This window comes from Zalophus californianus, chromosome 2 (assembly GCF_009762305.2).
Source record: "Zalophus californianus isolate mZalCal1 chromosome 2, mZalCal1.pri.v2, whole genome shotgun sequence".
NCBI classification, from domain to species: domain Eukaryota; kingdom Metazoa; phylum Chordata; class Mammalia; order Carnivora; family Otariidae; genus Zalophus; species Zalophus californianus.
In genome coordinates, this window is record NC_045596.1 from 55,905,420 (window position 1) to 56,049,598 (window position 144,179).

Genomic DNA, 144,179 nt, shown 5'->3' on the forward strand with positions numbered 1-144,179 from the left:
TGCACCTGATAATATTACACTATATGTTAACTGGAATTTAAATAAAAACTTGAAAAATTAAAAAAAAAATACTTTCAGCAAATCTTAGTAACAACTCTGTGAGGTTGGTTCGTTAGGCCTTTTTTTATATATAGGAAAATTGAGGCTTGGAGAGTTTAAGTGTTTTGCTCAAGGTCAAACAGCTAAGAAGTGTTGGATCTAGCATTTATAAAATTACATCTAGATTTAACATAAAATAAATGAAGATTGGGGTGCCTGGGGGGCTCAGTTGGTTAAGCAGCTGACTCTTGGTTTCAGCTCAGGTCATGATCTCAAGGTCCTGGAATCGAGCCCCGCATCAGGCTTCCTGCTCAGCCAGGGAGTCTGCTTATGGATTCTCTCTCTCTGCCTCTCCCTCTGCCCCTCGCCCTGCTCGTGCATGCACCCTCTCTCTCTCTCTCTCTCTGTCAAGTAAATAAATAAATCTTAAAAAAATAAAATAAATGAAGATTAACACACAACTAATTTAATTGCAGGTAACATCTTTGGCCTAGAAAAGCTGGCTCAAAGCATGTAAAGTTGGATCCCCCCCAAAAGAAATAAGCATATAAACTAAGGTTATTTCTAATACATGATCCATGGCAAGATGGCTCAGAGGATTATACTGGATACTCAATATTTTCATTCCACCAAAGGACCAAAAAAGACAGCTGAATGCAAAAGTACTTCAGAAAAAGAAATGGCATTAGGAAAATACTACTTAGAATTTCCATTTCCTGAAAATCTGACAAACTTAGATGATTATCTTCGGAATATCAATACCCAGGGCACTGAGAGGAACTCATCTGACCCCAGAACCTGTTCAGTAGAACAGAAAGAACTGTTTGTATTAAATTTCATTTAATACACTGAACCCACCAAACATCAGACCTTAGCTGAGATGACCTTAAACATGAGGAGAACACTTAAATTAACTTGAAGGGCACCTGGTTGACTTAGTCAGTTAAGCATCAGACTCTTGATTTCGGCTCAGGTCATGATCTCAGGGTCAAAAGATCGAGCCCCACATCAGGCTCCACACTGGGCATGGAGCCTGCTTAAAATTCCTCTCTCCCTCTGCCCCTCACCCCTTTAAAAAGACAAATAATAAAAATAAATTTAAAAATAAATAAAATAAAATACACTTGAAAAGAAGTATGTTGCAGCATCCACTTCTAAATTACAGAAATTCGCATCTAGCCTTGTTGGCATGGACACTTAAACAGGGAGGAAGCACAATCACAAGTCACAGTCTAGCTAATATTTCAAAGGGAGCACACCATGTAACCAGCCACTACTCACATAAAGAAACAGAACATGACAGGTACACCAGAACACTCTCACATGCCTCCTTCCAGTCATTGCTCTTGACAAAAAGCAACTGCCCTTCTGACATTCATCATTTCATTCTTTTTTTTTATTTTAAGTATAATAAACATACAGTGTTACATTAGGTTCAGGTATACATATAATGATTCAACAGTTCTGTACATTTCTCAGTGCTCATCAAGATAAGTATACTCTTAATCCCCTTTACCATTTCAATCTTGACCTCCAAATCCCCACTTCTGAACTGAAAGTATTTGTCCAGATACCATGGAAGCATCTCAAATACTACATATTGGAAAGGAATGTGTTATCTTTGCCTCCCATAGCCTTCTGTCTTATGGTCTCCGTCTCTACAATGATCTATCATCCACCCAGTTGCCCAAGCTACAAATCTCAATATTATCCTCAACTCCTCTTAATCCTCACTGTATTCTATTGATTCTCTCCCAATTATTTTGTTGTTTTTTGGTAAGTGATATTTTCTTTTATTGCCCTTCACAGAGACTTATGACCTCGATTCTAGACTGGGATTAATAGTTTGCAAATTAGTCTTCCTGCTTCTAATTACTCTCATTCTTCTTCCTCATTATTAAGGCAAGAATGACTGAAATATTCTAGGTAACATACCAAGGTATCATGGCTGGACAGAGTGAGGTATAGGGAAAGCAGAAAATGAGTTCTGAGAGGTAATGGGGGATAATATTCTGTAGGGCCTTTAAGAGTTTAGCTTTTTTTTAGTAAGATGAATAGTCACCGGAGGCTTTGAACAGAAGAGTAGCATAATCTGACTAAAATTTAAAAGAAACACTATAGCTATTTATAATGATAATAGAAAGTGGAAGCAGAAAACTAGTTAAAATACAAAAGCAGTAATCAAAGTGAGAATTGATTGAAACTTGGACCAGGGTGGCAGTGGTGTTCCTGGTGAAAAGTCATCAGGTTCTAGATATATTCTGAAGGCAGAGCCATCAATATTTGCCTAAGAATTGGATGCTGGGTATAAAATAGAATGAATAGTCAAGGAAGACTCTGACATGAACATTGGAATTAATGAATTGCTGTATTAGTTTGCACAGGCTGCCATAACAAAATACTAGAGAGTGGGTAGCTTAAACAATAGAAATTTATGTTCTCACAGTTCTAGAGGCTAGATACCTAAGATCAAGGAGCCAGCCAACTCAATTCCTGGTGAGAACTCTGTCTTATAGATGGCCTTCTCATTATGTCCTTATATGGCCTTACTTCTGACCATGCACATGGAGAAAAAAAGATGTTTTTTCCTTCTTATAAGGCCACCAGAAGTATCATATTAGGGCCTCCCCCTTATGTCCTCACTTAACCTTAGTTATCTCTTAAAGACCCTATCCACAAATATAGTCACACGGGGAATTAGGGTTTTGACATACAAATTTTAGGGGGACAAAAATTCATTCTCTAACAGTTGTCGACAAAAAAGATGAGGAAAACTATAGGAGTTTTTTTATTAGGTGGCATTTGGAGTATACCAGAAGTTTTGTTTGGACATGGCATCTAATTGGCTCTGTTAAATAAGAAGTTGGATATAATAGCCTAGAATTTAGGCTAGATGTCTGACCTGGAGATATTAATTTGATAATTATTATTTTGATGGTATTTAGAGACATTAGTCACAAGAGTGAGTATCCATAGAACAAGGAAGAGATTCAAAAAGTGATCCATGGAGTACTCCAAATGGTCAGGAGATAAGGAAGAACCAACAGAAAAAAGCAAGGAGAGACCAGTAAATTAAAAGAAAGCAAGGGCATGTGTTACCATGGAAACCAAGTGAAGAAATGTTTCATGAAGAAAAGCATAATCAACCTTTCAAATGCACTGATAAATCAAGTAAAATGAGGTCCTAAAACAAACAACTTGATTCAACAACATGAAGGCATATGAGAAATTTGAAAGAATGAACTATGAGAGCAATTTATTTAGGTAGAGTAGTGAAGGTAAAAACCTTTGAAGTAGACTGAAAGAATGGGACAAAAGAACTGAAGGCAAGCTTTTAGTGGTTTTGTTATATGAAGAGCAGAGAAATGGGGCAGTACTTGAAGGAGGAAATTAAGTCAAGGGGAAAAAAAAGGTCTGTTCTTATTTTTTGTTTTATGGTGGAAGAAAGCACATCATGTCTGTATGTTGATGATGAGCTAACAAAGAGGGGGGAAATAATAATACAGGAGGGAATGGGTTACTGGAATGAAATCTTTGAATGGGCAGGAGGGGTGAGAAATGGTCTAAAATGGAGGAGAATGCATCTATACCAAAGGACAGAAGAGAGAATGCATGAATTCGAATTATAGAGAACACAGAAATATGGTGGTTGAACTTGGAAATGTTCTCGTTTGATTTCATCTATTTTCTTCATGAAATAAGAAGCAAGGTCATGAACTGAGAGTGAGAATGAACAGGAGGTGTTGGAAATCTGAAGAGGAAGGAGAAGCTATAAGAAGAAGATTGAGAAGGTGAATGAATTCGAATTGATCATTCTGATTACCAATCAGCATTAACAAGCACTTAAACATTGTGATCAAGTATGCTTTTCTCTGGGCATAAGAATAAAGTGGATGGAGAGTTACATTTACTCTGAATTGATGTTTTCCAAACAAGTAAAATAAAGCAAGAACAGGACAAAGGAGTTAATGGTATGTGAAAGGGAAAGATTACAGTAATTGTTTATAAAATGTGAACTGGATAAGGAGAAACAGTGAGGACTCAGGGAGTGAGGATGGGTTAAAAGTTGTTATGATTCGGGATGCCTAGGTGGTTCAGACGGTTAAGCGTCTCCCTTCAGCTCAGGTCATGATCCTGGGGTCCTGGGATCGAGCCCCACATCGGGCTCCCTGCTGAACAGGGAGCCTGCTTCTCCCTCTCCCTCTGCCTGCTGCTCCCCTTGCTTGTACTCTCTCTCTCTCTCTCTGTCAAATAAAAAATAAAAAATATTTTTAAAAAATGTTGGTATGATTCATGGACTGAAGGAATTCAAGAGATTAAAGAATTGATAGAATCACAGTAGTGGAGAGAGGTAAGAAAGTAAGTGGTTTTTAACAGGGATTATTAGTAATGGTATGGTTTAGTTATAGCCATGAGAATGAGTGGTTAAGACAAAGTAACAATAAGCATATAGGAAAAAAGAGTCAAGGAATTGAGAGGACAAAACATTGAAAGGACCTTCTATGTAGACAATGAAATCACTAAGAATTGAGAAAGCAGTGATATAAAAAAAAGTTACAATGAGCCAAGAGATAGTTAATATTTTTTGTTAACTTGACTGGGCTAAGGGTGACCAGATTAAATATTATTTCTGATTGTGTCTATGAGGTTGTTTCTGAATGAGAGTAGCATTTAAATCAGTAACTCAGTAAGGTAGATCACCCTTCCCAATATGAGTATCCATCATCCTATCCTTTGAAGGCCTGAATAGAAGAAAAAGGTGGAAGAGAAGGAATTTTCCCCTTATGCTTCCTACTGCTGGCTAGAGTTGCCCCTGGACCAGGATATGTACCATTAACTACCCTTGTTTTCGGGCCTTCAGACTTGGACCGGAATTACACCTCCGGCTTTCCTGAATCACTAGCGTGAGATGGCATATCATGAGACTTCTCAGCCTACATAATCATTTGAACCAATTCCTCATAATAAATCTCTTCCTGTATATATACAACCTATTGGTTCTCTTTCTCTGGAGAACCATGATGAGTACAAAATCTTACAGGAAGAGGGAGAGTGAGTTCAGCGTCACTAAATGACTAATTGGGTATGTAGTGGGAGGTATATAATGATGCAAGAATCTAAGCTGGTGAAAGTTTGAAAAGAGACACAAAATGGTCTGAAGCACCAATAAGGAGCAAGGGAGATTCCTAATTCACTTCTGAGTTCAAAGGTACAAGGGATATGAAAAAGCAAAGAGGCAAGACTTAAAATAGTGATAGGTAAAACCATGTTTTCAGGTTGGGGAAGCTAGGTTGGATATCATAAAGGATAAAGGGCACAATAAGATTACTCTTCATGATCTCAAGGCAGATGTGTTGAGTTTGGGACTAGAAAGGGGCTGAAGACTTGGAGCCTTGAATTCATTCCTATATATTCAGACTTTAAGGCCCAAAAAGGGCCAGTCTTATGAGACTTTATCTTGAGCCCAATGAGTGTAGTGACATAAGAAAGGGAAGATTTCTTTACTTCAGAGTTCCTAGGCTTCCTCTAAATATCTGCTGATCTTACTCTTTTCCCAGGCCACAGATGCCAAAGAGAAGTATGGAAATCAGACATTCTCTCTTCTTAACCCCAATCACCCCTGAGAATTCTCATTTCTGTGTCATTGTTTATACTTTTCCTACACCAAATAAGTACCCCCAACCCAACTCCAGTCTCAAAACACCCAAACTTGCAAGCCAAGAACCTTTCAAAAATTCATTCCTTCTCTACTGAAACCCCAAAATTATAGTCCTTTGATTATGTAACTCATAAGCCAGATTTTGCCTATCTTGCTTCCCATTATGTCACTCAAGGCCTGGAGCTGAACCTTAAAGTTAACAAGCACACAATTAATACTTGAATGAATAAATAAATGGCACTAACTATTGTTATCATGTACATTCTAAATTATAAATTCTTTGAGAATCAGTGTTATATCTTCTACTTCTGTTTTTCCACCAGTGCCTTTCACAGACACTCAATAATACTTGTTGAATTGATATGTATCCTCATCCATTAAATATATAATGCTGATAAGCTTGGTGATTCAGTAAAATAAAACCAGCATTCTGTGAAAATTAATTAGAACTATGCCTGTAAGCTTCACTTTTGCCATGTAAGAATCATAACTACACATAGACACCAATAACCTATTTTCTAATCTGTAGCTCCTCCTTCAATATAATTATTGTAGTATATGGAAAAGTGCAGGTGTTAGCTTACTTATGCATTACAGAGGACAGCCTCCAGAAATAGTGAGTAGGTCATAAATGAACTATTCACCTCAATGAAGGGGAGCAATGGATTAGAACGTCTTAGACTAAAAAAAAAAAAAAAAAAAAAAAGAATTTCAAAGATGAAGTTTCTTAACAAAGGCTTGATTTTATTGTCCCAGGTTCAATTTTGGAAACCATGAGGCAGAAATCTTAGCCATCTCTGATATTATAAAGATGAATTAGTGCCAGCCAGGAATTCTGAGTCTGAATCTGGTGGCTTACTTGAAATGAAAAGACCTTCAAATATTATCTCTAATTGGAAGAACATTCCATCCTTAAGTATGTATTATTGCACTAGTTTTCCAACAATTACTTCAAGAGCCATGAAGAGCAATATTTAATGTCATGGGAATGGTATTTCTAAGCTACCAAAGTGATAACATTATAATTGTTCAACTCATGACACACTGCTTTTTATCTGAAGGTAATCATCACATACATAGAGGTTTTATATATCAATACTCTGCCTGATTAAAAGAAAAATCCAGGGACAGTTTGGGACATAACTTGGGGATTCAGTATTTGTTCCAATGCGTAATAAAAAAATGTCAGCTATAGAAAAGTATTAAGATGAGCCAGAGGATATGGAAAATTGAGGAAGCCTAAAGAAAAAAAAATTACAAAAAGCTTGACTTTGTCTTTCTACTTAGTAACACCCATATATCACAACCATTACTGAATTTTAGGGTTACATGATATGAAAGAAGTATGCAGGGTGAAAGAAAAATTGTAATTGGCAATAAGTAAATCTTGAGGTGTCTTCAAATGAGAAGAAATAGAAATAAGTTCAAATTGAGTCTCTGTTTTGTCTGATAAAAGTACTATTGTACCATGCCTTGCATAGCATAAACTAAAAGTCAAAAATGACTTAAGTTCAGATTTTTAGGGAGGTTTTAGAATATATACCAATAAATCACCTCAGCAAGTGACACAAAAAGGATGATGTATTTTGGTGGGTTCCATGTAAATGGACAATTAGTCTCAGAAACTGTAGTTAACAGCAATATCAGCCAGTGTTGAGTTGATCAAAGGAAGTAGAGGCCTGAGAAATGAGCATGGTTATCTATATAAATGATGTAGAAAGGAAAAAACAAAAGATTATTAGGAGCATGTTATTTTTTTAAATTTCTTCTTCTCCTATATTATAAACATATTTTTCAAACATTTAATCAAACACAATTCTGTCCTTACAAAAACCAAAGCCTTACAGGGTGAATCCCAATGTAAACTAAATAATGGAAATGCATGTTAAATGCTATTACAGTGAATCAAACTTTTGCTATGGAAGCAGAAGGAACAAGGTTAAAAAAAACAGGAAAAAAGGAGGAAATGGCACTAGAAACTAGAGAGTTAATTTTTAAAAGACTTCATAATTAAAATATGAGCCTTGCCCCATTCAATTTGAAGATAAGCGAATAGGTTCACTCTGTGCCTGAGAAACGCATGCACAAAAGCCAAAAGACACTTCCTCTCTTTTCTTTTGTTCTGGGATTAGCTCAGAAGCAATCCTTTATATGAGAAGCTTTTTCTCTCCCCCACTGAAATATAGAAGGAGGAAGAACAAGGAGCTTGCGTTTCTTTCTGAGATTTAGACTTTGTCAGCATGGATTTCATCTTCGCGCATTGCTGAACCAGGCTGATTTGGTCAAGAGTTAAAGCTAGAAGGCGGCCGAAAGGAAAGATTCCTTTGCAAGGTAAATGCTCGAATAAATCAGAAGGTTTGGAGCCATTCTTTCTTCAGATGCCTACACTTTCTTATAACCCTTTTGTATAAGGGATCTACTTGGATAAATTTTAACTCTGGCTGAATAAAGATTCAACAAATTAACTTTTGTCTAAATAGTCCTGAAAAAAAATGCAACAAATAGATATCAATGTGAGAATAAGAGTGAATTTATACGATGAAGTCCCCACTGAAGAACTCTGTCCAAAATGTACTTGCTAAATACTTACTCCTTGATTCTCTGCAAGTTATAAAAAATAGACAAAATTCTTCCTATTCTCAGTGATTGGTTAAATGGACCTTAGCAAACAGTATTCTATCCCACATACTATCATTTCTTTTTTTTTTTTAAGATTTTATTTATTTGAAAGAGAGAGTGAGAGCTAGCTAGAGAGAGAACACAAACAGGGGAGATAGGCAGAGGGAGAGGGACAAGCAGACTTCCTGCTGAACAGGGAGCCTGATGTGGGGCTCCCTCTCAGGACCCTGGGATCATGAACTGAGCCAAACGTAGATACTTAACCGACTAAGCCATTCAGGCGCCCCTGGCATATTTTCATTTCTAATAATGTACTAGAATTGCTTGGGCACTGTCTATCTTATTAGCAAGCCATTATTTTAGTTAATGTTTAGTTAATTAGCTAATAATATTAAAATATAATAGAGATTATTTCTGATGTTTTTTACATTGTCATTTAAATTGTCAGTGAGTTAATGTAACAGACAATCTTGCACTCAGTTCCAGGGAATAGCAAGACAAGATGAAGATTCTAGTCTTAACTATGACCATCTTGAATTTTGTGACTTGCTTCCCAGTAAGTTTCAATATTTTAGATAAAAGTATCCTTATGAAACTAAAAATTAGATGAAGGGAAAACATGGATTTAGATCATTAGCTTATGTTTAATGCAGAAAGAACATTTTGCTAAACAAAACATCATTGTAATAATGAAGTAAAGATAACAGAAGCTATAATGTATGACAGTATAGAATTTAAAGGGCTTCTCTATACTTCTTTTACTGTAAGAGATTCCATACTGAAAGTTTGCTGTGGGACACCTGGATTTATATTTGCAGAAGCTTTACTTAACCCTAATATATTAGCTGTTCCTTCTTACACTGATACTGTGTATTTCTGACTTGATTAACCTAACAACTACTGGATAAAAAAGAAAGCATAGACCTTCAGAATGTTGCTTTATTTGATCAACTTAGCACTGTGACTACTGATTTCAGGTTTTTAGTAAAATATAATCAGCAAGAGGAACCTCACAAAAATGTTGTACTTCTTTCTCTTTAGTGTAATGGGAATCAGGAAACACACAGACAAATCATTTGTCTGTCAACCCACCTTTGTCTGCATCAGAAAGCCACAGAGCAAGTCAACTCTCATCCATTCTGAGAACAAAAAATAATTCTGGACCTACAGATGATTCCAATAGTTACTCTGAGTCTGCTGATACAGTAACAAGGCACTCTGGATCTCTTCTAAAGAGAAACCACTCAGAGACTCTTCAAGCTAGCATACATAACTTTCCCCCATCTGGGAATGGTGTACCAAGTAACCCTTCAGCTAGCTTTGCTTATGTTGAGGTTATAGAAGGCAACTACACTCAGGCAGAGTCTCCAACAAGCAATGTTTCACCTTCATCTGCTGCTAAGCAGGATACTTCCGCTGTGAGCATCAAAATTTCCAGATTTGCACCCAATTCCGCAATAACATAAAGCAGGATGGCTGTTTCTGGGGAAAATAGCATCTCAGCACCCATATCCATAACCACCCACCGGTAGAAGTCTGATTCCATTGCTATTCCCCACTATCAGGGAAACTCCAAAGCAACTCAAAGTCTTGAATCCTTCTTCCCATCCACTGGAAGATCTAAACCATTCTTTGCCTCTAATCCGGCTGCATACATGCAAAACACTAAGAATGAGTTTAGTGCCTCTGCAGATGAGAGCAACATTGCCATATCAAATGCAAACAACCTCTTTGGAACTTAGACTACTACTCGTGAGGAAGAAGCAAGACCAGAGAGTATATCCTTTACTGGTACTACCACCCTTACAAAAGAAGGCAATACAGCCACGATTGATGCCACAGACATTCTAGATTACACAACTCTGGCTGATGTTCCTGACATGGAGGATGAAACTATAATTATAATTGACACTACCTACCTGGAAAGATATGGCAAAACCATGAGCAATGCTCCAGATAGTCCACAGAAAGACAATTCTACTGTAATTGATGCCACAGACAAGAAGAATCACCATAGAACTACAGTTAATTCTCGAACACCTAGGATTTCCTTTGCAAAAAATACCAATGACTTTGGATCTTTTCCTATTCTGAGTACTTACAACAAGGCTGATACCAAATCTAGCATGACTGCCACTGATGTTGATGAAGCCACTTCCAGTATCAATTCCACTACAAATTCTTTCCTTAATTACAGAATGTATAAGAAAAGCAATAATGTTATTATTAATTTTAATGATACCAAGGCAATGTTAGATGTGCTAAAAATACGAAGCATGCAGGGGACTTAATTATTTCCAAAACAAATGGCATCACTTCTACAAAGCATTATGCTAACCCCAACACCACAGTGCCAACACCTAACACTAACATTAACTTTAAGATAACTTGGCCTTCAAAGAAAGATACAATAGAAGGCAGACATCCTATACAGATGGAAAACACCATGACATCTAACAATAACAATATTGCTGAAGCAACTGGATTTAAACTTGATGATTCAGTAATTGAGTTCCATTCTAATATTCCCGCCAGCGTATATCTTAAACCTGATAGGAATTATTTTAAGTATGGGAGCAATGATGAAATTGAGGAGGTCATTCCTGTGGTCCAACAAATTGCAAATATGGACCAAGATGATGTAGTTATAGAGGAAGTCATCCTTCTTCACCCAGACACTTCCACAACAGAAATTAGAAGAAAAGTTTGCTCTCTTAACCCTGATGCAGATTATGCCCAAACAGCAGAAAACAAAATCATCCTCCTTTCTGAAATCCCTGATATGCTCAATCCCCTATCCAAAAACAAAATAAAGCCCTTTACAATAGATGGCAAAAACCTCATTAAAAACGGAGGTGACCATAGAACCCCCACCACGACTACTGCAAATGATGCCAAAGCCCAAATGGATGTTGAAAGAGCTAGTGTGTCTAAAACGGCCAATTTCCAGAGCAATATCACTCCTTTCATCACTCACCTTGGAACTGCTGGGACTGCCTATTTTAGTGAAGACAGTGTAGCTGACATGACCTCAGTTTCAAAGCTCAGGATGACTCCTTCAGATAAATGGATGGACTCTGTGGATGAAACCATTAGTCTCTCTAATAATAACCATGCCAGTAGTGGTACAGGTCCCAAACCTGAAATAGACTTTCCTATGAACAAAGGATACACTCTTCTGTCAGTAGCTCAGTCATCTACCCTAATACCCAAAGCCCAAAACAATCAAGCTCAAAACTCCCTGCTAATTAAAAGTGATTCCTTGACTGATGCTTGGATATCAGATCCTGTGGCTAAAAATCCTCATTTCATTAATTATGCCATTATACAAAAATGGAAAATTAATAAAGTATCAGTAAATCCTTCGAACATTCCATTGGAGTCTACTTTCTTTACTCCTGATTTCACCTCTCCCACTGCTGAATACAGTACAGGTAAGGGAACCACAAACATGACTGACAACTCTGAACTGATGATTAATAAGGCCACCATACCAGAAGGAAGGCCCACTATAGCCTTTAACTCCTTGCCTGCAAAAACAGCTGGTATTCTTACACAAAAACAAAGATTTGGAAGTTTGATAGATAAAGAAAGGACTAATGAGGAAGAATCAACTCCCTATATGGAAGTAAAATTTGCAGTGGGAGAAGATGGTATTTTTCAGATAAAAGAAGACCTTCTACCTGCACAACTAAGCAGTGGCTTTGAAAGTAATGGATTTGCATCTGTGGATAGCACAAAATCTGTTTCCAAATTAAGTAGTAGTACACCTACTGCTGAAGTAACAGTAAGGGACAGAGACCTTACCACTCCTGGGGAAGAAAATGATATTCTATATGATGCCACTAAACCCACAAATGGCAAAATACATTTTAAGACTATAGTCACTAAAGCAACAGTTAATGGTCTGGGCAAAAGTGTAGCTGTGAAACAGAATGTGGAAGCAGCAGATGGCACAGAATTCCTTCCACCAAGCAATTCTGACCCCCAAAGTAGAAAGGATCACCCTAAACTCTCTAATTCATACTACCATGTAATCACTGATAATCCACTTACTATCACCAAAGAGAAACCAAATGTTGCTCGGAACACCATGCAACATAAACTGTCATTCTTCACAATGGACAATGCAGACCTTACTGATTATAGAAATGACTATCAAACCCTTGCTGCCATCATGTCAAGCAATGATAAGAGACTGATCAATAAAGGCAAAATGGCTGGGATGGAAAAAATAAATATCCCTCCTGGCAGTCCTGCTATAGTTAATGATATTTCCAAAGAGGATAAAAATACTGATGCTGTAACAGACTTGGCTTCAACAGCTTTCACCTCGCCAATAAGGAAAGGCATTCTGATCATGAATGAAGTTAATACTCTTAATAAGAAACCTAACAAACTAGGAGATGACTTTACCATTTCCAGAGGAGATCCCATTGTGTCTACAGATGATGAAATGCTATTAGTAGCTGATTCCTCTGCTTTAATGCAGTCTGTTGACCCTTTCAATAATCCTCATGCAACAAACCCTATAAAAAAGATCTTTTTGGCAGATATTATAATACCAAAAACTTTTCATAGTAAGTCTATCCCAGCAGCTTTGACAGTAGCTGTCACTGCTGCTTCTCAAGAAGACACTGACACTGTGCTTTATGGAACACAATATGAATCTAAGCGCCCTTTCAAGGAAGATATAATAGTGAACTCTGAAGCATATCCCCAAAAAGACACAGGCATTATGGCAAAGGAAGACAGACTTAAAGAAGAAAATGTGAGGGATAATATTTATGTTACACCTATTGCAGGTGATAATGTTCCGACAGGCAACAACTTGAGAGTTAAACATTATTCTCTTCACTCTGATGTATATAATTCCACCAGATTCAAAGGAACAAGTAAAACCATAGCTGACCAACTTGAATTTGAGAATCCTGCATCATCCTATATGACTGAAGTCTCAAAACCTCTACTTAGAAAATTTACTCCAGAGTTCCAAGGAAAAGTGATAGTGAGAAACAGTAATAGTGATGCTGAACATGACCCATTCTTTGGTGGTGATATTCTTCATCCCATGATGAAAGAAAATGTCCCAAAAGGTTCTATCTTTTCCCCTGAAAGAAGATCTACCTTTATAACACCAAATTTTAGAATTCCAATGAAAGATAATACAAACCCTGCTCCAGAAGGCACTGTGTTATTAGGTAAAGGAACTTCCCACACAAATTATGCATCCTATACTGTTGAGCAAAGTGATTCAGGAACAGAAAAAGATCAAACTGCTACAGATAGCACAACAAATTCTCACATAGGCATTATACCTGTGACCTTCTCCATTCCTATCTCCTCTGAAGACACAAATGTGAAAAATTACTCCCATACATCTGAAACAGGTACTCCTCTATCACTAGGATATACAAATACATTAAGAGATGCTTCCAATATTCTTAGGCCTGAGACTACTCTGGCAAAGGAAAATAATCTAGATACTATGAACCTGATCATCAGTGAACCTGATAAAAGTGATTCTGAATGTTTCAAATAAGCATTCCTTTGAACTAGAGAAGGAAGAAACCAGTTCTGTTAAAAAACCTATTCCATTTATTTATGGACCAAATGGACTTGTATCTCATTCAACATCCCCTAAAGGTGGGGCCTCAAAGAGTCTTCTGATAGAATAACTCACCCTGAGTTTAAAACTAGAGAAAAAATCAAGCTATTATTCTCAATGAAGAAAATTCTGACTCTGATATTGTTGCCACTTCTTTCAAAGATTATACCAAAAACTTCAACACTCAACATCTGAAAACCATAGCACCCTCCCTAACGGATGCTACAGAGACTTTTTCCTCTTAATTTCTAGAAAGATCATCTGTGGGGGAGGAAACTCTAAGTGAAGATGAGGCCATCATCATTCTCCCTGAAATTTCTGATTTTGGAAATAAAAAAATCAAGTATTTCTTTGTACCATACACAGAAACAATTGCTACCATGGGAGAGAACACTTTTGGCACTGTGCCCACTGATCATGCTGAAATCACTACACCCATAAAAAGTCAAGGTTATCCCTATAGGAAAGGCATTTCATCCAATGTTGGTAACACAAGTGCCCCAGAGTTGGTAGATACCATCAAATCAGAAAAATCAAAAGTCAATGAAAATAAACTGGACTTAGCTGAAGTGATGCCTACACAGGATCACATGTACCTCTTGGCTCAGGATATTGCCTCCGAAGCTAAGAATATCTCCTATGTTGGTGAAGTTACTAAAGGTATAATCAAAAAAGCCTCAACAGCTTCTCTTAATCCTGTTAGTGCCACCAAAATGCCAACAAATGTTACCACCATTTCGCCTAATGCACCTGCCCTTGACTCTAAGGAGAGCAATAAAAATGGTGACTCTACCGTACCTAAGATAGATGATGTCCTATCCATAAAATTAAAACCTTTATTAATTCCTAATCAGAAAAAAACCAGAATTGCAGATGCTCTTAGTCAAAATGATGATTCTTTATCTAATAAATTGGTGACCTTAGAGCCACTAGGTGAGCACTCTATTATCATTGACCAAAACTGGGAAATCACCAAGGTGCAAAGTAACCCTCAGCCCCTCTCCGCGGTCTCCTCAGTTCCTCTGGAGGATCCTACTATTTTTTCATATATAAGTGTAGTGTAGTGTATATATATATATAGTGTAGCCACTATAAGTGTAGCCACTGACATACCTACCACTAGAAATGGGGGCATTTATGATAAAACTGGCACAATGGCCTTTGCACCAAACACAGTTCTTCAACCTGCAATCCACAAAAAAGAGCAGATAAGTAAAAGTTCTGACTATGCTGTAAATCACCATATAAATAAAGCAGTTATCAATCCATCTGCTAAAGAAATCACTACCTCGGGAACTGGGACGAATGCTTTCCTGGGTAAAGGTAAGGCTATTGTGGAGGATGAATCCTATATTTCTGAAGCCAAAATTCCAGTAATCTTAAGAGAGGTAAATTCAGTGAACATTAATCCTTTCATTCTTAAGCCTTATGTTGCTTCTGCTGAACAGAAAGCACCTGGAACTTTAAAAGAAACTTTTTACCCTGATTCCACAATGAGCATGACAAAGCTGAGAAACGCCAGGGCTGAGGGCTCATTTTCTCTTGGTAATAACTTAAAGAGGTCTATCACAAACTCTTATAATAAATCATATCCACCCGTGAAACCAACTCTTCCTCCTACTGATTTTGTTGGTGATTTTATTAACATCAATAATCCTGAATTTGATCCAGTGCTTGCTGTAGGAGAGGGCAACATAAAAATGACTGATGAGTCTATTATAGCTAGAGATATCATTGTTCTACCTGACAAAGATATCATTTCACCTGACAATATTATCTTTATTGATGACATGAGGAACATTATAAATGAAAAAAGGCATGTAGATTCTACAGGAAATGATAATGCTGCTCATGAAGTAATTCTTTTTACAAAGGACTTTTCAGCAGAGTCAGATGTGGTTTTTCTGGCAGAGGAAAACAATCTAAATGATATGAATCTAATGACCACTGGGCTTGATGACAATACTTTTAAATATGTATCAGAGAAAAAATACCTTTTATGTTGGAGAAAAAGGAAAGAGCCCCACAACAAAAACATCTCCCTCTGTTCAAGGGCTGCATAGACATGGATCTCATGCTCCTTTCCCCACTGCACATGTCACTGAGAGTCTCCTGAATGAAAATCCTGTAGAACCCAAAACTAAACAAAAATACCAAATGTTGATCTCCAGAAAAGGAAACCCTGATTCTGACAAAGATGGCACCTTTCTCAAAGATTATACTGCCAAGTTCAAAAGCAAGTCAACTAGAACCATGACTCACTTACCCACAGATGGAAACAGAAGTCTCCCCTGAGTTTCCAGATGATTTATCTCTAGAAAAGGACACCCTAAATGGACATGACAACATCATCACTCTTTCAGAAGGCAAATGGATTGAGTATATCAATGCTCCAGACCCAGAATCAATGGAACTGATGGGAGACAACAAGATGTTCCCAGATGAAATCACTGATCTCACCATGAGCACAACTCCCATAACAAAAGCCAGCTCTACAGGAAATACATCACATTCGCTGCTCCATACTACCAAAGGGAACCTGAGATGTCACCCAAAGCAGAATATAATCAAGATAAACATTTTAAGGCAGAGAGCTATCATTCACAGAATGCCATTTCTCCTTCAACTACATTCAATGTCAGACCTCATATTAATGAACTTCCCTTTGTTGATGAAAATTCTGGGAATTAAAAAAATAGGGCTTCAATGTCTTCTTCACCAATGAGGACAACTCACACTGTTATTGATACCACTGCTCTTTCCCTTGAGAACTGTTATGAAGGGGGAGATTCTCTGCAACCTGATAAAGATAGCGTTAGGTCTAAAGAATTCCCATCTCTACTAACATCTGAAAGGATCGTGCTTATGCCTAAAGTCTTAACCAAGGATTCTGTTCTAATGAGTGATTACTCCTTGACTCACCCCTCAAAGTTATTATCAATAGCATCAGAGACAGGAATGGTATACCTTGACTTCATTCATGGAAATGACATTTCAGATAATCAGGACATTAAAATTCAAACAGATTTTCAGCCCCACCTCTTGGACTCAAATATTCCTTCTAATGAGTCAGTAACTTTTACCAGGAATTCCACATAGGATGAGGCTGATTCAGTACCCACTGCAGAGAGAGAAACTATTAACATTTCTGAAGTTAACACAGATGCTCAACCTCTGGGTACAATGATGAAAGGGCTTTTGACCACAGAAATAAGCCCCTTCTCTTCTGAAATTAAAAAAATGGCTGAACTCTCTGCTGAAGAAGACAAAGCTACTAAATTTGATTTAAATCGCATTACAGATGCAACAGTTCTCATTCCAACTCTGGAAAAAACACTTCCCTCAATCCCTGAGCCCAGTGCTCTCTCCAAGACCAGTAACAAGGAGGAGAAATGCATTTCTGAAGCAGGAAATTTTGTTTCAGGAGATTCAAGGATGTTGGAAGATAATCTTTTCTTTGGTAAATTTAATATTTCTACTAGGCCTCAAGTTCCTCCCAATTTAAAAAGAATCCTTTCAGCTGATTCCATCATGTCTCTGGAAAAGACTTTAAAGCCTAAGTATAAAAACTCTGCTCCTCCTGAAGAAGATGCAGGCACAGCAGGTTTGCTTCATAGTGCTCCCACTGGATCCGACGTGCTACTACAGAAATCAATTCTTTCTCCTGATTTCACAACGTCTGTGAGTTCATCTAAATATTCTGAACTTGATCCAGTTGTCAAAATGAAAAAAGATACCACAACAAACACTTATAATAATATTCCATTTGAGGAAAGAAATACTCTATCACACAAAGCCATCACCTCACCAAGTACCAATACTTCAACAAAAGGCATGGTGAACACTATTTTTAATAAAATATTTGTGCACAGAGATTCTCTAGGGAAAGATATAATCACTGAATATGAAATAGTTCCTATTACAGAAAATATTTCAGACATTACTTTAGATGGTGAAAATATTTCAAATATTGAAGATGTGATAAGCATTGTACCTGACGACAGAGCTTTTAACTATGCCACAAATGAGTATGTCCTAGAACCACAGAAAGAAAAATACAATACTATTATTAACAAAACTACTCTCATTTATGACTCCAAAATAGTTGGGTCTCATCAATTCTACTCCAGTGCTGCTACCTCTGAACATTTATCTCGAGGAACCCCAGCTGAGATTAAAACTAAAGAAATACTGCAAAATTTGGTATCTAGAAAGGAGCATGCCAGTTCTGACCTTGATGCTATTGTTCTCAAAAGTTCTACTGCCAATTCAAATTCTCAGTCTCCCAGATCTGTGACTCATCCCTTAACTCACACAAGTGAGAGTATTCACAAGTTTCTAGGTAAAACAACCTTGGAAAGGGACACTTTACAAGGAGATGACACCATCAGTATTTCCCCTGAAGACAAAATGATAGAACACACCCTTGTTCCAGACCCAGAAATAACAGTAAACATGGCAGAGGGAAGGATTTTCCCAGATGAACCCATGCATCCCATTGTTATCACCTCTCCATTAAAAAATAAGAATCGATTCTTCAAAAAAGTCATTTCATCTGCCATATATAACACTGATACCCAAGGTAAAGCAGAAAATATATTATCCCAAGCAGACAATATTAAAGGTAAAACTAATAGGGCAGAGATGCAACAGTCATGGGATAGCATTATTCTTTTGGCTGAGTTCAATGTCATCCCTAAGGGCAAACTTTCTTTCATCAATGAAGATACTGAAATTTTAAACAAAAGGGCTTCAATCTCTTCTTTACCTAGGAATACAGTTAACCCTCTGGAGAAAACCACTACTCCCTCCACTGAGAGTAGTTATGAAAGAGGTGATTCTGTGCTTCCAGAAGACAATATTAGGTCCAGGGGATTCCTACCTCTACAAATCCCAGAAAAGGCCATGTTCATTCCCAATGTCTCAACTGAAAATCTTGAAATCTCTAACCCAGTGACAAATACCTCCTTGGCTAATTCTTCAATTGCATTGTCAAACACATTTAAGACAATGATTGAATACTCTAATTCTATTAATGATGGTGATAGTCCCATTAAAAATAAAACAGACCTCAAGCCTCACTCCTTGATCTCAACAAAACTTCCCATTGGTTCTACTACTTTTTCAGACAATCCCACAAATAATGAGTTTGAGTCACTGTCCTCAGCAAATAGAGAAACTACTGACAGCTCTAAAACTGAGACAGATAAATTATATTCAGAACCTCAGAGAACAATCATGAAAGCCTTCTCTCCTACAAAAGTCTCTCAACACAGGGTCCCTGAAGAAAGAAAAAGAGCTAATTTTCCTGATCAAGAAGATCCAGCTGCTAAATCTGATTTAAGTCACATTACAAATGCAACCATTCTCAGAAATGCAAACATTCTCAATCCAGCTATGAAGAAAATCCTTCCCTCAGTAACTGAGCTTAATACTCTGTCCAAGAGTGACAACAATGTGGAAGGGGAAGTACACATTTCTAAAGCAGGCAATTTTTTTCCAAAAGATGCAAGTACACTGAAATATAATTTCTTCACTGTTAAGTTTGATGCTGCTTCTACTAAACCTCAAGCACCCCCCAATTTAAAAGGAGACTTTTCAGTTGGTTCCACATTAACTCTTCCAGAAGTATCTAGGTCTAATGATCAACGCTCTTCTCCTGAAGTTGCTACTGGAGAAAGGACCATCACAAACACTCCCATTGGGACATATGGCCTGGCACCATGGAAATCAACTCTCCTTCCTTCTGATTTCACAACATTCATGAGTTCATCCAAGTATTCTGAACTTGATCCAGGTATCAAAATGAAAAAAGACACCAAAACAAAGACTAATAATAATATTCCACCTGGAGAAAGAAATACTCCATCTGACAAAATTATTACTTTACCTACTATCATTCTTTTTAAAAAAGGCATGAAAAACCCTATTAATACTATTAATAACAATAAATTTGGAGATGAGACTTTTATAGGAAAAGATATATCCACTAAGTAGACCCTTTTACAGAAGACATTTCAGAAGAGGTACATGACACCCTTTTGGCAGGGGAAAATAATCCAAATGATGAGGATATAGTAACTATTACACCTGTTGACAGGTCCCTTGACTATGTTGCAGATAACTATGTCTTTGAACTAGTGAGGAAAAGAAATGGTGCCCTTAGGAGAAAGACCACACTCAGTAATGACTCCAATGTATTTAAGTCTCATTCACTCCATGCCAGTGCTGCAGTCTCTGAACATGCATCCCAAAGATCTCCAACTGATATCAAAACTACCAAAAAACACCAGAGCTTTATTCCCAAAGACAAAAATCTTAATTCTTATGATGTTCACAAAAGTTCTTCTGACAATTTTAATACGAAGTTTCCCAGATCCATGATTTATTCTCTAACTGATTCAAGTTGGATTTTTTTACCTGAATTTCTAGATGAAACAATTGTGGAAAATAGTTTTCCAGTTGGTGATAACACCATCATCATTCTCCCTAAAGGCAAAAGAATGGAGTCTCCATTTGTTCCAGATCCAGAACTAATGATAAGAAAGGGAGAGAGCAAGATATTCACAAGTGATTCCATCAATCCTGCTGTGATCATCTATCCTAAAGAATATAAAGACCAATTCAGAAGGAAAGACGTTTCATTTGCTTTGTATAATCATGATGCCCCAAATGAAGCAAAAACCACCATATCAGCCAAATTCAATGCAAATAAACATAAACCAAACTTGGCAGACATGCCCCATTCACAGAACAACATTATTCCTTTGGCTGATTATCTTCCCATTATTGGTAAAAAAAATACTGAGAAAGCAAACAGAACTCCAATCTTTTCTTCATCTATGAATAAGGCAGCCAGCCCTGTGGCTGATTCCATTGTTCTTTCCGCTGAAGACAGTTATGAAGGAGGTGATTCTATGTTACCTGGAGAAGATGTGAAATCTAGGGGATTCTCATCTCTATAAACATCTGCCATGCTTAGTCCTAATTCCTTGCCTGAAAATCCTGAAACCTCTGGCCTAATAACAGATAAATCCTTATCTGAATCTGTAATAAATAGGTCAGAAATGTTAGAAAGAGCAACTGAATATGCTGATGCCATTAATGGTGGTGATGTTTCAGAGAGACAGGTCATAATAAGTCAAGCTGACATTCCTTCCTATCCACTGGCCCAGAATATTTCCCCAACTGGATCAACTACTTTTTCAGATAGTACCACAGATGGTGAAGTTGATTCATTTTTCTCTCTGAAGAGAGATACTCCTGAGAACTATAAAACTAAGACTGACAAAATATATTTCATATCTCAAAGACCAATGATGAAAGCCTCATCCCTTAGAGAAGACTCTCAAGATAGTGTCTATGAAAGAAGGAAAATAGCTTATCTTCTTGATCAAGAAGATCCAGCGGCTAAACTGGAATTACATAATTTTACAAATACAACAGTTTTCATCCCAGCTATGAGGAAAATCCTTCCATCAGGAACTGAACCCAATCCCCTCTCCAAGAGGGACAGCAATATGGAAGACTCTTTCACTGTTAAATTTAATGGTACTTCCTACAAGCCTCAAACACCTCCCAATTTAAAAGGAATCTTTTTAGCTAATTCCACATTAATTCTTCCAGAAGATGTTAGGCCTACCTCTCATGATAAAGTCACTAAGACAGGAGGGTCCATCACAAATCCTCCAGCGAGACTAGATAGCCTACAATGGAGGTCAACTTTTTCTCCTTCTGATTTCACAACATCCATGGGGACTTCCAAATATTCTGAACTTGTTCCAGTTACTAGTATGGGAAAAGATATGACCAAAGAGACTGATTATAACATTCCACATGAGAAAATAATTATTCCATCTGATAAAGCTATCATTTCACCTATTATTACCTCTGAAAAAGACATGGCAAGTAATTTACAAGGCAATATATCTGAGCAGAAAGATTTCATGGAGAGAGGGACATCAGCTGAATATGGAATCACTTATTTTACAGAAGACATTTCAGAAAGAGTGGATGACATTTCTTCTGCAGGCAAAATCACTCCAGCATATATGGACCATACAACTATGACATCTGATGACAGTGGTTCTGAATATGTCTCAGATATGCATGCCTTTGAATGAGAAGATAGAGCAAATAATTCCCTGATAAAAATGGGTATACTCATATATGGCCCCAAGACACATGTGTCTCATGCACCATATACCACAGTTGCTGCTTCAGACAGTTTATCTAAAACAATATCTCCAGGGCTGAAAGCTAAAGAAAATTACCAACCTATGATTCCTAGACAGGAAAATAGCACTGACACTGACGCCATTGCTCTCAAGAATTCATTCCAATGCCAATGTCAATACCAAAGCTCACAGACCTAAAACTCACTTCCTAATTGATGCAAGTATAAACTTTCCTTCTAGTTTTTCTGACAAAACACCTGCAGGAAAAAGCACCATAAATAGTGATGATGACGCCGTAATTCCCTCTGAAGGCTTTGACTTAGAAAATAAAATAACTGAGCATTCCCTTTCTCCAGACATGAAACCTGTAGTTGACAGCAAGACATTCACAACTGATACTACTAATCATGCTTTTAAAAATAGTGATAATTTTCTCAGGAGAAATACTTCACCTACCATTTATAAGACATTTACACTCAGGAAAGCAGACACTACCACATCCAGTATATCTGATTTTACTGAAGATCAAATGGGTATAGCGACAATATCTGATTCAAGGTTTAGTAATTTTCCCTTAGCTCAGCTTTCCAGTGATGACATCTCCAATGTGAAAGAAAACACAGAAGATGCAATCAACACAGCGCTTACATTAGTTTATCCTTTGAAAAATATGTCAGCCAACATTCCATATGCTCCTGCTATTTCTACTAAGAACAAAAATAACATTGGTCATTATAGTCTTCCATCATCAGAGAGTGTCAGGTCTCTAAGACTTGCATCTATGGGACTACCTGAAATTTTCATCCTAACTTCTAAAGATCCTACTAAAGAAACTGCAGCTGTCAAACTTATAAAAGGCACATATATTACCCAATAGTGTTAATATCGGCAGCATCAGAGCCTGTGTCTATAGACTCACCTTACTTCAATAAAGGCATTGCCTCAGAAGGACAAAACACTAGAAGTCAAAGAGTCCCAAAGACTTTCCCTTTGGTTTATACTGTTCTCCAAGCTGATTCCACAGGTTCTTCAGACAATATGGCTAATATCAAAGCGAACACAACTGCTACTACTGTCACCAGAAGCAAAATTTTTGATATTGATGCCTTTGGTGATCAAAATTCAGAACCCAAGAAAACAACCACCAAGTTTTCTACTCTTTCTTCTAATGAATATAGTAAACCAAATTTCTATTACACAAGGGAAATAACTAAAGCTTCTGCAGTGAAAGACACAGCTGAAGTGAATCACCTTACAGATGTAAATAGAACAACAGGAAATGATCCAGTTATTCAGGTGGAAAGAAACTCCCTAAAAGATGCTGACCTAAAGCCTTATCTTGTAAATAAAAATGTCATTGCTGATAATAAGTCAGGGAATAAGGATGATGACATTGTCCCTGTAGCAGCTTACTCAAGCTTTCACAAGCCAAAGGATTCCCTCTCAGATGGCTATGTTCCTCAGGAAACTTACTTCATTACTGGGAACTCAAATTTGCTCACAGAAGTGATCAACATTATTCCTACCAATGAAAAATCTTTATCTTACACAGAGATCATTTCCATGGTAGAGGAAAATCCTCAGTTGGAATTTAATTAGCTAATTTCAGAGCAACAAATACTGAATTTCAAACTTCAGAAAGCACAAATGATACCCAAGAAATCACTGTCGAGAAAAAAAAAAATATTATCTAGGTTTCAAGAAATTTGTATTGTACCATAAGCTAAAGGAAATACTTTCCTTAGGGCTGATATTCTTCAGTCACATACAGAAACAATTATTCTAAAGGACATCCCTGAGAAGCCTACAAACTACAAAGCAGACGTGAGTGTCTTAACTGACCCTGCTATAATATATGCCATTTTCCTTGGAAACAAAAAAATAGTGACACCACAGGCTAATGCATCCTTCAATTACAATTTCCTTACTCATGGACCCAACACTCCAATCACTGGAGGGGAAGAGGACAAACATGTGGATGTTGTCATAATTAAATCTCAAGATGTAATTGCTCCTCTCACCTCCCTCCCTGTATCTGAAGCTGGGAATTCTCTCAGGAATGAAGATACTGAACCTGAAACCTCCTCAGCAAACACATTCCAATAGTGAGTATAATCACTGCACCTAGGATTAACTCTATTTTCTCCAATAAATAAATAAATAAAATTTGAAGATATATAGTCTCTTTCTAAAGTAGGAATTCTAGTGTCCATAGAAGACACCACTTACCTCAATTGATTCTTTTAAAATCGCACATGACATTTCATCTGATAAACCTCAAGATATTCTCCATACAAAGACAGTCTTAAGGGTGGGCATCACTATGACATCAGCATTTTCGAAGTCTGTATCTGAGGACTCTTCCTAGTCAAGTATCCATGAAAATCATAAATTGCCAAATAACCTTCCTGAGGCCTTATTGAGAAGTCTCCTTTTGTTAACAGCTTCCCCTTTTTCACTTAAAAAAAAAAACAAACATTTTTTTCATCGTGGATCTTAAGAATTTGCTACTTAAACATAAACTTGATGCTTTCCTGAGAAAAGACAGTTTCCATTAGAGTAATAGACACTACAACAATAAAGGAAACAACTACTTAGATAAAATGAAACTCACCTATAGAATCTGATCCTCTGTCCTTAAGTCAGCTAATATCTTTGGTTGTAATGATCTACTGGTCAATTAAGAGTTTCCCGTGTTCCCTGGAGCAAATGACTCCAGTTCCATCCTCAAAATTGCTAGAATTCCAGCAGTCCCACCAGGATTTTCACCATATGCTTCCTGCTCTTTGATGGATGATACACACTCCCAATGTGAGGTGTCCTTTTTGAGGTCAATGGTTCAAAAAAAAAAAAAAAAGATAATGGTAATAATATCCTCTAAAGGAAAGAAAAGACTTACTATGCTATAATCAATGTGATCCCACCTCACAGCTATTATTACTAGAAACAGAGTTTGGTGTGAGCACAACAGTAATCCCTGAAATTAAAAACTATTTGAGAAATTAGTATCTATGAAGATGATATCATATCACCTGACATTTCTTTTTTTTATTTATTCATTTGAGAGAGACAGAGAGAGAGCATCAGCTGGGAGAGGGGCAGAGGGAGAAGCAGATTCCCCGCTGAGCAGGGAGTCCAACATGGGGCTCGATCCCAGGACCTTGGGATCATGACCTGAGCTGAAGGCAGACGTCTCACTGATTTGAGCCCCCCAGGTGCCTCTCACCTAACATTTCTAACCAGAAATTAAATGCTCATAAAAACGAATATTTTGCTCCTTATTCTAATTCTATTCAATATAACATATACCAAGTACTCCAAGCTGACTTCTAGCAATTATACAGCTAACACTTCCACCTTTTTTATCCCTTTTTGTACACAAAAAAGAATTCCCCCCAAAAGGACACCAAGTCTTCTGTTTATAGCATGCCTTATCCTGAATTAAGTCTCACAAACTCTAGATGATGAGGAAAAAATGTAGGGGTTAAAAAACCTCCCGTTGAGTTAGGCAACCAAGAGAATGGATTTACGTCGTGATTTCCTTTACTGCCACTGGAAATGATTTAGAAATAACCTGTGCTTGTCACTAACTTAAGACTTTCCTCCCTGTCCCTGATACTGACAGCATTTCCCATGTCAATAAACATTTTGGGACCCTCATAGTGACATCTCCTTGAAGCAAAAATATTTCTGGAGAAGCTGTGCATATCTTTAAAATGAAAAATGCCCATCTTAAACCTATCATAATTCTACAGAGAATGGTGATATATCTATACCAGGTCAATCAATTTAAAAAAGACACTGTAAACTTGGAGGTTGAGTCCATATCTAATGAAGAAAAGCATTTGCCCTTGGGATGGAAATCATTGCTCTGGCTGATGCTGCTGCCCTTTTTCAGGTTTAGTTGTGTCTGAGTATGAAAATTCTTTCTTCTAATGACACTGGGCAAATATTAACACCAGGCTACAATCTCCTTTCATCTAAGTAGCTAAACATTAAGAATGATAACAAAATGATGATGGCTGGTATAACTAATATAATTATAGAAAACACTCCCTCTGAAATTGAGGATATAATTCTTAAGGTTAATACAGTTATTCCATACTTCAATTTTGTTTCTGGGTGAATTCTGACATATAATGCCAACTCCCTGGCATTCGGTTGAACTAACACTCTCTACAGAAAAATATTCCTAAAGAAATTAAATCTACAAAACCTGACACTCTCATTGTTAAGCATGTTAATTCAAGAAAAAGTAAGAATTGCAATGAAGATGCTAACTACAAAAACCCTAAAAGGCCAGTAACTTGTTATCCTTACTGAAAAAGTAAGAATTCACTCTCTGAAGAAGAAAACTAACAGAAATCCTTGCTACCTAATTACCTTCTGTAGCTACCTTCATTGCCAAAGCTGCCATTGTTTTTTATACACTTAAATACCATAAGTCTCAAGAGAAGACACTTCACCTCAAAAAGACATTTTTAACTTACTTGAAAGACAGACAACTTGAAGCTAATGCTGATAATCTCATGACTCCCGGAGTTTTCCCCACTGACACTAAACCCACAAAGTACCTGGCTGACACTGCTATGTCTGTTTCAAGTGACCCTAGCTCCATAATGGAAGGTAGATCCCTTATAAAGAAAAACACGATAAATCCAGCTGTGAATGTTGATTTCATGATCAGAGAGGATCCTATTGTCTTTTCATCTAATATCAATACTTTTGAAACTAGATGCCCAATCAGAGCACAGAAACAACCTTCAAGGAGAGCCACTGCCATTGGCCCTATGGTTGATGCAACAATCACCATGATGACCAATGCTTCAATCACTATAATGAACATAACTCTCCTGCCTAGGGATACCACTGGGCCCAGGGAAAGACCGGTGAGTGTGCATGGTGCCATTTTGTCCCATGGCTGAAGATGGTTTGCCAAAAATTTATTCTCATCCTCCAACAGAAAGCAGTAAAACAACTGAAGCAACCATTTTCTTTGGGGCTGACAACACTATTCCTAAATCAGAAACAACCATCACTTCAGAAGGAGAGCACATTACTTCAATAAATGACTATACACTAGAAAGTGATTTTTCAACAACAGCCAACAAGCTTACATCTCCAAAGGAAAAAGTAAAATCAGAAGATGATGTTGAGTCCCATATTATTAAGTCATCAACCCATCTGGAGAAAGAAATTACTACTCTGACAGGCGCAACAAACACCATGGCTAATGACTCTATTACCGAAAATTTAATCCCAGTGAAAATTGGTAATATTTCATCACTAGGTGCTACTGTTTCTTTAATAGATTTTTCCACTAGCATGGCAAAAGAAGATATTCTCTTGGATACCACTGACCCAGGGAACAAAGATGTCTCAATAACTTCTGAAGTCTCTGGCACATTAAAGGAAGGCACCGCCAGCATTGCAGGCACTCCCACCCTTCCAGCTAAGAAGGATGAACCTGATGTTAACAATTACAGTTCCTCAGTTAAATCCAATGTCACTGCTGATGAGGCCGTCCAGATCACCAACTCGTCTGTACCTGAGGCTGAAATCTCTCCTGCTACTGAAAAAAACTTCACTATTCCAGACAAAACTGCCCTTACAGAAGAGAAAATAACTGAAACTGACTTAAGTCTTCCAGAGGATGACCCCAATGCTGTGCCTAAACTAACAGACTCAGATGAGGAAAAGTTCATCACTGTGTTTGAACTCACTACCACTGTCGAAAGAGACAAAGATAATGCAGAAGATATTCTGCTAACCGATGAAAAGTCTATGGATGAAGTCAATGTTTGGATGGAGAAAGATACCACAAATGAAGCAGAGAACGATGTTTTGCTCACTGCTGTTGAATCCAGATATGACTTTGTAGTCCCAACATCAGTAGCTAAGAATCTCACGGAAAATTCATCTGCTCTGACAAAAGAAGATCTATCTGAAAACAATACAATGGAATCTGTAATTAAGGACAGTGAGCCACTTTCAGAAACCACCCCCGATCCAGATACCCTAAACAATGAGGAAGATGCTTTTACAACTGAAATGAGTGTCTTTAAGCTACCGAAAGAAGAACCAGATGAGTTCCTGATTTCAAAGCAGCAAAACAGATGCCACAGAGAATTGAGCAACAGCCTAGACAGCTAGTTTTAACAACTAAGAAGTTTGTCCAGCAAGCAAAAAATCTTAATAAAGTAAAGAATGTGAACATTTAAGGCAAGTATTAGACTCAGAAAAATGTGGATGCTTAACAATAGAAGTCATGCAGTAGAATGTATTTATGGAAACTTAAAAATTCAGTATACAAGAGTTCCTCTAGTATCAGAAAGTTTAATTCAATTATTATCCAACTATTTACCTTAATATAAAATCTTTAATCCCAGCTTTCAGGGATCTGTAGAGAGAGAGAGCAATAAAGAAAGCTCATTTCCTGCTACATTTAATGATGTATGTCATTTTAGTTAACCCTTGATAGCAAATTTTAGTGTGAGTTGAAGAGATGAGAATTGAATTACCATATCTCAAAAAAATTGTAGTATTAAAAGTTCTGAAATGCTAATTCTAAACAGATTTTTTCATGCAACCAATGATTTTCTTCTATTAAAAAATATAGTTGCAATCCTCCTTTTAATTGCAATAGAATTAAGAGTATTCAGTAATTGTTTAGCATCCACATGTAAAAAATGTAAGAAATATTACAGAGTTCCTGGCTTATGTTGGATGCAAACTAGGCAGAGTGATATTTTATAAACATGTAAATCTGTCAAAAACAGTATTGTGTACAAACATATTAATCAATTTAACTTTCTTTCTGTAAAATTTCTTTCCTAAATTTTTGTCAATTTTTTTCAGGTCTTAAGCACTGATATCGCACTCTTCTTATGCTTTTGGTTAGCAATTCAAGGACATGAATCTTCATTCTTTCCTGACACAGACTTTTAAAATGGGTCTGTTTTCATTCTGCTGATTTTTCTTCAATAAATCTTTTCACAGCAACTGATTTACTGTGTGTAAATGTGTTTGATATTCTAGTACAGAATTCTTAAATTAGAAGAAATATAAGTACAGTTGACCCTTGAACAACATGGGGATAAGGAGAGCTGATCCCCTACCAGTCAAAAATCTACCTGTAACTTTGAGTCCCCCAAAACTAAGCCATTAATAACCTACTGTTGACTAGAATCCTTACCAATAATATAAATACTCATATTTAAACTCCAGCGCTAGGGGAATACTGCACATAGAATTCATGGCTTTTCACCATGATTCTTTAGTCTTTCAAAGTTAATTTTTTTAACTGTCTTTTTTTTTAATTTTTCCTTTTCCCTTTTTCAACCAACATCTTATCAATCCCTTTTTTAAAAAACATTTTTCTTTTTCATTTTTAGAGTCATATTCTATCCCTTCATAGTAGTTACCCTTATTTTTGCCATATATATATATATATACATATATATATATATATATATATATATATATATATATATATATAAGTTGTTCTCTCTTCAAAATTTTGAGATAGAGTTTCTTCTAACAGATCAAAATACACCCTAAATCTCTAGAGTATGGCTTTGTTCTAGTCTCCTGCCTGATCACATTCTCTCCCTTTTTTTTTAATCCTCTTCCTTCTTTTTTCAACTTCTGATCTTACCAATTCCTTTTATAAAATCTTTTATAATTTTCATCTTTACAGTGATATTTCATTCCTTCATCATATTAACCCTTATTTTTGTACATATATGTTTTTCTTTCTTTAAAATTTAGGGAAGCGCTTTCTTCTAACAGACCAAAATACACTCAAAATCTACTGTTTGGCACTGATCTATGCACCAGCCTGATCATATTTGATCACGCACCCCATGTTTATAGCAGCAATGTCCACAATAGTCAAACTGTTGGAAAGAGCCAAGATGTCCATCGACAGATGAATGGATAAAGAAGATGTGGTATATATATACAATGGAATATTATGCAGCCATCAAAAGGAATGAGATCTTGCCATTTGCAACAATGTGGATGCAACTGGAGGGTGTTATGCTGTGGGAAATAAGTCAATCAGAGAAAGACATGTATCATATGACCTCACTGATATGATGAATTCTTAATCTCAGGAAACAAACTGAGGATTGCTGGAGTGGGTGGGGGGTGGGAGGGTTGGGGTGGCTGGGTAATAGACATTGGGGAGGGTATGTGCTATGGTGAGTGCTGTGAATTGTGCAAGACTGTTGAATCACAGATCTGTACCTCTGAAATAAATAATACAACATATGTTAAGGAAAAAAAAATAAGACAGCAGAAGGGGAAGAATGAAGGGGAGGAAATCAGAGGGGGAGACAAACCATGAGAGACGATGGACTCTGAAAAACAAACAGGGTTCTAGAGGGGAAGGGGGATGGGGGATGGGTTAGCCTGGTGTTGGGTATTAAAGAGGGCACATTCTGCGTGGAGCACTGAGTGTTATACACAAACAATGAATCATGGAACACTACATCAAAAACTAATGATGCAATATATGGTGATTAACATAACAATAAAAAATTTTTAAAAAATACTTAGTTTTTAGCCTATTTTGCAACTAAGAATTTTCTTAAGAATTAGAGATCATGAAAGTAGCTAACAATTATTACAGACTTGGTTGTGTTCACATTTAGAATAACATTTGCTTTTCATGACAATCCTGTAAGGAAGAACAATATTATACCCATTTTACAGATAAAGAAACTAAGTCAGGAAATCTATGTAACATGCCCAGGCCTCATAGTTACTATATGTAGTAAAGAAGGCCTCCAACCATGAAGTCTTCCTGCAGAGCTCATGCTCTCCTAATCACTATGCTTCACTGGCTCTCACAGTTTTACAGAAGAGAATAAAAAAGGTGTTGCCAAAGGCATTCATGTGATTCTTTTACCTTTGTAAAAGAGCAACACTAAAAGTAATCTACAATCCTAGTGACATGGAATTGGTTACATTTCTGTATACCCATACAAAGCAACAGATGCATTTTTTAAAATGGTCTGTAAAAGAGCATTCATTCATTCATCTCCACACCCAATGTGGGACTTGAACTCACGACCCTAAAATCAAGAGTCACGTGCTCTACCAACTGAGCCAGCCAGGTGCCCCAAAGAGAACTTAATCACATAGGGGAAAAAGAGGAAAATCACACTAAACTCCTAAATGAAATTTACACAGTGATATGTATGACATACACATAAAAAGATAAATACATATAACAATACCTTAGAAGTCATTATTTCTAGGAAGGAAATGCAGGTGATTTTCATTCTCTATGTTTTCATTCATTTGTAAATGCGTAAGATCCAGAATATAAAGTGGACACCAAGGGGCTGAATGATTGTCAACACTATCAGCCAAAAAATTGGAGAGCCAACCTATATCTTTCTACACCTAATAAAAAATATTAGCTAGTATTTAATATTTTCCTTTGTGTCAGACACTAAGTATTTTATTCGGTTTTCAGTAATAAAATATTTATTGTCTACCTACTACGTTCCAAGCACCTCAGAAGCCTCTTAAAGATGCTGTAGTGAGAACCAAATGAAGCAGCCCCTGCCATCACAGAAATTAATCCACTGGAAAAGATAAATATTAAACAAATCTCAAATAAATCCACACAAAGCAATGCCAACTACAGATTGTGATGGGTCTTACAAACAAAAATAATAGGAGATTATAGCTGTAGGCATCACACAAATTTAAATCCAGGAAAGTTGTCTCTGAGAAAACTGAGATTTAAGCTAAAGATTGAAAACTGTTAAAAATTGAAGACACATATGCCCAAAGCCTGAGACTAGAAATGGCCCAAGTTTCTCAAGGAAATGAACAGACTGTGTGATGGGGCAAGTCATTGGTTGAAAAATAACTCAAGTTGAAACTGAAAAAGTAGGCAAGAAAAATCACGTGGTGCTTGTTGAAAGCTATTAAAAGGTTTTAATAATTTTGTCCTCAAAACAACCTTAGTACTGGGAGGAGGAGCAAGATGGCAGAGGAGTAGGAGACCTAAATTTCGCCTGGTCCCAGGAATTCAGCTAGACAGGGATCAAACCATTCTGAATACCTACGAACTCAACAGGAGATCCAAAAAAAGAATAGCAGCAACTCTCTGAACAGGAAAGCGACCACTTTCTGGAAGGTAGGATGTGTGGAGAAGTGAATCTGAGGCGATATTTGGGAAGATAGGTGGCCGGGAAGGGGGTCTCCATCAGCCTACCAGCAAGTGACAGAGCAGTGGAGCACAAAATCGGAAATTTTAGAAGTCAGTTCCGCTGAGGGACGTCGCTCCAGTGGCTAACCGGGAGGTGGAACCCTCACTGAGGCAGTGTGGTCTCAGGACCCTCGGGGTCACAGAAAGACCGGGGGTGCCTGAGTGCAGCAGAGCTCCCAGGTATCAGAGCGGGGAAGCCAGCTGCAGACACAGACCCGAGGAGCAGGCTGTCAGCTTGGGGTTGCCATAAATTGTGATCCACGGCACAGTCGAGCCACTGCTCTTCCAGATCCAGGGAGACGCCCCAGGAGGAGCGGCGCAGGAGTGCACCACAGGGATCTGCTGGGTTTGGAGACTCCACACGGGGTGGGGTGCAGAGATAGACATGCTCGGTCACAGGCCAGGTGAGCACAGAGAGCGGCCAGAGACCAGGGAGACAGGAGGGACTGACTGCTTCTCTCTGGGGGTTCCCTGAGGAGTGGGGTCCCAATTTCTCGGCTCCTCCAGGCAGAGATTGGGAGCCCACCATTTTCACTCTCATCCTCCAAAGCTGTACGGAAAGCTTGCAGGGAACAAAAGCTCCCGAGAACAAACTCGAGCAGATTACTTAGCCCAGACCGGGCAAGGGTGGGGCAATTCCACCTCCAGCAAAGACATTTGGGAACCACTGCAACAGGCCCCTCCCCCAGAAGACCAGCAAGAACAGCCAGCCAAGACCAAGTTTACCGATCAATGAGAATGGCAGAACACCAGCACTAGGGGAATATAGCACATAGAATTCATGGCTTTTTTTCCCCCTGATTCTTTAGTCTTTCAAAGGTAATTTTTTTTAATTTTCTTTTTCTATTTTTTTTTGAATTTTTCTTTTTCCCTTTTTCAACCAACTTTATCAACCCCTCTTTTAATAAAAAATCTTTTTTTATTTTTCATTTTTAGAGTCATATTCTATCCCTTCATTGTAGTTAACCTTATATTTGGTATAGATATAAGTTATTCTCTCTCTGAAATTTTGGGATACAGTTTCTTCTAACAGACCAAAATCTCTAGCGTATGGCTTTGTTTTAGTCTCCTGCCTGATCACATTCTCTCTTTTTTTTTAAGTTCTCTTCTCTCTTTCTTCAACCAACTTCTTATCTTATCAATTCCTTTTATGAAATCTTTTATAATTTTCATCTTTACAGTCATATTCTAACCCTTCATTGACTTCACCCTTATTTTTGTACAAATATAAGTTTTTCTTTCTTTAAAATTTTGGTACGCGGGTGCCTGGGTGGCTCAGTTGGTTAAGCAACTGCCTTCGGCTCAGGTCATGATCCTGGAGTCCCCGGATCGAGTCCCACATCGGGCTCTCTGCTCAGCAGGGAGTCTGCTTTGCCCTCTGACCCTCCCCCCTCTCATGTGCTCTCTCTCTCTCATTCTCTGTCTCTCAAATAAATAAATAAAATCTTTAAAAAAAAAATTTTGGTACGCAGTTTCTTCTAACAGACCAAAATACACCAAAAATCTAGTGTGTGGCAAAATCTATTCACCAGCCTGATCATATTTGATCATATTCTTTTTTTCTTTTTCTTTTTCTTTTTTTTCTTTCTTTTTTCTTTCTTTTTTCTTTCTTTCCCTTTCTTTTCCCCTGGTTTCAAGACTCTTCTGATTTGTGTGGTGTATATTTTTCTGGGGTCATTGTTACCCTGTTAGCATTTTGTTCTTTCATTCATCTGTTCTCCTCTGGCAAATGACAAGATGGAAAAATTCACCTAAAAAAAAAAAAAAGAGGCAGTACCAACTGCCAGGGACCTAATCAATACAGACATTAGTACGATGTTGGAACTAGAGTTCAGAATGACGATTTTAAAGATACCAGCTGGGCTTGAGAAAAGCATGGAAGTTATTAGAGAAACCCTTTCTGGAGAAATAAAAGAACTAAAATCTAACCAAGTCGAAATCAAAAAGGCTATTAATGAGGTGCAATCAAAAATGGAGGCTCTAACTGCTAGGATAAATAAGGCAAAAGAGAAAATTAGTGATATAGAAGACCAGATGATGGAGAATAAAGAGGCTGAGAGAAAGAGAGATAAAAAAATACTGGATCACGAGGGCAGAATACGAGAGATAAGTGATATCATAAGATGAAACAATATTAGAATAATAGGGATCCCAGAAGAAGAAGAAAAAGACATGGGCAGAAGGTATATTGAAGCAAATTATAGCAGAGAACTTCCCTAATTTGGGGAAGGGAATGGGCATCAAAATCCAGGAGGCACAGAGAACCCCTCTCAAAATCAATAAAAATAGGTCAACACCCCAACATCTAATAGTAAAACTTATGAGTCTCAGAGTCAAAGAGAAAATCCTGAAAGCAGCTCAGGACAAGAGGTCTGTAACCAACAATAGTAGAAACGTTAGATTGGCAACAGACCTATCCACAGAGACCTGGCAGGCCAGAAAGGACTGGCATGATCAATTTAGGGGACTAAATGAGAAAGTATGCAGCCAAGAATACTATATCCAGCTAGACTGTCACTGAAAATAGAAGGAGAGATAAAAAGCTTCCAGGACAAACAAAAACTAAAGGAATTTGCAAACACGAAACCAGCCCTACAAGAAATATTGAAAGGGGTCCTCTAAGCAAAGAGAGAGACTAAAAGTAACATAGACCAGAAAGGAACAGAGACAATATACAGTAACAGTCACCTTATAGGCAATACAATGGCAATTCATATTTTTCAATAGTTACCCTGAATGTAAATGGACTAAATACCCCAATCAAAAGACACAGGCTATCAGATTGGATAAAAAAACAAGACCCATCGATATGCTGTCTGCAAGAGACTCATTTTAGACCCAAAGACATCTCAAGATTGAAAGTGAGGGGGTGGAAAACAATTTACCATGCTAAAGGACACCAAAAGAAAGCTGGGGTGGCAATCCTTATATCAGAAAAATTAGATTTTAAACCAAAGACTATAATAAGAGATGCGGAAGGACACTATATCCTACTTAAAGGGTCTATCCAACAAGAAGATCTAACAATTGTAAATATCTATGCCCCTAACATGGGAGCAGCCAATTATATAAGCCAATTAATAACAAAAGCAAAGAAACACATCAACAACAATACAATAATAGTGGGGGACTTTAACAACCCCCTCATTGAAGTGGACAGATCATCTAAGCAAAAGATCAACAAGGAAATAAAGACTTTAAATGACACACTGGACCAAATGGACTTCACAGATATATTCAGAACATTCCATCCCAAAGCAACAGAATACACATTCTTCTCTAGTGCCCATGGAACATTCTCCAAAATAGATCACATCCTGGGTCACAACTCAGGTCTCAACCGGTACCAAAAGATTGGGATCATTCCCTGCATATTTTTGGACCACAATGCTTTGAAACTAGAACTCAATCACAAGAGGAAAGTCAGAAAGAACTCAAATACATGGAGGCTAAAGAGCATCCTACTAAAGACTGATTGGGTCAACCAGGAAATTAAAGAAGAATTTAAAAAATTCATGGAAACCAATGAAAATGAAAACACTACTGTTCAAAATCTTTGAGATGCAGCAAAGGCAGTCCTGAGAGGAAAGTATATAGCAATACAAGCCTTTCTCAAGAAACAAGAAAGGTCTCAAATGCACAACCTAACCCTACACCTAAAGGAGCTGGAGAAAGAACAGCAAATAAAGCCTAAACCCAGCAGGAGAAGAGAAATAATAAAGATCAGAGCAGAAATCAATGAAATAGAAACCAAAAGAACAGTAGAACAGATCAACGAAATTAGGAGTTGGTTCTTTGAAAGAATTAAGATTGATAAAACCCTGGCCAGACTTATCAAAAAGAAAAGAGAAATGACCCAAATAAACAAAATCATGAATGAAAGAGGAAAGATCACATCCAACACCAAAGAAATACAAACAATTCTAAGAACATATTAGGAGCAACTCTATGCCAGCAAATTAGATAACCTGGAAGAAATGGATGCATTCCTAGAGATGTATCAACTACCAAAACTGAACCAGGAAGAAATAGAAAACCTGAACAGACCTATAACCACTAAGAAAATTGAAGCAGTCATCAAAAATCTCCCAACAAACAAGAGCCCAGGGCCAGATGGCTTCCCAGGGGAATTTTACCAAACATTTAGAGAAGATTTAATACTTATTCTTCTGAAACTGTTCCAAAAAATAGAAATGCAAGGAAAACTTCCAAGCTCATTTTATGAGGCCCGCATTACCTTGATCCCAAAATCAGACAAAGACCCCATCAAAAAGGAGTATTACAGACCAATATCCTTGATTAACATGGATGCAAAATTCCTCACCAAAATACTAGCCAATAGGATCCAACAGTACAATAAAAGGATTATTCACCATTACCAAGTGGGATTTATTCCTGGGCTGCAGGGTTGGTTCAACATCCACAAATCAATGTGATACAATACATTAATAAAAGAAAGAACAAGAACCATGTGATCCTCTCAATAGATGCAGAAAAACATTTGACAAAATACAGCATCCTTTCTTTATTAAAACTCTTCAGAGTGTAAGGATAGAGGGTACATACCTCAATATCATAAGAGCCATCTATAAAAAACCCACAGCGAATATCATTCTCAGTGAAAGGGAAAAAATGAGAGCTTTCTGAGCTGAGGGAAAAACTGAGAGCTTTCCCCTAAGGTCAGGAACACAGCAGGGATGTCCACTATCAGTACTGCTATTCAGCATCATATTAGAAGTCCTAGCCACAGCAATCAGACAAGACAAAGAAATAAAAGGCATCCAAATTGGCAAAAAAGTCAAACTCTCACTCTTTGCAGATGATATGATACTTTATGTGAAAAACCCAAAAGACTCCACCCCAAAACTGCTAGAACTCATACAGGAATTCAGTAAAGTGGCAGGATAAAAAAAAAAATCAATGCACAGAAATCATTTGCATTTATATACACCAACAACAAGACAGAAGAAAGAGAAATTAAGGAGTCGATCCCATTTACAATTGCACCCAAAGCCATAAGATACCTAGGAATAAATCTAACCAAAGAGGCAAAGAATCTGTGCTCAGAAAACTATAAAATACTCATGAAAGAAATTGAGGAAGACAAAGAAATGGAAAAACGTTCCATACTCATGGATTGGAAGAACAAATATGTGAAGATGTCAATGCTACCTAGAGCAATCTACACATTCAATGCAATCCCCATCAAAATACCATCCACTTTTTTCAAAGAAATGGAACAAATAATCCTAAAATTTGTATGGAACCAGAAAAGACCCCGAATAGCCAGAGAAATGTTGAAAAAAAGCAAAGCTGGTGGCATCACAATTCTGGACTTCAAGCTCTATTACAAAGCTGTCATTATCAAGACAGTATGCTACTGGCACAAAAACAGACACATAGATCAATAGAACAGAATAGAGAGCCCAGAAATGGACCCTCAACTCTATGGCCAACTAATCTTCAACAAAGCAGGAAAGAATGTCCAATGGAAAAAAGACAGTCTCTTCAACAAGTGGTGTTGGGAAAATTGGACAGCCACATGCAGAAGAATGAAACTGGACCATTTCCTTACACCACACACAAAAATAGACTCAAAATGGATGAAAGACCTAAACGTGAGACAGGAGTCCATCAACATCCTAAAGGAGAACACTGGCAGCAACCTCTTGGACCTCAGCCGCAGCAACTTCTTCTTAGAAACATCACCAAAGGCAAGGAAGCAAGGGCAAAAATGAACTATTGGGACTTCATCAAGATATAAAGCTTTTGCACAGCAAAGGAAACAGTCCACAAAACCAAAGACAACCAAGAGAATGGGAGAAGATATTTGCAAATGACATATCAGATAAAGGGCTAGTATCCAAAATCTATAAAGAACTTCTTAAACTCAACACCCAACTGATCCAATCAAGAAATGGGCAGAAGACATGAACAGACATTTTTCCAAAGAAGACATCCAAATGGCCAACAGACACATGAAAAAGTGCTCAACATCGCTCAGCTTTAGGGAAATCCAAATCAAAACCTCAATGAGATACCACCTCACACCAGTCAGAATGGCTAAAATTGACAAGTCAGGAAAGGACAGATGTTGGCAAGGATGTGGAGAAAGGGGAACCCTCCTACACTGTTGGTGGGAATGCAAGCTGGTACAGCCGCTCTGGAAAACAGTATGGAGATTGAAAAGTTGAAAATAGAGCTACCCTATGACCCAGCAATTGCACTACTGGGTATGTACCCCAAAGATACAAATGTAGTGATCTGAACAGGCACGTGCACCCCAGTGTTTATAGCAGCAATGTCCACAATAGCCAAACTGTGGAAAGAGTCAAGATGTCCATCGACAGATGAATGGATAAAGAAGATGTGGGCATATATATACAACGGAATATTATGCAGCCATCAAAAGGAATGAAATCTTGCCATTTGCAACGACGTGGATGGAACCACTGGGTACCATGCTAAGGGAAATAAGTCAATCAGAGAAAGACATGTATCATATGACCTCACTCATATGAGGAATTCTCAATCTCAGGAAACAAACTGAGGGTTGCTCGAGTGGTGGGGTGTGGGACGGATGAAGTGACTGTGTGATAGACATTGGGGAGGGTATGTACTATGGTGAGTGCTGTGAATTGTGTAAGACTGATGAATCACAGACCTGTACCTCTGAAACAAATAATACATTATATTTATAAAAAAAAAAAGATAGTAGGAAGGGAAAAATGAAGGGGGGAATCAGAGGAAGAGATGAACCATGAGAGACTATGGACTCTGAGAAACAAACTGAGGGTTCTAGAGGGGAGGGGGTGGGGGGATGGGTTAGCCTGGTGATGGGTATTAAAGAGGGCACTTATTGAATGGAGTACTGGGTGTTATATGCAAACAATGAATCATGGAACACTACATCAAAAACTAATGATTGTAATGTATGGTGATTAACATAACATAATAAAATAAAATAAAAAAAAAAACCTTAGTACTGAGATAGGTGGCAGGCTGAATAGCATTATTATTTTATAAACTGTAACCATAGTTCTTTTCAGGGACTTTGTTTAGAAAATAGTGTGATAGTCCCCTTTGAGAGATAAGAGGCCCTGAGGCATAAACTGGACTACAACAATGAAAGCAATTAAAATATAATGTGCTTGGGGCTCCTGGGTGGCTCAGTCGGTTAAGCATCACCTTCTGCTCAGGTCATGATCCCGGGGTCCTGGGATTGAGCCCCACAATGGGCTCCCTGCTCAGCGGGGAGTCAGCTTCTCCCTCTCCCTCTGCCTTTCCCCCACTTGTGCTCTCTTGCTTGCTCTCTCTCTCTCAAGTAAGTAAATAAAATCTTAATTAAAACAGATAATGTGCTTTATTAACACAAGATAATGGGAAATTTACAGATAAGGCTGGACAAAGATAGGAGAAACACAACACCTGGGCAACTGGCTAGAGTCCAGAAAGAAGAGTGCCCAGCATGGTATGTCAACTATACTTCAATTAAAAAACAAAAAATAAAATAAAAACAGGGCCAGTGAGATTGTGGCCAGTGGACATCAGACTTTTCAAAGAATGGATGCCTAATAATCAATTTTAAATTGTGCAACTTCATAGTAAAGTATCTCCTTACCCTGAAATTTCACCAAACATATCAAAGAAACAAGGTCTTTAATATGTGATTCCTGAGTAAAGGAATGAGTGGACCTGAGGAGAAACAGCTAAGATATTGAATTAAGGAACGGATGTGAAACAGTCTATATTCCCAAATGTGCTAAATGGTGATGACCCTAGAAAGGAGTGTGGGGCATACAGTGGGTGGATATTTGGGATAGTCTCACTTTACTGATGACCAAAGTAAAAACTGAGAAAAGCCACTGGACCAAGATAACCAAGCCAGTATGTGGCAAAGCTTAGCTCTCCAGCTCTGTATGACTCTAAAGCCCAAGTTCAGCGTCACACAGCTTTGTGTGAATTGTTCAACAATGGATCATTCTCAACTTATAACCCTCCTCCTTTCTCTATTTCCACTGCCACTCCATTCTTTAAGCCTGCCTGCAACCCTGTAACTTGCAATCCACCTCTGGTCCTCTTTCCCACCAATTAATTAGGCCGCTAAGTCCTTATCTTTCTTCTCAAGCCCTTTACTTGCTCCTTACTGTCTTGTGATAAAGCCCAAACTCTTCAGCAAGGCACACAAGCCTCTCCATGTTTTTTCCTCTGCCCACATTTTTCCCCAACCCACCTTTACTTCTGCCCTCCTTTCACACACTACACTCTATCGATACAAAGTACTAAATGTACACTCCCCTGAGAGCTGGGATCCATGACTACTGAGCTAAAGAGTATCTAGTAGATAGGAGATCTCAGCAAATGTTTATAAATGAAGAAATGAGAGGAATTAATGTGAGTGACATCTGTTTTTTACCTAGCTTTTAACCTCTGCCTGCCATAAAATTTTCTTTGTAATACCTGCTGATTTTCTTTGTTTTACAACTCTTTCCCTTTCACGCATGTTTAAAGTGAGACAGACCCCACCCCCAACTCCAGCAATGAGCTAGTTACTCCGTGTCCCATACACCTTGCCACAATCATTCAAGGATAAGCACATAAACCAATCAGAGCAAAGAGGACATATTTGTGGAAAATAAGTTTCTGGAAGAAACATCAGTCTGGAAGCATGTAGTGCAAGGAGCTTCTGGAGCCATCTAGGGATCACAAGGAGACACACTGCTGAATATAAAGCCAACGCTGAAGAAATAAGAGCCAAGAAATATAAAGAACGAAGTTCTAGTCTCATCATATATCAAGCCTTCACAGAATAAGTTTGGTCTGCTTATTTACCTGAGACAATACATTTTCCATTCTAGTTAAATGAGTTGGGGTTGAGATTTCTGTTGGTTAAAACTGAAGCATCCTAATAACTAAGAACCCAAGCAATTTCAAGTCCCTGTGTCTTTCTTCATCATACTCTCTGTCCCTAGAATTCTCTGCAGTTTCACATGCATCTTTTAACCATCTTTCAAGACCCACCTCAAGTGTTAGCTTCTCTAACCACCCCTAGCTATGATAATTTGTTGTGTACCCCACTCACCATACATATTCCTCAATAATATCACTTATAATACTTTATTATATTTGATAAAAGATACTCCTGAGTCACAAGATAATCCTATCCATAGTTTCCTCTGACACAAGACATTTCTGTCCAAAGTTCCTCTCTGTCCTTATGTAACCCCTGTTCACAATGCACACTGTAACTCTTACCAACAGCTATCCCTACCCTGTGACATAAACCTCTTTTTCCATGTCTTAAGGAATTCTTGATCCAATATGAGAGAGAGAGAGAACCAGTTATAAAACAAAAGGACCCCTGACCACAAAGAAAGACCATTCTCCTAAAGAGATGCTGTCCTTAAGGATGCATTAAAGAACATTAGTAACTACAAGGTACCAAGAAGACTGGGGAATGGGCCAGTATGTATGTAATATGTGTGTGTTACCCAATTCTACCTGTTGCAGATTAGAAGCAAATAAATGATACATGAATTAAATTTTGAGTCTGCAGTCTATTTCCACAACAATATTGGTATGTTCTTTTGCATTTTTCACATACACTTCAAAGATAACAGAAATCTAAATTGAAATTGGCATTTCCCCTTCTCTCAAATTTCTCTTCTAATATTCTCTATCTCAAGCAAAAGACACCATCTGCACAGCTGTCCAAGCCAGAAACTGGGCCTCTTCTTTCACACCCCTCTCTCTCTTTCCCCACATGCAACAAAAACAGTTTTCACCTCTGGGCCCTCAGGAATCCACTTGCCTCCATTCTTACCACTCTTCTTTTTCCCAAGATTTATCAAGCAAAATAACATTCTATAGCACAAATTGATCATGCCACCTCTAGCTCTATACCCAAAATGCTCCAGTGACTTTCCACCAACTTTAGCACAAAGTCTAAAATCACTTTGCTATTTGTCAGGTTCTCCACAACCAGGACACTGCTTATCTATGCAGCCTTATGCTATGCTACTGTCAACTTTTGCTCTTAAATCTCAACCATGTAGATCCTCTGTTGGTTTTAGAGCATCAGACTATGTCTTGTCTCGGGATCACCGAAAATGCTATACTCTTCCTGAGACATTCTTAAAATCCCATAAATGTTATTTCCTCCAACATGTAGCTTCTATATTCTCCTCGTAATGCCTCATTGTACAAAATATCTTGCTTTATGTAACACACATAATTTTTCACGTTGCCTATTGTATTGATTTCTTCACAAACTAGATGCCTCAAAAAAAATTTATTCTCTCACAGTTCTGAAGAAGTCTGAAATGAATGTGTCAGCAAGGCCATTGCTCTCTGAAAGTTCAAGGGAAGGATCTTTTCTTGCTTCTTCTAGCTTCTGGTGGTTGCTAGTAATCCTTGACACTCTTGGCTTATAGACACATCACTACAATTTCTGCCTCCCTTATCACATGATATTCTCTTATGTGTCTTCATGTTCAAATTTCTCCCCACTTATAAAGACACCAGTCACCGGATTAGGACCCTTAATCCAATATGACCTCCTTTTAACTTGGTTAAAGACTCATATCTGAATAAGTCATGTTCTTGGGTTCTGGGAGTTAGGAGGTCAACATATTTGGGGGTGGGGAAAAGACACAATTCAACCTACAACACCTGCTTAAAGTTTGTCTTCCTTCCTACAGTGTATCTTTGATAAGTAAGAAGATCACATAATTTATCATCAAAACCAAAACACTTTTGAGACAGAAAGAAAGCAGCATTAATAATTACCCCACAACAACAGGTATAAACTAGAGTGTCTTGAGTAAACAGAGCTGATCACCCCATCCTAAGAGAAGAGATCATATCTCTCATCCAATGCTCACCTCTGAGCGCTTTGAACGCAGTAGATGCTCAATAAACATCCTTTAAATCACTCAAATAATGAAAGAGTGAAAGGTGATTTCACTTATTAGGCTATGAATGCTCCCAGAGGAAAGATGATATGAATTGGATGCTTAGAGATAAATGAGTTTACCTGGACAAGAAGGGATCACTGGTTTCAAGCTGAGGGAAGGAAGGGCAAGGGCAAAAATCCAGAAGCATAAAAATAGAGTTGACCCTTAAACAACACAGGTTTGAACTGCATAGGTCCACTTACATGTGTGGGGTTTTTTTGTAAATACAGTACAGTATTGTAAATGTATTTTCTCTTCCTTATGATTTCCTTAATATTTTCTTTGCTCTAGCTTACTTTAAGAATACACTATATAATACATACAACATAAAAAATATGTTAATCGACTGTTTATGTTATCAGTAAGACTTCAGCAGTAGGCTATTAGCAGTTAAGTTTTGAGGGAGTCAAAAGTTATACATGGATTTTTGACTATGCAGGGTGCTGGCACCCCTAACCCCCACATTGTTTAAGGGTCAACTGTACTTGGTGTGCCCAATAATACTGAAATAAGTTTACAGCAAAGAGAATCTGAGAGAGAATGGTAACAGATATACCAAGTTGTGATTGATATTATAGCCTCACAAAAGCAAAAATAATCAAAATGTGTCAGACTATGTGTATTAGAGTTCTTCAGAGAAACAGAACCAATGATGGATGGATGGATGGATGGATGGATAGAGATAGATAAAATTTTAAGAAACTGGCTCATGTAATTGTGGATACTGGCAAGTTCAAAACCCATAGCACAGATTGGTAGGTTAGAAATTCAGGTTAAGAACTGATGTTGTGATCTTGAGTCCAAAATCCACAAGGCAAGACTTCAGGCTGGAAACTCAGATAGGGATTCTCTATTTCAGTCTCGAGGCAGAATTCTTTCTTTTTTAGGAAACTTCAGTCTTTGCTCTTCAGCTGACTAAATGAATCTCATCCACATTATGAAAGGTAATCTGCTTTACTTTAAAGTCAACTGATCATAAATACTAATCACATTTATAAAATACCTTTACAGCAACATATAGACTAATATTTGACAAGGAACTAGGCATCATAACCAAGGCAAGTTAACATAAAATTAACCATCACATCATGTGTTACCAACTTAGAGTTAAAATTTCACATAACAGGGGCACCTGGGTAGCTCAGTCAGTTAAGCTTCCAACTCTTAGTTTCAGCTCAGGTCATGATCTCATGGTCCTGGGACTGAGCCCCACTTGGGACTCTGCTCCCTGCAGAGTCTGCTTTCAGTGTGGAGTCTGCTTCAGATTCTTTCTCCCTCTCCCTCTGCCCCTCCCCACTCATGCTTGCTCTCTCTCTCTCTCTCTCTCTCTCTCTCTCTCTCTCTCCCAAGTAAATAAAATATTTAAAAAATTTTTCACATAACAGCTCCTATTTCCTAAGCTAGTTTCACAGGAATTTGTGGCTTTTTTTAAATTTTATTTATTTGAGAAAGAGAGAGAGAATGAGAGACAGTGAGAGCACAAACAGGGGGAGCAACAGAGGGAGAGGGAGAAGCAACTCCTCCCGCTGAGCAGGGAATGCGGGGCTTAATCCCAGGACTCTGAGATCATGACCTGAGCCGAAGGCAAACACTTAACGAACTGAAGCCATGCAGGTGCCCCGAATTCATGGCTTTTAGGAGAGGAGGAGAGGAGCTAAAAAGAGTTTCAGGGTAAAATGCATTGCTGAAATTTTGGGGTGAATATGAGAATATGTATATGAAGTGTTCATGGAGCTGTACTTTCATGGAGCTCCAGTAAATATCTCTAGGAAGTAATGCTCTACATAACACAGTTTGGGAAATGCTATTGTATAAAATGGGAGGTACCAAAAGTTTTAAGCAAGGGGCTAATACATTAACTGTGTCTTAGAAAGATTATTTTGGTGTCAAAGTTAAAGTTGGACTGGGGATATAGAGGAAGCAAGAAGCAGAGAGACAAGAAACTAGAGCAGGAATCAGTAAGAATAATTATCAATATCAATTAGCAATATAAGTGTATTCCATTTGTACTATTAACCAGAATGATAATCAAATGAGCACAGCCTTAACTACATAGACTTTTCAACATGAAAATTTTATGTAAAAATCTGAAAGCTGTAGTAACAGTCCCAATTGGTAGTTGTCCCTAACCAAGTTGGCTACCTCTCTTTAATGAGAACAAGCATCTTAAGAGTTGAAATCCTTATATTTTCTCTCATTCTATAGAATTTTGGATTAGATATAATTTACAACAAAGAAAAGTAAAGGAAGTTCATAAATATTAACTTGGTCAAAATATTATTTATCACCTAAATTTATGCCAGGAAATCTACCACAAAAATGCCTAAGATAGTTCTCTGTCTACAGCCTATTCACTATAATAATTAATCAAAAATTTTCTTAACAAAAGTCACACATACTTAAAAATATCTTACTGCAGATAAAAGAAAAGGGTGTGAAGATAAATAAATCTGGATTAAAATACTGGTTCTTAAAACTATGAGCTAGCTATTTTCTCAAGTCTCAGTCTCTTCATGTACAAAATTATAATCTATGTAAAAGCACACAGATCTAGGTCTTCATCTTGATTTGGATTTTAGTTACCCTAAAAAGACAAAACAATATGTGAACAAACTGAAAAACCATAACCAAGGAGACACTGTGTACAGTGCCCTGAAATTCACCTTTAAGAGAAAAAGTCTAGAGGTTCTTGTTTGAACTTCATCACAGGGTGAATTAATGCCAAGAAGACATACCATTGTTAACTGCTACCTTGAAAGAAAAGTGTTACAAATCCATTACCCACCAGTAGACCTTCCATGTGTAAGTACATGATGTTTACCTATCCTTCTAGTGATGGAAGGACATTTTCGGGGAAGTAAAACTTACATCAAAGCAAACATCAAATTACTACAATGCTCACATTTTGTATTATTCAATAACTGGTAAGTTTCTTCTGAGCAAAAGAATTGCTGTGGTGCATAATATATCTCATTTGACAATTTAATTAAAGATTAGTCTTCATGTTAACATATTAAGTAGTGTCAAAATGGTCCACTAGCTACCTTTTTCTCTTTTTATGTCCAGAAAGACAAAAAAAAGAATGTAATGTTTGCAGCCGCCCTCCAACTACTAATATTTAAAGTTGAGCTCATTTTATAATCTCCAAAAATTAACTTTCAGGAATGAAGTATTTTATCTTAAAAAGCTAAAGATGAACACCAAAGAAGCTACTATCTTCAAATACTTTCTGCCAGCTCAGAATCCACAACACTATCAAACAGCAGTAAGGCAAATAAATATGAACAGCAGTCTTAATTATGAAAGCGTTCACAGACCTAGGGCTTCTAGTCAAGTTTCAATAATTACTGCTTTGATACTAAAAGGTCAAGTTATGTAAGAAAACATCCGAAAAAACGGAAAGAAATTGACTCAGAGTATTATCTTTAAATTATAAAGAACAAGTCTTCAGTTCTTCTGATGCACAGTTAATTAGCCATGATGTTTCTGAGAGAAATGAAAAGGGAAAATGTCAACTTCTGAAGATTATAACACTCCATTTTTTGCTTCAGGAAACAGTCTGGATTAGCCCAGAAGCAAATGCTAAAATAATAATAATAATAATAATAATAATAATAATAATAATAATTTTGCTTAGCAATAGGAACAAAATAGAAAGGATAATGGAGAGGGGAGAAAAATTCCTTTATAAGGCATGGGTCACCTGTACTCTTTCTCCAAGCTTCCAGACTTCAGAACCGGAGGTAAGGCTGACATTGCTGGACAAGCAGAAAGAGGATCCCTTGTTATGGTATCGTTTCTAAATTTTCAAAGACTTAAATCAATTTTCCTTAGACTTTGATTATATCTATTAATTTCTAACTAGTATAATCATCATTGGAGATCCAGTTTTTTCTTTTTATTTTTTAAGATTTTACTTATTTATTTGACAGAGAGAGACCCAGCGAGAGAGGGAACACAAGCAGGGGGAGTGGGAGAGGGAGAAGCAGGCTTCCCGCGGAGCAGGGAGCCCGATGCGGGGCTCGATCCCAGGACCTTGGGATCATGACCTGAGCCGAAGGCAGACGCTTAACAACTGAGCCACCCAGGCATCCTGGACGTCCAGTTTCTAATTAGTGTAATTATCATGAGATCTCAAACTGCTTTCCACACAATTCCAACAGACAATGCATTTGAAAGAATATACCATAAATAGAAAATAAATGGAAATGCTTTAATAAATTCATCAACCTATAAATTCTATCCACTTATATATCAGTAAAATGTTAGCAATTTCAGTAAATATAATAATAATAAAAATAGCTTGTCCTCTGGGATCCCAGTTTTAAAGTGGTCCCCTTTAAGACATGAATCCATATTGTAGTTTTGTACATATAAAAATGAAAGTGTTTTCAGTGGGAAGAACATATATTTAACTAAGTTATGCAAGAAATCATTGGGCCCGATTTGTTTTTAATTTTTATTACTTGAATGTTTTCATTCTACTTATCTCTTTTATTACAAAAGGAAGGGCATATTTTGCTTGAGATTGTGACTATTTGACATATGGAGAAACATTTATTAATCTGGTTTTCTATTCCTCTTCTTGGGAGTATTGGGATGTGACAGTTTTATCAAATAAATTAATCATTCCGTTTTAAAGGTGGAACCTGGGCCTCAGATAGGCTAAATAATGTGACCAGGGTTTGGCAACTGAAGCTCAACTCCAGTGACTATTAATCCAGTGATCTTTCCTTTCAAATCAAAAGAAGATGCCCTATTAAATAAAGTCATTGTTAAAAGACAATAATTCTCCATCAATCATGTTGTGGCTATCATGTTTTTAAAGATTAGAAAAACAGTCACATTTGAACCTGAGATTTTGTAAGTAGAAATAATTAGCCATTAATCCCTCTACTTAGCTACTTTCCTTCTTTGGGAGAGGAATTAGATAAATGGATAGTGACCAAAAAATGATTCGTTACTGAAGTATGATATATGAATGCAAAGTTATGAAGAAAGGATAATTTTACAATAGCCCTCAAAGAACTGCAGTTGGAGAGGTTTGGGTTTGGTTTGTTATTTTGCATTTCCTTTAAATAGGAGAATTTAGCAATAATGATCATACCAAAAGAAAATAAAAAGTTTAACAGAAATGTAAAATTTCTAAGTTACTCAAATAATAAAAATAATACTTATGACAATATTAATATAAATATCTTATATTTCTATCTATCACATTTTTAAGTTAACATCTAAAATCTTTTGTCTGAATTCTTAAGTGTGTAAGATCAAAATCAGAGCCAGAAGACTATTTTAATGGCAATTTCTTGATTTCTTTTCTGTGTTTAAATTATAGTCAACAAAACACCAACAAATTTTAATAACAGAAAATCCACATGTAAAATAAACCATCCTATCACACTTATTTTATCTTTCACTTACATTTTCCTGTCTTGTCTATTTGGATAATTTATATAAGTATAGTATTTAAACTTTTCACTTGTCTTATTTCGATAATTTACATTACAGTATGGTAGTTAAACTTTTCACTTATCATTATAACAAGCATTTTTTTATTTCTATCAAGTCTTCATGATTATCAGTATCTATATTTTTTTAACCTATAAATAACACTAAAATGATTTAAAGTTTTTTTCTACTGGTTAATTTACCAAAGATAATTCTCAAGACAGATTTTTTTTGGTTAAAGGTATAAACATTTTCATCTTTTGCATGTTGTCATACTGTTTTTCAAAAAAATATATATCTCAATTAGGAGAACCACTGGTTGTGTGTGAGGATATTAACCTCACCATCTTGACCATAATTTGGTCTTACCTTCTCTCAAATAACTCTTCAATAATTATAAAATAGCAGCTCAAAAAAGAAGTTCTACATGTTTTCTTGACAATGAGACAAGGACCAACTTCTGCCTACATTTTTGTCTACTACAGGTATTACCATTGGAGTTCATTATTTATAACCTTTGCACATATTAATTGGGCTATTTTTACAGGTTTGATCATTTTTTATTATATCATAGATACAATATATGCCATATATGTGCCTTAACATGCATAAATGTTTTTCCTTTGGTTAAAATTTAGCAAAAACAAAATATTTCTTTTATTCTCCCACCAACAACAAATGTCATCTTTTGCTGCCTACTTCTAAAAGACACTAAGACATTAAAAAGAAGGCTCTCGTTTTGATTGTTGTCATCTTGAATTTCACTGCTTGCTTCTCGGTAAATATCGAATATCTTCACCTATGTTTCTTATTTAGTTCTTAATCATGAAGTGTACATTCAGTTTATTGTTTTTATATCAACACAGCTTTTTACCACACAAACCTTGTTTAATTTTATTTTTGCCTAAGACCTTAACTTAGAAAAACAGTCACATTTGAACCTGAGATTTTGTAAGTAGAAATAATTAGCCATTCTTTATGATCTTTTGTTGACCTTAGGATATACTCAACATTTTAATTTTTTCCACATGTTTGTAATCTTTGGAATTCCCACATGTGTAAGTAGGATATTGTAGTGTTATGATTTTAAATTGTGTATTCTAATTCCACCCCTGCAATAACATTCCTGAATAGCATTTAGTCTTTGGTGAGCTCCTCAAAAAGAAAGATGTGTGAAGACGAAAACTGATTATAGGAAACACTATAAAATAGTGTTTTTAGTATAGAAAACACTATAAAATAGATTTTTAATCATATAAGGGATTTTATATGGATCAAAAAAATTAAGAAATTCTAGACATAATATAGAACTTTCCAATCAGGAGCATGTGCTTGCTATTCTCTCAACATTTTTAGATTTGTTTACCTAAAGCTCACACCTAAGTTACATTATCTAAACCATAGGTTATATTGTCTAACACCTATTGCTATAAACCTAATCCAGTATCAGTATAAACCAATCCAGTAACAACCAATGTGTTATGAACACTGCTAACACAAGTGCCTCTTCCCTGTTGTTTCATGCTAAAATGTGGCAAGGAGAAATTTCCATCCAGTGAAAAACCCTATGCCAGAGCTCTTTGGATTACCCATTTTTCTCTCCCCAGATCACAGGCTGGTTTTTCCTTGTATCAAGTTCATAACAATATTGGTTCCACAGTGGTCCCCAGGCTTGGCACCTGAGTAAATCATAGTTATTATGATAAAAGGAGCCAAGTCTTGCACTACCTATGAACTGCTTAGCAACACACCCATAAGAATGTAAACGGACAGGAGCACTTCTGCCTAAAGACCTCCAGAAAAACTGATCATCTTTATCCTATGAACTGTGTGCTTAAAATGTTACAAGGTCCCTCACATTTAATGATGACACCCAAAATTCTAAAACTGTATTCCATTCTACCACCTAACCCAACCACATATTACCCTCAAACAACTTACAATCAGTATTCTTAAAATGCCATATATGCTCTGGGCCTAATTTGTTATATATATTTTTATTCTCCATTTCCATTTTAGGCAGCTGGTGCATGTAAGCAAAAAAGCTCCAGGGTAAGTTTTATTTATATTTCTAGTTATCTTCTTATATCTTCATTCATAATCAAAAGTTAGTTATGATTGAAGAGATGATAAGGTACAGTTTCTTTTATTCCCAACCTAATAAAATGTTGAGTCCCTCAGTGGGAATAGTCCTGTGAACACCAAAACCTTGCTTCAACTGCCTACCTCTTTGATACATACGAATCTGCAATGGGAGTAGGGCAGCTTAGCATATAAAAAGCAAAGTTTACCTAGCCTTCAGTACCAAAAACTATCTATATTTGTTTGTTCAGTGTAAATGTCTTTTTCTTTATAAATATTAATAACTTTTTAATAAGGAACATTTCCTATGATCCTACAAAGGGCAAGAAAAAGTAGTTTCTTTTCTCAGAATCAATGGTTTTCAAGGAAAAAAAAAGAAAATTCAGAATCATCTGGACTTTTCAAAATCAAAAATCCCTGTTTCCACTCTCTGCCATTTTTAATTCTCACAATCCCCACTCCATGTCACAATGGAGGCAGGCTGCACAGCAGGGGGTGATAACTAAAAATGCTGTCACATCATCCTGTTATATCCCCCACTCTCTCTTTTGTCCATACCAAGTACTCTCAATGAATCCTTAAAAACAAAAACATTCTCCTGCTTCTAAAGCTGTATAGACAGTAGAATACACAATGTCTGGGTTTAGTGACCCAAACGGTGCTGATACTTAGAAAAAAAAAAAAAATTCTAAACCTACCTTGAAAGTTTATGGCAATTTTGACAACTTATTTCTTCTTCATCATAAAGTCAGGTGTATGACTATTAGAATTTATTCACTTTGAGAACTAATGTTTCATGAAGAGGCAGGAGTGTCATATTTAGAATCCCAAGAATTAGCTTCTGCCAGTGAAGACAAAATGAGAAGCAAGGGCCTAAATGAAAATCCTAAGGGAATGTCATGTTAAAAGTTCATATAACTAAACACAATTAAAATTGTCCATGGCTTTGCTGTAATGAGGCTTTCAGAGTAAGTATGCACTGACTAATCTAAGATACTTCTAGTCTTTAATGTCTACGATTAGATGCAAATGAGTCAACCATGTAGGTTCATGAAATGATCTATCAAGCTCATATTTTGGGTCTACAAAAACAGAACAATGCAAAGCTTCTATAGTTTCCTTTTATTCTCTCTTCAGAATAGTAAAATTCTGAAATTTTAGTAACATAGCATTATGCTTTTTTCCAAGATGTAAATTAGAACAGCATGTCCCAACAGGCTCTCCACGAAACACTAAAACACTAGTATGAATAAATGTTACACAGACACACACACACAAACACACACACACACACACACATGCATACACACACTTCCATGGTGAAGTAAGTTTGGGAAATACTGCATATCCCTTGGATTTGCTAAATATTCATAGCATATTATATTAATAACTCTAATAAATCCTGTAGTAAGGAAACATGTTTACTTTACCCAAATCTTTTCCAATTATTTGACCACCAAAATCTTTTACTATTTTGCCTACAATGGATCACATTTTGGGAAAATCTGTAATAAAATTATTAGGCTTTAAGAATAGCACAGATAACAACTTATATTTCGCCAAAGGTCATAATTCAAAACCCTCTACTTGGTAGGAACACCCATCAAATTACTTATGGAATGAAGTTAGAATATTTACACAAATTTAAGTGATAAAATAGATATATTTTTAAAGCCTGAGTTCAGGCTAGTTTATGCATCCCACCTCTATAAAACAACTGTGTTTTATATTTTCTTTTAAGTCCGGTGAAAGTTCTGAAGAGCATTTTAAACTATCTAAACAATTAAGTTCTAAGCTGTTGAGAGGATATTCTGCAAAATTTGGACAAGCTCCTGGAAGACCATACGCTCACTCTGGTCATCATGAACCCCCCAGAGGCCACCATCCCCGCCCCCACCCCCACTGTCCCCAGTTCCCACACGGACCATCACCCAGACCTACATCGCCACCTGAGAACATCGTCCCTCCTACTTCTCAAGCATCATCAGCCCCTTCTAGTGCTCCTCCAACCGTAATTTACACCACCGCCACTAATGCCGCCACCACCCCCGCCGCTGCTGCCACCACCCTCGCCGCTGCTGCCACCACCCCCGCCGATGCCGCCACCACCCCCGCCGATGCTGTCACCACCACCGCTTCCCCTGCCTCTGCCCAAAACACTGCTAGCGTGGCGTCCAGCACTACGGCTCCCAGTGCCCTCCAACCCGAAAACATCACCAGTGCGCCTGCGGCCGGCACTACCGCTACCCCAGTAGCCGACAGTACGGCTGTCAACCAGTAGCAAGAGCTTCAGTAAATTCCACAACTGTCCAAGATTACAAATATACCAAACACAAGAAGAGAAAGGCAGACCAAGGTAAACAATACTTTCCAAAATGTTTTCTAAGGAAATGAGTAACTATAAGACATGTTGAAATAAAAACAGGTGGTTTTACCCACATCAAAAAAAAAAAAAGAAAGAAAAAAAGAAAAAAGTTTCTAACTCACCATATGAATTAGAAACTCTTAATCCTTTTTTATTTTAAAACTAAATTTGGGGGTGCCTGGGTGGTTCAGTTGGTTAAGTGACCAACTCTTTTTTCTAAAGATTTTATTATTTGACAGAGAGACAGAGAGAGCCAGAGAGCACAAGCAGGGGTTGGGGGGAACAGCAGAGACAGTAGGAGAAGCAGGGAGCTGAGGGAGCTGAGGGACCTTAACAGGGAGCCCAACTCGGGGCTTGATCCCAGGACCCTGGGATCATGACCTGAGTGGAAGGCGGATGCTTAACCAACTGAGCCACCAGGCACCCCAGGACAACTCCTGATGCCCGCCCAGGTCATGATCTCAGGGTCCTGAGACCCATATGGGGCTCAGCGCTGGGCATGGAGCCTGCTTAAGATTCTCTTTCTCCCTCTCCCTCTGCCTCTGCCCCTCTCCACCTCCCTCCCTCTCTCTCTCCCCCTCCCTCTCCCTCTCTAAAAAACAAAAACAAAAGCAAAAAACTAAATTTGGTCTTCTTCAGCTGATAGGTTCTATCTATAAACCCAATGCTAGTAGATTCCTACAAAAAAAGAAATAGTTAAAAATTTCACTAATGTGTATGTATTTTGACCTTCTGTTCCCCATGCTAAAATGTGTTTTATTTTCCTGAAATAATCACTTAATAATTAGGGCCTCAGTAAATAAAAGTTAGTTTATACTTCAAAGTTTATTAAATCCCACAAAGTGTGCATTTGACATAGAGGAATGCTCCCCTCCTTCTTTCAAGACCTACAAAATCTATAAGGCAAAAAAGGATAAAACATCTGAGCAAACGCAACTAATGAATCATTGAACACTACATCAAAAACTAATGATGTACTATGTGTTGGCTAACTGAACATAATAAAAAAAAAATTTAGCAAATACAGAGAATAAAAATTGAGAATAAAAATATAAACTAAATCACAACCCATAGAATTCTCTTGCTATAATGACTGAAACATACACATCATGATATAACATGATCCCTAAAAAGTATTGAAGAAATTGGAGAGTATCACATATTGCTCCTATTTCTGAATACAGGTGCTCCTAATTACAAAGATAAATGAGAATTATCCCAATTATATAACATAAAAAGATACCAATTGCTGAAGACTTAGAATAGTTACAACGCTGTTATTGCACTGAATAGCCCTTGTACTGATTCCCACTTAGTACTCATAGCACTCCTGTAAAGCTAGTATCATTGTCTTCCTTTTAAAGATGAGGAAACTGGGGCGCCTGGGTGGCTCAGTTGATTAAGCGACTGCCTTCGGCTCAGGTCATGATCCTGGAGTCCCGGGATCGAGTCCCACATCGGGCTCCCTGCTCAGCAGGGAGTCTGCTTCTCCCTCTGATCCTCTTCCCTCTCGTGCTCTCTATCTCTCATTCTCTCTCTCAAATAAATAAATAAAATCTTTAAAAAAAAAAATGAGGAAACTGAAGCTATGAGAATTTATGAGACTTTCCAAAGACTACAAAGTATAAATGGCAGACTAGTCTTCAAACTCAGATGCATTTAACTCAGAAGTCCTAACGTCTCATGTTTTTCCCAGCATTCAGACATTTGAAACAACTGGATGGAGCTAGAGTGTATTATGCTAAGTGAAATAAGTCAGTCAGAGAAAGAAAAATACCGTATGATTTCACTCATATGTGGACAAAAGAACAAAGGGGGGGGGAAAGGAGGCAAACCAAGAAACAGACTCTTCAGTATAGAGAACTGATGGTCACCAGAGGGGGAGGTGGGTGGGAGGATGGGTTAAACCAGTGATGGGAATTAAGCAGTGCACTTGTGCTAAGCAGTGGGTGATGTGTGGAAGTGCGGAATCACTGGATTGTACACCTGAAACTAATATTACCCTGTGTGTTAACTAACTGGAATTTAAATAAAAAATTTTTCAAAAATTGAAGAAAGAGCTTATATATTTTTAATTAATGGCTCATGGTATTTTGTTTTGTTTTTACAGATCCTGAAAAACTGAATATTGATATATTGTGATCACCTCTCACCATTTCAATTTTAACAAAAATACATGAGAAGATACAAAAATAAAGGGATATGGGTTCTTATTACTTCTTCTTTAGTTTTACTATATTGTACAAACTTCCAAAGATAACTTGATTTATGCATCTGATCACATGTGTGTTGGTATCCTCTTCATTTCTTGGTAGAGTGACAGGAGTATTATTGGCACCTTCATTTTTTTCAGATTGTTCTATAACACACAAAGTATGTGTCCAGAGAAAAAAGGTAAATATTTCATGGGCAAAAAAAAAAAATATTTGAAGTCACTCCATACAATATCATGTTAAAATATTACAAAGTTTAGAAATGGCTTTTCTTTGTGACATAAAATATCAGTGCATTTAGTCATAACAAAATAACTACAAAAGTAATTTGTATAAACTATAATTTATATATATACATATGTATATATAAAGTTACAACTATGATAAAAGTTACAAGGTAGTACAAATGCAATCCTACCCTCAAAGAGATCATAGTCTTATAGGACATATTTTCAAGAAGCAGAGAAAGAATAAGTTAAATTTCTAAAAAAACTACAGAGAGATCTACAGATACTCGTTTTCTGAATATTTCAAACACTATTCCTTCATCTAAAGAGGTGTTTTCTCCAGAGATTGTTTAACTGACACTCTGTACCATTCCATGAATTACTTTACCCAATAATATATTATATCAGTTTCTAGTTGATAAGTTAATTCATCCAAGTGATTTAGTAAAATTTACCTAGATCTAGGTCAGGGAACAGAAGAATATAAATGTAAGCAACTCAATCACTTATTCCTCAAATGTTCAAGGGGCAAAGATAGATAGAAAGCAATTAACTCTAAACTGCATAAGGAATCTATAGAAATATTATATACAAAAGCACAAAAAATAATAAGCAAACAGGGGCAGAGATATTTACTCCCCTTTTAGGAAGAGCAAATACTTACGGAAAACTTATAATGGATAAGCTATTATAGAGACAGATAATCACAAAATCTTGGTATTGAAGGGTTGAAAATGACTTCAGTAGCTAAGGACACACAGCCCAGTCCTGAAGGAGTAGGAAGTAAAGGTTAAGATGGTATATAACTATGATGAAGGCCATAAAGAAATGATCCCCAAGACGTAAAAATAAATTTCACGGAGGAGGCTTTTTTTTAATGTTTCATGGAAGACATGAAAAGGGAAGGAATGATTTCAACAGGCAGGAAAAAGGAAGAAGCCCCCCTGCTGGATAAAAACACGGCAAATGCATGAAGGCAAGAGAGCAAATAGCATTCATATCCAAACCCCCAAAATTTACTAAGTGAACACAATATGCCAGCCTTGCGATTCTGGGAATTCAAAAATGGATAAAATACATACCACGTTGTCAGGTTGTTCCTAATCCCACCAGAGAGACATTGTCCACGGACTGTAGGACATATCTAGAAAAACAGATATCAGAATGGGAAGTTATCATATTATCAAGAAGCAAGATTAGGAGTTTGGATTAATTCTAAAGAAAAGCGAGAATTAGGAGTGCCTGGCAGCTCAGTAGGTTAGGTGGTTAACTCCTGGTTTCTTGGCTTGGGCTCATGGTCTCAGGGCCCTCTCTCCCTCTCTCTCTCTCTCTCTCTCTAATAAATAACTAAATATTTTTTAAAAATTAAAAAAAGAATTAATAAAGGTTTTGCCACAGAATACTACTATAGGAAATATATCTTATAAATAATAAACATTTGATTTCTTACATGTGCCAAACTCTGTTCTAAAAGCTTGACATACAACTAATAACATAACCCTATAAAATAATAATATTGATACTCCAGAGATAGGGAAACTGAGACATGGAGAGGTTAATCAACTACCAAAAGACACATAGTAGGTAAATGATGAGCAGGCATTCAAACCTAACTAGCCTAGGCCACGCTTATCACTTCTCCTGCCAAAAATGTCTAGGACATCTGAAATGAAGAAACAAATTAAGGATCTATTGTGATGAGCCAGTCAGCTTTGTGTTCTCCTTATCCTGGAGTCTTATAAGGAAGACTGTCATTCAACTAGGATTGCACAAACTCCACACTAATGGCATTCATAGTCTTTATCATCAGCAATAGTTGAGAGCACATACCTTTTTAATCACAAGTTCTCCTATGTGCTTATTATTTTTTATTATTATGTTATGTTTATCACCATACATCATTAGGTTTTGATGTAGTGTTCCATGATTCACTGTTTGTGTGTAACACCCAGTGCCCCATGCAGAGCATGCCCTCTTTAATACCCATCACCAGGCTAACCCATCCTCCCACCCCCTCCCCTCTAGAACCCTCAGTTTGTTTTTCAGAGTCCATTGTCTCTCATGGTTCATCTCCCTCTCCGATTTCCCCCCTTCATTCTTCTCTTCCTGCTATCTTCTCTTTTTTTTTTAACATATAATGTATTATTTGCTTCAGAGGTACAGATCTGAGATTCAACAGTCTTGCACAATTCACAGCGCTCACCATAGCACATACCTTCCCCAATGTCTATCACCCAGCCACCCCATCCCTCCCACCCCCCACCACTCCAACAACCCTCAGTTTGTTTCCTGAGATTAAGAATTCCTTATATCAGTGAGGTCATATGATACATCTCGTTCTCTGATTATTTCGCTCACCATAACACTCTCTAGTTCTATCCACGTCGCTGCAAATGACAAGATTTCATTCTTTCTGATGGCTGCATAATATTCCATTGTATATATATATACCACATCTTCTTTATCCATTCATCTGTCGATGGATATCTTGGCTCTTTCCACAGTTTGGCTATTGTGGACATTGCTGCTATAAACATTCGGGTGCATGTACCCCTTCAGATGCCTACATTTGTATCTTTGGGGTAAATATCCAGTAGTGCAATTGCTGGATCATAATGGTAGCTCTATTTTCAACTTTTTGAAGAACCTTCCTATTGTTTTCCAGAGTAGCTGCACCAGATTGCATTCCCACCAACAGTGTAGGAGGGTTCCCCTTTCTCCGCATCCCCGCCAACATGTCATTTCCTGACTTGTTAATTTAGCCATTCTGACTGGTGTGAAGCGATATCTCATTGAGGTTTGGATTTGGGTTTCCCTGATGATGACCGAGCACTTTTTCATGTGTCTGTTGGCCATTTGGATGTCTTCTTTGGAATAATGTCTGTTCATGTCTTCTGCCCATTTCTTGATTGGATTATTTGTTCTTTGGGTGTTGAGTTTAAGAAGTTCTTTATAGATTTTGGATACTAGCCCTTTATCTGATATGTCATTTGCAAATATCTTCTCCCATTGGGAGAAGATTGTCTTTTGGGAGAAGTCAGTTGTCTTTTGGTTTCATTGACTGTTTCTTTTGCTGTGCAAAAGCTTTTTATCTTGATGAGGTCCCAATAGTTCATTTTTGCCCTTGCTTCCCTAGCCTTTGGTCATCTTTCTAGGAGGAAGTTGCTGTGGCTGAGGTTGAAGAGGTTGCTGCCAGTGTTCTCCTTTAGGATATTGATGGACTCCTGTCTCACATTTAGGGTCTTTCATCCATTTTGAGTCTATTTTTGTGTGTGGTGTAAAGATGGAAATTCCTTCCATGTATTTGAGTTCTTTCCGACTTTCCTCTTGTGATTGAGTTGTAGTTTCAAAGCATTGTGGTCTGAAAATATGCAGGGAATGATCCCAATCTTTTGGTACCGGTTGAGACCTGATTTGTGACCTAAGATGTGATCTATTCTGGAGAATGTTCCATGGGCACTAGAGAAGAACGTGTATTCTGTTGCTTTGGGATGGAATATTCTGAATATATCTGTGAAGTTCAGCTGGTCTAGTGTGTCATTTAAAGCCTTTATTTCCTTGTTGATTTTTTGCATAGATGATCTGTCCATTTCAGTGAGGGGGTGTTAAAGTCCCCCACTATTATTGTATTGTTGTCGATGTGTTTCTTTGCTTTTGTTATTAATTGCCTTATATAATGGGCTGCTCCCATGTTAGGGACATAGATATTTACAATTGTTAGATCTTCTTGTTGGATAGACCCTTTAAATAAGATATAGTGTTCCTCCTCATCTCTTATTACAGTCTTTGGTTTAAAATCTAATTTGTCTGATATAAGGATTGTCACCCCAGCTTTCTTTTGGTGTCCATTAGCATGGTAAATGGTTCTCCACCCCTTCACTTTCAGTCTTGGGGGTGTCTTTGGGTCTAAAATGAGTCTCTTGCAGACAGCATATCGATGGGTCTTGTTTTTTTATCCAGTCTGATACCCTGTGTCTTTTGATTGGGGCATTTAGACCATTTACATTCAGTGTAACTATTGAAAGATATGAATTTAGTGCCACTGTATTGCCTGTAGGGTGACTGTTACCGTATATTGTCTCTGTTCCTTTCTGGTCTATGTTACTTTTAGGCTCTCTCCTTGCTTAGAGGACCCCTTTCAATATTTCTTATAGGGCTGGTTTTGTGTTTGCAAAGTCCTTTAGTTTTTGTTTGTCCTGGAAGCTTTTTATCTCTCCCTCTATTTTCAGTGACAGCCTAGCTGGATATAGTATCCTTGGCTGCATATTTTTCTCATTTAGTGCTCTGAAGATATCATGCCAGTCCTTTCTGGCCTGCCAGGTCTCTGTGGATAGGTCTGTTGCCAATCTAATGTTTCTACCATTGTAGGTTACAGATGTCTTCCCCAGAGCTGCTTTCAGGATTTTGTCTTTGTCTCTGAGACTTGTAAGTTTTACTATTAGATGTTGGGGTATTGACCTATTTTTATTGATTTTGAGAGGAGTTCTCTGTGCCTCCTGGATTTTGATGCCTGTTTCTTCCCCAAATTAGGGAAGTTCTCTGCTATAATTTGCTACAATATACCTTCTGCCCCTCTCTTTCTTCTTCTTCTGGGATCCCAATTATTCTAATGTTGTTTCATCTTATGGTATCACTTATCTCTCGAATTCTGCCCTCATGATCCAGTAGTTGTTTATCTCTCTTTATCTCAGCTTCTTTATTTTCCATCATTTGGTCTTCTATATCATTAATTCTCTCTTCTGCCTCATTTATCCTAGCAGTTAGAGCCTCCATTTTTGATTGCACCTCATTAATAGCCTTTTTGATTTCGACTTGGTTAGATTTTAGTTCTTTTATTTCTCCAGAAAGGGTTTCTCTAATAAACTTCCATGCTTTTTTCAAGCCCAGCTAGTATCTTTAAAATCATCATTCTGAACTCTAGTTCCAACATCGTACTAATGTCCATATTGATTAGCTCCCTGGCAGTCGGTACTGCCTCTTGTTCTTTTTGTTGAGGTGACTTTTTCCATCTTGTCATTTTGTGTAGAGGAAAATAGATGAATGAGAGAACAAAATGCTAACAGGATTAACAACGTCCCCAGAAAATATACTCTAAACAAACCAGAAAAGACCTGAAACCGGGGAAAAGAAACGGAAAGAAAGAAAAAAGAAAATGATAAAAACAAAACAAAACAAAAAAACAGAATATGATCAAATATGATCAGGCTGGTGCATAGATCAGTGCCACACACTAGATTTTGGGCGTATTTTGGTCTGTTAGAAGAAAGTGCCTCCCAAAATTTTAAAGAAAGAAAAACTTATATATGTAGAAAAATAAGAGTTAATACAATGAAGGGATGGAATATGACTGTAAAGATGAAAATTATAAAAGATTCTATAAAAGGAATTGATAAGATAAAAAGTTGGTTTGATAAAAGAAAGATGATTTTTAAAAAGGGGGGGCGAGAATGTGATCAGGCAGGAGACTAGAACAAAGCCATACACTAGAGACTTAAGGTATATTTTGATCTGTAAGAAGAAACTGTATTTCAAAATCTTAAAGAGAGAACAACTTATATATATATACCAAAAATAAGGGTAACTACTATGAGGGGATAGAATATGACCCTAAAAATGAAAAATAAAAAATATTTTTTTAAAAAAGGGATTGATAAGATGTTGGTTGAAGAAGGGAAATGAAAAATTCAAAAAAAAAGGACAGTTAAAAAAATTAACTTTGAAAAACTAATGAATCATGGTAAAAAAAAGCCATGAATTCTATGTGCAGTATTCCCCTAGCGCTGGAGTTCTGCCGTTTTCATTGATCGGTAAACTTGGTCTTGGCTGGCTGTTCTTGCTGATCTTCTGGGGGAGGGGCCTGTTGCCATGGTTCCCAAATGTCTTTGCCGGAGGCGGAATTGCCCCGCCCTTGCTGGGTCTGGGCTAAGTAATCTGCCCGGGTTTGCTCTCGGGAGCTTTTGTTCCCTGCAAGCTTTTGGTACAGCTTTGGAGGACAAGAGTGAAAATGGCAGCCTCCCAATCTCTGCCCAAGAGGAGCCGAGAACTCGGGGCCCCACTCCTCAGTGAAACCCCAGAGAAAAGCAGTCACTCCTGTCTCCCCGATCTCCGGCCACACTCCGTGCTCACCTGGCCTGTGACTGAGCGTTTCTATCTCTGGCACACGACCCTGTGTGGAGTCTCCAAACCCAGCAGATCCCTGTGGTGTGCTCCCGCGCCAGAAATGAGAAGATACACATAGTGGAGCTGCAAAAGCATCCAGCCAACAGTTGCCAACATGTGACATGAAGGAAATATTTGTTTTTGTTAGACATTAAGATTTGGTGGTTGATGTTACTGCAGTAAAGTCAACTTGCACAAAGACCATTACTCTCTCAATCTTCTAAAAACTATTCCCAATTAAATGAAGCCTGTGCCATCTAGCTGGTCCTCCTTTGCTTCTTCATTGCTGTATCAATCAAGCTCTCAGTCACTATTCTCACTCTGCAGAAATTAGGATTGACAATGTTTATCCCCAGTGCCACCATAGTTCTGGGAAATGTCACAGTCCACACTGACCATCCATTAAAATCCAGACAGTCCATTCTTTGATTGAATTAATTTTGCCATCTATGAACCTTGGAAAAGTTCAGGGGTTTATTTTTTTCCTTTGTAAAATGATAAAAATAAATTGTCTCCATTACAGGCAGATGTAGATTTTGAGGGGCTTATAGCTTATATAATTTTAAGAGCTGACTATACGAAAAATAATACAAAATTATAATTACAAAACACCTGCAGCTACTCCAAGATTATCTTATAGGAGGAAATGTGGATACACAATAGTATGAGCCATCCAAAGTCTGCCTGTTATGAGGGGAGGTGTGCCCAGAGACAATTGGGAATAGTAAGAGAAGGCAGTGTTAACCAGTGGTAATTTAAGTGTTTTACTCTTGCAAATTTGATAAAAACAATGACCTCTGAACACATTGTGTTAGCTCTTTGAGGGCTGGTTTCAGTAGCTTTCCCATTAATCTCCTTCAGGATGTCTTCAAGGTCTCACACATTTGTTCTAAATCTTGATGTGCATAATAAGCACCTGGGAGGTGGTGATAACTAAAAATACAGGATGCCCCCCAAAACATAAAGGGATCCAGTGGCTGAGGTTCTGCTATATTAGGTTTGGGGTGGGTCCTAGGAAACTGCAATGTTAGTAGATAACCATAGATAATTACAACACAGATGTTTCATAAAGTATACTGTGAGCAATATTACTCCAATAGAATCCCAACTAAAGGCTGGAAGTAGACAATTCCATTTTAACTGGAAGCTGTTATTGGGAGCAGCTAATACTTTGGGAAAAAGATAAGGAAAGGCGATTAATGATTAGACGTCAAGGCCAGAAGACCCCCCCACACACACTGTGTAAAGATACTTCAATCTCCTCCAGTTAGAAAGGAAGAAATATTTGAGGACCACACAGGACTCAATTATTAGACTAACAGAGGTCCAGAGAAGATTGAACTCTTAATCTAGGCAGTATCTAGTTTAGGGCCTTGATTAGGGAAGAATGGGTCCCAGAGATATAGATTGATTTTTCAGGCTCTTGGTATATCAGTTAGCTATTTCTGTGTAACAAACCACTTCGAAACTTGATGGCTTAACACAGCAACTTTAATATTCTTGTAAGTTTATAAGTTTAATATATATAAGTTTAGTGTTTCTTATAAGTCTACATGTTTGCTTGGAAGTTTCCCTGGTCTGGGTAGGGTTGGTTGCTCTTCTCTGGGCTTGCTTATATGTCTGTGTTCAGCTTGTGAGTTGGATGGGGCTGGCTGGTCTAGGATGGCTCTGACTAGGACAGCTCAGCTATATTCCACATGTCTCTCTTATCCCTCAAGTAGTCCGCATATGTTCTCATAGTGATGTGAGGAATTCAGAAGAAAAAACAGAAATGTGTAAGTTTTTTCAGATTTTTACTTTTTTCAAGTTTGACTGATACAGTATTGTCCTAATGCCCAAAATATGCTAATGGTGAAGCCTGGAGACAGTGCAAGAGGGTACAACCATTGGGCTTGTATAAAGGAGTTGTGAAAAATTGGAGCTATTAATTCAATAAACACTTTTTTTTCAAGATTTTATTTATTTGACACAGAGAGAGAGCGAACAAGCAGGCAGAGCAGCAGGCAGAGGGAGAAGCAGGTTCCTGGCTGAGCAAGGAGCCCAAAGTGGGACTCATCCCAGGACCCTGGGATCATGACCTGAGCCAAAGGCAGATGCTTAACTGACTGAGCCACCCAGGTGCCCCTCAATAAACACTCCTGATGTCCCCAACTTTCGTCCTCAATTTCTAATTTTAAAGAATCTAATATTGGGTGTAGTTTACAATAGAGTTTGTCAATCTAGACACTTTACATTTTGGGCCAGATAATTCTTTCTTGTAGAGGACTGTATTGTCCATCCCTGGGTTGTACCCTGTAGATGCCAGTAGTATTCTCCCAGCTGTAATGACTAAATATGTTCTAGACATTGCCAAATGTCCTCTCAGGGCCCAAATCACTCCCAGTAGCAAACCACTAGTCTAGAAGAAGAATAACTCCTGATTTCAGCAGGTTTAGTTCTTTAACAGGTCATTCTGGTTTTGCCTACCCTAGGCATTAGAGCTATATGGGGAGTGGATAGTGGGATGTCAAACTGGAGGAAGAAAGACCTTTTAAAAAGCTGTTATAGTTGTCCAGATGGCCTAAGGATGTGGCAGTGAGACTTCAGAGAAATGGACAGAATCAGAGATTTTTAAGGGATATAAACAACAAGTCTTTTTGATGGACTGGGCATGGGGGTGAAGGAGAGAACAGTGTCAAGGATAATGCCCATGAATCAGGTAAAATTATACGAAGAAGTCGGTAATTTAGCCAAAAGGGTTAAACTTGACTAAGACATATGCAGATAATTGGAAGTTTATTTCAGGACATTAGAGACATGTGAGCCAAGACAATGAAAAGGAGAATGGTTTGTATGTAGTTAACACTGAACTCGTGCTGCAAGATATAATAGAAGTATGGGCAAATAGCAAAAACAGGGCTTCTAGAGAACCCTGAAGTGATAACAGCAGATGGAACTTCTGCCCTGAAAGAAATGAGTATGAATTATCAGAAATATTTCAACTACAAGTGAGATGGGTTTGAGTCTATAGGTCTGTTATGTGGAGGATATTTGCAATAGACAAAATGGGAATTGAAGAGGAAAACTAGGGAACATAGTAGGATTACCAGGCAGATGTGAGGGCCACTTTGTGTTTGGAGGCCTCAAATTTTAGCGTTGTCTCTCTCTAAAGTTGTGTATTTTTCCTCAGCAGCATTAGGTAGATTTTGTATACATGCAAAGAAAGTAATTATTTTTCTTAATCAAAGATTGAGATTTTATCAGATTTGTGAGCTATTAAAGTTGAAGATCTTTGCAAGCTAGTGTTTGAATTGATGGACTATAAAAAAAATCTAAGTTGGATAGTTGAAGAGGGGATTCTAGGGAGATGGTAAATGGTCCAGGAACTGGAAAACTGTAAGAGTTTTATACATTTGCTATAGTAAGAATAACTGAGTGTGATATCTGGGAGAATGGGAAGTTTTGATCAAAGATATTTTGATCAAGTATGTCTTGATATATGACTTTATGGGTGGGATTGGGTGGGATATATCTGTGTGATGACAGGAAGGTCCTGATGACTTGTGTAACTGAAGGGAAATAAAGATCATTCAAGGGGCACCTGGGTGGCTGAGTCGGTTAAGCGTCTGCCTTCGGCTCAGGTCATGATCCCAGGATCCTGGGATCAAGCCCTGCCTCAGGCTCCCTGAACAGAGGGGAGCCTGTTTCTCGCTCTCCCTCTGCCTGCCTGTCTGCCTACTTGTGATCTCTCTCTCTCTCTCTGTCAAATAAATAAATAAAATCTTTTTTAAAAAAAATCATTCAAGAAGAGGAGATTAAAAAAAATGAGAAAAAATTAATTCTGGAACTGAGGTCTTTTGAATTCCATCTCAGAAAACAAGACACCATTTTCCCCAAAACTATGAAGTTGTTATTTAAGGTATTTGTACTAGACTTTAGGCTATGGCATGTATAATCTTCATCATGTTTTTTTTGTTTTTTGTTTGTTTTTTAATTTTTTATTGTTAGGTTAATCACCATACATTACATCATTAGTTCTTGATGTAGTGTTCCATGATTCATTGTTTGTGCATAAAACCCAGTGCTCCACGCAGAACGTGCCCTCCTTAATACCCATCACCAGGCTAACCCATCCCCCCACGCCCCCCAGAACCCTCACTTTGTTTTTCAGAGTCCGTCGTCTCTCATGGTTCCTCTCCCCCTCCGACTTACTCCCCTTCATTCTTTCCCTCCTGCTATCTTCTTCTTTTTCTTTTATCTTAACATATCTTGCATTATTTGTTTCAGAAGTACAGATCTGTGATTGAAAGGTCTTGCACAATTCAAACCTCTCACCATAGCACATACCCTACCAATGTCTATCACGCAGCCACCCCATCCCTCCCACCCCCCACCATTCAGCAACACTCAGTTTGTTTCCTGAGATTAAGAATTCCTCCTATCAGTCAGGTCATATGATATATGTCTTTCTCTGATTGACTTATTTCACTCAGCATAATACCCTCCAGTTCCATCCACGTCGTTGCAAATGGCACGATCTCATTCCTTTTGATGGCTGCATAATATTCCATTGTGTATATATACCACTTCTTCTTTATCCATCTTGGCTCCTTCCACAGTTTGGCTATTGTGGACATTGCTGCTATAAACATTGGGGTGCACGTAACCCTTTGGATCCCTACATTTGTATCTTTATGGTAAATACCCAGCACTGCAATCGCTGGATCGTACGGTAGCTCTATTTTCAACTGTTTGAGGAACCTCCATACTGTTTTCCAGAGTGGCTGCACCAGCTTGCATTCCCACCAACATGTAGGAGGGTTCCCCTTTCTCCACATCCCCGCCAATATCTGTCGTTTCCTGACTTGTTAATTTTAGCCATTCTGACTGGTGTGAGGTGGTATCTCACTGAGGTTTTGATTTGGATTTCCCTGATGCGGAGCGATGTTGAGCACCCTTTCATGTGTCTCTTGCCCATTTGGATGTCTTCTTTGGAAAAATGTCTGTCCATGTGTTCTGCCCATTTCTTGATTGGATTATTTGTTCTTTGGGTGTTGAGTTTGATAAGTTCTTTATAGATTTTGGATACTAGCCCTTTATCTGATATGTCATTTGCAAATATTTTCTCCCATTCTGTCGGTTGTTTTTTGGTTTTGTGGACTGTTTCTTTTGCTGTGCAAAGCTTTTTATCTTGATGAAATCCCAATAGTTCATTTTTGCCCTGGCTTCCCTTGCTTTTGGTGATGTTTCTAGGAAGAAGTTGCTGCGGCTGAGGTCAAAGAGGTTGCTACCTGTGTTCTCCTTTAGGATTTTGATGGACTCCTGTCTCACGTTTAGGCCTTTCAACCATTTGGAGTCTATTTTTGTGTGTGGTGTAAAGAAATGGTCCAGTTTCATTTTTCTGCATGTGGCTGTCCAATTTTCCCAACACCATTTCTTGAAGAGACTGTCCTTTTGCCATTGGACATTCTTTCCTGCTTTGTCAAAGATGAGTTGACCATAGAGTTGAGGGTCCATTTCTGGGCTCTCGATTCTGTTCCATTGATCGATGTGTCTGTTTTTGTGCCAGTACCATACTGTCTTGATGATGACAGCTTTGTAATAGAGCTGGAAGTCTGGAATTGTGATGCTGCCAGCTTTGCTTTTCTTTTTCAAGATTCCTCTGGCTATTCGGGGTCTCTTGTGGTTCCATACAAATTTTAGGATTATTTGTTCCATTTCTTTAAAGAAAGTGGATGGTATTTTGATGGGGATTGCATTGAATGTGTACATTGCTCTAGGTAGCATTGACATCTTCACAATGTTGGTTCTCCCAATCCATGAGCATGGAACGTTTTTCCATTCCTTTGTGTCTTCTTCAATTTCTTTCATGAGTCTTTTATAGTTTTCTGAGTACAGATCCTTTGCCTCTTTGGTTAAATTTTTTCCTAGGTATCTTATGGTTTTGGGTGCAATTGTAAATGGGATCGACTCCTTGATTTCTCTCTCTTCTGTCTTGTTGTTGGTGTATAGGAATGCCACTGATTTCTGTGCATTGATTTTATATCCTGCTACTTTACTGAATTCCTGTATGAGTTCTAGCAGTTTTGGGGAGGAGTCTTTTGGGTTTTCCACATACAGTATCATATCATCTGCAAAGAGTGAGAGTTTGACTTCCTCCTTGCCGATTTGGATGCCTTTGATTTCTTTTTGCTGCCTGATTGCTGTGGCTAGGACTTCTAATACTATGTTGAATAGCAGTGGTGATAGTGGACATCCCTGCCGTGTTCCTGACCTTAGGGGAAAAGCTCTCAGCTTTTCCCCATTGACAATGATATTGGTTGTAGGTTTTTCACAGATGACTTTTATGATATTGACGTAGGTACCCTCTATCCCTATACTCTGAAGAGTTTTGATCAAGAAAGGATGCTGTACTTTGTAAAATGCTTTTTCTGCATCTATTGAGAGGATCATATGATTCCTGTTCTTTCTTTTGTTAATGTATTGTATCACGTTGATTGATTTGCGGATGTTGAAGCAGCCTTGCAGCCCAGGGATAAATTCCACTTGGTCATGGTGAATAATCCTTTTAATGTACTGTTGGACCCTACTGGCTAGTATTTTGGTGAGAATTTTTGCATCCATGTTCATCAAGGATATTGGTCTGTAATTCTCCTTTTTGATGGGGTCTTTGTCTGGTTTTGGGATCAAGGTAATGCTGGCCTCATAAAATGAGTTTGGAAGTTTTCCTTCCATTTCTATTTTTTGGAACAGTTTTAGGAGAATAGGTATTAATTCTTCTTTAAATGTCTGATAGAATTCCCCTGGGAAGACATCTGGCCCTGGGCTTTTGTTTGTTGGGAGATTTTTGATGACTGCTTCAATTTCCTTAGTGGTTATAGGTCTGTTCAGGTTTTCTATTTCTCCCTGGTTCAATTTTGGTAGTTGATGTATCTCTAGGAATGCACCCATTTCTTCCAGCTTATCTGATTTGCTGGCATAGAGTTGCTCATAATATGTTCTTAGAATTGTTTGTATTTCTTTGGTGTTGGTTGTGATCTCTCCTCTTTCATTCATGATTTTGTTGATTTGGGTCATTTCTCTTTTCTTTTTGATCAGTCTGGCCAGGGGTTTATCAATCTTGTTAATTCTTTCAAAGAACCAGCTCCTAGTTTCGTTGATCTGTTCTACTGTTCTTTTGGTTTCTAGTTCATTGATTTCTGCTCCTATCTTGATTATTTCTCTTCTCCTGCTGGGTTTAGGCTTTATTTGCTGTTCTTTCTCCAGCTCCTTTAGGTGTGGGTTAGGTTGTGTATTTGAGACCTTTCTTGTTTCTTGAGAAAGGCTTGTATTGCTATATACTTTCCTCTCAGGACTGCCTTTGCTGTATCCCAAAGATTTTGAACACTTGTGTTTTCATTTTCATTGGTTTCCATGAATTTTTTAAATTCTTCTTTAATTTCTTGTTTGACCCATTCATTCTTTTAGTAGGATGCTCTTTAGCCTCCATGTATTTGAGTTCTTTCCGACTTTCCTCTTGTGATTGAGTTCTAGTTTCAAAGCATTGTGCTCTGAAAATATGCAGGGAATAATCCCAATCTTTTGGTACCGGTTGAGACCTGATTTGTGACCTAGGATGTGATCTATTCTGGAGAATGTTCCATGGGCACTAGAGAAGAATGTGTATTCCATTGCTTTGGGATGGAATGTTCTTAATATGTCTGTGAAGTCCATTTGGTCCAGTGTGTCATTTAAAGTCTTTATTTCCTTGTTGATCTTTTGCTTAGATGATCTGTCCATTTCAGTCAGGGGGTGTTAAAGTCCCCCACTATTATTGTATTGCTGTCAATGTGTTTCTTCACTTTTGTTATTAATTGCCTTATATAATTGGCTGCTCCCATGTTCGGGGCATAGATATTTACAATTGTTAGATCTTCTTGTTGGATACACCCTTTAAATAGGATATAGTGTCCTTCCTCATCTCTTATTACAGTCTTTGGTTTAAAATCTAATTTTTCTGATATAAGGATTGCCACCCCAGCTTTCTTTTGGTGTCCATTAGCATGTTAAATGGTTTTCCACCCCCTCACTTTCAATCTGGGGATGTCTTTGGGTCTAAAATGAGTCTTGCAGACAGCATAATGATGGGTCTTGCTTTTTAATCCAATCTGATAGCCTGTGTCTTTTGATTGGGGCATTGAGCCCATTTACATTCAGGGTAACTATTGAAAGGTATGAATTTAGTGCCATTATATTGCCTGTAAGGTGATTGTTGCTGTATATTGTCTCTGTTCCTTTCTGATCTGTGCTGCTTTTAGTCTCTCTCTTTGCTTAGAGGACCCCTTTCAATATTTCTTGGAGGGCTGGTTTCGTGTTTGCAAATTCCTTTAGTTTTTGTTTGTCCTGGAAGCTTTTCGTCTCTCCTTCAATTTTCAATGAGAGCCTAGCTGGATATAGTATTCTTGGCTGCATATTTTTCTCGTTTCGTTCTCTGAAGATATCATGCCAGTCCTTTCTGGCCTGCCAGGTCTCTGTGGATAGGTCTGTTGCCAATCTAATGTTTCTACCATTGTAGGTTACATATCTCTTCTCCCGAGCTGCTTTCAGGATTTTCTCTTTGTCTCTGAGACTCGTAAGTTTTACTATTAGATGTCGGGGTGTTGACCTATTTTTATTGATTTTGAGAGGTGTTCTCTGTGCCTCCTGGATTTTGATGCCTGTTTCCTTCCTCACATTAGGGAAGTTCTCTGCTATTATTTGCTCCAATATACCTTCTGCCCCTCTCTCTCTTTCTTCTTCTTCTGGGATCCCAATTATTCTAATGTTGTTTTGTCTTATCGTATCGCTTATCTCTCGAATTCTGCCCTCGTGATCCTGCAGTTGTTTATCTCTCTTTTTCTCAGCCTCTTTATTTTCCATCATTTGGTCTTCTATATTGTTGATTCTCTCTTCTGCCTCATTTATCCTAGCATTTATTGCCCCCATTTTTGATTGCATCTCATTAAAAATAGCCTTTTTGATTTCGACTTGGTTAGATTTTAGTTCTTTTATTTCTCCAGAAAGTGTTTCTCTAATAACTTCCAGGCTTTTTTCAAGCCCAGCTGGTATCTTTAAAGTCATGATTCTGAACTCTAGGTCCGACATCGTACTAATGTCCGTATTGAGTAGGTCCCTGGCTGACGGTACTATCTCTTGTTCTTTTTGCTGAGGTGATTTTTTCGTCTTGTCATTTTGTCCAGAGGAGAATAGATGAATGAGAGAACAAAATGCTAACAGGTTAACAATGTCCCCAGCAAATATACTCTATACAAATCAGAAAAGACCTGAAACCAGGGGAAAAGTAAGGGAAAGAAAGAAAAAAGAAAGAGAAAAGAAAGAAAGAAAGAAAAAAGAAAACGATTAAAAACAAAAACAGAACAATAAAAAAAACTGAATATGTTCAAATATGATCAGGCTAGTGCCTAGATCAGTGCCACACACTAGATTTTGGGAGTATTTTAGTCTGTTAGAAAAAAGTGCCTCCTAAAATTTTAAAGGAAGAAAGACTTATATATGTACAAAATAAGGGTTGATACAATGGACGGATGGAAGATGACTGTAAAGATGAAAATTATAAAAGATTTTATAAAAGGAATTGATACGATAAGAAGCTGTTTGAAAAAGAAAGAAGATTTAAAAAAAAAAGGGAGAGAATGTGATCAGGCAGGAGACTAGAACAAAGCCATACACTAGTGATTTAGGGTATATTTTGATCTGTTAGAAGAAACTGTATCTCAAAATTTTAAAGAGAGAACAACTGATATATATTTGCCAAAAATAAGGGTAACTACTATGAAGGGATAAAAATTGACTCTAAAAATGAAAAATAAAAATTTTTTTTTTAAAAAAAGGGATTGATAAGATGTTGGTTGATAAAAGGAAAAAGAGAAATTAAAAAAAGTTAAAAAAATTAACTTTGAAAAACTAATGAATCATGTTAAAAAAAAAAAAAAGCCATGAATTCTATGTGCAGTATTCCCCTAGCGCTGGAGTTCTCCCGTTCTCCTTGATCGGTAAACTTGGTCTTGGCTTGCTGGCTGTTCTGCTGATCTTCTGGGGGAGGGGCCTGTTGCCGTGGTTCCCAAATGTCTTTGTCGGAGGCGGAATTGCCCCACCCTTGTCGGTCCCAGGTAAGCAAGCTGCTCAGGTTTGCTCTCAGGAGCTTTTGTTTCCCTGCAAGCTTTCCCTACGGCTTTGGAGGACGACAGTGAAAATGGCGGCCTCCCAATCTCTGCCCCAGAGGAGGCAAGAACTCAGGGCTCAGCTCCTCAGTGCGCCCCCAGAGAAAAGCAGCCAGTCACTCCCGTGTCCCCGGTCTCTGGCCGCACTTCGTGCTCACCCAGCCTGCGAACAAGCATTTCTATCTCTGGCACCCAACCCCATGTGGTCTCCAAACCCAGCAGATCCCCGCGGTGCGCTCCCGTGCCGCTCCTCCCGGGGGAGAAAGGGAGTCTCCCCGGATCTGCCGCTTGTTGGGTCCCTGCTGGAGGAGCAGTGGCCCGACTGGGCCTTGGATCACAGTCTATGGCAACCCCGAGCTGAGAGCCCGCGCCTAGGCTCCATCTCTGCAGCCGGCTTCCCCGCTCCAATCCCTGGGAGCTCTGCCACACTGAGGCACCCCCGGTCTTTCTGTGACCCCCAGGGTCCTGAGACCACACTGCCCCATGAGGGTTCCACCCCCCGCTTAGCCACTGGAGCGACATCCCTCCGCGGAGCCGGCTTCTCTAAAAGTTCCGATTTTGTGCTCCACGGCTCTATCACTTGCCAGAAGCAGCCGACAGAGGCCCCCTCCCCCGCCGTCTATCCTCCCGAATATCGCCTCGGATTCACTTCTCCGCACGTCCTACCTTCCAGTAAGTGGTCGCTTCTCTGTTCAGAGAGTTGTTGCTACTCTCCTCTTCGATCTCCTGTTGAGTTTGTAGGTGTTCAGAATGGTTTGATCCCTATTCAGCTGAATTCCTGAGACCAGATGAAATCCAGGTCTCCTACTCCTCCGCCATCTTGCTCCCAATCTCTTCATCATGTTTTAATAGACTTTATTTTTAGAGTCCTTAATTATTTTGTAAGTAACAAACTCTTACCAGTAGACTACGAATATTTATTTTTAGGAATAAATCTTATAAACAAGCCTGATATGGCCTTAATACTAACTCTGCTCCTCTCTGAGGCTCTTTCTCCATTTAAAAATCAGGATATTGGGGTGCGTGGGTGGCTGAGTCAGTTGGGCATCTGACTCTTAATTTTGGCTCACGTCATGATCTCAGGGTCATGAGATTGAGCCCTGTGTCAGGTTCCACACTGGGCGTGGAGCCTGCTTGAGATGCTCTCCCTCTCCCCCCTCCCCCGACTTGCTCGTTCTCTCTCACTCTCAAATAAAAAATAAATAAATCTTTTAAAAAGTCAGGGTGTTAATTTTTTCCTATGTCTTAAACTTATATTGCATATTGAGAAAATAAATATAACATGATTTATGGTTTAAAATTTGTAAAGTATTAGATCTAATTTACAGAGAAAACTTGTATATAACCACCTTTAAAAAAAGAAAATATGAAAAAGGAAATATATCTTGGGAAAATTAATATGAAGCCAGGAGAGATCTTATAAGGAGAATAAAATTTCTCTGATTACATGATTGGAGTTATCAATCTAGCAAAATTCCAATTAAAGGGCAATTGTGTATTTACAGTCATACACTGGAGACATTCTGGTTAAATTGTGAAGATCACTTTCACATTTACTATAGAATAATATGCTTCCTTCTTGAAAATGAATGAGAATTTTCTCACAGCACTGAGTGGGAAGCAAAGGTACTTCTCTTAAGCAATTACTATGATTTTAGTTTATAACGCTGTGAATTTTTTATCTGACTGAATCTTTCTTTTAACTCTGGCTGCTTGAAAGCTCAGGGAAAAATTTGTAACCAACTTCCAGAAAGTTCTGTAACTTGCTGGGTCTGATGCATCATCTTATGCCGTACATGTCAATTACAGCTTTTCTTCAACCTGCAAAGCCTATTATTAATTGTGCTAGACTTCTTCAATCTAATAGAATAAGTTTTCTCTCAGGGCCCAATGGCATCATTAACTAATCCTACACAACAAACATTTCCACACAAATTCCTTTAAACAATCTGTAAGTTCAAAAGCATGATACATATTTAAAGTGTTGTTAACCCAAAAGCCAAATCATCTACTTGTAAATAATCTAAAAGAAATATACATATGCTTTCCATGGGTCCAAAGAATGAGTTATTACTGGGGCTTCAAAACAGGACAGCAGACTTCAAATATGTTGCTGTATGACTGAGTTTAGTTCTGCTAAATCTAATTATAACAGAAAAATATTTTCCACCTGTCACATAAGTCTCTGCACTAACACCAGTGTAACTCCACTGTCACCTTGAATTTCCTATGACCAGAAACCTTGGCTTTTTTAGGTACTGTTATAGAAAGTATGCATTCAGGATCATTTAAAGTCATGAATTAACTGAAGATTAACTTGAGTGATTGTTTCTATTTCTTCATTCAGAAATTGTCTTTCAGTTTTGCCAATGTTTATACTAAGTCCTACAGAGCCAATGATCCATTACAATGTAGATCACACCTGGATTCAAAAGACTTGGCTGTTAAATATGTTGGCATCCAAACAAGAAAGAAGAGATCCTCACCTTTTCACTAACTGAATTATTGTCAGACAAGAAAGTAGTTTATTGAACTTCCCATGTTAATTTAGAGATAAAATCATCCTCACTATTCGGGCATATAATTGTTCAGTAACTAATCAGGGTCTAAGACTAGCAAACCAGTAATACATTTTATAACACATAATTATGTCATTAGAATTTGTGAGACAATGAAATTGCAACAAAGCAAATGAAATTAAGTACAGGAATTTAAAACTAAGATCAACTCTTAAAGTGGGGCTTCTTTGTTCCTACACCACCTATGACTCCCAAAAGATTTTTAAAACACTAAACATAAAATATGCTGTGACTTTAACAACTAGCATTATGTCTGACACCCAGTAGGTATTCAATAAATGTTGAATGAGTAGATGAATTAACTAAACTCTGTGATGTAAAAATTAGAAATATTCACATTTTACAAATGAAGGAACTAAGGCACAATGAGGTGAAACAACTTGTCCATAATTATCCCGCAAATAAATGTTGGTATTGGACTTTGAAGTTAAAATGACCTAACTATAAATTCACTTGATTAATCTCTGCAGCACGCTATAACATATAATATTAGTTAAGTTAATGAAGTTTATTTATATTTGGGAGGCAACATGGAATACCCAGTATTCAGACCTTGAAGTGAGCAGAGGTAGGTTCATTAGCATTCTTGTGTAAAACAAAGATGAAAGTAGAACTCATTCATTCAGGGCCACCTGGGTGGCTCAGTTGGTTAAGCATCTGCCTTTTGCTCAGGTCATGATCCCAGCATGCTGGGATCAAGCGAGCCCCGAGTTGGGCTCTCTGCTCAATGGGAAGCCTGCTTCTCCCTCTCCCTCTGCCTCTGCCCACGCTTGTGCTCTCTCTCTCTCACTCTCTCAAAATAAATAAATAAAATCTTAAAATAAAAAAAGAACTCATTTCATCCTGCGACATGCTATATGGTAAAGGCTTAATAAATAATAGCTATTATATCATTATACAACAATTTGTAAAAAACAAATTATCTAGAATACAATAACTTTTTCTCAAAGCCTGGATTTATCAAAAATATAAAGCTGTGGCTTTCACAAACCACCTCAAAGTAAAACTATCTCTGTATAATTTCCCCATAATCAAAAACTTTACATATCACCATGTTTTTGTTTAATTAAATTTCCCAGGTTAATAGTAAGCACCAATGTGACTTTTTAAAACACAATCTCAGACTACTGTTTTAGTTCTTCATTAGCAAAGGGAAACACCCTAAAAAATGTCCGTTTAAGGATCTTTCAAAAACATATCTTGACATGATTACAAACACAGAGAACTGAAATATAGTTAAGGTTGAAAAACTGCATGAATCTTGACTGTTGTCCTTCCACCACTAGATTTTTTTTCATGCTATATTCAAATCTCAGATCAAATCTTAACCCAAAAATTCATTTTTTTCTCATCTTTCAAAAACATTTACTAAAGTAAGCCAATGTTATATAAATGGCAGAAAGAATATACATAAAGAATATATATATGTAGAAGTGCCCAAATATAAAACAATAATACAATTTCATATTTCAGTTGAAGGAAAAATAGAAACATGAAACTCATGTTAGCACAGTGGTCCAAACAGTCAAACAATATATTTGACATACCCTATACATAACTGGCCCCAGTACTAGGTATGTGATATTTGGAAACATCTATTTAGTAAGGACTTCTCATTTTAATTCTAGGTTTTTTATTTGCAATGACATGGATGGAGCTAGAGTGTATTATGCTAAGTGAAACAAGTCACTCGGAGAAAGACAAATACCACATGATTTCACTCATATGTGGTATTTAAGAAACAAAACAGATGAACATAGGGGAGGGAAAAGAAAAAAAAAGAGAGGGAGGCAAACCATAAGAGACTCTTAACTACAGAGAACAAACTGAGGGTTGCAGGGGGGGAGGTGGGCGGGGGATGGGCTAGATGGGTGATGGGTATTAAGGAGGGCACTTGTGATGAGCACTGGGTGTTGTATATAAATGATGAATCACTGAATTCTACACCTAAAACTAACATTACATTATATGTTAACTAACCAGAATTTAGATAAAAACTTGAAACATAAATACATTAATTAATTAATTAATTATAAAAGCATAAAAAATCATTGAATTGTACACTCTAAGTGGGTTAATTGTATGGTGTATTAATTATATCTTTAAAAAGCTGCTCAAAATATGAAAGGATATTATGAACAACCTTACACCCAAAAAAAAAAAAATCATCTATTTAGACGAAATGTTCTTTCAGAAATTTTTCAAATAAATAAAAAAGAAATAGAAAAAAATAATAATTCTAGGATTCTCCCCCAAAATGTCTCCAGACTGTATTCAGAGTTCAATTTTAAAACAATGTGATTTTTTTATTTCCCACATAATGTAGTTAGCTTTTAGATAAAATAGGAAATATGGTGATAGCAACACATAACAAAAGATAACCCATTAAAATTACTTGAGGGTCACTTGGGTGACTCTGTCGGTTAAGTGTCTGCCTTCAGCTCAGGTCATGATCCCAGGGTCCTGGGATCGAGTCCCGCATTGGGCTCCCTGCTCAGTGGGAAGCCTGCTTCTCCCTCTCCCTCTGCCTGCCGCTCCCCTTGCTTGTGCTCTCTCTCTGACAAATAAATAAAATCTTTAAAATAAATAAAACAAAATAAAATAAACTACTTGAAATAGAACAGCTTGTGCTTGTTCTTTAAAAAAGAGGCAATGGTGCACCACAAGCTCCAGATTACTTTATTAAGACAAAAAGAAATTATGACTCTCTGTGTGATATGTTTCCTCAGGAAACACCAAATACTGAATGGGTCAAAGCTCCTCAGAAATGAAAAAACAACATGCAGAAAAAGATTGCAAAATTAGCAACAACTTTCCCATCTTTTGTTTAAAGAACACCAACCCACAAGTTATTTTATCTTCCAACTAATCTTTCCTTATTATCACCAGAAATCCACCACAACATATATAAGAGATGAGATTTCTTGTGTTTTCTCACCTGCATTTGTCACCTAATTGGCAGGAGTCATTTTGGCCAGCACAATAATCAGCCCCAAGAAGGATCCTCACACAACGGTAGGTACATGGAAATAGGAACTGAAGAACTCTTATTTTGAATACCAATTTTTTCTCAGACTTTCAAAGATACTATTTTCATGGGCTTTTTATAGAACATTCATTTTCACCAAAGGAATAGTATATGCCTTACATGAAATTTGGCAAGCCATAAAATGCATCGAATTTTAAGAAATTCTGTATGTCAGAGGAAAGCATTTAAGCTGGGCACTTGGGACAATAAATCCACCCAATTACACAATCAATCAACTTTTCCCCAGGATATACCTTAATGCTTTTGAACTTCATAATGACTGGAATACTATCAGATATAAGTGTTTTACAGTATATTTTTATTATTGGTTTTGTCCTTTTTTTGAACTTTTAAAAAAATGTGTCATAGGAAAATGGATGCTTAAAGAAATAATTATATGCACATATAATTAAGTATTCGCTGAAATTTTGTCCCTAGGATTCTTTCAGGACTGTCCAGCCAACATATTTAACCAATGGTCAGAACTAACTGTCAGAAAACCAGTCTGCACAAAGGTGCATGGAGTAACTTTCCCAGAACTGAGGCTAGCATGTATTTGAAATATATTGTAAATTTAGGACCTATTGAAAGTAAAACACCTGGACCCCTCTCTTTTCTCTGCCCTGATCTTTGATGTACCATATATGGATTTTCAGAATTAGTCAGAGACTGCTCATCATAGACTAAAATAAGTTAGATTATTGTTAAAACAAGGATATATATTATATGACAATTTTTCTTTAAATTATGTCCACGAGGGTGATTCTTTTCCTTTCCTTATTTTTGAGATGTCCCAAGAAATTAAATTTAAAACATATGATCCAGTTAAAACATTAGTATCTCAAAAACAAGTCTGCAGAAATCTATAAAGTAATGCAACCATTATTTAATAATACCAAGATGTTCAAATCCAAAAAGGTGCCATTTCAAAGTAGATACTTCTGAAAGCAAAAACCTTAATTACAAAAACTTCCATTGAGTAAAAACACTTTGAGAACCATTCTTTGCCATTTTCTCCAGTGTCTATTTACAAGTCAAAAGTGAAAACTAATTCCACCATTTTATAGTTAAATATTATAAACCCACCAATATTGCTCCAAATTAACATTAGGCAAATTTCTTAAAATGCTACAGTATTTTCCTGCCCTATATCATAAACAAAGAGTTGGAACACATTCCAAATAGTATTTTTTTCAAAGGAATGCTGATCAGACATTCATTGTGCTTACTTTCAGGGGTAATCATAAGGTTGAAACCATTGTGCCTGATCATGGGTCTTTTGGCTCTTGCAGCATGTTTCTTGGTAAGTCTCATTAATCACATTTTCATAGTTTTCTCAGAACTATTAATTCAGATTTCTTTTCACATTAATGTTACCCTTCCTTATATATCAGTAGCTATCAATCATTGATGAAACACTGTTCTAGTGCTTTAATTTAAATTTAAAATCTAATTTAATTTAAATAGCCACACATGGCTTAGGGCTACCATACTGGACAATTTTTTTTGAACCTATGGTCTGTATTTTATTTCTTAGTGTGGCATCAAGTCAAATCAAGGTTTCTGAGCACCGAGTATGGACATGGGTCTTTAAGGGCATACAAGGAAAATATTATAGAAATGGACTATATAATCGAAGCTGGATAACAATAAAAAAACTATAAAGACATTTAATATGCTTTATTGCTATTTGTCTTCAACTCCCAGCAATTTAAATGCAATTTCTTATATATCAGAGGAGGAAAAACTAAAAATTACATTTCCAAGATACAGCTGGTATTCTGAATGTGATTGGATTTTATCCAGTGGGAAACATGGCAAAAGCCATCTTTTTGCTGGCTGGACTACTGGTGAGCAAGAGCAGAGGTATTAGAGGTGGCTGAGTGCTGCTTCGTGGGGGTGAGGCAGTTCTGCTGTAGCAGTACCAGCAGAAGCAACTTTGTGCTCTCTCAGCCACAACCCTACAACCTTAACAGCCACTCCTGCGATCACTCTTGTCAATGCTTAGTAAAACATGGCTATCTGTATAGATATGTGAAAGAATGGTTTCTTTTCTTGAATAGAGCACTCACCAATAAAGAAAGATAGTTAACAAGGAATAGGGGATACAGTCAATAGACAGCAGACCACTATCTATCTAACATTGTATTGGTAAAAGAGGAGGAATTATTAACGAATCATTAAATAAAGACAGTAATGAAAGGATCTGGATATGGGTGAAGGCAGCAAGCAAAATTTTCTGGAGATATATAGTTTATATTGAGTGGGATAAAGAGCATTTGTTTATAAGAAAGGTTTTGTGTGCTATTGTGAGAAAGAAGTCAGGTTTAGTTAATGATTGAAGGGAAAACCCCAAGACAGAAAGACACTTGCTCATAATAAGAGACTTGACATGGTGGAAGGGACTAGTACAATCTCTTTAGCCAATCATCAGAAAATCATCCCTTCAGATATAGACATCCCGTAAAATGCCTTCATTTCAAATCTGGGACTCTAGAACCTCCTCTCTGGCCCAGTTTTCTGACTTTCTAAATTTCCCGTCCTATCCCTCTATTAAATATCCTCTTCAATATCACTAGGCTCTTTAAGTCCTCCTGATTTTTCAGTATTGGATTACCATTTGGAATTTACTTGTTTCCATTTTCTGCCTGGATCCTAATGTTGAAAAAAATTACAGAGTTATTGTAATATTAACTGTGAATATTTTTGAGTTACTAATAAATTGACCACAACAGTTAACACCAACTACCAAGTATTATAAACCTATTATATGTTTGAAACTGACTGCAAAATATAGATACCAAAAGACAGATAAAAATAGATATATATAGTTGACACTTGAATAACATAGGGGTTAAGGGCACCAATCCCCATGAAGTCTAAAATCTACATATAACTTTTGACTCCCCAAAAACTTAACTACTAATAGTCAACTGTTGGCTAGAAGCCTTACCAATAACAAAAACAGTTAATTAATACGTTATATGTATCATATACTGTATTCTTATAATAAAGTTAGAGAAAAGAAAATGTTGTTATGGAAATCATAAGGAAAATACATTTACAGTACTGTACTATAAATAATCTATGAAGAATGGATCTGCTCAGTTCAAACCCATGCTGTTCAAGAGTCAACTCTGTGTGTATGTGTGTGTCCTGCTCTACAATACATGTTATTTTCCCTTTTTTTTTTTAAAGATTTTATTTATTTATTTGACGGAGAGAGAGGGAACACAAGCAGAGGGAGTGGGAAAGGGAGAAGCAGGCTTTCCGCGGAGCAGGGAGTCCGATGCAGGGCTCGATCCCAGGACCCTGAGATCATGACCCGAGCCGAAGGCAGCTGCCCAACCAACTGAGCCACCCAGGCGCCCCTGTTATTTTCCTTCTTGAGATGAGGCTCAGAGAGCTAAAATAATTTGGCATTTCATTAGTGGTGGAGCCAGGATTCCAACACAAGTAGATCCATATTCTTTTTTTTTTAAGATTTTATTTATTATTTGAGAGAGAGAATGAGAGATAGAGAGCACAAGAGGGAAGAGGGTCAGAGGGAGAAGCAGACTCCCCGCTGAGCAGGGAGCCAGATGCGGGACCCGATCCTGGGACTCGAGGACCATGACCTGAGCCAAAGGCAGCCGCCCAACCAACTGAGCCACCCAGGTGCCCGATCCATATTCTTTACATAATGCTTACTATTTCTAACATTCCCATTTTGATTTTATGTTATCACTAACTCCCACTGTCTACTTTGTCTGCTCCCACTCCTAGGTCAATGAACACTGCTGACGGAGCTCACAAATCTATGCTGTCTGGACAGGCTATATAATCCTGCCATTTACTACAATAAGTCCATTTTACCTACACTCTCTCCTCTATATTAAGAGCAGCCTAAGAGCAAAAGTATAAATCACTAACCTTTACAAACATGCAAATTAAAATCTCAACAATTTTGTAAATGAAAATAGAAGTAAACCTTGAGCCAAAATGAAATAATAATATAAAGAAGACACCATGTATATAACCATTCCTGTTATTCTGACTAAACACGACCCTGCTAAGCCTATTCACAAGGATGAAAAATAATCTCACTTTGGTTCCTGTTAAGTACTCCTTATTTTATTTACTGACTGTAATGCTGGGTAATGTTTACTTCATAATGGCAGCCTTCTGAAGGTACCTTTCCACATGGGTTATGTTCTACTGTGATGTCATTCAGCACTGCCAATTACAAACAATATGGATGTAGCAACACAAATGGTCAGGTCTTCAGAATATCTCCCATGTGTCCAACTATCCTAAGTTGCTATTGAAGAATCATATCATTAAATAGTGGGCTTAAGAAGTTCACATATATCCAGGAAAATCCTGCACAAATATCAATCAAAGGGACTTTTATGGAAATATTTATTCATAAGAGTCATTTTGAAGGAATGTCAAATCTCTTAGAGAACTCTTAAAGTGAGCAGAGGAGTTTAAGTGTCAAGGAAATTCAGATTACTGCAGAATCCCTAGGGTGTCATAGGAAAATCCACTTCCCTTTTTTCTCTGGACATACAGCTAGACTACATCTCCCAATCTTCCTTGCAATGAGGTGTGGCCATGTGCCTGAACTCAGGCAATGAGATGGGAGCAGAAAGTGATGTGTCACTTCTAAATCCAGCCATAAATCTTTCCTGTGTGTTCCTTCAGGATCTTCACATTCACATTTGTGTTTCATATCCTGAGACCCCCTCCTGCAAGCTTCTAAGTTTTAATAATTCCAAACATTACCTTACTTCCCTTAGCCTTAGAAATACTAGTTTCTTTCTATTTCCATGACACCTTAGTGTTTTCTCTTTACCTTTTCAATTACCCAGTTAACAATCTGTAATGCCTAGTTAATGATTCTTGATATTAAATTCTCTTTACTAAAAATAACTGGTGTTATTTGTGTCTCCTGATGGGGCCATGACTGATACAGTAACTAAGGGGCTGCAACGTCCACTGGGCTCTCTACAAGCAGCAATGGTCTCGGGTTCAGACCATGATGTTTAATCTCACACAACAAAATGTTCTTCACCAAGTACAAGTGTACTTACCATTCACTTAGAAAGCACACAAAACATGTAACAACACAACATACTTGGTAACAGCTTGGTAGAGATTGTCCCACTTTGAACCTGAGATGTACATGGTCATGAGAAACAAGTCTGAATATGAGTGGAAAACTTAAGTTCAGAGAAGTCTTGATTCCTTATTGATTACAGGGGAATTTGATACAGTTAATGGGCCATGGTCGTGTGTTCTGAAGGCTCAGGCTAGAGGGATATTCTTATGGGTTTACCATGGCCAACTTTAACTATGGTAACATCTCACCTGTAAATGTCATGTCTTAAACATTATTCTTAGCAACATCTTGATGGATATGCCTCCTCAGCCAAGAGAAAGAAAAGCAAAAATAAACTTTGGGGACTATACCAAATTAAAAAGGAAAGCAAAGGAAACCATCAACAAAATAAAAAGGCAACTACTGAATGGGAGAAGGTATTTGCAAAACATATCTGATAAGGGATTAGTTTCCAAAATATATAAAGAACTTATACAACTCAACACCAAAAAAATAATAATAATCCAATTAAAAATGGGCAGAAGAAATGAACAGACGTTTCTCCAAAGAAGACATACAGATAGCCAACAGACACTGAAAAGATGCTCAACACCATTCATCATCAAGGAAATGCGAATCAAAACTACAATGAGATATCACCTCATACCAGTCAGAATGGCTAGAATAAAAAAGACAAGAAATAAAAACTGTCAGCAAGAATGTGGAGAAAAAAGGGCCCTCATGCACTGTTAGTGGGAATGTAAGTTATTGCATCCACTATGGAAAACAGTACTATGGTTCCTCAAAAAATTAAAAATAGAAATATCATATGATCCAGTAATTTCAATACCATTTACCCAAAGAAAATGAAAACACTTATTTGAAAAGATAAATGCACTCCTATGTTTACTGCAGCATTATCTACAACAGTCAAGATATGGAAGCAACTCAAGTGTCCACTGATAGATGAATGGATAAAGATGTGGAGTGTGTGTCAGTGTGTGTTTGTGTGTATGTGTGTGTATAATCGAGTATTACTCAGCCATAAAAAAGAATGAGATTTTGCCACTTGTGACAACATGGATGGACCTAAAGGATATTATATAAATGAAATAAGTCAAAGAAAGACAAATACCATATGATTTCACTTAAATGTGAAATCTAGGGCGCCTGGGTGGCTCAGTTCTTAAGCATCTGCCTTTGGCTCAGGTCATGATCCCAGGATCCTGGGATCAAGTCCCACATTGGGCTCCCTGCTCTGCGGGAGGCCTGCTTCTCCCTCTCCCACTCCCCCTGCTTGTGTTCCTGCTCTTGCTATGTCTCTCTCTGTCAAATAAATAAATAAAAAATCTTTAAAAAAATGTGAAATCTAAAAAAGCAAAACAAATAAAAAACATACTTTTAAATACAGACAACAAACTGGTGGTTGTCAGAGAGGAGGTGGGAGAAGGGAGGGATGGATGAAACAGGTGAAGGTAATGAAGAGGTACAAACTTCCAGTTATAAAATAAATAAAAGTACACCATAGGCAATATAGTCGATAATATTGTAAAAATCAGGGGACCTGGATGGTATAGTCAGTTAAGTGTCTGACTTTTGGTTTCGGCTCAGATCATGATCTCAGGGTCAAAAAATCAAGCCCCACAATGAAAGACTGAGCCCTGGGAGGGCTTCATGCTCAGAGGCTTGAGATTGAGATTCTTTTTCTCCCTCTCCCTCTGCTTCTCCCCATGCTCATGTGTGCCTGCTCACGTTCGCTCACTCTCTCTAAAATAAATAAATAAATCTTTAAAAGGGGGCACCTGGGTGGCTCAGTCATAAGTGAACAACTCTTGATTTCAGTTCAGGTCATAATCTCAGGGTCATGAGATCAAGCCCACCTCAGGCTCCATGCTCAGCACAGAGTCTGCTTGTCCCTCTCCCTCCCCCTCTGCTCCTCCTGCACTCTCTCTCCTTCCTTCTAAAATAAATAAATAATAAATAAATAAATAATAAAATCTTTAAAATAGTAATACCGTAAAAATATATGGTGATAGATGGGTGAATACATCTATCTTGGTGAATACTGAGTAATGTAAAGAATTACTGAATCAGTTATACACCTGAAATTAATATAACATTGTATGTCAGGGCTCCTGGGTGGCTCAGTCCTTAAGCGTCTGCTTTCGGCTCAGGTCATGATCCCAGGGTCCTGGGATTGAGCCCCACATCGGGCTCCCTGCTCAGCAGGAGGCCTGCTTCTCCCTCTCCCACTCCCCCTGCTTGTGTTCCCTCTCTCGCTGCGTCTCTCTCTGTCAAATAAATAAATAAAATCTTTTAAATATGTCAACTATACTTCAATAAAAAAACGTGTCCAGCACAGAACTTGACAATTTATATATGCCAATAATGTTGTGTAACAAATTGCCTCAAAATACAGTGGCTTGAAACAAACAAAAATTATTTATCATCTATAAGAGTAACATAAAGACACTGAATGATTGGGGGGGTGGAAAAAAGTATATCATGCAAAAACACATTCAAAAGGAAGTTGACGTACCTATACCAAAGCAACTGAAATAGACTTAAAGACGAGAAGTATTACTAGAGATAAAAATACACATTTGCTAATACAAAAGGATCAAATTCAACAATAAGCTAACAATTTTAAATTTCTTTTAAAACAACCCTAGTATATAACGCAAGAACTAACAGAACTAAAAGAGGAAGCTGTCTAATAGGAGAGCAAACATAAATCACTGACTTTAATTGTGCTAAATCCAGAATGCTTTAGAAAAAATTTAATCTGTTAAATAATTTTACTCACTAACAACATTTAGACTCTACCCACAACCTGAATTGCCTGTGATAAAAGACAATTACTACTTTAGGTACTATTTTAGAAAGTATCTAGTCAAAATCTTTTAAAGTCAGGTTTTAAAGTTTCACTTAAGCAACAGTGCAACAGTTTTTGTTTTTTAAAAGAAGTGTGTTTCTGCTTGCTTCAGATACTCTAATCTTTGTTGGCTATGACCCATGCAGAATTTGTTTCAGTTTTGACAATGCTCATCCTAAATCCTTCAGTCAAGGTTCTGCTACAACTAGAAATCACAACTTGTATTTTTTTTATCGTGTTATGTTAATCACCACACAACTTGTATTTAAAACACTTGGCTGAATTTGCAACGACGTGGATGGAACTGGAGGGTGTTATGCTTAGTGAAATAAGTCAGTCAGAGAAAGACATGTATCATATTACCTCACTGATATGAGGAATTCTTAATCTCAGGAACAAACTGAGTGTTACTGGAGTGGTGGGGGGTGGGAGGGATGGGGTGGCTGGGTGATAGACATTGGGGAGGGTATGTGCTACGGTGAGCGCTGTGAATTGTGCAAGACTGTTGAATCACAGATCTGTACTTCTGAAACAAATAACGCAACATATTTTAAGAAAAAAGAAAAAGAAGAAGATAGCAGGAGAGTAAGAATGAAGGGGAGGAAGTCAGAGGGGGAGACGAACCATGAGAGATGATGGACTCTGAAAAACAAACTGAGGGTTCTAGAGGGGAGGAGGGTAAGGGGATGGGTTAGCCTGGTGATGGGTATTAAAGAGGGCACATTCTGCATGGAGCACTGGGTGTTATGCACAAACAATGAATCATGGAACACTACATCAAAAACAAATGGTGTAATATATGGTGATTAACATAACAATAAAAAATTAAAAAAAAACCACTTGGCTGAAAATGTATCTTGGCATCAAAACAATTTACAGCACCAAGGAGAAAGAAAGGTTAACCTTTAACAAAGTAAGAATGCTGCTAGAAAAGGTAATAATTTGTGAAGTAGTCAGCATTAACTTAGAAGATTTGTTGGTCATATAAACGCAGAGCAACAGACTTGTGTCAAAAATAAAAATTAGCAAACTAATAAATTGTGCGTGAGTTCTGGTTGTCTTCTACATGAGATCAGTAACAAAGATATGACAAGACAAAGAAAACTTGATAGTTTAAGGTCAATTTCAACTCAATTCCCCCATCACTACCAAAAGCCTTAAATCACCTCTAAAGTATAAATATGCATTACCCTTCAAATACTAGAGACTCATCATACCAAAATATTTTAAAAACTGAATAAAGTAGGAAAGAAATTCCAATTGAAAGACAAACATTTACTGATTACACGGGTCAGATTTTATATGTCCAATTTCATTTAATCTTCAGAACCATTCAATAAAGTATAAAGAGTACTCTTATTTTGTAGATGATAATGTGAAATCACATGTGATTAAGTAGCTGGCTATACAATGCACAGCTAAACACAGGAGAGGAGCTGGTTTAAATTCAGACTACCTGACTTCGTCCCACACACACCACTAATATAACAAAAGGCTTTCATGTTTTTCTGACTGCAACTCAAACAAATATATTTCATATAATAACTCAATATATACTCATATGTATAACCATAAAATATTTCTTCAAAAAGTACTTACATGTAATGTAATCTGATATTTTCTTTTCTATTCTGCTCTATCCATTCTTTAAATTCTGTTTGCTACTCTCTAAATTAATATCACAAATTACTAATGGGTTGCATCCACATTTCAATAAGTGCTATCATTTTAAAAGTATGTTGAGTAGTTAAGCAACTGGAAATCAGTTGGGTTTGGGGAACAAAATAGCAGGGTGGAAAAAAACTCAAGCTCCGAAATGTATCAAATTGAAGGCCAATTCCTATCAAATATTTGTACAAACCTGAGCAAGTTACTTGCCTTCCCTATGATTCCTTTTCTCATCAGTAACCTACAATAATAACATACATTGCAACCAGTTATTGTGAGGATTAAATAATCTAATCCACATAAAATGCTAAGCACACTGTCTAGGATGTGGTAAGGACTCAACAAATCACAGCTATTAGAGAATAAAGTATAACATGTTCTAACATAGCTAATTATGTCTCAAGTGAATAAATACCTCATATGGATAAATCTCTCAGTACCTGGATCATCTTAAACAAAAAAAAATGATTTACTATACTCATTTGCTGTAAATTAAAAAAAGATTGTGCAATTTTCCTAAACCTACCATCTTTGCTAGGCTAGTGTATATTTATCCATTCATATTGTTCAGATAATGATAACACAACATACTTCCAGAACCCAAAATATCTTATTTTCTTACCCTTTAAGTAGTTCAGCTATTCATTAGCTACAGAAAAATTTATTAAGCAATTCCCATGTGTTTGAGATTTTAAGTAGTTCAGATGCCTGTTGGCAGTACCTTTAAGTACAATTACATATCTAAAAGAGAAATATCAAATTAAGATTAAGAAACTACAGATTCTGTTTCCCAATTCTCCCTCTCCTTACACAAGATCTTTCCTCTTATTTCCAAAACTGCATTGAGGCATTTATTTCAACTGCCTCCGAACTTTCCCGTTCTTCAAAATCCTGCTTCCCAAATAAGTCAACTCTTACTGTATATATGTCAGTTCTGATTCAGATGTCTAGATATGTGAAAACTCCAAGATCCACACCATTTTAAAACAGTACCTCTCAAGCAAGCTTTCACTTTTTAATCACTTCAGGGGAGTTTAAAAAATTTTTTTGCCTCTCTTCCTACCCCAGAGATCCTGATAAATTAGTCTCGGATAAGATCTAAGAATTGGGAATTTTTTAAAAGCTCCCCAGGTAATTTTAATGTGCATTCAAGTTTGAAAACCACTGTATTAGAGCATTCTGCATGTTTCCTCAAAGTTGCTAAACAGTGACTGGATGACTATTCTATAAATGAAGCTGCCAAACTGGCAATTAAAACTGTCTTCTTTGTTTACATAAAGAAAATCAACAAAGATTATCTTCCTTCAACCTTTCTCTTAACTCCAATAAAAATCCTGGCAGGGGTGGGGCGCCTGGGTGGTTCAGTTGGTCAAGTCCCACTCTTGATTTCAGCTCAGGTCATGATCTCAGGATCATGGGGGAGAAGCCCTGCCTTGAACCCCGCCTGGGGCTCTGCCTGGGCTCAGTGTAGGGCTCTGTGCTCAGGGGGGAATCTGCTAGAGATTCTCTTTCTGCCCCACCCCACCCCCCACCCTGCAAGACACGCACATGTGTGCTTGCTCTCTCAAATAAATAAATAAATCTTTTTTAAAAAGATCCTGACAGAGGTATTTAAGAAGGAATATTTCTCTGTGGAAGATCTTTTTCTTGAATTTTCAAATTGTGGCTATCTAAGCTGAGTATCTGAAAAAAGTAACATTAAGCAACAGTTTCATAGTTCCAAAGAAGAATCTTCTACCCAGGTAGGTATTTAGAAGTACAGCTATTAAGGATTTTGACTTTGGAATTCTAACTTTTGCTCAGATTCTCAAGTATATCTACCACTACAGAAGCCACCACTACAAGAGCAGCTACCATCACCTCCACAAAACCCACTACAAGAGCCAGTTACCATCACCTCCACAGAACCCCCTACAAGAACCAGCTACCACCACCTCCACAGAACCCCTACAAGAGCCAGCTACCATCACCTCCACAGAACCCACTACAAGAGCCAGCTACCACCACCTCCACAGAATCCACTACAAGAGCCAGTTACCATCACCTCCACAGAACCCCCTACAAGAACCAGCTACCACCACCTCCACAGAACCCCTATAAGAGCCAGCTACCATCACCTCCACAGAACCCCTATAAGAGCCAGCTACGACCACCTCCACAGAACCCACTACAAGAGCCAGCTACCACCACCTCCACAGAACCCCCTACAAGAGCCAGCTACCACCACCTCCACAGAACCCACTACAAGAGCCAGCTACCACCACCTCCACAGAACACACTACAAGAGCCAGCTACCACCACCTCCACAGAACCCACTACAAGAGCCAGCTACCACCACCTCCACAGAACCCCCTACAAGAGCCAGCTACCACCACCTCCACAGAACCTACCACTATCACAGTACCCACCATCACTGCCACAGAACCCACTATTACCATGAGAGAAGCCACAGCTTTCTCAACTGTACCTACCTCTTCAGCAATAGAGCCCACCTCCACATAAGCAGCAACCATCACCACAGCATCTACCACAGCTACTACTGAAATTATAACCAACCCTCCCTCCACCATATTTCTCAGTACCACTATCCATGCTACAACTCTCAAACCAACGACATCAAGCAGTAAAATTTTTAAGTTTCTTGGATAGCCTCAAGTCCATGTTTGGCTGAAGATGTGAGAAATGGTATTTTCCAAACTGCTCTGAGCTTTTAGTAGAAATGAACTTCATTTCTTTTAATGTCACCAACTCTTACCTAACAAGAACACTAAACAAATAAAGTATTTGAGCCATAACTGGCACCTATTTCCATCAGAATGACTATCACTCTATCCTATATTTTATTACCTTCCAACAGCTGATGAGTCAGTTTCCCAGAAAGAAAGAGACCCTTTATGAAAAAAAATGCCTTTAATAAAGGATCTACTTAAAGATAGTGAGCAGGGTTAAATGAACCCACAAAAGATGTTGAGACATTCAGAGTCTGGCCACAGTGAAGCTAGTAGTGTGCTTAGGCTTGATGGGGTAAAGGGATCAAACAGTGATACCAGAGCCTGAAGGAGATTTGAGCCGTGAAGGAAAGGTCACCCAATGGGCCCTGTTGCTATAAAGGGATGTAACTGCTGCCAGATAATGCAGCCCACATAAGGGGGAGAGCAGAATACCCATACCTCTCTCCTTAGCCTATTGCTTTCATCAGTGCAATCTGACCAAAATCTCATGGAGAAGAAACCCATGTGATAGAGTTTGTATGGTCATCCTCCCAGGGTAGAAAGCTAAGCAGAGAAGGGTAAACTGCTAATTGAGAAACTATCAACAAATAGTGTCCTGGCTCAGCATCCTGAGGTCAAATAAGCAAGGAAAAACATGAGAGTTCCTGATTTCCTCCTGCATAGAAAAGGAAAGAGATGGCAGCAAGATAAATTATAAAATTATATCAATTTTCACTGGAAAGGTACAGATCTATAAGGATAACCAGGTAAGATATAAATAAGATAAATTAAAAGAAAATTTAAATGAAAAATACATAAATATATCAACATAAATATAAAAATAAATGTATTTTTAAAGCTTTAAAGGTGCTCTCTTGAGTACAGCAGCATAGCCTCTATAAATTTAAAATGTGAAATATCTTAATAAAAACTGATAATTTTACCTTCCCTTAAAATATCTCTCAAATTATAAAATCATTCTTATCATGATGATGTCATTGACATATACTCATTTCTGGAGTGAAAAGTCCATTCTATCTATTGTAGCAAATCTAAATGTCTAGGTAAGACGTGAGGCAGAATTTCATGTATTCTATTAAAACAAAACTAAAATGAATTTTGATTATAACAGAAAATTACTTTTCAAAGGTACAACTAGCAAATATGGTTAAAGACTTAGTTGTTGTGCTCCATCAAGCAAATAATAACAGGTGTGTTGCTTTCATTTCAAAATTTTATTTGCTTCTGACTGCTGTTCTTTGATTTTTTTAAACAAAACATTATACCAACACTTTATGGAATGTATCAAAAGTCAAGGAGTATATGGATTCGGATCTATGTGTACTTAGCCTTTGGAGAACAGCTATGAACCTATTTTAGGGCACTACATTCCAGATTTCCCCAATCTCCTGCTCATAATCTGGCTTCTAAACCTCTCTGCTGCTTGAGCCTTATAAATAAACCCACACACAACTAACGTTCCAGCATGGGGTCTGGACAGCCCATCTCTGCACTGTCAGCTCTCTGCTGCCTCTCTTGCTACTGCTAGCAACAAATGGACAGATTCCTGCCAACTCCAATGTATTCTTCAATTTGACCTTCATTTAATACTATTAGACACTTTTAAATACTATTAGACACTTTACTATGACCTGTGTGCAAACATAGTCCAAACATATTTCCTGCCATCAAGGAGCTCTTTATCCCTTCCAGTTTTGGCAGCCATCATGTCATCTCCCCAAAGTCTTCAATGGGTACTATGCTATCTTTGCCATCCCTGCAATGAGCCCTATTTCAGTTGCCAGGCTAGGCTGGCCAGCTGGAGGGACAATTTCAATAAGGAAGGACACCTTCCCATTCTTCTCCATTCCCCCGTGAGTCCTTGGTAAAATGAATTTGCTGAGCTACATCACAGTGACACTCCAATGGAACATAGGGGCTCATTGGTTTTGTAAGTCCCATAAACTTTATTTCATACTCAGCATACCCTGTTATTAATTTTTATTCCAATCTTGTCTTTCCTTTATCCTTGTTAAGAACAACTTCCACCCAAGACTCAGAGCTCTTCTGACAACCTATTCTCTCCCATTCATGCTTTCTGAGCTACCCCTTATGCTGTGCAGGTTGTACAGTGTACAAAATCTAGGAGGGGTACTGCCTACCAGCTACACCATACTCAGGAGGTCTGCCCAACTTTCCCCCAGACCACTGTTCCTCTCTAACATACCAAACACTTCGGCCACACCATTTGAAGTCCCATTGGAAGAAAATTTCCCTAGATCCCAGGAATTCTCTTTAATACTGAACTGAATAAACCAGGGAGAGGAGAGAAATGCGCAGGTAACCTCCTTTATCAGAACTGTCCCTCCACAGGGTGCCTGAGTGGCTCAGTCAGTTAAGTTTCCAGCTCTTGATTTCAACTCAGGTGATGAGTTGTGGGATCGAGCCCCATGTCAGGCTCCATGCTCAGCTGGGACTCTGCTTGAGATTCCCTCTCTCCTCTCCATCTGTCCCTCCCCCAACTCTTTCTCTCTCTCTCTCGCTCACTCACTCACTCAAATAAATAAATAAAATCTTAAAAAAAAAAAAAAAACCCATCCAGGTGGCCTGCCCATCCCTCATCCATCTCCCCACCATCAACCCTCAGTTTGTTCTCTATAGTTAAGAGTCTCTTATGGTTTGGTTTGCCTCCCTCTCTCTTTTCTTTTCCTTCCCCTATGTTCATCTGTTTTTTTTTTCTTAAATTCCACATATGAGTGAGATCATATGGTATTTGTGTTTCTCTGACTGATTTCACTTAGCATAATACACTGTAGCTCCATTAAAAATAGAAGTACCCTACCATCCAGCAATTGCACTACCAGATATTTAGCCAAAGAATACAAAAACATTAATTCAAAGGGATACATGCACCCCTATGTTACTGCAGCACTATTTACAATAGCCAAATTATGGAAGTGTCCATTGATAGATGAATGGATAAAGAAGATGTGGTGTGTATACACACACACACACACACACACACACACAAATAGAATATTATTCAGTCATAAAAAAGAATGAAATCTTGTTACTTGCAATGACATGAATAGTGCTAGAGAGTATAATGCTAAGTGAAATAAGTCTATCAGAGAAAGACAAATACCAAATATGTGGAACTAAGAAACAAATGAAGGAGCAAAGGGAAAAAAAGAGATAAACCAAGAATCAGACTCTTAGCTATAGATAACAAACTGGTGGTTACCAAAGCGGATGTGGGTGGGGGGATGGGTGAAATAGGTGATGGGGATTAAAACTACACTTATTATGATGAGCACTGAGTGATGTATGGAAGTGCTGAATCACTATACTGTACACCTGAAACTAAACTAATATAACACTGTATGTTAACTATACTGGAATTAAAATTAAAAGCTTAATTTTTAAAAAGGTGAAAGTATGCTGCGACTAAAGGCAGATGCAGGTTTGTGGGGTCTGAATCTTATACAGATTGGGTGCTTCTCTTAGGACAAAAACACAAAATTCTAAATTCTAAATTATGCATAAAACTGAATATTTTTAAAAATATTAAAAACCTCAATAAATTATAAATTTTAAAAGCTGACAAAATCCCCCAAAATAACATTTTTAAATAATTAACAACCTAAGAAATGTCTATAGTTCTTGTTATCCTGCATTTTTTGTATATCCTTTGATTACCTCTTCAAATGAGATGATTTCATTATCATTTTCTACAAAAAGCGAAGATAATACAGTTTTCTTCTAATCTGGCTAATTAAAATATATTTTTATTAGTGACAGTTTAGAAATTTCTTTAAAGCTTACAACTCATTATTGGCAATAGCATATCAATTTTCACGGGGCGGGGGGAGGCAGAGGAGAGGGAGGAAGAGAATTTTAAGCAGACTCCAGGCCCAGTGCAGAACATGACACAGGGCTCAATCTCAATACCCTGAGATCATGACCTGAGCCAAAATCAAGAGTCAGACACAACCAATTGAGCCACTCAGGTGCCCCAATAGCATATAAATTTTTTAAATCATTGTCAAATAATGAGAAACTTTTACCAAATTTCTTTCATACATGAGCTGTAAGATTTCAGACTATCTCAAGGTTTCTTGTAAAAGTGACTTGAACATCTTTTGAAATGATGACAGTTTATTGATGATGTCCTCAACTATAGTGATAAGAGATTATAATATCTCTGACAAGGGTGGTTTTTCTTGAATATGCATAAAACATAAGGCCTAACATAGATGTACTCACTGTTTGAATAGCTTGATTTATGCACTATAAAAACAGAAAATCTGATAAATTCTATTTTATGGCATTCCTGAGATAGAGAGAGAGAGAGAGAGTTTATCATTGTATATGCAGCATAATCAAAGCAAGCATTTTTATTTTGACTGCATCGGCGAGAACTAAATCTTCTGTTTACAATCTTATATATCCAATAAATGAAGAATTTTTTTTTTTTTGTGGTTAATTCTTTTTTTTATTGGCAGTTTCATGATACAAAATGCTTCCCGTTTAAAATAATGAACAGCTCAATGCTATATTAGTACAATGATATATTATGTAGACAAGGATATCTTATGTGGATAAAAAAATAGCTGCTGGTGTTCACAAATGCTGGTTAAACTCACTCTTAGGACAGTGATATAAAATGTAAAGCTCTTTTTTCGTTTTGAAAACAAAACTTGAGGAAATAATTTTTCCACTCAGGCCTTATTTATTTGTAAATTCAAATGGTCTCCCCTTTAAGTTTTTTTTTTTTTTTTAATTTTTTATTGTTATGTTAATCACCATATATTACATCATTAGTTTTTGGTGCAGTGTTCCATGATTCATTGTTTGTTCATAACACCCAGTGCTCCATGCAGAACGTGCCCTCCTCAATACCCATCACCAGGCTAACCCATCCCCCTACCCCCCTCCCCTCTAGAACCCTCAGTTTGTTTTTCAGAGTCCATCATCTCTCATGGTTCGTCTCCCCCTCTGACATACTCCCCTTTTCTTCCTCTTCTATTATCTTCTTCTTTTTCTTTTTTCTTAAAATATGTTGCGTTATTTGTTTCAGAAGTACAGATCTGTGATTCAACAGTCTTGCACAATTCACAGCACTCACCGTAGCACATACCCTCCCCAATATCTATCACCCAGCCACCCCATCCCTCCCACCCCCGACCACTCCAGTAACACTCAGTTTGTTTCCTGAGATTAAGAATTCCTCATATCAGTGAGGTCATGTGATACATGTCTTTCTCTGATTGACTTATTTCACTCAGCATAACACCCTCCAGTTCCATCCACGTCGTTGCAAATGGCAAGATCTCATTCCTTTTGATGGCTGCATAATATTCCATTGTGTATATATACCACTTCTTCTTTATCCATTCATCTGTCGATGGGCATCTTGGCTCTTTCCACAGTTTGGCTATGGTGGACATTGCTGCTATAAACATTGGGGTACACATACCCCTTCGGGTCCCTACATTTGTATCTTTGTGGTAAATACCCAGTAGTGCAATTGCTGGATTGAACGGTAGCTCTAATTTCAACTGTTTGAGGAACCTCCATACTGTTTTCCAGAGGGGTTGCACCAGCTTGCATTCCCACCAACAGTGTAGGAGGGTTCCCCTTTCTCCACATCCCCGCCAACATCTGTCGTTCCCTGACTTGTTAATTTTAGCCATTCTGACGGGTGTGAGGTGGTATCTCATTGAGATTTTGATTTGGATTTCCCTGATGCCGAGCGATGTTGAGCACTTTTTCATGTGCCTGTTGGCCATTTGGATGTCTTCTTTGGAGAAATGTCTGTTCATGTCTTCTGCCCATTTCTTGATTGGATTATTTGTTCTTTGGGTGTTGAGTTTGATAAGTTCTTTATAGATTTTGGATACTAGCCCTTTATCTGATATGTCATTTGCAAATATTTTCTCCCATTCTGTCGGTTGTCTTTTGGTTTTGTGGACTGTTTCTTTTGCTGTGCAGAAGCTTTTTATCTTGATGAAATCCCAATAGTTCATTTTTGCCCTGGCTTCCCGTGCCTTTGGCGATGTTTCTAGGAAGAAGTTGCTGCGGCTAAGGTCGAAAAGGTTGCTACCTGTGTTCTCCTTTAGGATTTGGATGGACTCCTGTCTCACGTTTAGGTCTTTCAACCATTTGGAGTCTATTTTTGTGTGTGGTGTAAGGAAATGGTCCAGTTTCATTCTTCTGCATGTGGCTGTCCAATTTTCCCAACACCATTTGTTGAAGAGACTGTCTTTTTGCCATTGGACATTCTTTCCTGCTTTGTCAAAAATAAGTTGACCATAGAGTTGAGGGTCCATTTCTGGGCTCTCTATTCTGTTCCATTGATCTATGTGTCTGTTTTTGTGCCAGTACCATACTGTCTTGATGATGACAGCTTTGTAATAGAGCTGGAAGTCCGGAATTGTGATGCCGCCAGCTTTGCTTTTCTTTTTCAGTATTCCTCTGGCTATTCTGGGTCTCTTCTGGTTCCATACAAATTTTAGGATTATTTGTTCCATTTCTTTGAAAAAAGTGGATGGTATTTTGATGGGGATTGCATTGAATGTGTAGATTGCTCTAGGTAGCATTGACATCTTCACAATGTTGATTCTCCCAATCCATGAGCATGGAACGTTTTTCCATTTCTTTGTGTCTTCTTCAATTTCTTTCCTGAGTATTTTATAGTTTTCTGAGTACAGATCCTTTGCCTCTTTGGTTAGATTTATTCCTAGGTATCTAATGGTTTTGGGTGCAATTGTAAATGGGATCGACTCCTTGATTTGTCTCTCTTCTGTCTTGTTGTTGGTGTATAGGAATGCCACTGATTTCTGTGCATTGATTTTATATCCTGCTACTTTACTGAATTCCTGTATGAGTTCTAGCAGTTTTGGGGTGGAGTCTTTTGGGTTTTCCACATACAGTATCATATCATCTGCAAAGAGTGAGAGTTTGACTTCCTCTTTGCCGATTTGGATGCCTTTGATTTCTTTTTGTTGTCTGATTGCTGTGGCTAGGACTTCTAATACTATGTTGAATAGCAGTGGTGAGAGTGGACATCCCTGCCGCGTTCCTGACCTTAGGGGAAAAGCTCTCAGCCTTTCCCCATTGAGAATGATATTCGCTGTAGGTTTTTCGTAGATGGCTTTTATGATATTGAGGTATGTACCCTCTATCCCTATACTCTGAAGAGTTTTGATCAAGAAAGGATGTTGTACTTTGTCAAATGCTTTTTCTGCATCTATTGAGAGGATCATATGATTCTTGTTCTTTCTTTTGTTAATGTATTGTATCACGTTGATTGATTTGCGGATGTTGAACCAGCCTTGCAGCCCAGGGATAAATCCCACTTGGTCGTGGTGAATAATCCTTTTAATGTACTGTTGGATCCTATTGGCTAGTATTTTGGTGAGAATTTTTGCATCCATGTTCATCAAGGATATTGGTCTGTAATTCTCTTTTTTGATGGGGTCTTTGTCTGCTTTTGGGATCAAGGTAATGCTGGCCTCATAAAATGAGTTTGGAAGTTTCCCTTCCATTTCTATTTTTTGGAACAGTTTCAGGAGAATAGGTATTAATTCTTCTTGAAATGTCTGATAGAATTCCCCTGGGAAGCCATCTGGCCCTGGGCTTTTGTTTCTTGGGAGATTTTTTATGACTGTTTCAATTTCCTTAGTGCTTATAGGTCTGTTCAGGTTTTCTATTTCTTCCTGGTTCAATTTTGGTAGTTGATACTTCTCTAGGAATGCACCCATTTCTTCCAGGTTATCTAATTTGCTGGCATAGAGTTGCTCATAATATGTTCTTATAATTGTTTGTATTTCTTTGGTGTTGCTTGTGATCTCTCCTCTTTCATTCATGATTTTGTTGATTTGGGTCATTTCTCTTTTCTTTTTGATAAGTCTGGCCAGGGGTTTATCAATCTTGTTAATTCTTTCAAAGAACCAGCTCCTAGTTTCGTTGATCTGTTCTACTGTTCTTTTGGTTTCTAGTTCATTGATTTCTGCTCTGATCTTTATGATTTCTCTTCTCCTGCTGGGTTTAGGCTTTCTTTGTTGTTCTTTCTCCAGCTCCTTTAGGTGTAGGGTTAGGTTGTGTATTTGAGACCTTTCTTGTTTCTTGAGAAAGGCTTGTATTGCTATATACTTTCCTCTCAGGACTGCCTTTGCTGTATCCCAAAGATTTTGAACAGTTGTGTTTTCATTTTCATTGGTTTCCATGAATTTTTTTAATTCTTCTTTAATTTCCTGGTTGACCCATTCATTCTTTAGTAGGATGCTCTTTAGCCTCCATGTATTTGAGTTCTTTCCAACTTTCCTCTTGTGGTTGAGTTCTAGTTTCAAAGCATTGTGGTCTGAAAATATGCAGGGAATGATCCCAATCTTTTGGTACCGGTTGAGACCTGATTTGTGACCTAGGATGTGATCAATTCTGGAGAATGTTCCATGGGCACTAGAGAAGAATGTGTATTCCGTTGCTTTGGGATGGAATGTTCTGAATATGTCTGTGAAGTCCATTTGGTCCAGTGTGTCATTTAAAGTCTTTATTTCCTTGTTGATCTTTTGCTTAGATGATCTGTCCATTTCAGTCAGGGGGGTGTTAAAGTCCCCCACTATTATTGTATTGTTGTCAATGTGTTTCTTTGCTTTTGTTATTAATTGCCTTATATAATTGGCTGCTCCCATGTTAGGGGCATAGATATTTACAATTGTTAGATCTTCTTGTTGGATAGACCCTTTAAGTAGGATATAGTGTCCTTCCTCATCTCTTATTACAGTCTTTGTTTTAAAATCTAGTTTGTCTGATATAAGGATTGCCACCCCAGCTTTCTTTTGGTGTCCATTAGCATGGTAAATGGTTTTCCACCCCCTCACTTTCAATCTGGGGGTGTCTTTGGGTCTAAAATGAGTCTCTTGCAGACAGCATATGGATGGGTCTTGTTTTTTAATCCAATCTGATAGCCTGTGTCTTTTGATTGGGGCATTGAGCCCATTTACATTCAGGGTAACTATTGAAAGGTATGAATTTAGTGCCATTGTATTACCTGTAAGGTGACTGTTAACTGTCTGTTGTCTGTGTTCGTTTCTGCTCTTTGCTGCTTTTAGGTTCTCTCTTTGCTTAGAGGACCCCTCTCAATATTTCTTGGAGGGCTGGTTTCGTGTTTGCAAATTCCTTTAGTTTTTGTTTGTTCTGGAAGCTTTTTATCTCTCCTTCTATTTTCAATGATAGCCTAGCTGGATATAGTATTCTTGGCTGCATATTTTTCTCGTTTAGTGCTCTGAAGATATCTTGCCAGTCCTTTCTGGCCTGCCAGGTCTCTGTGGATAGGTCTGTTGCCAATCTAATGTTTCTACCATTGTAGGTTACATATCTCTTCTCCCGAGCTGCTTTCAGGATTTTCTCTTTGTCTCTGAGACTCGTAAGTTTTACTATTAGATGTCGGGGTGTTGACCTATTTTTATTGATTTTGAGAGGGGTTCTCTGTGCCTCCTGGATTTTGATGCCTGTTTCCTTCCTCACATTAGGGAAGTTCTCTGCTATAATTTGCTCCAATATACCTTCTGCCCCTCTCTCTCTCTCTTCTTCTTCTGGGATCCCAATTATTCTAATGTTGTTTCGTCTTATCGTATCACTTATCTCTCGAATTCTGCCCTCGTGATCCTATAGTTGTTTCTCTCTCTTTTTCTCAGCCTCTTTATTTTCCATCATTTGGTCTTCTATATCGCTGATTCTCTCTTCTGCCTCATTTATCCTAGCATTCAGTGCCCCCATTTTTGATTGCACCTCATCAATAGCCTTTTTGATTTCGATTTGGTTAGATTTTAGTTCTTTTATTTCTCCAGAAAGGGTTTCTCTAATAACTTCCACGCTTTTTTCAAGCCCAGCTAGTATCTTTAAAGTCATGATTCTGAACTCTAGGTCTGACATCGTACTAATGTCCGTATTGAGTAGGTCCCTGGCAGACGGTACTACCTCTTGTTCTTTTTGCTGAGGTGATTTCTTTCGTCTTGTCATTTTGTCCAGAGGAGAATAGATGAATGAGAGAACAAAAGGCTAACAGGTTTACAACGTCCCCAGCAAATATACTGTATACAAATCAGAAAAGACCTGAAACCAGGGGAAAGGAAAGGGAAAGAAAGAAAAAAGAAAGAGAAAAAGAAAAAAAAAAGAAAAAAAGATAAAAACAAAAACAAAACAATTCAAAAAAGGCAGAATATGATCAAATATGATCAGGCTAGTGCATAGATCAGTGCCACACACTAGATTTTGGGCGTATTTTGGTCTATTAGAAAAAAGTGCCTCCTAAAATTTTAAAGGAAGAAAGACATATATGTACAAAATAAGGGTTGATACAATGAAGGGATGGAAGATGACTGTAAAGATGAAAATTATAAAAGATTTTATAAAAGGACTTGGTAAGATAAGTTGTTTGAAAAAAGAAAGAAGATTTAAGGAAAAAAAAAAAGGAAAAAGGGAGAGAATGTGATCAGGCAGGAGACTAGAACAAAGCCATACACTAGTGGTTTAGGGTATATTTTGATCTGTTAGAAGAAACTGTACCTCAAAATTTTAAAGAGAGAACAACTTATATATATATGCCAAAAACAAGGATAACTACTATGAAGGGATAAAATATGACTCTAAAAATGAAAAAAAAATAAAAAATGTTTTTTTTTTAAAAAAAGGGATTTATAAGATGTTGGTTGAAAAAGGGAAAAAGAAAAATAAAAAAAAGTCAACAAAAATTAACTTTGATGAAATAATGAATCATGGCAAAAAAAAAAAAAAAAAAAGAAGAAGCCATGAATCTATGTGCAGTATTCCCCTAGCGCTGGAGTTCTCCTATTCTCCTTGATCGATCAACTTGGTCTTGGCTTGCTAGCTGTTTGTGCTGATCTTCTGGGGGAGGGGCCTGTTGCTGTGGTTTCCAAATGTCTTTGCCGGAGGCGGAATTGCCCCGCCCTTGTCGGTCCGGGCTAAGGAAGCTGCTCCAGTTTGCTCTCAGGAGCTTTTGTTCCCTGCAAGCTCTCGGTACAGCTTTGGAGGACCAGGGCGAAAATGGCGGCCTCCCAGTCTCCGCCCGGAGGAGCCGAGAACTCGGGGCCCCACTCCTCAGTGCGCCCCCAGAGAAAAGCAGTCACTCCCGTGTCCCCGGTCTCTGGCCGCACTCCGTGCTCACCCGGCCTGTGACCGAGCGTTGCTATCTCTGGCACCCGACCCCGCTCGGAGTCTCCAAACCCAGCAGATCCCTGCAGTGCGTTCCCGCACCGCTCCTCCCCGGGAAGGAAGGGGAGTCTCCCCGGATCTGCTGCTTGTTGGGTCCCTGCTGGGGGAGCCGTGCCCCGACTGGGCCGCAGATCACAGTTTGTGGCAACCCCGAGCTGAGAGCCCGCGACTCTGCTCCGTCTCTGCAGCCGGCTTCCCTGCTCTGATACCTGGGAGCTCTGCCACACTCAGGCACCCCCGGTCTCTCTGTGACCCCAAGGGTCCTGAGACCACACTGTCCCGGGAGGATTCCACCCCCCGCTTAGCCACTGCAGCGACGTCCCTCCACCGAGCCAACTTTTAAAAGGTCCGATTTTGTGCTCCGCGGCTCTAGCACTTGCCAGAAGCGGCCGGCGGAGGCCCCTCCCCCGCCGTCTATCCTCCCGAATATCGCCTCGGATTCACTTCTCCGCACGCCCTACCTTCCAGTAAGTGGTCGCTTCTCTGTTCAGAGAGTTGTTGCTACTCTCCTGTTCGATCTCCTGTTGAGTTCGTAGGTGTTCAGAATGGTTTGATCCCTATTCAGCTGAATTCCTGAGACCAGACAAAATCTAGGTCTCCTACTCCTCCGCCATCTTGCTCCGCCCCCCCAATAAATGAAGAATTTTGCACAGACTTGTTTCTGGCTCTGTACATTTCAAACCACATTTCTCTTCCTCTACCCATGTTCCTTTTGGTGCTAGGTACCTTAAGATATGTTCTTACTCTGATATGATCTCTGGCCCTACACAATCATATCCTGATGCCAGTTAAGTTAGCACAGTGGGTAACAACACTCTCTTATACCAGGAAAACTAGTAATAATTTAACTATACCTAAAAGTGACTATGACCCACATAAATATATCCTATTATATCTAAACTAAATATATCCCCATTCCAACTTCCTCATGGTTCTCAAAAATGCCTGCAACAAATCTCCAATGCCACCAGACACAAAGGGAAGTGAGAACAAGAGAAGTTGAAGAGGAAAAAGACAGCAATATTAGCCAATCTTGGTTAAATATTTATGCAAATATTGCAAAAATGTATGACCGTATGACTACATTACTAGGTATCTTCCTGTAATAAAGAGGCTGACTCAATTTTTAGTGTTTGACCTTTGACAGCTTTTAAATCCCCATCTTCTTCCCTATCTAACTGATATCTGGGCAACTAAGATAGAAGTCTGGTGTGAATGCCATGTCCTTTGGTGCCTGAGGGCAGTTCAAACTTCACAAACCCAAGCCCACACAACCATATCTGGCAGCCTTAATATTCTCTATAATAACCAGATAATGACTACAGCCATCTCAATTCTTACATTATTGTTACTGTTTGGTATCACATACTAAAACTGATGGAGACAAAGTATATACCTGGGCTCTCCTTTTGTCTCTGAGTGCTCTGAGGAAGAGGAAATATATTCCCTTGGACACATGCTGATGTAATCACCTGATTGGCAGCTGAGACCACTGCTGTCAGGTACTCTTCTCTACTGTCCCAAGCCCCGGTTTTTAGACTCTTAAAGGTCTAGAGACATGGAACTAATATCTATTATTCAACCAACATAAACAATTACTGAAAGGAAATGCAGTGAAAGATGAAGCAGTCAGGTCCTTCTCCAAAATATGTAGTGATTGACCCAAAGTCTAGAAAAACACACTAACTACACCAAAACAGTAAATATGTTGAAGAGCCAAGAGGTAGAGGACAACTTGAAAGGCTTTCTGTCCCTCAGCTAGAAAATAAGTAAGATGCTGCCATAGGACGCAACAAAAACCAGCTCTCATTCTAATGAGACGCTTCTGTTAAAACAGGAAACAGCTTCAACTGAGCAACAAGATTTTATGAGCCTTGAAGATCAGCGTGCAAAAGGCCTACTGATCCAGGAACAAGAAAGAAACCACTATAATAATTTCAAACATCTGTCATGTCCCAAAGAATAAAGCATTCTAGAAAACAAAAAAATAATTGCCCAATTCATCCTTGAAACATGGCAATTCAAAGGTTCCCACCACTCATGGACACGTGATATCAACTGTCTGTGCGGTTAATTGAAAGGGAAGGGATTAAAATATCAAATGAGCCTTTTATTGTTAAGTACAATTGTTTCTCTAACCTTCTTCTGATGCACACTTGTAAGGACATTAACTTGGAGACAGAATTAACTTCATGGATTCTTATTTAATCCCAGAAAACTCTATTGTTAACTCAAGATAAAACTTCTCACCTCCCTACCTCACCAAGCAATTAGACTATAAAAATCTTTTTTATGTGAATTTTAATAAATAATTTGTCTCAGTTAAGAAGTACAAAAGATAACTCCAATTCAATTTGCTAACTGTGAAAGTTTCAATATCCAAGTTTTGTCAAATTGTACAGTTCTTTTTGGAAGAAAAAAACATTTCACATACTCTTCCCTAGAATCGGAAACACATCTAAGACACATGGATACCAGTGCAAAAATGAAATACATAAAGACAGAAGTAAATATTGTTTAGCCCTAAATAGAGTATAAATTCAGACAAAGGCAGATGTACTAGGAGAAACATCCTGGAGATGGTGGCTTCCCAAGGGCATGAATCTGGGAAGCCTGAACTAGAAGGACAGGTAGACAAAGATTTTCTAAAATCAGTTGGCAGGCAGAATGGAAACAAATACCCACAGGTAAACTGACTATTGTCCAAGACAATAAAAATGATTCTTTACATATTTCAGAATTCATATATTAAGGACTTTTATACATTTTCAAAAATAAATTTAATTCATATAAGGCTTGGATGCTATTCCATCTGAAAGAAATATAAAAGTTTATTTTTTATTTTGAAAGATAAAATAAAAGTCATTTTCAACAAAACTATATTGAGGGCTTGCTCTTTACAAAACTCACACCCTGGTGCTATGGAGGGAGGTTGCAAGTAGATGTACCCACTTCACAGTAGGAGTTGCAGCCATGTGACGAAACTGAGAAACAGTAGAGGGTTATGGGAGCACATGAGTTGGAGAGACCGATTTTGACTGGGAATCACTTAAATAATATTTAAAAGAGCAATTAAAAAGGATCCACTATAAAGAGAATTAAAAGACAAACCTCTAATTCAATGAAATCTTGTTGCAATAAAATGAGACTATTTATCCTGTGAAATTAATATGCAATTGTGATTAGTGCTTAGTACACAAGACTCTAAATAATTGTTGAATCAATAAAAGAACATATAAAAGGGATTTCCAGTTCAAAATTCCTATAAATTTATAATGAATCCTTTCAGTCATGCCAGTGAGCAAAACTTTGTTAATGTTATATCCTGAAGTAAATGTGTATGATTTTTTAAGTTTTTATTTAACTTCCAGTTAACATACAGTGTAATATTAGTTTCAGGTGTACAATATAGTGATTCAGCACTTTCCCAAAATACCCACTGCTTATCACAAGTGCACTGCTTAATCCCCATCACCTATTTCACCCATCTTCCCACCCACCTCCCCTCTGGTAACCATCAGTTTTTTCTCTGCAGTTAAGAGTCTGTTTCTTAGCTTGTCTCTTTCTTCTTTTGCTCATTTGCTTTCTTTCTTAAATTCCAAATGAATGAAATCACATGGTATTTGTCTTTCTCTGGCTAACTTATTTTGCTCAGCATAATACTCTCTAGCTCCATCCATGTCCTTGCAAATGGCAAAATTACATTATTTTTATGGCTGAGTAATATTCCATTATACACACACACACACACACACACACTTTTTTTTATTTTATTTTATTATGTTATGTTAGTTACCATACATTACATCATTAGTTTTTGAGGTAGTGTTCCCTGATTCATTGTTTGCGTATAACACCCAGTACTCCATGCAATACATGCCCTCCTTAATACCCATCACCAGGCTAACCCATCCCCCCACCCCCTTCCCTCTAAAACCCTCAGTTTGTTTCTCAGAGTCCATAGTCTCTCATGGATTGTCTCCCCCTCCAATTCTCCCCCTTCATTTTTCCCTTCCTACTATCCTTTTTTTAACATATAATGTATTATTTGTTTCAGAGGCACAGGTCTGTGATTCATCAGTCTTACACAATTCACAGCACTCACTATAGTACATACCCTCCCCAATGTCCATCACCCAGCCACCCCATCCCTCCCACCCCCCACCACTCCAGCAACCCTCAGGTTGTTTCCTGAGATTAAGAATTCCTCATATCAGTGAGACCATATGATACTTGTCTTTCTCTGATTGACTTCGCTTAGCATAATACCCTCTAGTTCCATCCATGTCGTTGCAAATGGCAAGATTTCATTCCTTTTGATGGCTGCATAATATTCCTCTTTATCCATTCATCTGTTAATGGACATCTTGGCTCTTTCCATAGTTTGGCTGTTGTGGACATTGCTGCTATAAACATTGAGGTGCACATACCCCTTTTGATCACATTTGTATCTTTGGGGTAAATACCCAGTAGTGCAATTGCTGGATCATAGGGTAGCTCTATTTTCAACTTTTTGAGGAACCTCCATACTGTTTTCCAGAGCACACATGACTTCTTTATCCATTCATCAGTTGACAGACACTTAGTCTATTTCCATAGTTTGGCTATTATAGATAATGCTGCTATAAACATCAGGGTGCACGTCTCCCTCTAAATTCGTGTTTTTTTATTCTTTGGACAAATACCTAGTAGTGCAATTGCTGGATTGGAGGATAGTTCTACTTTTAACTTTCTGAGGAAACTCCATACTGTTTTCCAGAGTGGCTGCACCAGTTTGCATTCCTACCAACAGTGTAAGAGGGTTCTCCTTTCTCTACATCCTCACCAACACCTGTTGTTTTTCATGTGTTGTTGATTTTAGCCATTCTGACAGGTGTGAGGTGATATCTCATTGTGGTTTTATTTGCATTTCCCTGATAATAAGTATGTTGAGCATCTTTTCATGTGTCGGTTAGCCATCTGGGTGTCTTCCTTGGAAAAATGTCTGTTCATGTCTTCCGCCCATTTTCTGTTTTACTGAAAACTGCTGTCAAGTTTTAGAATTATATAAAGGTAATAATTTTATTCACAATGGAAGTATTTACAGACATTTAAGCAAATTATTACATTCAAGATGCCAATCTCAATATCCCTTTACACTTATTAGTTCTAATATGCACAAATGGAGATATTGCATACTTCACATCCTACATTAAAAATCTGTGAATATACATCATATATATATTAAATATACATGTATACATCATACATACACACAAGATCCATTAGTAATACAGATTTAATATTCCAAAATAATTTTCACATGGATTGTCCCAAAGTGATTGATACGGAATACTAGTTCCAGTTCTATAGTAGCCAATAGTTGTTAACATAAAAAGAGGTGTCTCTGATTAGAAAAATTTCAGAACTGCTAAGTTAAACATAGTTTAATAGGTTTCTTTACTAAAAACATCTTGTAACCTTCATATGCCATTATGTAAATCCCTATTCTTCAAGCAATAGTACACATGGATTATGGAATGTCTCAAATCATTGCAAGAAGCATTATTTCTTGCTTCACTTTTATCCTCACCATCTAGGATAATATGATACATAATGGACAACCAATACATAATTGCTGAAGGAAGGAAAGGAGAGGGAAGAGGAGAGACAGAAAAAGAAAAGCAGTGAGAGAAGTTCCATACACAATCCAATTTCTAATGGCTTGTGACACAGGTCTAGTGTTTACTTAACAAAATGTTTGGACACACCAATTCAGGAATATCAGCCATATAAAACCGGACAATGACATGTAAGTAAATCTAACTGTAGTCTTTCACCTCACAGATTCAGTGATATTCACTTAAGAAAGCTATTAAGAACCTAGTGTGTACAGAACCCTTTATTAAACAAAGTGAACAGAAATAAATTAAGTAAATAATCATATTCCTCAGGACATTTACAGACTAGATCATAAATCAGCGTATAAACACATGATGCAATTAGAAAACATTTTTCAAAATGTTTGTGGTAATAAAGAAAGCAGACAAGTTGAGGGAATGCTGAGAACAATTTAAACTTTAGATTTATATTCAATCATTCCACAAATACTTACAGAGGACCTAGTATGTGCTGAGCACTGTCCTAAGTGTTTTATCTAATTATCTCATTCAATCCTTCTAACAACCTTCACTCATTTATTTTTGTTCTTTGATTCAAGAAATATTTATTTAGCATCATCTTTATACCAGAGAGTATGGAAGGTATTGGGGATATGATAGAGAACAAGAAAAACAAGGTTAAGATAATGAGAAAACAACAGCTTCTTATAGCAATATGGGAGTTAACTTTTAAAAGACTGAATTTGAAACCAAATAATAGAAAGGACTACAAACATTGATGTGTTTGATAAGGAATTTGTTAGTAGTTGTGAAAACAATGAATAAAATAACAGACCTCCTCAAAAAAAAAAAAATCAGTAATTTTGGAAGGAGATCATTGGTCTTCAACCAATACATGAGTTTATGTGCCTAGGAACACTAGGGCATAAAAATCACAAGAGACTCATATAACAATCGTGAGGCACAATTATGTAATGAATGGAAATTGTGGGGGAAGAAAAGAGGGGAGTTGAAAACCACTCTAAGACTGTAAGTCTGGTGGACTGAATGCAGCTAGGTATAAGAAACAGCCCCCCCTGGGGCACCTGGGTGGCTCAGTCGTTAAGGGTCTGCCTTCAGCTCAGGTCATGGTCCCAGGGTGCTGGGATCGAGTCCCACATTGGGCTCCCTGCTTAGCGGGGAGTCTGCTCCCCCTGGAGAGTCTCCCACTCCCCCTGTTTGTGTTCCTTCTCTCGCTGTGTCTCTGTCGAATAAATAAAATCTTTAAAAAAAAAAAAACAGCCACCCCAAATATGACAAAATTGTCTTCCATCCTGGCATAGCTAAATAATTTAAAACTGACTTACTTTTTTCACTCATTAATCCTTCTTTATCAACTATAGCTGTCTTTCAAATTATACCATAACTGAAGCATTTAGCTAATTACGGGGGGAAGAGAGAGTCAAGTTCTTGATTTTGAATGGGTCTTAATTGCTCTCTATTGTAAAAATGTAGCATATTTATAACATGCTTAGAGACATATCCTACAAAGTCAGCATCTGAGGATTCTGCTATAATACCTTCATTCCACTGCCCCCAGCATCTAAACATCCTTTTTTCAAAAAATTATGCTACAAGAATGTCTAAATCAACTGAACACCCTTCTGTCCAAGAGTTTGCCTTAAACAGCCAATTTCCAGATATCAAACAGGACACTTTCACTTTAAAAAAAAAACTCTGTAGATTGAGAAAATGAGACACCAAGTGGAGATATTAAGTTACTAGCCCAAAGCCACAAAGGTAGTAAATGACCCAGCTGAAGTTCAGAAACAGGTAGTTTGTTTCCAGGGACTGTGCTTTTAACCTCTAGTCTATTTTATTTCTTCCTACACAGGTTCCAACAAGTCAGGAGTCATGCATGCTCATTAACATTTTTGCAGGTAGTAAAATGTTAAATAAGAGTGTTATACATGTCTTTAAAAAGAAACAGTGTTATACATATCTAATGCATTTCCCCCATTCTTTTCTTCAGGATAGCAGGTCACAGGAAAGACAGAAGAGGATAAAGCCCAGACAACAGGCACTCTTCTCTGTGGAGTAACAGCTCCCTGTCAGCATTTCCCTTTCCTCAGCTCAAATTCATCAGATTCTATTTCATCTTAGCCCATCCACTAAACAAAGTTCTGGAGAATCCCAAAACTATTTTAAAACTTTTGCTTCAAAAATGACCAAAAAAACCCCCACAAAATACGGTCAAATTTACCCGATCCACAAAGTTTTCACAAACCCTAAAACTACATGAATTTACCAGATAAATCAAGGTCTAGCACTTCCAAATCTCGGGCAATTAAATCTGTTAAAATTTTAGGAAAGAAATCTAACTCTTGGGCGCCTGGGTGACTCAGTTGGTTAAGCGACTGCCTTCGGCTCAGGTCATGATCCTGGAGTCCCAGGATCAAGCCCCGCATCAGGCTCCCTGCTCAGCGGGGAGTCTGCTTCTCCCCTGACCCTCTTCCCTCTCGTGCTCTCTGTCTCTCATTCTCTCTCTCTCAAATAAATAAATAAAATCTTTAAAAAAAAAAAAAAGAAATCTAACTCTTACCCTAGGAACAACATTCTATAAAACCCGGATTCCTTCTTCTGGTAAAAGAAATGGGTCAACACCAAATTAAACTGCAAACATTAGGTCAACCGAAAGCATCAAGCCAATCAAAACTTCACAAAGTCACAGCCAAAAAGAAAAGATCCAATCAAATAAAATCTCAAGTTTCATAGCAAGCTAATCAAAGAAGCTTAAATAATGCCAAACTAAAACAATCAGGCCATCCAAAATCTAAGAACTCAGTGTTCAGCAAAACTGCAAGCAATCCAAACCACATTCAACTTAAACTGGTAAAAGAAATGGACCAAACCAAATCAAGCCACAAGCATTAGGTCAATAGAAAACCTGTGGCCAAATTTCATTCAAAAAATCATAAAGTAGGGGCACCTGGGTGGCTCAGTTGGTTGAGTGTCCCACTCCTGATCTCAGCTCAGGTATTCAGAGTCATGAGTTCAGGCTCTGCATTGGGCTTCAAGCTGGGTGTGGAGCCTACTTAAAAAAAAAATTATTTAAAAGATATCATAAAGTAAAAACATAGTCATACAAAAACTGCCAAAAAATGAACTAGTCAAAGAAAATAGGTCAACTTGACTAAACACAAACAACCTAGATGCTCAAAACTGAAGCCCAAATACATGGGCTCAAACCATCAAAACATAATCACAGACCTCTCCCACTATGCTCTCAGCATTCCTATTCTGGGCAGCCAAAACCTCAGCCAAAGGGGTCTTCACTTTGGCATCCTGCTGGACAAAAAAAAAACCAAACATTCTGTTCCACTGTATATTTGTACATGTAAACCTATTCAATGGCCTGGCACACAAAAATATCATCAAAGTTGACCCAGTAAAAAACCCAAACCTCACCTACAAATATCCCCAAAAGCAATCAATTAAACCTAGACCTTGCTCACATCACTCTTTTCATCCATTAGTGCCTCATCCACTTATCCACTTCAATCCAGGAAATTACCATTAAATCCAACAACTTCTAAACTTATGTTTTTCACCACAAAGAAATTGGTGACAATCCTCTATTATCAAAACAGTGGCACTTCCTACCAAGTTGTCCACTATCACTATACCTAAGGCCATCACCACTGAAATGACCACCACTACACTCCTATCAACACCCACTAACAAGAATATGTGGTGCTGCCATCAATTTCACTACCATCATCAATCCAGTGGCTGATTCCACCAAATCCGTCACTTTATCCACAAACCCCATTATGACCATAAAATGTGTCACCACCATGAGAACTTCAAACGTTTCTGAATCGACCAGGATACCCTTCACCAACACTTCAACATCCAGCATCCTCTATCCATACTACCTCAGCAGTTGTCGCTAAGGCTACATCTGCTGCCAACATATCATCAGATTCCATCAACATAAATTCATTTTCCATCACTGCTTCCCAACCCATCACAACTGCCTCCACCCCACTGCCACGATCACATCTACCTCCACATCCACTACCAGTCAGGTGGGAAGTACCTTCAGAGCTGCTGAGACTATCAGCACAATTGCTGTCAATCTGAACTCTTCTAAAGGAACCATATCAGGTGCCACAACCTTATTTGAGACTCCTACCACATTTAGGATTGCAATTAGTGCGCCTGCTGCCTCCGCCTTGGTCATTTTTTAACTTTCTATAATCACCATACTTTCCACTCCTATGTCCGATTCCTCTATAATAATCTTTGCTTCTATTACATCAGCTATCAGTACTAAGCAAACAACAACCAGTATCTCTTCTGTTTCACTGCCATTCAGCTATCAATATTTTGTAACTTCCTTTAATTCCTTTACAGCCTGAAATTTATTTATGAATATGTGATTTAGTTTCTATGCATAGGAATTTTTAGCTATCCTTTTTTATTGATTAGTAATAGATTCCTCTGTGGCCCAAAAATAGTTGATGTAGATATTTCCATGCAGAGCACAAAACTTACATAGGAAAATATGCATAGTAAGTTACCACCTACTGCCATATCAGATTTTAAACTGCATCTTGGTTATAATACCTTGACATAAAATAACACCTTGGTCAAAACACCTACACATAGTAGCTGACAAGAATTCAACTGATGGGTTATGGAATGAATAAGTCATGGGGATAAAAGGTATAGCATAGGGAATATAATCAATGGTTCTGTAATAGCATTGTATGGTGACAGATGGTAGGTACACTTGTGGTGAGCATACCGTAAGGTAAAGACGTGTGGAATCACTAAGCTGTACACCTGCAGCTAATATAACATTGCATGTCAACTATACTTCAATTTAAAAGAAAAAGAAAAAATTCAACTTCCAGGTGGTTTTAAGAGATCTGCAGGGAGGATTCCTTCAAGGGTAGGTACTTGGGAATTCACAAATGAAGACTTTTGAATATAAACTCAAGATTATGTTCTTAAACATTGCATTTCTAGCAATTAATGTGAAAATTTGTTGATTAGAACATCATTTCTAAATGCTCTTTTAGAAAAAGATATGGTCATTAATGTTATTTTTCTCATCTTCAAAGTAGTTATTTAATAGTATAACAAAAAATATTCATGAGGTTTCATAATACTAATATTAGTGAAATCCACATCAAACTTAATTTACCATCTCTTGATTTCTCTCCATAACCTTTCCCGGCAAACAGCTGTACATTAGTGACATTTACTATCTAACTCAACATTACTTCTAATATAACTCATTGTATATGGAGTTGGTTGCTACCTTCCAGAATATAATGGTTATCTGCATTTGACTAAGAATAACTCCAAATGAGGAGAAAAAAGAAGAGTAAAATCTTTGATCTCCATGGGGCAGAAAAAATCTTGCCCCACCTAAGATCTTATAAACAGTAAAACCAAGAACATCTGAGAAAAAATATTTTTTATAACAGACATTCTTCTTTGGATTGTGTAAACTTCTGAATAAAAACTTATTTTCTTGATTTACCATAATATTTGAATTAAACCATGAAATTTAGAGTTGGATAGTCCTGGATTCAAATACTTACTCATTCACTTCATAGATTTATGGCTTTGGATAAGGCAATTAAAGCTTTTCCTCTTTGTACTGTGAAGATCCTAACACCAGGCTCATTTACAACTCATCATGATTAAGTGAAGTTATCTGCTGACAGAACAGACTCACTGGGGAGTAAGAGTCTGATAAATGGTGACTTTTCTGTAAAACAACTAGAGCAGCCGCAGGTGCTATTATCCCAGATAGAGAGGTGAGATCTTGCCTCCTAACTCCTTTCCAATGATAACAATGTATATTTCTAAGGCTCTTAATTCAATGTGAAATCTTTTCATCATTCTAACTTTTAAAAATAATCTAAAGAGGGGTGCCTGCGTGGCTTAGTCGGTTAAGCATCTGCCTTCGGCTCGGGTGTGATCCCATGGTCCTGGGATCAAGCCCCCCATCGGGCTCCCTGCTTGGCGTAGAGCCTGCTTCTCCCTCTCCCTTTGCCTGCTCCTTCCCCTACTTGTACACTCTGTCAAAAATAAATAAAATCTTTAAAATAAATAAATAAATAATCTAAAGAGATATTTAGACCAGCCAACCTTCAGAAAATTCACACAAACCATTTTACATTTCATTCTTAAGTTTATAATTGCACTTGAATATGATGATAGATATTTGTTAAATCTAATGTGATTTAGCTATATATTCCTTTTCCATTAATATAGCATTTTTATAAAACACAAAGTATCAAATTTATAAAACAAAATTTTTTAACTATAGCCAGTTAATTCAGTAGTATTACTTCCACTACAAAAATGTATACACTGTCATAATCATATTTCCTGGCATTAAAAGGATTCAAATATTCTTTTGTATCTCATACACTTCAATGAGTAGTACATATTTCTTCTACAATTCTAATAACCATGCCTCATAGGAATTACTACTTAAGCTATTCTTTTATGACTATAATTATTCTAAGACAAACAGAGAGGATCTTTCATGACAACTGAAATAGATATTTAGGGGCACCTAAGTGGCTCAGTCAGTTAAGATTCTGTCTTTGGCTCCGATCATGATCTTGGGGTCCTGGGATCGAGCCCCATGTTGGGCTCCCTGCTCAGTGGGGAGTCTGCTTCTCCCTCTCCTTCTGCCCCCTCCCTGCTCATGCTCCCCCCCATAAATAAAATCTTTGGAAAAAATAAAAATATAAAATAAAATAAGATATTCCTTGTGCTTGCTTTCAAAAAACTGAAAGCAATGAGAACCCCCTGCCTGGTCTTGAGCCTACTGGCTCTTATGACCTGTTTCTCAGTAAATACTCATAAGCTCAATGACTTTGCCTTTATACTTAACTGTAAATATAAAATAATTATTTGGGATATATACACATATACACAGATTAAATATGTACAGATGTATATAGATATATACATATAATTATTCATAATATTGACTACATATGCATACATCATATACATATTCAATATGTATATATACACATATTCATATGTGTTGTATATGTACCATTTTGCAACTGAACAAGAGGAAAAAAGCATGATATCTCTGAATGCAGCTTTCATATTCTTAGACCTAATATTTAGCTGTCAAATAGGGTCAGATGGAAGGAGGAGAAAGGAGGACCTAGTGACTATTTGCATGACTAGGTGATTAAAAACCAAAGATGATGAGGATCTCAGCAAACACCTACATAAAAAACTTAAAGGGTCAGAAGTCTTCCCCAATCTTCATCAAAAAGAGAGGCATAGGGCGTCTGGGTGACTCAGTTGGTTAAGCAACTGCCTTTGGCTCAGGTCATGATCCCGGAATCCCAGGATCAAGTCCCACATCGGCTCCCTGCTCAGCAGGGCGTCTGCTTCTCCCTCTCTCCCTCCCCCCTCTTGTGCTCTCTCTCACTCTTTCTCTCTAAAATAAATAAATAAAATCTTTAAAAAAAAAAAGAGGCATAATGTCTGAGAAAAGTACAAGAGAAACAATTTTGTGTTAAGTTTATGCCACCATTCCTATTAGAACTGAATTATTTTAATAATAATAATGATAATGTTATAAACTGAATATTTTTGTCCCCCCACAATTCCTTTGTTAAAATCCTAACCCCAAAATGACGGTATTAGGAAGTGAGGCCGTTGGAGAGGTGATTAGCCATGGGATTCATGCCCTCACAAAAGAGACTCCTAAGAGTTCCTTCACCCCTTCCACCTTGTGGGGACACAGTAAGAAAACAGCCATCTATGAACCAGGAAGAAGGCCCTCACCAGTAACCAAATCTGCCAGTGCCTTGATCTTGTACTCCCCAACCTCCACAACTGTAAGAAATAAACTTCTCTTGTTTATAAGTCACTGGGGCTATGGATTTTGTTACAGTAGCCCAAACAGACTAAGAGAAACAATAATAACTTATGTTGCTTGTAAACCAGGAACATAAAATGAAATCTATGCTCAATGCACAGATGAAACCTCTAAAATTTAATACCTAGGTTCTTCCTGAAAAATTACTTGAGGATTTTCTCCATCTAAAAGGAAAATAGAAAGATATAAGGATGCCAGAAACATGCGTGGCCAAGAGAAAGAGTTAAATTAAGTTAATTTTAAATGATTACTGATGTATAAGAATAATTCCTAACAATCTAGAAATAAAAACCTCAATTTCCATCAAAACAGAATTTGGCATTGAAGGAAAGATCAAGTGAGGATCCAAAAAGGAAATCTTGTCCATGCATATGGAAAATATAGCTAGTGATAAACTCCAGGATTTAATAGAAAATGTAAGCTTAAACATGTTTATTAAAAATAAGGTTAGTGGGCGCCTGGGTGGCTCAGATGGTTAAGTGTCTGCCTTCGGCTCAGGTCATGATCCCAGCGTCCTGGGATCGAGTCCCACATCGGGCTCCTTGCTCAGCGGGGAGTCTGCTTCTCCCTCTCCCTCTGCCTCTCCCTCTGCTTGTTCTCTCTCTGTCTCTCTCGCAAATGAATAAATAAAATCTTTTAAAAAATAAATAAATAAATAAATAAATAAATAAATAAATAAATAAAAATAAGGTTAGTTAGCTAAAGCTATAAATATGTAATTTTAAAAGTTCTTGGAGGAAAAATTATAAACCAAGAGACTATAACCAATACAACCAAATTAATGTTTTTAAAAATTAAGGTAAATATAAAACGTAAAAAAGGTTAAGTGTAAGTCAGAGATAACTAATCACAACCAATATAAATGTGCTCCATTTTCCTACTTAATATAGAGATTTTCATAGTCTTCAAAAATATTAATAAAAAATTTATCCATTTATGTGTTCTTTCCAAGATTCACAATCCTAAACAAAGTGACACTGAAAGGCTGAAAATAAAGGAACAGAAAATTCTATGTTAGGCTATAAGAGTGACTAAAAGAATCTTGAGAACAGAGAAAGACAAATACTATATATCACTTATTGTGGAATAGAAAAACTGAACAGGGACGCCTGGGTGGCTGTCGGTTAAGCGTCTGCCTTTGCCTCAGGTCATGATCCCAGGGTCCTCGGATTGAGTTCCACATCAGGCTCTTCGCTCAGTGGGAAACCTGCTTCTCCCCCTGCCAACTGCGCTCTCTCTCTCTCTCTCCCTCTCTCTCTCTGACAAATAAATGAAATCTTAAAAAAAAAAAAGCTGAACACAGAAAAAACAGAACAGTGATTACCACAGGCTGGGGGAAATGCAGAGATGTTGGTCAGAGTACAAACTTCGAGTTAAAAGATAAGTAAGTTCTGGGGATCTAATGCACAGCATTGTAATTATAGTTAAAAATACTGTATTTTATACTGAAAGTTGCTAAAAGAATAATCTTAAATGTTCTCACCACAAAAAAGTAATTATATGAAGTGATGGAAATATTAGCTAACACTACAGTGGCAATCATACTGCATATATAAATGTATCAAATCAACACATGGTGCCCCTTATACAGTGGTTATATTATACCTCAATAAAGCTGGAAAAAATAAAGTGTGTTTCCTTCACTTAAAAAGAAATTGTTTTGGGGTGCCTGGGTGGCTCAGTTGTTAAGCGTCTGCCTTCAGCCCAGGTCATGTTCCAGGGTCCTGGGATCGAGCCCCACGTCAGGCTCCCTGCCCAGCAGGAAACCTACTTCTCCCTCTCCCACTCCCCCTGCTTGTGTTCCCTCTCTTGCTGTGTCTCTGCCAAATAAATAAAATCTTTAAAAAAAAATTGTTTTGAGAAACGAGAACTCAAAGTTAAATTCATTTAATAGAACAAAAAGGGATATTTTATAGATACAACTCATAATCCATCTAAAAATATAATAGCATGAACTTCTAAACACCTAACAACGTAAATATAAAAAAATTATATAAATAAAATGAGAAATGGACCAATCCACAGTTATGGGATGTGCTTAAGACATCTTAGAAATCATCAGATCAAGTAGACAAAAACAGGAAAGGAAATACATTGAATACACATGCAAAAAGTTTTTTTTATTAACATATAATGTATTATTTGTTTCAGGGTTACAGGTCTGTGACTCATCAGTCTTACACAATTCACAGCGCTCACCATAGTACATACCCTCCCCAATGTCCATTACCCAGCCCCCCCATCCCTCCCACCCCCCACCACTCCAGCAACCCTCAATTTGTTTCCTGAGATTAAGAAGAGTCTTTTATGATTTGTCTCCCTCTCTGGTTTCGTCTGGTTTCATTTTTCCCTCCCTTCCCCCATGATCTTCTGTCCTGTGTCTCAAATTCCTCATATCAGTGAGATCATATGATAATTGTCTTTCTCTGATTGACTTATTTCGCTTAGCATAATACCCTCTAGTTCCATCCACATTTTTGCAAATGGCAAGATTTCATTTTTGATGGCTGAGTAGTAGTCCATTGTGTGTGTGTGTGTGTGTGTGTGTGTGTGTGTATACATACACACCACCTCCTCTTTATCCATTCATCTATCAACGGACATCTGGGCTCTTTCCATAGTTTGGCTATTATGAACATTGTGGCTATAAACACTGGGGTGCAGGGGGATTGGTCCAAGATGTTGGAGGAGTGGGAGACCTTAATTTCATCGGATCCCAGGAAATCAGCTAGATAGCTATCAAATCATTCTAAACACCTGCAAACTCAACTGGTGATCTAAGAAAAGGATAGCTGCAACTCTACGAATAGAAAAGCTACCACTTTCTGCAAGATAGGACGTGTGAAGAATTGACTCCTAGGAGATTTATGGGAAGATAGGCCATGGTGGGAGGGAGCCTCGGTAAGTCAGCTACCAGCAAGTGATATAGCAGCAGAGCACAAAATCGGAAATTTTAGAAGTCAGCTTGGGTGTGGGACGTCACTCAGGTGGCTAAGTGGGGGTGGAACCCTCACTGGGACAGTTTGGTCTCAAGATCCTCAGGGTCACAGGAAGACTGAGGGTGCCTGAGTGCAGCAGAGCTCCCAGGCATCAGAGCAGGGAGGCTGGCTGCAAACAGTGAGCGCAGGAGTGGGCTCTCAGCTCAGGGTTGTCAAAAACCTCAACCATGGCACAGACAGGCAACTGCACTCCAAGCAGGGGCCCAACAAGTGGCAGAACCAGGGAGACCCTCCTTCCACCCCTGGGAGAAGCAGCAAGGGAGGAGCATGCCTCAGGAGTCTGCAAGGTTTGGAGACTCAAAACAGGGTCATGTGCCTGAGATAAAAACGCTTGGTCGCAGGCCAGGTGAGCACGGAGCACATCCAGAGCCCAGGGAGACAGGAGTGATTGACTGCTTTTCTCCCAGGGTGCACTGAGGAGTGGGGCTCTGAGCTTTCAGCTCTGGGACAGGAGACTGGGAGGTCACCATTTTCAATCTCATCCTCTAAAGCTGCATGGAAAGCCTTCAGGGTACAAAACCCACAGAGAGTGATCCACAGCAGATTACTTAGCCTGGCCCATGGCAAGGGCTTTGCAATTCCACCTGGTGCAAAGACACTTGAGAATCAACACAACAGGCCCTTCCCCCAGAAGATCAACAAGAACATCCAGCCAAGACCAACTTTACTGATCAAGGAGAACTGCAAAATTCAAGCACTAGGGGAATACAGCACATAAAACTCATGGAGTTTTTCCCATGATTCTTTAGTCTCTTTCAGTTCTCAACTTTAAATTTTTTTTAAGATTTTATTTATCTGAGAGAAAGAGAACAAGAGAGAGAGCACATGAAGGGCAGAAGGAGAAGCAGCCCCACCCCACCCCCCCCCACTGAGCAGGGAGCCTGACATGGGGCTAGATCCCAGGACCCCAGAATCATGACCTGAGCTGAAGGCAGCTGCTTAACTGACTTAACAATCCAGGCACCCCTCAACTTTAATTTTTTTCTTCCATTTTTCAACCAATTTATTATTTTATCAAAACTTTATTTAAATCTTTTTTAATTTTCATTTACATTCTATCCTTTCATTGTATTTAATCTTTTTTTTGTATATATATATATATATATATATATATATATATATATATATATATATATATAAAGTTTTTCTTTCGTTACAATTTTGGTATGCAATTTCTCCTATCAGACCAAAATACAACCAAAATCTAGTGTATGGCTCTCTTCTATTCACTGGTCTGATCATATTCTCTTTTTTTTCTTTATTCTTCCTCTTCCTTTTGTTTGTTTTTTTGTTTTGTTTTGTTAAAGTCTTTTTTAATTTTCATCTTACAATTAAATTCTATCCATTCAATGTATTTAATTTTATTTTTGTATATATAAGTTTTTCTTTCTTTACAATTTTGAGATGTAGTTTCTTCTAGCAAACTGACCAAAATACACTCAGGAGATAATGTATTGCTCTGTTCTGTTCAACTGTTTATATCCCTTCCTTTTTATCCTTGTTTTTTTTTCCTCTTTGTCTTTTCCTGTCTTTTAATTTCCATTTTTACATTTACATTCTATCCTTTCACTGTATTTAATTTTATTTTTGTACATATAAGTTTTTATTTCTTTACAATTTTGGGATCTTTTTTCTAAAAAACAGACCAAAATACACACAGAATCCAGTGTATTGCTCTAGTCTGCTCACCTGTCTGATTATACTCTTTTTTTTTTTTCTTTCCAGTTTCGGGTCCCTTCTGATTTGTTTAGTATATACTTCTCTGGGGTTGTTGCCATTTTAGTATTTTGTTCCCTCATTCATCTATTCTTCTCTGGGCAGAATGACAAGATGGAAAAACTCACCCCAAAAAAGAGAACAAGAGGCAATTCTGACTGACAGTGACCTAATCAGTATGGACAAAAGTAAGATGTCGGAAATAGAGTTCAGAATAAAAATTATAAAGATACTCGCTGGGCTTGAAAAAAGCATAGAAGACACTAGAGAATCCCTTTCTGGAGAAATAAAAGAATCTAACCAAGTCAAAATCAAAACAGCTATTAATGATATGCAATCAGAAATGGAGGCTCTAACTGCTAGGATGAATGAGACAGAAGAGAGAATTAGTGATATAGAAGACTAAATGATGGAGAATAAAGAAGCTGAGAAAAAGATAAACAACTACTGGATCACGAGGGGAGAATTCAAGAAATAAGTGATACCATAAAGCAAAACAATATTAGAATAATTGGGATCCAAGAAGAAGAGGAAAGAGAAAGAAGGGCAGAAAGTATATTGGAGAAAATTATAGTCGAGAACTTCCCTAATCTGGGGAAGGAAACAGGCATCAAAATCCAGGAGACACAGAGAACCCCCCCTCATAATCAATAAAAATAGGTCAACACCCCGACTGACATATAATAGTGAAACTTACAAATCTCAGACACAAAGAGAAAATCCTGAAAGCAGCTGGGGACAAGAGGTCTGTAACCTGAAAAGGTAGAAACATTAGATTGGCAGCACACCTATCCACAGAGACCTGGCAGGCCAGAAAGGACTGGCTTGATATATTCATGATGCTTAATGAGAAAAATATGCAACCAAGAATACTTTATCCAGCTAGACTGTCATTCAAAATAGGAGTGATAAAAACCTTTCCAGGACAAACAGAAACTAAAAGAATTTGTGATCACTAAACCAGCCCTACAATAAATATTAAAAGGGATCCTTTAAGTAAAGAGAGAGCCCAAAAGGAACATAGACCAGAAAGGAACAGAGACAATATACAGAAACAGTGACATTACAGGTAATACAATAGCAATAAATTCATATCTTTTAATAGTTACTCTGAATATAAATGGGTTAAATGCCCCAATTAAAAGATACAGGGTATATTGGATCAAAAGGCAAGACCCATCGATAGGCTGTCTGCAAGAGACTCATTTTAGACCACAGGACACCCCCAGATTGAAAGTGAAGGGGTAGAAAACAATTTATCATGCTAATGGACATCAAAAGAAAGCTGGGTGTCAATCTTTATATCAGATAAATTAGATTTTAAACCAGTCTGTAATAAGAGATGAGGAAGGGTCTCTAATTAAATAATAATAATTAAATAATTAAAGGGTCTATCCAACAAGAAGATCTAATAATTATAAATATTTATGCCTCTAACATGGGAACAGCCAATTATATAAGCCAATTAATAACAAAAGTAAAGAAACACATCAATAATAATACAATAATAGTAGGGGACTTTAACGCCAATCCTCACTGCAATGGACAGATCATCTAAGCAGAAAATCGACAAAGAAGTAAGGGCACTAAATGATACACTGGACCAGATGGACTTCACGAATATATTCAGAACATTCCATCCTAAAGCAACAGACTATACATTCTTCTCAAGTGCACATGGAACCTTCTCCAGAATAGATCACATCCTAGGTCACAAATCAGGGCTCAACTGGTACCAAAAGATTGGGATCATTCCCTGCACATTTTCAAACCACAAGGTTTTGAAACTGGAACTCAATCACAAGAGGAAATTTGTAAATAACTCAAATACATGGAGGCTAAAGAGCATCCTACTAAAGAATGAATGGTTAACCAGGAAATTAAAGAAGAATTTAAAAAAATCATGGAAACTAATGAAAATGAAAACACAACTGTTCAAAATCTTTGGGATGCAGCAAAGGCAGTCCTAGGAGGGAAGTATATAGCAAAACAAGCCTTTCTCAAGAAACAAGAAAGGTCTCAAATACACAACCTAACCCTACACCTAAAGGAGCTGGAGAAAGAACAGTAAATAAAGCCTAAACCCAGCAGAAGAAGAGAAATAATAAAGAGCAGAAATCAATGAAATAGAAAACAGAACAGTAGAACAGATCAAAGAAACTAGGAGCTGGTTCTTTGAAAGAATTAATAAGATTGATAAACCCCTGGCCAGACTTATCAAAAAGAAAAGAGAAACGACCCAAATAAAATCATGAATGAAAGAGGAGAGATCACAACCAACACCAAAGAAATACAAACAATTCTAAGAACATATTATGAGCAACTATATGCCAACAAATTATGCAATCTGGAAGAAATGGATGCATTCCAAGAGACATAATCTACCAAAACTGAAACAGGAAGAAATGGAAAACCTGAAAAGACCCATAGCCAGCAAGGAAATTGAAGCAGGAATGAAAAATCTCCCAATAAACAAGAGCCCAGGGCCAGATGGCTTCCCAGGGGAATACTACCAAACATTTAAAGAGGAAATAATACCTATTCTTCGAAAGCTGTTTCAAAAAATAGAAATGGAAGGAAAACTTCCAAACTCTTTCTTTGAGGCCAGCATTACCGTGATCCCAAAACCAGACAAAGACCCCACCAAAAAGAATTGCAGACCACCTCACACCAGTCAGAATAGCTAAAATTAACAAGTCAGGAAATGACAGATGTTAGCGAGGATGCAAAGAAAGGGGAAGCCTCTTACGCTGTTGGTGGGAATGAAAACTGATGCAGGCACTCTGGAAAGCAGTATGGAGGTTCCTCAAAAAGTTGAAAATAGAACTACCATATGATCCAGCAATTGCACTACTGGGTATTTACCCCAAAGATACAAATGTAGTGATCCGAAGGGACTCCTGCACCCCAGTTTATAGCAGCAATGTCCACTGTAGCCAAACTATGGAAAGAGCCCAAATGTCCATTGACAATTGAATGGATAAAGAAGATGTGGTTCATATATACAATGGAATACTACTCAGCCATCAAAAAATGTAATCTTGCCATTTGCAATGACGTGAATGGACCTAGAGGGTATTATGCTAAGCAAAGTAGTCAATCAGAGAATGACAATTATCATATGATCTCAATGATATGTGGAATCTAAGAAACAAAACAGAGGATCATAGGGGAAGAGAGGAAAAAAAAAAAAAAAAAACAAGATGAAACCAGAGAGGGAGATAAACCATAAGAGACCCTTAATCATAGGAAACAAACTGGAGGGTTGCTGGAGGGGAAATGGTAGAGGGGTGGGGTAACTGGGTGATGGACATTAAGGAGGGCATGTGATGTAATGAATACTAGGTATTATATAGGGCTGATGAATCACAAACCTGTACCTCTGAAACCAATAATACATTATATGTTTAAAACAAACAAAAAACCCGTATATTCATTATAGAATGTTTTGAAAATAAAAAGTCCTAAAAAAATTTTTAAAAATAAACATTGGGGTGCAGATGTCCCTTCGGATCAATACATTTGTATCTTTGGGGTAAATACCTAGTAGTGCAATTGCTGGGTTGTAAGGTAACTCTATTTTTTTAATTCTTGAGGAACCTCCATACTGTTTCCCAGAGTGGCTATACCAGCTTGTATTCCCACCAACAGTGTAAGAAGGCTCCCCTTTCTCAGCATCCTCACTAACATTTATTGTTTCCTGACTTGTTAATTTTAGGCATTCTGACTGGTCATGAGGCGGTATCTCACCTGAGGTTTTGATTTGTATTTCTCTGATACCAAGTAATGTTGAGCATTTTTTCATATGTCTATTGGCCATCCGTATGCGGGATTTTTTTCTCTTATTGACTGATATAATGCAATGCTTAGAGCAGTGTCTGAAAGAGTAGACATTTCATAAATACAACGGAATATTTTTCCATTACTTAAGTCTACTAGGTTTTGGTCTGAAAAAATTTTAATTCAACAAATATAGAAGACACTGATAGCTCTTCATCAAAAAATAACTACTTTCTCCTCTCCCTGGGTATACCTAGACATTCTCCATCATCCCTTGCTCTTAGTTGGCCATATGACTGAGTCCCACAACATGGAATATGAGCAGAAGTGAGGTAGTCATTTCCAGGCCAAGGCTCTTAGAGGTCCGTCTACTGTTTCCTCCTCCATTTCTCTTTCATCAGCTGGATAAAGGTATTGATGGGACCCTAGCAGATGGTGAGACTAAAAAATGAGCCAGAGTTCCTGAATCACCACATGAAATAAAGCTGCCCACCGACCTAGAACAGCAATCTGAAAGCAAATAAATAATTCTCTCTTAAGTGTGAGCCTTTAGTGGGTTCTATCTACAAAGTAGCACCACTCCAACTAACATGTAGAACTTCTACCCTGTACAATAAAGTTGCAAAGTGCTATAGAACTACAGAGGATACAAAGATGATAAAGATACCAAATCTGCCACAAAACTAAGTAGTAGACAAATGCAAATTACTAAAAGCAAACTGGTAAGTATCATCAGTGGGCAAGCATATTTTTAAATAAAGCAGAGAATATTATGAGAAGACAGATGAAGTTTAATTTTAAAAGGGGATCCTGGGAAAGTACCTAAAAGATTACATACCAATGTCTAAAAGAGACAGTATGAAAGATCCCTTTAAATATAAACTTTAAATCACAAGAGAGAGAACTGAAAGAAATGCTATCAAACAGCATGCTAAGAGAAAATATGATATAAACCAAAGGTTAATGGCCTATGAAAATATCAGTAAGTGCTTGTTACATGAATAAGTTTTGTCACTCCTCAAACATTTTGAGTATATAACGAAAGCCAGATTTTCTGCTGTTAAATAATATCCTGGAGCAATTGGGAAATTCTATAAGGAACTCTGGTTATGACACCAATGTCTCCATTTGAATAGAAGATAAGTTGAAGACACTATCAAATATCTAAAAGTATTTGCCCAGAAAATAAAAGCCTGATGTAAACATAACTTGTGTACTCCAGACAATCCAACTCATTAAGTCACAATATAGTTCTTCAGGAAGAACAGATATACTAGAACAACTGCCAAGTTGCATCAGGAGCAACTATCTGTCCTTTGAGCAAAATGTCTCACTCCAGACATGACCTTCTCTCTGATATCCAAATGAATCTATTAGAAAAGCTATAAGAGCCACGGTCTTCTCATGACCCCTCCCTTATTTCGTTGTTCTATTTCTCCTGGGCTTGCTGATGCCTAAGCACAGGGGCTGACGAGACTGACGGCTCTGAGAGGAAGGCTCCCACTTAGGTGAGTCCTTCAAACCCATGGAAAGTGGGCTTTGAATATAGATCCAGGTTCAAACCCTTAAACATATTATTTTCAGGGGCTAATAAGCCAGCAATGCTGCTGAGATTTTTTACACATACATGCATATTAGTGAAGAGAAAAGCATTAACGAATTCATGGTTATATTACTTATTAAGAAACTCTAACTTCGGGGTGCCTGGGTGGCTCAGTTGGTTAAGCGACTGCCTTCAGCTCAGGTCATGATCCTGGAGTTCCAGGATCAAATCCCAGTTCGGGCTCCCTGCTCAGCGGAGAGTCTGCTTCTCCCTCTGACCCTTCCCCCTCTCATGCTCACTCTCTCAAATAAATAAATAAAATCTATAAAAAAATAAAAAAGAAACACTATCTTCATTTGCATTAGTTTCCTAGGGCTACCCTAAAAAAGTATTATACTCTCCGTGGCTTCAAAGAACAAAAATTTATTGCCTCACAGTTCTGGAGGTTTGAAGTCCAAAATTAAGGTGTCAGCAGAGCCATGCCTGCTGCCTCTGAAATCTACCTCTTCTAGTTTCTGGTAGCTCCAAATATTCTTTGGCTTGTGGCAGCATAATTCCAATGTCTGCCTGTCCTCATATGGCATTCTCTTTGTGTCTTCACATGGCCACCTTTCTACAAGGACACTAATCATAATGGATTATTAGGGGCTCATCCTACTCCAGTATGACTCATCTTAACTGATTATATCTGCAATGACCCAATTTCCAAAGAAAATCTCACTCTGAGGTACTAAGGGATAGGATTTAATATATACTATGGGGGACACAATTCAACCCATAACATTATCTAGCATGTATCTCTTGTCATCTCTTCCCAAATATCTGATTCCAAATAACATTTAGAGTGGATCACATATATTTACTATCTGTCCTAATGTAAAAGTTTATATTTTAACTAATAATCTTAGATTACTGAATGTTGACATTATTAAAACAAGGCAAATCTGTACTCTAACAAATTTCATTAGCATAACATCAGAGTTATAGACTTCAGAGCACAAGGACTACCCAAATTAAAGCTATGGACCCATTTTTGGTAACTATGAAACTTTCATGAAAACAGAAGAGAAAATATCTCAAGAGATCCTTCACTGACACTTTGACTGCAAATCATGGATAACCAGATGCAAGAAAAAAATGAAAGAGAGAAGAGAGATACATATTGTATCTTTATCATCATAAAGTATGACAGGGGACTAAATTATGGGGTACTAAACAATAATCAAAGCACAAAGAGATGAGACAGGGAGAAAGGTCTACAATGCTGGTAATCTCATCAAGAATGGCTTCATAAAGGAAATTCCTTCCTAAAGGAATCTCACCAAGGATGGCTTCATAAATTCAATTTGAGAAGTCTCAATTTGATGAATAAGTAGTCAGATATTATGTGAGAAGCAGGAGAAAAAAGAATAGTGACAGAGCCCCAAAAGTGAAGTGAACAATAGGCATAAAAGCTATGAATAATTTCTATTTTAATTGTACATCTAATATTCCAAGTATTCCCTTACATATTTTTGAAATATAGGAGGGCAGAATGTGACCCAATGAATACTGCCTAAAGTTATATATTCCACTTCTAAAATAAATTATATCATCTGTAAGATATAATAAAATCAGATTCAGCAAGCAGATATTAAGTGCCTGATTCGCACAATATTCCATGCTAGAAGCTGTGACCAATACAAAGGAGAACAAGACATCAAGCATGTCCCTACCCAATGCCCCCAGGCACATACGTTACCAAAACCTCCCAAAAACCTAATTTAGGCACTTGGAAAACCCTGGCACATTGAACCACAACACAACTGTTCATTAGGAAGGAAGACAAAGGACAACTGTCAAACATAGTAAATGACAACCATCTGTTCTTTTGTTCAAGCAGAACCCTTCAATCCAGTCGTGACCTTCTCTTCCAGCAAAATATTTTCTATCTCTAAAAAGAATGGGATAGGAAAAACAACAGGTTATAAAAAACACGGTTGTCTCACTGGTTCTTCTTACTTGATTCGTTAGTCTTCACCTATTCCCAGATCGTGAAGATGCTCAAAAACAGTCCCTAACAGGATCCATTACTAGTATTTTGACCACATCGGGAAGGAAGGATACCACAAAAGTACTAGTAATTTTCAATAGAGGCTTTTGAAAAGACTCAGACTCAGTTCTTTTAACTTTGGATTTTTCAAGTTAATAAAAAAATTTCAGGCACTCTGATAGGATGAATTTCTGATATGCCTTTAATGAAAGTGTGGTCAGTGATGTTGTTTATATATATTTGGTATATATGGTAGGATATGATAAAGAATTCATTAAGCCCTATTTAGAAGAGCCAGGCCTCCTCTAATAGAGGATTTCTAGACTTTTCTTCCAAACTTTTGATGTCAAATAACATTCACTCACTTGACCATAGGCTTAAATTAATTGAATGTTTTTTGTCTTAACATATGGCTGAATATTGTGGTTCATATTACTTCTCAGAAATTTACAACATCTATTAGAGATGGAAAGAGTAAATTTTTAAAAATATTAACTGTGTAATTCTCTTACTCCATTACTCTTTTCACAGTTAATTAATTTCCCAGAGAAGCACATAGAACTAACAAAAAAAAGACCAAATTAGAGATGTTCCTCCCACAAAAAAGCTTTCTCTTCTTTCTTGTGGAGTTTTTGGAGAAAAATATATTATTTTTAGATTGTCCGCAATAATATAACAGATGCTTTGGAGTCAGAAAATCATGTTTTCAAATCCTAGCTTTGTCACTTACTGGCTTTGAGAGCTCAGGCAAGTTGCTTAAACTTTTTCTTAGTATCTCTATCTATAAATGAAGATAATTTTATCTACTCTCTAGAGTTGTTTCTAGAATTAAGTGACCAATGCAACCAAAACATGAGCCCATTTCTTAGAAAAGCTCAGTAAATGGTAGCTATTCAGTAAATGGTGGACCTGTTTTCAAGACCTGTCATCAAATCCTGGATATATTTTGTGTTCTCAGGACATACTGCACTAATGGGTCAGAAATCATCATCGGCTCTCAAATCCTTTAACTCTCATATCCCATGACTTCATAAAGTGAATTCTCAATACAATGAAATATCTGATTTAATCATATTAAATAAATAGTAGAGGAAGTGGTAAATTAATAATATAAAAATTAACTAAATCCATGAAGTATTTATATTCAATGCTGAAATGCAGTTTGAAGCACCATTTGAATAATGATGATATTCTGAAAAATCAAAATGATTCAATATTACTATTTTCTCTTCTAGTCATTTTTTAAATTTTAAATTATAAAACAGCCTATTTTCTAGGAATGAAAATGTATTATTCAATGTAACATGAATTAAAACTAAAATATTATGTCTTGGCATTAATATTTTGCCTCCTTAAAAGATTTCAAATGATTTCCTCATGACTCAAAAATTTCCTCTACAAGAAATAGTTGTATTGATAATAATTTGTCAGGTATATAGTTGCTATCTAGACAACAGAATGAGCAATCCCTGTTCTTTCAGGGAGCAAATGGGAAGAATGAAAGGGCTCTACTTCACCCTGGGCCTCTTGGCACTCACAACCTATTTCTCAGTAAGTACCACTGAGTCCAGTCTGCTTTGATTTAAAGACATTAATATGCACTTTAAAGCTATTAATATGTAATCCAAATTTTTATATGTACTAAGCAGCTATATTTTTCCATTTGGAGGCTGAAATAAACCACTGTAAAAATCATTCATTCAACAACAAACAATTATTGAGCCTCTACCAAGTACTACATACTGTTCTAGACACTGGGATACAGTAGTAAGCAAAATAAACAATAAATAAATACATGATATGTTAGTGGTAATAAATGTTGAGAAAAAATTAAGAAAGTACAGGTGGTATACATGGGAATCAGTCTAAATTTTTTTTTATTAGATAACCAGGGAACACCTCTGAAAAGATGACTGAAAACATGATTTTAAAGGAAATAGCTGAGGGAACAAGTGAAAGTGTGCCTGGTGTTTTCAAAGAACAACAAGGAAGCCCATATGACTGGAGTTGAGTTAATGAGAGGAAAATTAGTGTGAGATGATATCAGAAAGGTAATGGAAGCTAGATCACATAATGCCCTAGAGGTCGTAGTAAAAAGTCTAACTTTTACTCAGTGAAATCAATCGACATTGGAGGGTGTTAAGTGAAGGTATGATATGATTTTTATCTTTTAAACACACTGGATGCTGTGTTGAGAATAACCTATATTTTGTATGGATCTGACTTATGTTTCAAGCAGACTAGTTATTATGTTGAGAATTAACTGTAGGAAGATATGACTAGAAGTAAGATGACTAGGCAGTTACTGCAGTGAAGGATGCTGATGGCTTAGGGCACAGTGGTAGCAGTAGAGATGATTAGAAGTCATCAAATCCTGGATATATTTTGAAGTAGAGCCAACAGGATGGACTGGGTGGGAGGCACGAGAGAAAAGCCAAGTTTGACTCTAAAGTCTTATCCTAAACAACTAGAAGGTAGAAGTTGCCATCAACTTAGATGGGGAAAGCTTTCCCCAGAAACTTGCAAAAGTTTTGGAGGTCAGAAGTTCAGTTTTGAAGTAATAATTATGAAACTGTTATTAAACAATTCAAGTAGAGGAGCCCGTAGGTGGCACACGCAGTTGATTGTCTGACTCTTGGTTTCTGCTCAGGTCATGATCTCGGGGTTGTGGGATCAAGCTCTGAGTCAGACTCTGAGCTCAGCGAGGAGTCTGCTGCAGTTTCTCTCTCTCTCTCTCTCTTTCCTCTATCCCTCCCCGTGCTCACTCATGCGTGTGTGTGCTCTCTCTCTCTCTCAAATAAATAAATCTTTTAAAATAAAGAAAAAATAAACAATTCAAGTAGAGATTTCAAGGAAATAGTTGGATGGATGATCATGAGTTCAGGGAAAAAACCAGGAGGACATTATAAATTTGTGTGGCATGAGATTAAATGAGATGACCAAGGGAGTATAGATAGAGAAGACAAGAGCCCCCAAGAATGAACCACAGGCCTTACAAAATTAAGACATCAGGGAAAAAGAAAGAACAATGCCTTAGAAAATTTAAGAGTGTTAGTACTCATGAAGCCAACTTAAAAAAACAAAACGTATTCCCAAAAGGAGAGACCAGCTGTGTCAAATGCGGTAACAGATCAAATAAAATGAAGACTATGAATTGACCACTGGATTTAGCTACATAGAGGTTGCTGGTTATCTTGAAAACAATGACTTCTGTGAAAGAGTAAGGATAAAATATTGAAGGGAGTTTAAGAGAGAAGTGCATCTGGAGTAAGAATAATTAACTCTTTCCAGGTGTTTTTCTGCAAAGGAATGTGTTATAACTGGTGGGGAAAGTAAGTCAAGAAATATGTTTTTACTACAGAGAACAAACTGATGATTACCAAAGGGGAGGTAGGTAGGGGGATGGGTAAAATAGGTGATGGGGATTAAAGAGTACACTTGTCACGATGAGCACTGGGTGAAGTATTGAACTGGTGAAGCACTATATTGTATACCTGAAACTAATATAGTATTTTAATATATTATAGGAATTAAAATTAAAAAAAAAAAAACCACAGGGGCGCCTGCGTGGCTCAGTTGGTTAAGCATCTACCTTTGACTCAGGTCATGATCCCAGGGTCCTGGGATGGAGCCCAGGGGGCATCAGGCTCCCTGCTCATGGGGAGTCTAATTCTCCCTCTCACTCTGCCCCTCCCCCCTCCACTCATGTTCTCTAATTAATAAAATCTTTAAAAAATAAAATTAAAAATTAAAAAAACACACAATAAATATTATTTTCCAAAAATAAAAGAAATATGTTTTTATGCTGATAGAAACGTTTTTGGAGAAGCAAAATATTGATGCAGGATAACTGCAAGAGCAACATCTTTGAGTAGGAAATAGGGAGTAGGAATTAGAACACAAGTGGATTAGTTTTACATAGAGCAGATTTACCTCTTTGGTGACAAGTGGAAAGATGAGAGTAGATGCGTGCACATATTGGTAGGAGGGTAGATATTGTGGAAGTTTGAAGAAGTTTTCCTCTGATTGTTCAATTTTCTCAGGAAAGAGAAAATTGGAGGAAGCAAGGTTACCTATCAGGTGAGAATAAGAATGGAAGAGGTTTGGCAGATTCTTAGGAAAGAAAACAGGGTAAGAATTAACTCTACAGAAAAAGTAGAGGAGTGAGGGACTTAGGGATCTGTCATTATCCAGCAGAATGGAATGCTCACCTAGGGAATGCACATAGATGGGAAAGAGGAGAGGTCCAGGGTCACTCCACCATGCACACAGGCAATGTTTAACTAGATTTACTAGGTGTTCACCACTTTCTTTGCCCAATATAATCATAAGGCATAGAATTTTAGGATGAAACTTTTCTTTTAGCAAAGCATTGATTTCTGTTGTTAATGGAAACAACAAATGGAAAATTCACCTTCATTCTTAAGGGAATCTGTCTTTTCTTTTTCAGGCTACTTTTATGATTTTCTCTTTGGTTTTTGATGTTCTACAGTTCACTATAATGTATAGGGAGAGATTTCATTTTGTGCATTTATTTGGTATCAGGCTTCTTAAATCTGTGGGTTGGTGTCTTTTAGCAGTTCTAGAAAATTCCCAGCTGTTATCCCTTAAAATAATACCTCTATCACATTCCAAGAAAGTTATGTTAGCCTAGTCCTTGTCACTCCATCTTCCATTTTAACACTTTTTATATTGTTCATTTATTTGCTCTCTGTGTTGCATTCTGGATAACTTCTTCATATTCCCATTTTCTCTTGAGTTGCACCTAATCTGTAGTTAAATATGGATATATTTAAATGAGTTCTTTGGTTCAATTACTAGGTTTCTTTTTTCCTTTCTAGAAGATAACTTGCTTCTTTTAAAATTTACCTTGTTGTTTTAATGGTATTTTGTTCCTGTACATGTTTTCAAGATATATCTTTAAATTATTGTCAGATAATTCCATTATCTGAAGTCCTTTGAAGGTATAATTCAGCTGTTATTATTTCTGCTGATTATCATTGATGTGCCTTGTTTCCACGTGAAGTCAATTATTTTTGACTATGGGCTTCTCATTCTTTGAGGCCTGGAATGAAGGTGAGTTCCTCCAGAAACGAAATCTACATATGCTTCTGCTAGGTGCCTGCTAAGTCTGATATCACTCTAAATTCTTACCTTAAAGCTGCTTACATTATGCAGGATGTGAACTGAAGCTACAAAACCAAGACAGTGACAACTTGTTTTCCAAATTCTCAGTATCAATATCCTCTTCTTTAGTCAGTACTCAATTTCCAATAAGCTGATTTTTCTTGCTATATTTTCTTAAACTTTGTCCATGCTGATACAATTGCCATTTCATAATATGTTTTATGTCAGGGCAGAATAATCATTCAAAAAAATGTATTTATTCCTACTTTTCTTTCAAAATATCAAGTGTTTTATTTTCTGTAAAATATTTAGTCTGTCAAAAACAATTAGCTCTTTGTCTACTCATCCTACCACTCAGTATTTTGTTCACAACATTTGCCCTTTATTTCTGCAATCTCCCTTTCTCATTACCCTAGTATAGTGTCTCCTACAATATACACACTATAAATAAGACAGCCACCAGAACCTAAAGGTACCCATCCTCTAGTGATAAAGGAATAGTTATAATGATTATGTTGCAATGTGTCTTCGTTATATTCAAAGAAAATTCCAGGGGACACCAACACCAGTGATTGCTCTAGCATTTCACATATCTACCCTTACTATTTACTACCTCTCTTCAGACCATGTGTTACCACATCCACAGAGGCTTGAAAAACTGGTTCAGAGTTGACAGAATGAAATTAACCAAAAAGAAATTAATAATAGCAGCCAGCTTTTGTGGGCTCTTACTATATGCCTACTATATATTAACTAATTAAATTTTTATTTCACTTTTCACAAGAACCTTAAAATAGGTACTATTATTATAATTTCACAATGTATATATTATAAACCAAATCATAGATTGGTTAAAAAGAAAGTGCCCCAAGGTTATGTAGCTGGTCAGTGTCAAAACCACAATACTGAAACAAGTCCACATGATTCCAAAGTCTGTGCTTTTACATATTAACATATATAGTACTGTGTCTCCCAGTAATAAACTGTTCTCCATTTCAATTTTTCAAAGCCAACTTGAAAAGAATATAAGAAACATCATAAACTAAAACCAATTTTTTAAAAAATACATAGGAACTTAAAGTTGACTACAAATCACTTTAGTTACACTAGTCAATAGTGAGTCAATAGTGTAGGCAGCTATTCAAACAAGTAAAGTGAACTGAGCCTGCGCCAACAGGGCAGCTGAGGCCTACACTAATTAAAACACACCCACCTCACAGGGCTGTGATGCTAGAAGATGATTTGATAATAGAGGTGCTGAGAGAGGATCCTGGTTTATAACAAACACTCAGTAAACACTAGCTTCAATATAAAAATAAAATAATAAAATTCAGGAACATATTGATGGAGAACACTGAAAAAATGGAAAATATTCAGTAGAAAAAAATCAAGCAGGTGAATTATTTGAAAATTGTTTTTATATGGCAATGGAATGGTAAGGAAACTAATGATATTAAGGATGAAGGAAAAAAGTCTTAAGGTGGTTGTAATGCAAACTGTCAAATACTTATTCAACCAATAAATATTTTTGTGGCCTTTTTATGAAAGACACTATAATTAGCAAGGAAACAAAGAATAAATAATGTATAATTTCTGGCTGTAAGGGACTACATTTTAGCGGGGTAAAAAATGATATATACAAATAACTAATTGTATATCAATGCAAAATAGAATAGATGCCACACTCAAAACTAGAAATCACTTTCAGCAAGAAGCAGCAGGTAGTACCTATAGTATCAAAGGATGTGTAGGATTTCTGACAAGCAAAGATGTGAACCAAGGGCTTTTGAGCTCAATTACCAAAACAACATACAGAACTAGTACATCAGGTCAAAAATTAAGCAAACGTAATGCAGAATTTTATTAAAAGTTCAAATTACAGACTTGGATCAAATCATAAAGAGGTAGAAATAATCAATTCAGTACCCTAAGAAAATTCAAAAATATTAACCCAACAAAAACTACTGAGTTGGAGGATGAGAGTGTTTCGTAGCAAAACTGCAAAGATTAGAGGAAGTTTTCATGAAGATAAATTACTAAGTTGCCTGGAGGATGTGCCAAGAAAGGGTAAAGAGGAAGTAGTAGAGAAAAATTTTTTGTGAAACTATTGTACAAGAGAGGTTCTTTTTAGAAATATAAATATATACTATTTTTTAAATATATAAAACATACTTGTGTTTATATATTCTCCGGTAAACATAAACTGAGCACTAGAATGTACTGGTCCCTTAACTTATGGCTCTGAATATAATTTGCTTTAGTCCCTCTATGAAATGGAAGCATTACAGTCTAATAGAAGACTCAGAGCTTCACATTCTCCTCCACAGCATCAGTCAGGGGTACAAGATGTGGCAAGTTCTGTGACTCTGTGTTGGTAGCCACCATGTGATATCTGGAGCATCCTCCTAAACCAAAGTTCTATTCCCAATACAGCAGTCATCTCAGAAAAAAAAATTTTCCCTATCATCCAATAATAACAGAACTTTAGCAATGCATAAAGAAAGCTTACTCACTCAAGATTTTGAATCCATGAAATTTTAAATGAGGGTTATTTATGCTAAATGCTTTTCCTTTTTTTTTTCCTATAGACAAGTACAACACAAGAGAGACAAAATAGGCTGAAAAATAGACAAGTGAATCCACCTGCACAAGCATCATCTTCACCTCAGCAAGTACTTTTCTTGAGGAAAAGTGGTAGGATTCCCACTCAGCTAAATCCATCTGCACAACGAAGATCTGGAGGTTCTCAAGCCCACTTAAATCCCACTGGTCCAAAGAGATCTCCAAAGATAAAATCTAGTCAAAGCTCTGCTATACAACAAAATAATCAACAACCTTCAAATTATCTGAATTTTCCAGTTAAACCAAGATCTAGAACTATCAAACCTGATGCAGGTAAACCTGATCAAAAGTTAATTAAAAGTAATAAATCTCTCACGGATACCTACACTCATTCAAAATTAGATCAACCCAAATTTCCTTCATCTCAAAAAAATGTTAAGCCCAAAACTAAGCTAAACCTATTAAGTAACCCAAGAATACTTAGCCAACCAAAATCTCAGTCAAAAACATCTGAACAAAATCAAATAAACACACAAAAGAACAGCATGTTATGAAGAGATATTACCTAAGTGGGACTAAAAACTATCAAATAAGCCAACCAAAAGCTAGTCAGAAATCTGCACATCAAAAAAGCCACCAACTCCAAAATAACATGGATATAACAGCTCACAAAAGACCTAGCAATACCAAATCTTATCTACTCAAAACTCCTAAAATATTACCAAAGCAATCTAAATCTCTTTCCAGTGTAACTAATCAACAGAACTCAGATGTGGGACAAAGCTATCTGCAGCTTCAACTGGTAAAAGATATAGTCAGCGTCAAATGAGGCAACAAACATTAGGTCCACAGAAAACATCTGGTAAATCAAAACTTCCAAAAAATAAAACCATGAAGCAACATTCCAGTAGTCAAATAAGAACTTCTTTACAAAAGCAAACTAACCAGAGACAATACAATTTCAATAATTCTCAAACAAAACTCACCCCATTATCAAAGCCTAAGGCAAAATCTAGTGGACAAAACAATCTAAAGAGACAAAACAACAAACCAATAAGCTGAGACCTAAGAAATCTAGGCCTAGAAACCATCAACTTGGTCAATCAAAACCTAATCAGGTATCTCTTTCACAAAAAAGGAGCCACCAACCACAAAATAATACAAAATTAACAGCTAACAAAAAATCTAGCACATTTAAATCTCATACAGGCAAAATACCTAAAAACTTACTAAAGAAATCAAAATCTCCCACAAGTACTATTATTCAGCAGGACACAAGCCAAACCAAAGTATCTTCATTTTTAAGTGATCACCAACAAGCAAAGCCACAGATATCAGTCCAGCAAAAAATATCCAGCCAACAAAAACTTCAAGAATACAGTTATTAAACAACAACATCAAGTAAAAAATCCTACAAAAAAGCAAAACGACCAGAGGAAAGGCCATTTCAACACTACTGAAATAAGAAAGACTAGACGTTCTGAACTAAAAACAAAAGCAAATGGACAAAAAAGATTAGTGATAACCAAGCCTGGACTTCACTCATATGGTCAACCTAATTCTCATCAAAAATCTCCTGTGCCACAAAGTAGCCAACAAACGCAAAGCCCCAGGAATTCAACAGCTCACCAAAAGTTTAAAAGAACCAAATTTCACCAATATAAAACTGCTAAAAAAATTAGCAAAGAGATTCCAATCTCATTCCATTACCAATGTTCAACAAAACTCAGAACAGTCCAAACCATCTACGTCTTCAACTGGCAAGAGAACTGGTCGACGCCAACCTAAACTACAAAAAATAGTTGATCAATCAAAACTTCATAAAAATATAACCATCAAGCACCAATCCAGTCAAACAAAACCTCCAGCACAAAAGCAAACCAACCAGAGAAAACATTTCATTATTTCTGAAATCAAACAAACTACAGTCTCAAAACCTAAGGCTAGAGTGAAAAGAAACAACAGAAGTAAGAAGGTAAAGCAGAAAACTGGTCAACATAAACCTCACCCAAATGGACCCAGACATCACCAACCTGCTCAACCCAAGCCTGGTCAAAAAAATTACATACAAAATGTCAACCATCTCCCAAATTACATGAATTCAACAGCTCCCCAAAAAATTAACAAAACCAAATCTCGGCAAGGAAAAACAGTTAAAAAATTTCCAAGAAAACTTAAACCTCACTTTATAACCAAAGTTCAACAAAACCCAAAAAGATCTAATTCACCTGCAGTTTTAGGTGATAATGGAGATGGCCAGCACCAAACTAAGCCACAAGCAGTAGATTCACATAAAATATATACTATTTTATATAGTATATATCAAAGCCTCATAATAATGCAACCAAGAAACAACAAATTAGTCCAACAAAGACTCCCATACAAAAGAAAATTAACCAAAGGAAATATCATCTAAATGCTGCTAAACAATCTGGAAAGTCAAAACCTGTTGCAAACAGACCAAAAAGAACCAAAATGGTAAAAAAAACAAGCTGGCCAACAGAGACCTGTGTGTAAACACTGTCCATATGGCCAATCAAGACCTCTTCAAAAATCTCCTGTGCAACAAAACAGCTACCAACTCTCAAATCACAGAAACTCAACAGTTCTTAAAAAACCTAGAATTATCAAGTATCAGCCAGGCAAAACTACTAAAAAGTTATCAAGGAAACCTAAACCTTCCTGTGGGACCAAATTTCAACAAAAGCCAAAAGTACCCAAACTACCTTCAATTCCAAATGGTCCAAGAAAAGGTCATAGTCAAACCAAACACAAGCATTAAGTCCCAAGAAAACATCCAGCCAAGCAAAACTTCATAAAAATCCAACCATAAAGCAACAAACAAGTCAAGTAAATAGTGGTCCAAATATTCCCAAACATCATCAGCCTGGACCCTCAGGGCATCATTTGAGTAAACCAATAAGAAAACAATCTGGCCAAAGAAAACCTAAGGCAAAAGCAACCATGCAAAAGAAAAGCAGCAAGAAAAGAATCCACCCTGTTATTCAAGTCCTCCTCAACCAGGCCCTCAGTTTCATCTCCCTGGTCAACCAATACCTAGGCCAAAGGTGCCTTCATTCTGGCATCCTGCTATACAAAAACAATATCCTAACCCACTTTATCTCCATCTATATAAACCCAACCAACACCCTGGCTCACACAAACATTGTGGAAAGCAACCAGGTAAAAAGTCCCAACTTCACCCACACAGACCTGGTCAAAAGCCAGCATTGAAACCTAAACCTGGGTTTCAGCAGCAGCATCCAGGGGTACTTCCTACCACACAAGCTGGAAAGTTGCCAAAAACTTCTAAAACCCAACAACCCAGCAAGCTCTAAAACTGTATCCTCAGGACCATTTCTAGTGACCACCAAAACTTCTGCAGCCATTCCATATGTATCAACTAGCAGAAAGCCCACCACAAACTCACTGGCCTCTATCACCAAATCTTCCCTAACTTCTAATCCAACAGCTACAGCCACAAAATCCACTATTTCCACCAAACCTGTGATTAATAGTCCCAAATCCTCCACAACTGCCAAGTCAGCAGCCCCTACCATCAAATCTTCCAGCACTAATAAACCTTCTACAACTATCACTATACCTACTACCACAACCAAAGTTATCTCCTCCACCAAATCCATCACCAACTCTAATCCTGCTGCCTTCACAACCAAAATCACCACAACTTTAAAACCTGTGATTTTTACCACAAAACTGACTACCTCTACCAAGCCTGAAGCACCCACCACCAAACTTACCACCATTAATATTGTAGCTGACACCAGTTCATCTGCCACTATAGCACTAAAACCGACTGAAATTCCTAGTTACTCTTCCACCAGCCCTCCTACTATAAAATCTGCCCAAATGACCAAATCTGTGGTGAAAACCACTAAAGCCCTTCCTACTACCACCAAAGTCATCAAGCCTCTCAGCTCATATCCATCACCACAAGAACAACTCCTGCTTCTAATTTCTCAACAATTGTGACAAAAACTACATCTCCTCTCACAAAATCAGTTTCCCAGTCTATATTAACCACCACTATACCTCCTACTACCACTGCTTCAACTGCCAGCACAGTGAGACTGTCTGCAGTCACTGCTACCACTCTGGCCGGAAGCACCTTAAGAGCTATGGATACTACAAAGATGCAATCCACAACCACAGCTTCTCTCTCTACAGCATCACCAAGACACACATCTGCTGCCACCACAGCTGACCCTACCACATCTGCTCCCAAAGTTACTTCACCTCCTCTTCCCACAAAGGGTGCTCCTAGCAAAGCAGGTCTTTCTACCACATCTGTTGCTTTAACCACTCTTGCTCCCTCTACCCCTTCTTCTTCAGCAGCTTCTACCTCCATCACCAAATCATCTCTCTCCCCCACGTCTGCTGCCACCAATCCCACATCCACTGCTGAGGACACTACAACTCTTATGACCAAAGCACAGGTTTTCACCAGCACCCCTGCTGCTATTACATCTATTTCTACATTTTCATGGACAACCACCTCTACACCTATGGGTTTAGAGATTGGTAACACCACCTCTGATACTACAGCCACAGCTACCATAAAAACTACTGCTTCTCTTTCTACAACCACAGATGCTCAGTCCACGACACCTGCTGCCCTAGGCACAACAATATCCACAGTGATCACCCCTGAAACAACCGCAGATCTTACTTCCCCCACTACCACTATCCCTGATATATTGCAGTTGACTACCAGAACAGATGCCACAGCTTCATTCACTGACACTACCCTGGTCACCACAGATGACACATCAACATCTGACTCTAGCACATCTGATGACACTACATTTGATTATGAACCTGGCCCTACTGACTTCACCTCTGCTACTTCCTATACATCACCTGCCACCACACAGTCCTCCACCTCCAAAGCTGTTCCCTTGGCCACACCCACTGCTACTACAGCTGTTCCTACTGCTCTTCCTACAACCACCTCTACTACTATCACAGATCTTGTCACCAACCTGCCTGCTGCCTCAGATACTTCCACTCCTTCCGGCACCATTCAAGCTGCCACCTCCACAGCTGTGCTTCCAACCACAGCCGCTGCCACCACTATCTCTGGTGTCACTAGTCGATCAGCTTCATCTACGTCACTTGGAGCAACAGCATCCACAAGTATGACCTCTGCTGCCACGAATATGCTTGCCATGACCACAGAGGCTCCTACCACAGCTTCTTCCACAGTCACTCCCTCCTCTGCTGCTTCTGCCATCACAAAAGCTGCCACAAATGTGTCTGCTCCTCTTAGCACCACACAGGTGGTCACAGCTACAGCCCTCCTCCCCATCTTATCCACTGAAGCCACCAGCACCTCTCTTGCCATCACAACCACTGCTGTTCTTGACAGCTCCCCTCAGGCTGCTGCTATCACTTCTCCAACCCCCACTCCTGCTCCTTCCACCCCAGGTGCCTCCACTCTGGCTGCCACCAGCACTTTATCAGCTTCCTCCATGTCTTCTAGCACTTGGCCAGCTTCCATCACATCTCCTACCCTCAGTTCATCAATATCCACTGCGACCACAGTTTAAATCACTATGAATCCTATTTCCACTACTTCATCTGACTCCTCTGCTCTTCACTCTACTACCATAGAAGATACAACTTTTTACACTGGCACTGTACCAAGTACCCTGCTCACCACAGATGATACAGCAACACTGAGCCCTGGCATATTTGATGACACCACTACCGACTATGACCTTGACACTACCACTGCTGCCTCTGCCACCACTCTTCCTGCCACAATCTCTTCAGCTCCTTCTACCACCTCAGAGCCGAGCACCACCACTGATGATCACTCCAGCTCACCTGCTGCCACAACCATTTCTTTTCCCTCTTCTACTACACAGTCTGTCATTACTAGTTCTGCCATCACCACAGCTGCCACAGCCATGTTAGCTCCTGCAATAACCACTGCATCTCTGACCACAACAGTAGCTGAGGCCACTAATATTTTGGTTTCTTCCACCACACTTGGAGCACCTCCAGCAACATCCACAAGTACCACATCTGTGGCTACCAACATTCCTGCCATGACCACAAAGGATGCCGCCACAGCTGCTTCCACATTGATTTCTACCACAACCACATCTGCTCCCTTTACCACATCAGCGTCCACCTCTACTTCCTCTGCCACCTCCAACACCACCCCTCCTAACACAGCCACTTCTGTCTCATCTACCACAGCCAGGATATTATCCTCTGCGGCTACCAGCACATCACTTACAACCACAACAACTTCTGCTCCTTCTTCCATGACTCAGGCTGACACCACCACTTCTGCCACCACCACACCTGCCTCTACCACTCTCCCCACAGCCACCTCCGCATTGACTTCCAATAAGCCCATCACCTCCACAGCAGTCTCCTCCTCATCACCTGCTACCATCACCACAAGTACTCCTGCCCTTCCCAGCACCCCACAAAGTGCCACTACCACGGGTCCTCCTGCCAGCTCATCCACCACAGCCACCAGCACAGCTCCAACCAGCTCAGCTATTTCTTCTCCTCATCTACCACACAGTCTTGTCTCCACAAGTTCTGCTGCCACAATGTCCCTACCACACCCACTACTATAACTGCCCCTGTCACAAATGTTGCCAACTCCACAGCTGAAGTCAGTTCCTCATCTGCTGCCACTATCACACCTGTTACAACAAGCACACCTGCTCCTTCTACTTCCACACAGCCAGCCACCAACACAGCTGTGCTCTCTGTCTCCTCTGCTACGAGCTCCATCCCTGCCACTACAACCATTTCCTCCTCAACCACCACTCAAGCTGACACCACCACTTCTGCCACCACCACACTTGCCTCTACCACTCTCCCCATCGCCAGCTCCAGGCTGATTACCACTGAGCCCATTACCTCCACAGCGGCCTCCTCCTTATCACCTGCTACCATCACCACAAGTACTCCTGCCCTTCCCAGCACTTCACAAAGTGCCACTAGCACAGCTCTTTCTATCAGCTTATCTGCTGCAGCCAAAAGCACAGCCCGACTGCTCTGACCATATCTTCTTCCTCAAGCACACAGACTACTACTACTGCTACTTCTGCTGCCACAACTGTCCCTACCACACCTGCTCCCACAACCACCATTGTCACCAGAGAGACAAGCACCACAGCTAGTCTCTTTTCTACATTAGCTGCCACTATATTTTCTGAGACCTCTTCCCCTACCACTGGGGAATCTCCCCCAGCATCTACAAGCACTATACACACTGCTACTCACAGCACCATCATTACTGCAGCTAATCCTACCACACCAGCCTCTACAACCACTCCTGCCACTTCTACAGGCACACAGGCTGCCACTGCCATGCCTGGTCTCACCACCGGTTCTGCTGTTATGAGCACCACACCTAGAGCCACAATGACTTCAGTTCTCCTGACCACCACCTCTGGTGCTTCAACCACTCCTTTCTTTAGTATCTCACCAGCCCCCACCATGCCTGTTGCCACTACAGCAGCAACCACAGCAGCACCCTACAGCACTTCATCTGATGCACCCAACACACCTATTTCCACCAGAGATCATTTCTGACACCCCCAACACTCCTTTCCCCACTACTGCTTCCTCCACACTTGACACTGCCCCTCCTGACACCGCAACTCCAACTATTATGACAACCAATACTGTCATCACAGCTGATGATACTTCAACATGTACCCCTAGCACATTTTATGAAACTACACTTGACGGTAATGATGGCACCACTGAGAATAACACAGACGAACCCACATCAATGATTTTTGCAGAAAGTGAGGCTCAAAATTAGTCATCTTCTATAGCCCCACTACTTAGACCATGATTTACATGGGTTGAATTTCTGAACCACATTTAACCTGAGACTAAAATCTTAAACCTACTACTCTTTCAAGCATACTAAATTTTCTTCTAGTTAAAAATATTTTCAATTCTATTCTTAATATTTAAAGGAAACTTGAATAGCATCAGTGTATTTCATTTCAGTACACAATCATTTCTATTGCCTATGAAATTATCTTTAAATAGTACAAATTATGATCACTTTTTCCTAAAATCTATACCCAAAAGAAATATTTAAAGAAATAACACTTAAACATTAATGGTGCTTGTTTTGGTGGATGAATTATAGATGCTTCAGAACTGAGACAGAATGGAATCATATTTGACCAAAGAAATCCCTTTAGACAAACATCCTAAACAACACCTTTCCCTAAACTTACCCAGTTCTCCATATTACCCAGTGAGTTCTACAAATGCGCTCTGGACTTGATAAATACCTACACATACACACAAGTAAATCTTTAAGAAATATAAAGAACCCTAAAGTAATCAAACTGCAAGTAAGACAATTTATGAAGAAAAGTTAATAAGTAATTACTTACCATTTATTCATACCACAAAGAGATCCAAATTAACAGTCTTTATCCATTAAAGGTGCAATAACAACATGTAAATGAATCAAAAGGATCCAGCATCATTGTTTGAAAATCGATACTGACCACAGGAAATGTAGAATGCAAGCAATCTGAGCTCCCATTCACATGACACTGGGCATAAACACACACATGGCTGCTGTTTACCCTGTGTTCATTTGAGTGATGAGATTAAAATGTTATCCAGAAAGAATAAGCTAGAAGCAATAAAAATTTAATGAAGATTAAAACTAATGTGAGAAAATTGAAAATACATTATTAGTGATATTTTAATTTTACTTCCAACAGTATTTGGACTCTGAAAAGATAATTTTTAAAAGATAATTTGTAGTTTTGAGGTATACCAGGCACAAATTAGTCATTTGTTAATCAAAATTATGAAATGGATAAAGGTAACCTTTTACAAGGTGATGATATAATGCTAAAAAGAATTAAATAACTTACACATGAGAAAATTTGATAGAGTATATTATTCTTTACCCTACAAAGGTGTTTCTAAGAAGTCTTATGAAAGCTGATTATTTTTATTTAAATCATATTAAAAGCACTAAAAATACCTAGTATATAGTATCTTAAATTTTAATACTTATAAGAAAAATCACCTTTTCTTTTTTTTTTTAATTTTATTATGTTATGTTAGTCACCATACAATACATCATTAGTTTTTGATGTAGTGATCCCCGTGCCCACGCTGCACCTGAACGAGCGAGACATCATCCTGAGCAGCACCTCTGCTCCACCGGCCTCGGCGCAGGCGCCCCTGCAGCTGTCGGAGGTGAACATCCCACTGTCACTGGGCGTATGTCCACTGGGGCCTGTGCCCCTCACCAAGGAGCAGCTCTACCAGCAGGCCATGGAGGAGGCCGCCTGGCACCACATGCCCCACCCCTCAGACTCCGGGCGCATCCGGCAGTACCTCCCCCGGAACCCCTGCCCGACACCCCCCTACCACCACCAGATGCCACCCCCACACTCAGACACCATGGAGTTCTACCAGCGCCTGTCAACCGAGACACTCTTCTTCATCTTCTACTATCTGGAGGGCACGAAGGCACAGTACCTGGCAGCCAAAGCCCTAAAGAAGCAGTCGTGGCGATTCCACACCAAGTACATGATGTGGTTCCAGGGGCACGAGGAGCCCAAGACCATCACGGATGAGTTTGAGCAGGGCACCTACATCTACTTTGACTACGAAAAGTGGGGCCAGCGGAAGAAGGAAGGCTTCACCTTTGAGTACCGCTACCTGGAGGACCGGGACCTCCAGTGACACTGGCCCCTCCCTCCACCCT

At 37.9% G+C, this 144,179-nt stretch overlaps 1 protein-coding gene across 1 annotated transcript; it reads left to right on the forward strand.

Annotated features, from left to right (window-relative positions):
- The first annotated feature begins 26,940 nt into the window (after positions 1-26,940).
- On the forward strand, positions 26,941-29,108 carry CABS1 (calcium binding protein, spermatid associated 1). Its single transcript, XM_027599340.2, has 2 exons — positions 26,941-28,324; positions 28,961-29,108. Exon 1 carries the CDS (start codon positions 27,002-27,004, stop codon positions 28,253-28,255), a length of 1,254 nt encoding a protein of 417 aa, XP_027455141.2. The 5' UTR covers positions 26,941-27,001; the 3' UTR covers positions 28,256-28,324; positions 28,961-29,108.
- Positions 29,109-144,179: the final 115,071 nt, after the last annotated feature.

Bases quoted from the DNA above. Each gene is read 5' to 3' on its own strand.
- CABS1 (XM_027599340.2), top strand. From the start codon at position 27,002: ATGGTGCCATTTTGTCCCATGGCTGAAGATGGTTTGCCAAAAATTTAT.